The following is a 144,179-nucleotide window of genomic DNA, read 5'->3' as shown; positions in this document are numbered from 1 at the left end:
ACACAGCAGGTGTAAAATGTGTATAGGAGTAATATTCTTATGCAGTCTAGTTAAAGACACCTTCTCTCAGTCTTGGAAGAATGAGTCCTGAGGGACTGTAAACTCTTGTATTAGATTCTAAACTCTTCCGGTGAGGAACCATGTCTCCTCTGTATTGTGAGGCACCTAATATGTTATTGGATGCTGTAAAATGAAACAATTCAATAATAATAATGAGTTTTAAATAGGCTTATATTATACATTAATTAGATCAAAGGAAACAAACTGGATGGAATCTCCAAAACCAAATCTTAAACACACAAAAAATTAACAGGGTGATCAGCATCACAAAAAGGGCATGACACTGTTTATATGCCCAAAGCTAATAGCATGGAATCCAATTAACAAGGTGGGGATGGTAATCATATGATTATACAGTAACTCCTTGCTTAACGTTGGAGTTATGTTCTTGAAAAATGCGACGTTAAGCAAAACGATGTTAAGTGAATCCAATTTCCCCATAAAAATTAATGTAAATGGAGGGGTTAGGTTCCAGAGAAATTTGTTTTGCCAGACAAAAGACATTATATACATATACCGTGTAAGTTTTAAAAAATTTTAAACAAACAATTTAATGCAGGCATAAATTTTAAACAAACAATTTAATACTGTACTCAGCAATGATGATTGTTAAGCTCGGCTGAGGTGGTGAAGTCAGAGGTGGAAGAGGGTGGATCGTCCGGCTGCTCCTCTTGCTGTTCTTCCTTAACTGTCACAACTCGAAAAAACATAGCTAGAGATGGTTGTTTTGCTTTCCTTTTTTTTTCTTGGTAAATTTCTTTATAGCAAGTCATTAGATGACCAACTCCCCTAATAACTTTGGAGCTGCGTTCCCTGTCAGGATCGTCATCACTAAGGATTTGCAAGCCAGCTTCAATCATTTGGAAAGCTTCAGAAAGCCGTTTGGCAGTCAAATTTCGATGGGTTGGTTCTTCTTTTACTTCTTGGCCCTCGTCTTCCACTGCTCTCATCATGTCTAGTTGCATCAGATCTTCATTGGTTAGCTCTTCTCCGTGTGACTGCAGAAGTTGTGTAACGTCGGCTTCTTCCACCTTATCAAAACCCGCTTTCTTGGCCAAGCCGAGAATATCTTTCTTCATAGTGGGAACAACATCTTTAAATCCTTTTAAATCATTGACACATTCAGGCCACAACTTCCACCACACACCGTTCATGCATGCCTGAGTAACCTCAGCCCAGGACTCACCGATGTTATTGATACACTTGAGGATGTTGTAGTCACGCCAAAATTGCCGAATTGTAGGCTTGCCTTCTCCATCAGTGCCTCTGATGAGCTGGTCGAAAGTACGGCGTAAGTAATATGCCTTAAAGGCAGCAATGGCTCCTTGGTCCATGGGTTGGATGAGTGATGTGGTGTTCGGTGGCAGAAAGACAACTTTGACGTTTTCGCAGAGGTCGTCCAAGTTGATTGGATGAGCTGGTACATCATCAATAAGTAATAAAATCTTGAAATCAAGATTTTCCTTGGCACAATATTCCTTCCATGCAGGGATGGCATAAAGAGTCAGCCATTCTGAAAAAATAGCTCCAGTTATCCATGCCTTCTTATTGGATCTCCAAATGACCGGAAGGTGTTCCTTTGAAAGTCCCTTGAGAGCTCGTGGTGTTTCGAATTGGTACACAGTCAGTGGTTTCATCTTCATGTCTCCGGCAGCATTACCACCTAAAAGCAAAGTTAGGCGGTCTTTTACTGCTTTAAATCCAGGCGCTGTCTTCTCCTCTCGGAAAATGCACGTCCGTTCAGGCATCATCTTCCAGTAGAGGCTCGTTTCATTGACATTGAAGACTTGCTTAGGTGAATAGCCACATTCCTCAATTATTTTCTTGAGATAGTTGGGGAATTTTTTAGCTGCTGCAGGATCGGCACTAGCCACCTCACTGGACATCTTCATGTTGTGCAGGTGGAAGCGCTTCTTGAACCGATCAAACCATCCCCGACTTGCCATGAACATCTCTGTCTGTGATCCTTCACCTTGGTCTCTCTTTAATTTGTCATACAAACTTTTTGCCTTAGCTTGTATCACAGGCAAACTTAGAGGTATGTTCCGCTGGTTTTGGTCCTCTATCCACACTGAGAGAAGACGCTCCATGTTTTCCATCAAACTACTTCTTGATCGACTTATTTTAGTAGCACTAAGCGGTGTTACACACCGAGCACTAGCCCTGATCTTGTCGGCATTACTCCGAATTGTTCTCACAGTGGTCGGAGTAAGACCTAGAGTGATGCCAATGTCTACCGCACGCTCACCTGCATCAAAATGCCTTAAAACGTCTAATTTAGTACCCAAACTAATGGTTTTCCTGGTTTTCTTACTGCTAGTAGTACTGCTACCACTAGGTACTCCACTATGACTTGCTCGGCGTTTTTGACTCATGATGCTGGGTGATACTCTACAGTACAATTACAACGAGCCCTCCACCATTACATTTAAAACAGACTTGCACAGGATCACTGGAACAATGTCCTATGTCAGCTCCTTGAGTTCCTTCTGTTTCTTGCTCACTCACATTAGCAGCAGCTCCCCTTTCCCCATATCTCTTTGCAGTCACTAATCAGAGGATTCTCTGCGGATCTGCTCATGAACTTCTCCTAAAGCAACGTGTTGAGATCAGGTGGGATATTTCCCAGGGAATCCCTTGCTGCTAAATGATGAACTAGAACTGGGCTGAACCCTCAAGAGTTAACACAGTGTTGTCAATGTAGCCTCAAGCTCTACAAGGCAGTACAGATGGACGCAGGAGGGAGGAGACACAACAGACTCACGACAGTGGCTGCAAACACTTCCCTGCAGAAACTGAAGGTGATGATGAACCCACGCTATCCCGGCCTGCTGGAGCGCACCACACCCTTCTCCGGACGGCGCATGCACGTGCTACTCTTCACTCCCTTCAGCCTGGAGTGGTTGGGATCATGCAGCATCAATCAACTATTGAAAGGGAAAGAATTTGGAAAACCCATGTCATTCTTCATGGTAATCTGCTCCCCTACTGAAAGCTCTGTGGGTTTAGGCTAGGACTAGCTATGGAGTCAGTTTCACTTGCAGGTTCCTACTTTCACAGGAACCCTGCTGGAGGAGCAAAGGCCTGGCTTCCAGGGTGACCTGGAAAAACCAGCCCTGCTGTACCTCCCATAGTAAACATGCACACAACACCGGGGCAGCACTGCAGCCAATGTAGCTGTGACTGTTGTAAAGAGGAGAAAAATAATGTTTTCTGCAGGGCTGCATCCCTCCCTGCTGTGTGCAGGCAGGGGCAGAGACGTGCAGCTGGCATTGAAGGGAATGGCAAAGCTCCCATGCTTTTCACAGACTTTCATGGAAGCAGGGCCAGGTTCTGTGCATCCTTACACCGCATCTCCCACATGCTATAGTGAAGCAGGCGCTGGAAGAATATTAACTTTCTTTGGGCAGGCTGCCGCCCCCTGTATTCTTACCCTCCTCCCGCAAAGGGGAAGGAGGAAGATGGAACGTTGTGTTGGCAGATGCACGATAGTAAGGCAGGGCTGCCACTATGCAGCCCCTGAAAATGCTTTGCAGGCGGCTGGTAGCCTCGGGTGGAGCCTCCGCAAAAGTTCGGTGTAGCGCCCAATTCCCAAACAGTTCCATAATTATTAAAGGGAAACCACCCAGAGCCCAACCCTTTGGGATATACCATGATGAGATGATGATCAAGGTACCAAGAACTGTTATTTGATGGCAAAAATCCTTTGGATTCTGCATGTCTCTCTTTACCCCAACTACCTTGTTACGTACTGCCTGGCTCTTAGAAATACCACAGAGAAATCAGAACAGACTAAAACACAAAAACATGAGTCCTGGAGCCACTGTCACTATTCCCATCAAGCTTGATTGTGTACAGCCCTGAGGAACGACTCAGAGTGTCACCTGTGATGTCGGCTTTTATGCTGTGAATGCCTGTTCCATAGCAACTGGACTAAAGCCATCCCTTGCTTCACATGGGCCACCAAACATGGTAATGCCAGCTATAAGATGCTAAGACCTTTCAGTCATTGCCAGTCCGCACTAGATTTGAACTACTCTAGTCTATTCTATACAGTTTCTTATAACGCACTCATCACTGAAGTACCTGTGATCCATCCAGAAGAAAAGCTCTGGTATCCAGTTATCTATCTTCCAAATTCTAACTGTGTTGTAAAAAGAATTATATGTGATCACATTTACCTGAAATGCAAGGCTAACGTGGACAATAGATATTAACAGCTTTTTAAACAAGAATTGTCAAAAAATTCAGAGCCAGATTCTGCTCCTCTTATCTATCTACCTACCTATCTACCACACTTATTTGGTCCTGATTACCATAGCACTTAAATAGCACCTCACATTCTTCAGTGTATTTATTCTTGCAATTGTGATGTAGAGAAGTGCTATAATCTCTCTTTTGCAGTCACACAGGCAGTTTGTGGCAGAGCAGGGAACAGGTCTTCCAAGTCCGAGGAGAACACCCTACCCATTGGATTACCCTTCCTCTCATTGAGTAGTACCTTGTTCCTTGAGTAGCCTCAGTAATTTCACTGGACCTACTCATTCAGCAAGATGTTTGAGAAGGTGAACAGATCCTGAACTAAAGGCTGGGCTATAACTATACATTGTTGTCAGCAGAAAAGTGATCATCGATAATGATAATTATCAGATCACTTCTAAAAAAAAAAAAGTTATTGTGTCTCCCCTGTGCTTTCCTTTCTCATTACAGTAACTCCTCACTTAACAGTTAACATTTTGTTTCGTTGTTATGTTGCTGATCAATTAGGGAACAGGCTCATTTAAAGTTGCGCAATGCTCCCTTATAACGTTGTTTGGCAGCTGCCTGCTTTGTTCACTGCTTGCAGGAAGAGCAGCCGCTGGAGCTAGTGGGGGGAGCTTGGAACCAGGGTGGGCCGGCAGCCCCCCATCGGCTCCCCTAAGTTCCCTCTGCGCAGCCGCCCAGCAGGCTATCAATGCCGGGCAGTTCAGCTGCCCCTCCCCCCACTGCCGTGTGCTGCTCTTGCCCTCTGCCTTGGAGCTGCTCCCGGGAGCCTCCTGCTTGCTGTGCAGGGGGCGGGAAAGAGGGGTGCTAATGTCAGGGTGTCCCCCTCCCCCCACTCCTGTACCTTATCTCCACAGAGAGGGGCGCTCAGGGCTCACCACACCACAGGGCTCAGAAAGGAGGGAGCTTCCGGGCAGCAGCTGCTGTCTCAAACTTGCTGAGCTAATTAAAAAGGCAGTGTACTTAGAGTGGGGTCAGCGTAGTTAAAGAGGAAATGCGCGTCTCTCTCTCTCTGACACACACATGGTGTGTGTCTCTCACACACACAGACACGCAGGCGTGCACCCACACAGGGCCATCCTTAGACATACGCAGCAGAGGCAGCTGGGTAGGACACCCGAAAATTTGGTGCACCCCTGGGTCTTAATGTCCACCCTCCCAATTCTTCCTATCCCTGTTCTGACCCTTCCTTCAGGCTTCTCACAGCTACCTGCTGCAGCCTGGTGAGTCTTCCTCCAGAGGGAATCTAGTAATTTAAAAGTGAAAAAACCTTCCAGCCTGCCAGACCTATTAGCACAGGGGTGGGCAAACTATGGCCCACAGGCCACATCCGGCCCTTCAGATATTTTAATCTGACCCTCGAGCTTCCACCAGGGAGTGGGGTCTGGGGCTTGCCCCGCTCCAGTGCTCCAGCCAGGGGCTTGCCCCATTCCGCTCGTGCTGTGGCTCTGAACGGCTCCCGGAAGCAGCGGCATGTCCCCTCTCCAGCTCCTATGCATAGAGGAACCATGGCCAATGGGAGCTGCAGGGGTGGCACCTGCGGACGGGGCAGCACACCATGCCGCCTGGCTGCCCCTCTGCATGGGAGCTGGAGGGGGGACACACCACTGCTTCTGGGAGCTGCTTGAAGTAAGCGCTGCCTGGAGCCTGCACCCCTCATCCCCCTCCCACCCTCTGAACCCCTTGGTCCCAGCCTGGAGCACCCTCCTGTACCCCCAACCCCTCATCCCCCGTCCCACCCTAAAGCCCATACCCTCAGCTGGAGCCCTCAACCCCTGCACCCCAATCCTCTGCCCCACTCTGAACTCCTCATTTCTGGCCCCACCCCAGAGCCCACACCCCGAGCCAGAGCCCTCACCCCCTCCCACACTCCAACCCTCAATTGCATGAGCATTCATGGCCCGCCATACAATTTCCATACCCAGATGTGGCCCTCTGGTTTGCCCAAAAAGTTTGCCCACCCCTGTATTAGCACAGCATTGAAACTGTTAAAGAGCCATTCAAGTTAAAGAATCATTCAAGTAATGAAGCCATTTAACAGGCATTTGCCAACCCCTAGATATATACTGTCGGTTTCTGAATTTACTAACAAAAACCGTTGCGCATTATTGTAATATTTACTCAGCACATGTTCGTGTACAGGACCTTAGTTTAAAATTTGCTTTTTTTCATTAGAAGATTGCTGAAGATTATAAAATCACATCTCTAAAAAATCCTTGCATAGATTTTTAGATGCACAATCTGAGTATTCATCTTTAGTCTTAAATGCTTGGATCTTCAGACATATAGTTTTAAAAATAAATCCTTCAAAAGACCGTCCTTATCTAAAAGACATATTTTAATTTTAATTACTATAGTTCAAAAAACTTCCTTCCAAAATCTTCCTGTCCTTTCTGTCCATCCCTTTCTCCCTTCACCCCCCTGTTGAAGAGAGCCCTTAAAGGGACAACACCCCTTTCCTTCCAGATATCTGGACAAATAAGTTTCCCTTTCTTTACTTCTGACTATTTGATGCAGTAGTTTTAAGAGAACCTTCTAGCAAAATCGATACCTTAGTAAGATATAAAATCCTTTGTTATGCCTAAAATCTTTGGAAATATATTTTTTAAAGTTGGTGAAACTTCATAAACATGTCTATTTATTGTTATGGAGATCACACAAAGTAAATTAGTGTTCCCTTTTTCTAAAAGCAATGAATATTGTTATGAACACAATAAACCTCTGTGACTGATTAATTTAAAATAATGTCTTTGTTTTAGTGAGTTAAATATGTAGTAATCTGGAATGATTACTTTATGAAGGCTTAAGAGTACATTTAAAATATAAAATCAGCTTAGACATACTGATTAAGAAAATGTAAAACAGAGAAGAGCTGCATCATGTATTCCATAATATTTAATGTTGTATTTAGCAGGGCATGGTAATCATATGATTATACAGTAACTCCTTGCTTAACGTTGGAGTTATGTTCTTGAAAAATGCGACGTTAAGCAAAATGATGTTAAGCAAATCCATTTTCCCCATAAAAATTAATGTAAATGGAGGGGTTAGGTTCCAGGGAAATTTTTTTTGCCAGACAAAAGACATTATATACATATACCGTATAAGTTTTAAAAAAAATTAAACAAACAATTTAATGCAGGTATAAGTTTTAAACAAACAATTTAATACTGTACTCAGCAATGATGATTGTTAAGCTCGGCTGAGGTGGTGAAGTCAGAGGTGGAAGAGCGTGGATTGTCCGGCTGCTCCTCTTGCTGTTCTTCCTTAACTGTCACAACTCGAAAAAACATAGCTAGAGATGGTTGTTTTGCTTTCCTTTTTTTTTCTTGGTAAATTTCTTTATAGCAAGTCATTAGATGACCAACTCCCCTAATAACTTTGGAGCTGCGTTCCCTGTCAGGATCGTCATCACTAAGGATTTGCAAGCCAGCTTCAATCATTTGGAAAGCTTCAGAAAGCCGTTTGACAGTCAAATTTCGATGGGTTGGTTCTTCTTTTACTTCTTGGCCCTCGTCTTCCACTGCTCTCATCATGTCTAGTTGCATCAGATCTTCATTGGTTAGCTCTTCTCTGTGTGACTGCAGAAGTTGTGTAACGTCGGCTTCTTCCACCTCATCAAAACCCGCTTTCTTGGCCAAGCCGAGAATATCTTTCTTCATAGCGGGAACAACATCTTTAAATCCTTTTAAATCATTGACACATTCAGGCCACAACTTCCACCACACACCGTTCATGCATGCCTGAGTAACTTCAGCCCAGGACTCACCGATGTTATTGATGCACTTGAGGATGTTGTAGTCACGCCAAAATTGCCGAATTGTAGGCTTGCCTTCTCCATCAGTGCCTCTGATGAGCTGGTCGAAAGTACGGCGTAAATAATATGCCTTAAAGGCAGCAATGGCTCCTTGGTCCATGGGTTGGATGAGTGATGTGGTGTTCGGTGGCAGAAAGACAACTTTGACGTTTTCGCACAGGTAGTCCAGGTTGACTGGATGAGCTGGTGCATTATCAATAAGTAATAAAATCTTGAAATCAAGATTTTCCTTGGCACAATATTCCTTCCATGCAGGGACAGCATAGAGAGTCAGCCATTCTGAAAAAATAGCTCCAGTTATCCATGCCTTCTTATTGGATCTCCAAATGACCGGAAGGTGTTCCTTTGAAAGTCCCTTGAGAGCTCGTGGTGTTTCGAATTGGTATACAGTCAGCGGTTTCATCTTCATGTCTCCGGCAGCATTACCACCTAAAAGCAAGGTTAGGCGGTCTTTCGCTGCTTTAAATCCAGGCGCTGTCTTCTCCTCTCGGGAAATGTAAGTCCGTTCAGGCATCTTTTTCCAGTAGAGGCTCGTTTCATTGACATTGAAGACTTGCTTAGGTGAATAGCCACATTCCTCAATTATTTTCTTGAGATAGTCGGGGAATTTTTTAGCTGCTGCAGGATCGGTACTAGCCACCTCACTGGACATCTTCATGTTGTGCAGGTGGAAGCGCTTCTTGAACCGATCAAACCATCCCCGACTTGCCATGAACATCTCTGTCTGTGATCCTTCACCTTGGTCTCTCTTTAATTTGTCATACAAACTTTTTGCCTTAGCTTGTATCACAGGCAAACTTAGAGGTATGTTCCGCTGGTTTTGGTCCTCTATCCACACTGAGAGAAGACGCTCCATGTTTTCCATCAAACTACTTCTTGATCGACTTATTTTAGTAGCACTAAGCGGTGTTACACACCGAGCACTAGCCCTGATCTTGTCGGCATTACTCCGAATTGTTCTCACAGTGGTCGGAGTAAGACCTAGAGTGATGCCAATGTCTACCGCACGCTCACCTGCATCAAAATGCCTTAAAACGTCTAATTTAGTACCCAAACTAATGGTTTTCCTGGTTTTCTTACTGCTAGTAGTACTGCTACCACTAGGTACTCCACTATGACTTGCTCGGCGTTTTTGACTCATGATGCTGGGTGATACTCTACAGTACAATTACAACGAGCCCTCCACCATTACATTTAAAACAGACTTGCACAGGGTCACTGGAACAATGTCCTATGTCAGCTTCTTGAGTTCCTTCTGTTTCTTGCTCACACACGTTAGCAGCAGCTCCCCTTTCCCCAAATCTCCCTGCAGTTACTCATCAGAGGATTCTCTGCAGATCTGCTTATGAACGTCTCCTAAAGCAACGTGTTGAGATCAGGTGGGATATTTCCCAGGGAATCCCTTGCTGCTAAATGATGAACTAGCACTGGGCTGAACCCTCAAGAGTTAACACAGTGTTGTCAATGTAGCCTCAAGCTCTACAAGGCAGCACAGATGGACGCAGGAGGGAGGAGACACAACAGACTCACGACAGTGGCTGCAAACACTTCCCTGCAGAAACTGAAGGTGATGATGAACCCACGCTATCCCGGCCTGCTGGAGCGCACCACACCCTTCTCCGGACGGCGCATGCACGTGCTACTCTTCACTCCCTTCAGCCTGGAGTGGTTGGGATCATGCAGCATCAATCAACTATTGAAAGGGAAAGAATTTGGAAAACCCATGTCATTCTTCATGGTAATCTGCTCCCCTACTGAAAGCTCTGTGGGTTTAGGCTAGGACTAGTTATGGAGTCAGTTTCACTTGCAGGTTCCTACTTTCACAGGAACCCTGCTGGAGGAGCAAAGGCCTGGTTTCCAGGGTGACCTGGAAAAACCAGCCCTGCTGTACCTCCCATAGTAAACCTGCACACAACACCGGGGCAGCACTGCAGCCAATGTAGCTGTGACTGTTGTAAAGAGCAGAAAAATAATGTTTGCTGCAGGGCTGCGTCCCTCCCTGCTGTGTGCAGGCAGGGGCAGAGACGTGCAGCTGGCATTGAAGGGAATGGCAAAGCTCCCATGCTTTTCACAGACTTTCATGGAAGCAGGGCCAGGTTCTGTGCATCCTTACACCGCATCTCCCACATGCTATAGTGAAGCAGGCGCTGGAAGAATATTAACTTTCTTTGGGCAGGCTGCCTTCCCACCCCCGTGTTCTTACCCCGTCCCATAAAGGGGGGAGGGGAACGATGGAATGTTGTGTCGGCAGATGCAGGACAGCAAGGCGGGGCTGCCACTGTACAGCCCCTGCAACTGTCTCTCTCTACCCCACCTACCTTGTTACGTACTGCCTGGCTCTTAGAAATACCACAGAGAAATCAGAACAGACTAAAACACAAAAACATGAGTCCTGGAGCCACTGTCACTAATTTCATCAAGCTTGATTGTGCACAGCCCTGAGGAACGACTCAGAGTGTCACCTGTGATGGCGGCTTTTATGATGTGAATGCCTGTTCCATAGCAACTGGACTAAAGCCATCCCTTGCTTCACATGGGCCACCAAACATGGTAATGCCAGCTATAAGATGCTAAGACCTTTCAGTCATTCAGTGCCAGTCCACACTAGATTTGAACTATTCTAGTCTATTCTATACAGTTTCTTATACCACACTCATCACTGAAGTACCTGTGATCCATAGAAGAAAAGCTCTGGTGTCCAGTTATCTATCTTCCAAATTCTAACTGTGTTGTAAAAAGAATTATATGTGATCACACTTACCCGAAATGCAAGGCTAACGTGGACAATAGATATTAACAGCTTTTTAAACAAGAATTGTCAAAAAATTCAGAGCCAGATTCTGCTCCTCTTATCTATCTATCTATCTATCACACTTATATGGTCCTGATTACCATAGCACTTAAATAGCACCTCACATTCTTCAGTGTATTTATTCTTGCAATTGTGATGTAGAGAAGTGCTATAATCTCTCTTTTGCAGTCACACAGGCAGTTTGTGGCAGAGCAGGGAACAGGTCTTCCAAGTCCGAGGAGAACACCCTACCCATTGGATTACCCTTCCTTTCATTGAGTAGTACCTTGTTCCTTGAGTAGCCTCAGTAATTTCAATGGACCTACTCATTCAACAAGATGTTTCTCAATCTGAGAAGGTGAACAGATCCTGAACTAAAGGCTGGGCTATAACTATACATTGTTGTCAGCAGAAAAGTGATCATCGATAATGGTAATTATCAGATTACTCCTTAAAAAAAAAAAAAAAGTTATTGTGTTTCCCCTGTGCTTTCCTTTCTCATTACAGTTTCAGAGTAGCAGCCGTGTGAGTCTGTATCCACAAAAAGAAAAGGAGTACTTGTGGAACCTTAGAGACTAATAAATTTATTTGAGCATAAGCTTTCGTGAGCTATAGCTCACTTCTCATTACAGTAACTCCTCAGTTAACGGTTAACATTTTGTTTCGTTGTTACATTGCTGATCAATTAGGGAACAGGCTCGTTTAAAGTTGCGCAATGCTCCCTTATAACGTTGTTTGGCAGCTGCCTTCTTTTTCCACTGCTTGCAAGAAGTGCAGCCACTGGAGCTAGTTTGGAACTAGGGTGGGCCGGCAGCCCCACATCAGCTCCCCTAAGTTCCTTCTGCGCAGCCAGGCAGCAAGCTATCAATTGCTGGGTAGTTCAGCTGCCCCTCCCCCCTGCCATGTGCTACTCCTGCCCTCTGCCTTGGAGCTGCTCCCAGGAGCCTCCTGCTTGATGTGCGAGGGGGAGGGGACGAGGGGTGCTAAAGTCAGGGCGTCCCACACCTTCCCCCCCTCCCTCTCCCCAGCTCCTGTACCTTATCTCCACAGAGAGGGGGGCTCGGGGCTCACTACACCACACCACAGTGCTCAGAAAGGAGGGAGCTTCCGGGCAACAGCTGCTGTCTCAACTTGCTGATCTAGTTAAAAAGGCAGTGTACTTAGAGTGGGGTCAGCGTACTTAAAGGGGAAATGCATGTGTGTGTGTGTGTGTGTCTCTCTCTCTCTCTCACACACACACACACACTCTCTCTCTTTCTGCCATGCTGTGTCTCCTCCTCCATTCATGCTGCCTTGTAGAGTGTGAGGCTACATTAATAACAATGTGTTAACCCTTGAGGGCTCAGCCGAGTGCTAGATCATAATTTAGCAGTAAGGCATCCCCTGAGAAATATCCCACCCTCTGACTCCACCATCTCAACCAAGCTTCACAATCATCATTGCTGTGTACAGTATTAAATTGTTTGTTTAAAATTTATACTGTGTATAAGTGTGTATATGTATTGTCTGGAAAAACACATTTCCCTGGAACCTAATCCCCCCTATTTACGTTAATTCTTATGGGGAAATTGGATTCGCTTAACATCATTTCGCTTAAAGTTTCATTTTTCAGGAACATAACTACCACATTAAGCAAGAAGTTACTGTATGTGGTTTTGTGCATTTTAGCTGCTAACCAGTGAATAGAAACCATCTGTGATGTGTACAACTTGATAACTACAGCAATAAATAGCATGAGGAGCTCTGCATTGAAATATACAGAGTACTTTTAAATTTTATAACAGAGATGGCAGGTCCTGGAACAGACAAGACTATTGATTTTTGTCCATGTCAGTAACGTTAATATGAAAAATGTATCATGATATTATAATTATTGTTCTATTCTCACTGACCATAGCTATCTAAAGAGTGCTGCTTGTTTGCCCGTGCCCATCCCCAGATTCCCCTGCCTTATAATTACGATTGTCAGACCTCTGGATCCAGCTGCCGCCTGAGATAATTATAGTAAAGATGGATGAACAAATATCCCAGTATAATTTGTCTTTTACAAACTAATGTAGATCAAACTCCACATTAAACAGAACCTATGATCACATTGCTTCACAGGCGGAGGCATGCTGTGTGTACTGGATGAAGAGTACCAGTTAACCTCCATCACAGCCCCAGCATATGCAATTGTATTTGATGAGGGTAGCTACCTGATGCCATTCAGCCCAAGACCCTGCAAGCCACCTCAGCCTCAAGTCAGGAAGATCACCAGACACAGAGAAACATGGAACCAGGTGAAAATAAATCTTACTCCATACTTGTTTACAATTTCTGCAAACAACTTGCAAAGGTAAGTAAGCAAAGGTCCACAGAGTTTGCCTGCTGGGAACTGTAAAATTTTGAAAATGAAAAATGATGTTCTGGAAAAGGAATTGAGCAAATAGGTGGCAGCATTTTCAGAGGACTCTGGGGAGGGACCTGGCCAAGTTAGGTGAATGGACAACATGATAGCAGATGCAATTAATGTTGGCAAAAGCAAGTCATTCACAGTGAAAGGAATTATTTGAACTACTCGCACATACCTTACTGGCTTCTTAATTAACTGTAACAATTCAGAAAAAGACCTGAGCCTCACTGTGAACAAACCAATGGAGACCTCTAGTCAATGTGCAGCAGCAATCAAAAAAGCAAATGCCTGTTAGGATGCAAATAGTGGAGAATAATATTGAAAATATTATAATGCCATTATCTAAATTAGTGGTACACTCCAACCTCAATCACTTGTTCATTTTCCTGGTCATCATATCTCAAAAAGGAGATAGCAGAAATACAGGAGAGTCACAGATAATGATGAGAATAGTCCAAGGCAGAGGAAAACATTCCTTCATCAAACACTTAGAAATATCATTAAACCAATATCACATTACTGAGTCCTGTCTTTAAATCACATATTCTTAATTGTTCAAAGCCAAGAGACCAGATCTAAAGACAGTATATCAGTCTGATTTTATGTATAAAAGGAATATGAGCATCAAGGAAAGGCAGATATATTCTCACTTATTTAAAAAAACTTTACCATGTTTTCATATTTTAACATTGTTTGCTCTAAGTTTTGTAATGCACTTAGTACCTGGGATACATGCAGGGAGGAAATTTAAATATATTTTTATTTTTAAAATTACCCTTTAAAAATAAATTATTACTTATTCTGCCTATATTTTTAAAGGACAGACATTCCGCAGACTGATTTGAACTTTAATGTTTTTTAAATCAACACTTTAAATCAGTCACTCTAATTTGAAAGCATTACATTATATTGTGAAAGTGTATTTGCAGGGGATTGGGGATGGAGTTTAAAAACAAGACATTGCAATGTTCATTGTACCAAACCGACCGCTCCACCATTAACGCACCAGGGAACTAAGCATGTTGCTTTCAGCACATGCAGGCGGGATTGTAGCTCTGCTCCAGGCAGAAGGAATGTCTGAAAAGGGTTTGACACCACTCCACGATGCAGGGCGGCAATTACACTAAGGTAGGAGTCCCTGCAAGGTCCTTTTAATTGTACAATCCGACCACCGCTCCCTTTTCATCCCTGCCGAACATCTCTCTCTCACACACACACAGCACTCTCCCTCTCCCTCTCTCTCCCGCAATGCAATCAGCCGAGCCGGTCGGTGGCAATCACACCCATGCAGTCTCCTCCAGCCGCAGCTGGTGCTCAACTAGAGCATCCGAAGAGGCAGCACCACCCAGCTGGCTGCGTGCAGCTCAGGGCGCTGCAAGACCCCTCCTACGCCGCGCGGCAGCCGGGGCACGGCTTCTCCGGGGATGCGGAAAGGGCAGGGGCTCCGCTAGGCAGAGCGCGCGGAGATGGACCGCACCGGTGCCTGTGTGTCTCTGCGGGAGGCTGGCGGAGATGCATCCCTGCCCGGGAGGGGGAGGCAGCGTGCCCGCGGCACTGGGCAAGGGATCGCGGGCTTACCCCTCTGCAAGGTCTCTGCCTGCCTGTCACCGGGTGTGCAGCCAGCCGTCAGTCCGTCTGCCCGAGCCGCGGAGCCAGCCCTCCCCAAAACAGCGCTGTCAACAGGCAGGTCACTCCCCAGCTCGGCGGCTGCGCAACCTCAATCCCAGCGCCGAGTGCTGAGCACGCTGGGACTCGTAGTTCGGACAGGGAGAGGATGCTCCGAGAAGTCCAGGGGGTCCTAGTATTAGGGGTCTAGCCCACCTCCAGCCTCCCTGCTCCTTCGAGCCCCAGGCAGCATCCCCCTCCCTCCACCACCACCGGACCAGGGACCCTCCCCACCACCCCCATGTGTATCCCCCTCCCTCCACCACCACCGGACCAGGGACCCTCCCCACCACCCCCATGTGTATCCCCTCCCTCCACCTCCACTGGACCAGGGACCTTCCCCACCACCCCCATGTGTATCCCCCTCCCTCCACCACCACCGGACCAGGGACCCTCCCCACCACCCCCATATATATCCCCGCTCCCTCCACCACCACCGGACCAGGGACCCTCCCCACCACCCCCATGTGTATCCCCCTCCCTCCACCTCCACAGGACCAGGGACCTTCCCCACCACCCCCATGTGTATCCCCCTCCCTCCACCTCCACAGGACCAGGGACCTTCCCCACCACCCCCATGTGTATCCCCCTCCCTCCACCTCCACAGGACCAGGGACCTTCCCCACCACCCCCATGTGTATCCCCCTCCCTCCACCACCACCGGACCAGGGACCTTCCCCACCACCCCCATGTGTATCCCCCTCCCTCCACCTCCACAGGACCAGGGACCTTCCCCACCACCCCCATGTGTATCCCCCTCCCTCCACCACCACCGGACCAGGGACCTTCCCCACCACCCCCATGTGTATCCCCCTCCCTCCACCACCACCGGACCAGGGACCTTCCCCACCACCCCCATGTGTATCCCCCTCCCTCCACCACCACCGGACCAGGGACCTTCCCCACCACCCCCATGTGTATCCCCTCTCCCTCCACCTCCACCGGACCAGGGACCTTCCCCACCACCCCCATGTGTATCCCCCTCCCTCCACCACCACCGGACCGGGGTCCTTCCCCACCACCTGCATGTGTATCCCCTTTCCCTCCACCTCCACAGGACCAGGGACCCTCCCCACAACCCCATGCTACACCCCACTCCACTCTTTCCCCAGATCAGGAGATCTGTCTCTCTTCCCCTTCCGCCCCATGCAGTATCTTCCTCTTCTTTCAACAGCCAGGCTAGTCTCCTGGGTCCAATCTTCTTTTACCCTTCCTGCAGAATCCCCTTCTCTGACAAGATTTCAAACTAGGATTGCTATTGAATATAGTATGGATTGGATGGTCACACTTGCACATGCATATTGCCCCTGCGTGGAAGCTGTAATTGCAAATGGCCAGTTATACACCTGATTGTGCCATCAGTGCATTTCCAAACACACAGTCCGGGCACTGTGCACAGAAATTCCAGGTGCATATTTTCCCACGTGCTGTTAACAGCTGGCTTGGCTTGACACACACAAATTTTATCAGAATTAAAATATCCTCCTACCCAGCTTCAAGGACAGTCTCCTTGGCTTATTGCACACCTGGCTAAACAAAAAAAAAGTCTTGCCTGCTTCTGGGAGCTACCAAAGCCTGAGGTGATGGACTGCCACAGAGAGTGAATTCCAGAGGTGTGGGTGCTCCACAGAGAAAGCTCGGCCTCTGCTCCTCCAGAGCTGAATTTTAAAACCTGACTGCAAAATCGGTTTAATAGACTGTAACCAGAAATGCAGAACACGGAGTGGAAGCAAAGCAATCTCTGAATGACTGGTTCCCATCCATTTAAGACTTTGTAGAGCATAAGGAACACCTTGAAATCAAATATTTTAGGTTTACCCTCTAAATTTTGGGTTTACCCTCCAAAGTGGTGTGTGCACTTGAGTAACTGGGTAGTTCCTTAGCTAAGCCTTCCTGAGCAGAGCTGATCTCAGCATCTCTGTGTAGCTGCAGCTGGGTGTGTCCCTACCTGTATGTATGCTGGAGGAGGCTTTAGAGCCTGTCACAGCAGTACAGTATAAAGAGAGCCCAGGTGGGCTCAGTGGTACCCCAGTTCCAGGTGGCACACTGGGGGAACCCATTATTGTATACTGCATGGAAGCCGAGTGTAATTCAAGAGCAAGTCATAAAGTATAAAAAAGCTGAAAATGACTGGGAACTTAAAAATTGGACAGTAACTTACCGTGAATCCCCATGATGATTGAACCTGGTGGTATTTAAAAAAAAAGAGCTCTCAGCCATACTTGTAGCTGTTTCCATTGTTCCACAATGAGTCAGACGTTCTAGGTTTCAGAGTAACACCCAGAATAACAATCCTGGAATCTTATTATATAGATCTCTTATTTTAATATTATATATTACATTTAATAGTTTATATTATATTATACTGTTTTGACATTGTTTACAAAAGTCTCAATATTATTGAAACAAAACATTTTGTTGTTTCCAAATTAATTATTTATTCCAGAATTTCTATTCTATTTTGACTTTTTGTTTTGATTAAACGGAAAACAAATTTCAAAATGTTGTAATTTCCCATGGGAACAAAATTCTGTTCTCTAAGCAGAGACACTAGCACTTGCATTCATGAAAAAGTAAGATAGCCCTGGGTCTTCATATTGATAGCTTTGCAGACCACAGGGCTTTGTTGTCTTCTCAATGGCTGTCCATGCACATTGAACAAGAGGGGTGATAGAATGAAACCCTGCAAGAACATGTGTATATAAGTTCTTGGGATGGAAAAGTAAACATTTGTTACTACCTTTTGGGAACTTTCAGAGAAAAAAGAATTTACCAACATGAAGGTTGCTCCATTCACTCTCACAACCAAACCAATTAAATCTCATTATCAAACTCAGCTCTTACAGTAAGTAAAACCGGAACAAACACTTTGCCAGTGCCCATTGCTAGAACATTGACCAAACCATAGACAACAAAGTTATCTCCACATGAGGATCACACCTAAAACAGACTGGTAAATATCAAGGATACCTGTGGAATCAACTTCCCTGGTATTTATGTGTAATAAGGCATGTAGTCATTTACTTAAATAATATGAATATTTACAGTGTAATGTTATGAATGTCCTAACTATGATGGGGACACTGGAAAGTGTCTTCACACAACCCATCCTTTCATCACTCATAAATATCAATGGTTATCAGAAGAATCAGCCATTGTGTACTTTCTATGTACAATGCACATAAAATTATAAAATAATCTGCTTTTAGTAAATAAATATAGATCTAACATAGTAATAAAACTATTTTGGAACATCTTTGGTTAATGTCTAGCTCTTATGAAGGCTGTTTTATTAATGGTTAGCGGGAGCCAGTAAGGGCAGAGCAGTTTGAGCCACAGGACCAATCATTAAGATGTCCATGTGCTTCATGACAATCTAGCTGGAAAGCTGGATAAAAAAGCAGGCCCTGACTTCACCTCACTGAAAAGCAAATGCTGGATCTGAGCTTAATTTTCCTGTGGGAATAAAAAATGCAATTTTGAAATGTAACAGCCTTAGCTTCACTGCATACACTCAAAGATTTCAGGCACAAGTGGCAGGACCTTTGGTAGGAAGAAAAGCGAAAACTCACTGATGACAGTGACAGAAGTGGGCTACCTTGGGCGCTTCAGTCACTCTGGTTGGGAAATACTAGTATACCCAATAACACAGTGTACAGAGACAGCCACTTCCTCAAAACTCCCAAACTTCAGATGAAATGAGACTCAGATCGTACTAAACGACTCCAACATTTCCCATAAGATATGGGCCAAAACCAGAGCCATTTATCCAACATCTCTCCTTTCTCCCTGTCTTGAACAGCTTGGATAAAATGGGAAGAAGATCTGAGCACCCTTAGTCTTTATCTGTGTACAGTACTAAAGTCAATGAGGAAAAGCAAATTCAAATTCCTTTGAAACGAACCATTCTATAAATAAGATCTAAGATGATGATTGTCAGTGAATTTTGGATTAGGTTTTGAGTTGATGCAGGATTGCAAGCATGTGCTAGCTAAGGTCATAGTTGGGGCCAGTTTAGGTGTATCTTTGGGACCAGTTTGTGGGCTTTTGTTAGCCATAGGGTTGTGGCTGGGTTTTTTCACTATGGATAAGGTTTTCACTAGGGTTAATCTTGGGGCTGGAGGGACTGGGTGGAGGGAATTGTGAATACACAGAGGTTAAGGACCTGGCTATAGGTTGGGAGCAAACTGGACACAGAACTCCAAAATCAAAGACTGGCCTTGCTAAATCCAGAATGACATCATGCTTATTCAAATACTGATAAGCGAAAATATGAAGTGTCAACAAAGAAGCAAAGTTAACTTTGTGCATTTGTTCTCTGATAAACTGCTTGAAGTTTTCAACTCTGCCCAAAGTCTTTAGTCCCACCTTAAAATATTTTTGACAGATTGAAACTGTATCTCTTCATTTGTACATAGAGATACCCTCCCATAGTGATTTTTCCTTTCCTTTTTGTTTTGTTTTTGCCAATAAATTACTTTTGTATCCTTCCTGTTACAGATCTGACAATCTAGGGCCTCTTTGCAGTCTGTGTGATTTGGCTGGAGACAGTATTATTTCCCTCCCTTTGGCTATGAATTTTTGTCAATTGTTTCTTTTACATCACAAACAGAATTTTCAATAAAACATTTAGAAACATGAAAACCAATCCTAATCTCAAAAATAAAATGATACACAAAAGAGTGTATCAAAACCTCCAACACAACCTCCCTTGGAAGCCTATTTCAGAGCTTGACTACCCTTATAGTTAGGAAGTTTTTTCCTAATATCTAATCTAAATCTCTTTTGCTGCAGATCAAGTTCATTATTTCTTGTTCTACCTTCAGTGGACATGGAGAACAATTGATCCCCGTCCTCTTTATAACAACCCGTAACATATTGGAAGAGGTTATCAGATTCCTCCCTCCCCACCCCCGTCGTCTCTTCTCAGGACTAAACATGCCCAGTTTTTTTAACTTTTCCTCATAGGTCAGGTTTCCTAAACCTTTTATCATTTTTGTTGCTGTCCTCTGGACTCTAGCAACTTGTCCACATCTTTCCTGAAGTGTGGCACCCAGAACTGGACACAATACTCCAGCTGAGGCCTCACCAGTGCCAAGTAGAGTGGGACAGTTACCATCCACATCCTACATACAACAGTCCTCTTAATACAGTCCAGACTGATGTTAGCCTTTTTTGTAACCGTTGACTCATATTCACTTTGCGATCCACTATTACCCCAGGATCCTTTTCAGCAGTACCATCTAGCCAGTTATTCCCTATTTTGTAGTTGTGCCTTTGATTTTTCCTTCCTAACTGTAGTACTTTGCACTTGTCTTTATTAAATTTTATTTTGTTTATTTCCGACTAATTCTCTAATTTGTCAAAGTTGTTTTGAATTCTAATCCTGACTTCCAAAGTGCTTGTAACCCCTCGCAGCTTGCTGTCATCTGCAAATTTTATAAGCAGTCTTTCAACTCCATTTTCCAAGTCATGAATGAAAATATTGAGTAGTGCTGGACCTCTGCAGGATCACCCTAGATACAGCTTCCCAGTTTGACAGTGAATCACTGGTAGCAACTCTTTGAGTACAGTCTTTACCCATTTGTGCATCCACCTTATAGTAATTTCATCTCGATCTTATTTCCCTTGTTTGTATTATGACCTACAGGTCTCAAATGTGGGTCTGGAGAGTTTCTAGGAGCAGGCAGCAGTGATACTCCAACTCTCCATCTGGAAGTCTGCTGATACTTGCTTACCTGGGATTCTTGAAGCCCAACACCAGTTTGATTCTCTGCCCCTGAAGTCCTATTGGTGGAGTCCCAGAGTAGCTGATTGGCCTGTTGGCCCTACTTAAGCCAGCAGCAGGAATGGGAAGCTGTCTGTACAAGTGAGCTTCACCCTTTCCAGGGCTGTGTGACTTGTGCTTCCTGCTCCTCTGGCTTGATTTCCTGGCATCTGATTTGTGGTTCTGATCTCCTGGTATGCTGACTCCTGTCTTGTGACTGTGGACTCTGTTTCTGACTACTAGCTCTGGCTACTCATGACCTGTGATAGTTTGCTCACATGGATGTCACATGGAACTGTGTTGAAAGCCTTACTAAAATCAAGATATCACATCTACTGCCTCTTCTCTATCCTCTAGGCCAGTAACCCTGTTAAAGAAGGAAATTAAATTGGTTTGGCATGATGTGTTCTTGACAAAACCATGACGGTCATTTCTTATAACCCTTTCATCCTGTAGGTGATTGTTAAATAATTTGTTACAGTATCTTTCCAGGTACTGAAGTTTGACTGATCTATAATTCCAGAGTCCTTTTTCTCCCCCTTTTAAACATAAGTACTAATTTTCCCTTCTCTAGTTCTCTGGGACCTAATCTGTCCTCCAGGACTTCTTGAAGTTAATTGCTAATGGTTCCAAGATTGCTTCAGCCAGTTCCTTAAGTATCCCTAAATATCAAACATAACATTCTAAGAGAATATGGCCTGTATATCAAGAAATCCAGGGCTAAACTGTTTTCAATAGCAGATTCTTCACTAACACATGAAACTGATCTCAGCCTGAGCTTAGCACCTTTCAGAAAAGGTTGTAAGGCACGTCTATTTGTCCAGCTCTTCTTTCTACACATACCTAGTCTACCGACAATATCCGTCCTGTCTTTATCCTTTTAAAGCCATGATGCTTACGGGAGTCATTGTGTATTAGTTCCCTATAAATGGAAATTGGTTTTGCCTTAGTTTCAACTATACACATTGAACCCAGATGCAACAGATCAGTTCCACATAAATGCCTGTAATAAATAAATAACTTATTTAGCTCAGGCTTTGCATATTCCTTTTATTTCTATGGGCTGTATAATGCTATGAATGAAAGTGTGACTGTATTGTACAGTATCTGCTGTTTGTCTTTGTGTGCATACAAATCATTTCAGAGAGGGTACAAATCCTAGTACTGTGCAGACCTCCTCTGTGCTATGCTTTCCACACAGACATATAATAGTCTTTAAAATATCGTTTATTTCAACCATTGAAAAAGAAATTACACTAATCCCTTTAAGGGCATTATATTTGACCTCTGACACATACGTTAGGCTGTCAGTTTGGAAGAGGCCCTCATTCTAAAGACTGAAGGATTATAATCTATTGCTAAACATTTGTGGGAGTACTCTTGTGGTTATAAAAGTCTCTTCACTCACCCTTAGGCTGGGTGCCAGAACTACTGAGTTTTGCTCTGTGGGTCTCTCAGCCTAAGCATTCACAAGTGAAACTCACAGCTATTATAAAACCCAGTCAGATCACTAGCTGAACTCTCTTAACCTCATAGCTGTCTACACAAAGGGTGTTTCATACTGTGAAACAAAGCACCGTTAGATTGTTCCATTTTACATATTCGACTGTTCCATTTTAAATTCACACCAAGGGGAAGAAATAACTGTAATTTAATAAAATAAAATGGGTAAAATTCAGCTCTTATTAAAGTCCATGTGAGTTTTGACATTGATTTTAACAAATATAGGATTCCATCCACTATCTCCCATTAATTTAATAGTTATTTTAGCTATTTAAAGTCAAGTAATTTATAATAGACATATTACATATGCCCTTTTACACTGGATATGTCTTATGAGGCTGGAAGATCCGAGGTTAATCCTGGCCTGATTGAAGTCAACAGCAAAACTCCCATTAACTTCAGTAAGGTCAGGATTTCACCCCTTGTTTCTATTCCTGGAATTGCAACAAATTTCCTATGGCAACTTGTGCAAGTCATGTAAGAACTTGGTTCCTCAGTCTCCTCATGTAAAAGGGAGATAATACTGCTGTATCATCTAGACAGAAAAGAAGACAAATACTTTTGTTAGAAAGATTATCAGAAAGAAGTCAGTGTTGCTGTCAGAAATCAACCATGTTCAAGGAAATTAGAAAGATAAATTCAGGGCCTTAACATGTCACTTGCCAGTCTAGTTTACCCCAGCCCTTCAAGACAATAAATAAACAGAATAAGATAAGCATCTATAATCACTGTATACAAAACACCTTTATACCAGAATAAGGCTTGGTTTATGCCTAAAAAAAATTACCCCCCAACCAACATAATCATGCCAGCAAAACCATCAGGATAGATGCAGTTATACCGACAACACAGTCCTTTTGCCAGCATAGCTTACTTTATTCAGGGAACTGGTATAAACTATGCTGGCAAGAAGGCTTTTTTGCAGTAGGGTTGCCGATATTGGTTGGACATATTCCTGCAGGTTTCATCACATGACATAATCTTTAATTCCTGGAGACGCCAGAACTATCCTGGAGGGTTGGCAAACCTAATTTTGCACGTATGTGCAGCATCTCCACTGTGAAAGTTTCTGGGTATGGCTATACCAGAAAACCCTTTCTAGTGTAGACAGAGCCTGAGCGTCTCCATACAAAGGGGACTGCACCGCTTTAAATCTACCAGTAGAATCAAAGCTATTCCAATCACCCAGGACTACAACTCCCATCATGCCTGGGGCTGCCCTGGGCTCAGAGAGAGGGTGCGCAGGCGCAGTGACGGGGGGGGGGAGGAACCGCTTCGCTGGGGAGCGGTGGAGGACGCTGGGTGCCTGCTGGTGCCGGGGTGAGTCTGTGCGGGCAGGTGGCGGCGGGCGCGCGGGCTGTTTGTGGGCTGGGCCCGGCCCTGGTGCAGCCCGCGGTGGGGAGAGGTCCGGCTGGGGGCAGCGGGCAGAGCCCCTGCGCTCCCGGGAGACGGGGCGTGGGGGGCGCCGAGCCGCCGGGGCGGGTCTCGGGGAGGAGCCGCGCGCCCCGCAAGCCGGGCGCGAGGCTGCTGTGCTCGGGGTGTCCCCAGAAGCAGGGGCAGGTTTGGTCCAAGGGTCTCTGGCAGCGTCACAGCTCCACGCCCTGGGAAACTTCCTCCTTTCTTTGTCGCTGCGCTCCCCGCCTCCCCCCCCCCCGGGATTCCTTGCCGCGCTGCCTTATCTGCCCCCCCCCCGCCCCCCGGCTTGAAAGGCTCCTTAGCGTCCCTCCAAGGGCACTCTCCCCAGCCCCCCACCCCCGAAACTTGATGCCCTCTGGCAATGGGAACGCAGCAACTTTCCCACTCTCTCCTCCCACCCCTACCCATTGCTCTGTGGCTTGCATTGTAATTTGCTCTGTTAGAACATGCAGCCTTCAAGAGCCTTAGGGTGTTTTCTCGTTTCTTAAACCATTCTGTCCATCTCCCGGCCCTTGATATGTTCTGGCTTGGAGCCTTGGTCTGTTGCCTTGAGATCTCCAGCCGAGTTTTGTTAAGTACAGGAAAATAAATGCCCTGTCTGAAAACTTTCTTCATTCATGTTGATGATTAAGTATTCAATAATAAATCATGATATGTGCAAAGCGAGGTTTGGTGTTACAGGAATCACGATGTTCGTGTGTCACCCACACCTACATTCTCAATCAACAAATTGGAAGTGTAATGCTTTTCTGTGTTAGTCTTGGAAGCATATGTTTGTAAAACCGCTTTACTTAAAAATGTAATAGAATAATCATCACAGGTCACCGGCAAAGGGAGAAAAAATTAGCATTTTTCTGTTTAGCATTTTTCTGAGGTGTAAAGAGGCCTTGAAATGGTTTTTGTGCCCCCCCCCCCCAAAAAAAAAGTCTGTGGGGTGACTTTTTAAACTTTTTTTTTACATTAGAAATGTTTAGCTTAACTCCTTTTTCATTATGTTCTAAAATTTTTGGTGTTTTAAAATAATACCTATTTAGCTTAGTAACATTTTGGAGAAGGAAAGAAAGCCTTTGTTAAAAATTCAGGTGTCCCTCCTCTTCCCCCGACCCCTTCAAGTGAAGCATTCAAGCTAACAATGTACATCTTCTGAAACCCTGAGCCACTCCTTCATCAAAACCATGGGAAGGGCCCATCACAATTTTTTAATAATGTTCTTCAGATCATCTTTAATATATGTGAATATATTGTTTTGAAGACATGAATTCAAACACTTATTTTTCTATCTTCCCACATAGCAGGTATGTGCTAACCTTTCTATCAGCAGCCCAACTGATCAAATAAAATAGCTACAATTTATACTTTAAAAAGTTGGCCTGCAGAATCAGAGCTCTCTCTTTCTCTCCTCAGCTTTGACACAACTCTATAAATTTGTTTTGTACGTGTTCTACAACTTAAAAACTGTGCTTCTAAATAATTTTTAGAAGGCTACTTGCCAAGGAATGCTTTTCTGGCATACCTATGTTTAACAGAAGGATATGTACTATATGGAGTGTTAATGTAGAAATCTTCCGGTAATGAAAACTGAATGTCTCATGAGGCTGTGTTCAAACAGGAAATAGAGATATGTTTACGTCAAGACATGTAACTTGAATGACAAGGCTCAGTGGGCCCCTTTGCAGTGTAAATGTGCATATACTTGTCTGTTTCCGTGTGCTCTGAGATTCTCATGAACAAGTTTGCTGTGTTGGTCTCTGAAAGGTAAAATGTGAGCTGATGTATTCTAAAAAATGGTGTTAAGTTCTTCAAGCTAGAAAAATAATGCTAGAGGAAGGCAGAAACAACTATTTTAAAAATATTTTTAAATAATTGCCATGTTATCAGCAGTAGCAAAGTTAGAAGATATTTGGGTAATCCCGGAATGTAATTTAAAACAGAAAAATAGAGAGCAGACTATTTTCAGTAAAAAAAATTCAGGTAATAGATATTCAAACAGCTGTTTTTACAATGCCCTGTTGCAGTAGAGACAAGAAAAGAAATCTGGGGAATCAAAAATTATTGTAGCAGGCGTAATTTCACATTATTGCCTTAAAGCAAACTTACTTTAACATAATTAATGTATCCTATACAATTACATTTTGCTAACTGATTGTGTATATAGATTTTTGATACACAAAGCTTTACTGGGATGAATGATTTGGCATGACTAGTCCTTCAGAATTTGGAAGGCTTGGTCTTTTGCTTTTCTTTCCATTGTTAGACTAAGAAGTATGTAGGATGAATTTAAAATAGTTTGGTAACTCCTGAAACTTGTTTTGATATTCTAGATGAAAAGATAAGAGGAGCATCTTAAAGTGAATATCCTTTCCCCTTTTTGTGTTTGAGTGGGTCGTCACTGCTAAATAAGCAAAAGAGGGAGAAATTATGTTGCATTCTATCTGGAGAATTAAAACTAAAGCATACTTGGTTTTTTCTGTTTTTGTTAGAGAATAGCAAATAGCTTTTGAAAATGCTACATGTGTGCAGTATATGAGCAGGAAGTCCTTAAGTGTACACATACATGTAACCTTAGCAAGGGATTTCTGCCCCAGCTGCTCTTACCTCCCCAGGGCAGTTGATAACTGCAGGATTTTAGCTAGTGTGTGAGGCTTTTTTATTATTATTCTGGTATGCTTATCTTTCTATTCTCCAGTTCAAGGTCTGGCATTTAGCTCTGATCATAATACCTGCCCTTTGACTAACAAGGCTTACAAATCTGGAAATGCCTTTAAGCTGGTTGTGTTGAAGAGCACAGCTCATTCACCTGCTGTCCCCAGAAGCTCTGTCATTGCTACAGTGCTTTCAGCCCAGTAAATGAAAAATGCAGTGTTCTTGAATCAGTCTCCTGTGGGAAATTTCATAATGTTCTCTACTAGGTTATTTTGCTGTTCAGTCCTATTTGTCTGATTCTATAGAATAGGTGATTGCATTTTTAAGAAATAAGCATCCAGGTATAGGATCTTACTGGACAAGATTATCTGGATTAATGTAGCCATCTCTTAAAACAGCCCAGTATTGTGCTCACTCTGCATCTTTATTAATGCTATGTATTTATGGACTAAAAGCACAAGCACAAAAAGTAAACACTGCTTTGTTGAAAAGAGTCAATACCTCTTACTGAAGTAGAGGGGAAAAAATAGCAGTATTGAGCAATATAGATGCTTCCAAATGTAATCTTTGGTGGAAACATTTTTTTTTTCTTTGCAGGTATGTGGAGGTGCAAAACTGTAACATCTGAGTCTGATTACGTGTTAGGGATTCCAGTTGCCCACAAAGGCATCTGTTAGTTTGAACAGAAAAATGCTCTTGGTTGATTGAGGTCATTTGACAGGACAAGTGTCATAATATATGTACATTTCATTATAAGGTGAACTGCATTTTCTCCAACTATATCAGAATTTACAGTGAGAAAAATCTACAACTTGCACTGTAGAAAAATTAGAGTGGTATAACCCAAGATGGGAATCCATCTAATGGATATATAACTCTTTAGACCTCTAAGTGATTCTGGACTGGATTGGTTATGAAGAGAAAATGGTTGCTATTTCGGGGCCAGGCACATGAAACAAGTTGGTGGTGTAGGCTTAGTTCTTAGCAGTAGGTGGCTCTATCCCAAAATTACTATAACTCTCATGGTACTCTGATTGGATGATTCAGCAGAAATGCCAAGGTTTGATTGGCTGTAAATCAGTGGTCACCAGCCGGTAGATTGCAATCAACTGGTTGATCCTGGAGCCTCTGCCAGTCGATTGCAATCTCCGGCCGCTAAAAGTCCAGTGGTGCAGCAGGGCTAAGGCAGGGGCCTCATGCTGTTCCTGGAAGCAGCCAGCACACCCTGAGGCCCCGGGGGAGGGGCAGGGGTTTCTGTATGCTGCTTCTCCCTGCAAGCACCGCCCCCGCAGCTCCTGTTGGCTGGGAACAGGGACCTGCAGCCAGTGGGAGCTGTGTGGATGGTACCTACAGATAGGGGCAATGCATGGAGCCATGTGCACCCCCCCGCCATCCCTCCCCAGAGGCTGCAGGGGTATGCTGGCTGCTTCCAGGAGTGGTGTGGGGCCAGGGCAGGCAGGGAGCCTGCCTTAGCCCTTCTGCATTGCCGCCCGAGGTAAGTGCCACCTGGTGGAAGCCCACAACCCAGCCCTGAGCCCCCTCCCGGAGCCAGCATCCTGAACCCCCTCCTGCATCCCTGCCCCAGCCTGGAGCCCCCTTCCACACACCAAACCCCCCAGCCCAGAGCCCACACACCCTCCTGCACCATGACCACCTGCCCCAGCCTGGTAAAAGTGAGTGAGAGTGGGGGAAGGTGAATGACAGAGAGTGGGGGGATGGAGTGCGCAGAGCAGGGTCTCAGGGAAGGGGTGGGGTAGATTCTGGGTTGCACTTAAATTCAAAAAGTGATCTTGTGAGTAAAAAGGTTGGAGACCACTGCTCTAAGTAGTAGTACACAGTACTATTAATGAGGGATCCCACAACGATAATCTTAAACTAAGAATGTGCTGGTATTCATATTGCCTTTGTCACTTTAAAATAGACTTCTTATTTCTTCTAGTTTTGGTAAATGAAGATAACTTAATAAGTCTTCATTAAAGAGAATGTGGTGTTCATAAATGGTTACGTGTATTCTTGTATGTTGAGAGTTAAAGTTGCTGGCATTGTGGAGACTTCCTTTGGGGAAAACTTTAGATTAGGCTCCATTAAGCAGCTGGAACTGTTTCAGTCTCTGATTGATGGTGGAATGCTGATAAAATCTGCCTGTGGACCCTATTCTCCCTGCCAATTTAGATTCGTCCAGGGGCTGATTGGAAGAAGATTCTGAAGTAACAAATGAGGGTAAAGTGAACTCTGTAAGCTTGCTGGCCAAAACCAGCTCCGTTTGTTTTTATGATGTCACTTCTATTTTAAAATCTGACCTAAAAAAAACACAACCAGTTTAGTGACTTCAGTAAAGTTTAAGATTTCAGTTTCAACTCTCCCCCACAAAAGTATGACTAGAGAAATATTAGGGCCCTGAGAAACTGTCCTTAAAGGTACCAGAGGTAAATTTTTCAGGGTTGTCTTTGAAGGAAAAATAAAAAAATTAGGTCTTTTGAAGCATTCAGTTCCAATCCACACTTTAAGAGAACACATTTACAGAATAAATCAGGTGTTGAGGTGAGATGTTTGAAAGTGGCTGAAGAGTCCTTCCGAGGTGATTAGCAGAGGTCCCTCAGCTAATAAAGCAGTATAACATAAGAATATTTCTCTCCAGTGCTTATTTCTGTTGTTGCTCATCATTTTCCCAGGCAGCAGCAGAGTGACCTGATTCTTGTGTCTTTCTCTCCTGTCCATAGTGTTCTAACTAGTCTCATGTATTAACTCTCCTGATGCTTAATAAACCTAGGAATAGCAGAAGAGACATTGGAGTTGTCTGAACGCAGACTGGGGCAGCACTGCGTTAATTCACATTTGGAATGTAATACTTGTAGTGATGACTGCTAAAAACTATTTTTAAATGAAAGGTCAAATTTGTCAAAAAATCATGGCTTTATCCTGTTCCATCTCTTGTCTCCCTCCCACCAACTTAATAAAGTTCCCTACTTGACTGGCAAATGGGAGAATAAATTCCTCAAGTCCAGCTATATTGTTCTAGTATCTTAGTTATATACTCTGAGGAAAGTGACCTTTCAGACTTCTACATTCAAAGTTTTTAAGCTGTAAACTATAAAGTTAGATCAGTGGAAAACACCGGATCCTAGATTGACAAGGGAACTTTGAGATGTGATCTGGAATGATTAAGTCAAATAACAATGGCATTAACATAGGCTGTAGTTAAAGCTTTTGTGAAAATGAATTGTTTAGTGTAGTAAGTTTTTTGATGTTGCTTTGCAGAAAAAGGCACTATGTGCCCCAAAGAGCTTACAATCTAAATACTACTTCCTGCCTCCTGTGATGGAATGGGAATTTTCTGTAACATTTTGCATGAATATTGTGTGTACCTTAGTTTCCCCTATATACTATATTGTTAACTAGGTGGCAGGAAAAGATTGTTTACTCTCTGCAGAGACCCAGAGATACAGGTGTGATCTACACCTACTGTCTGAGGCCTGGGCCCCGTGTGACAATGGTTGCCTGGGAGCAAGAACAAAGAACTGGGGAAGGACAAAGCGCGGGGGGGTGGGGGGGTTGTTAAGTGTGAGCTGCTGGAAGCTGGACACTCTCCTGAGCTAGCACAAAAGAGAGGCTATGGGCTAACCAGGATGGACCGTGCTGTAACTTTCTGTTCTGTGTGCTAACCAAGGACTTTCTATGCTGTGTTCCAGACAGCTAATAAACCCTACTGTTTTTATGATGCTAGCTGAGAGTCACTGCAGTGTTTGAAGTTGGGGGTGCATTGCTCCCTTTGGGTGTTCAGTTCTCTCTCAGGTGGATTAGCTGAAGGGAGCTCACGGTGTGAAGCGGGGGTGCTGAAGGCTCTGAGGTTCAGTCTAAGAAGGCAGTGAAGCCAAGTGTCTTATCAGAGTGAAAGAGTGAGACCCTGAGGGAGCCTGGCACACTGAAGGGGTTCTCCAGGGACTGTTCCAGAGCTGTTCCAAAGCACTGGACATGTGGATCTGTGACACCAATATTTTATAGTGAATCAAATAGTGCACAAACACATTTTCAAAAACTAGTTGTTTCTATTGAATGATGGAAAGCAAATAAATGCAAATTAAACAGTAAATTATAGCACCTTAAGATAGTTAATGGGAGGTGAAGGGTTCTAGCTTAACAGGCTTAACTGCATAGAGCTGCTGTTTGTCCCATGCTAAGACTACTGGAGACCCTGACAGCTTTTTGGAGCTGAGCATATGTTTCATATGGATCTTAATCTTCTTTTGCAGACCACATTCTGCAAATAATCATGATGGTCAGGGACTCTTTTTGTTCTTTGTACAGTGCCTAACACAGCGGAGTCCTGTTTCATGACTAGGGCTCCTAGACATTACAGTAGTACATATAATTGTCAGAACATGGTACATGGTAATCTTTTTTGGAAGATGCCTTTTATTAAAAATGAAAAGTGTACTTTTAAAACTAGTTTAATACTGATCCACAGGTATTTCCTAATGGACCCAGGAATGATTTTAAATGGTAGGCTCATCCCAAATCTTAAGACTTGAAAGGGGACTCTCACTTAAGAGTCTGTGTCAGGGGATGCTTAACTTGCTAAGGAGAAGATTCAGGATATTATGCAAGTGTTCTGTTAGTTTCCAGTTTTATTTTAAAAGCTTAAAAAAAAAAGTGTTCTATCCCATATCCTGTATATCCACAATTGCAACTGTCACTAAGTCGGCAGTGGGTAGGGCTGGCGGTTTCCCACTGTATTCTTTAACAGGTGTCTGTAGGTTTTGCAAATGGATGGGAAGCTTAAAATCTCCATACCCTGGAAACCTGTAGGCCTCTCAGATGATGTAATCACTTGGGAGCCTTGATTGGTTTATGATGTGCTATCAATAGAACTCTCAGGCAAGCTAGAACAGCTTCTGAGATCAATATAGTGATTATATGGCATCATATATAAGACAAATGAGGTCCATGGACTGCAAATGGAATCTTAATATATTACCAATATTTGTCTTGTGTAACTTCCAGAGAACTTTCTCAAGGTGGACATGCTAAAGACAGTAAGTGGAAGGGAGTTGTGGGAGTTTGAGTTGTTTGAAAAGTAGCACAGAGCCTGGTTGAAGAAGGCATATGGTATGAAGCTGATCATATTGTTTTGGTGGAGGGATTAGTTACTGAGCCACATCAGGGAGGTTTTTTTTATAGATTCGAATCACTGACAGCATTGCAAATTGTTTCAAATTATAAATCTCTTGTGAGTGTGTGCATTCAAATTCAACAAAGTTGAAAAACAGCTTAACTTGGCACTCAGAGTATGCAGCTTGGTGGCTGACAATGCTGTGTAATTAGCTGCAGGAAATGTTTTCCTTTAAGATACTATACTGAATGGCTTAAATTGAAAGGAAGGGGAAAAACTTCTGTTCTAGAGTCAGAAGTTAGTTTGTATGCATATTGTGTGGGATCTACTGAAGTTAAGTTTAATTACTCTGCAGATACTGTGAATCCTTAACAAAACATTTCAGAAATACCATCAGGCTATGGCAACTGTAGCAGTCTGTGCTAGACTATAAGGTACAGAATTTAAATTGATGGTGTCCTTTGTTAATTTTGAGTCACCACTTTTAAGCACATACTTGCATAAACCTGAACTTTCATAGAATCCTAGAAATGTAGGGCTGGAAGAGACCTCAAGAAATCAAGTTTCAGAGTAGCAGCCGTGTTAGTCTGTATCCGCAAAAGGAAAAGGAGGACTTGTGGCACCTTAGAGACTAACCAATTTATTTGAGCATAAGCTTTCGTGAGCTACAGCTCACTTCATCGGATGCATTTAGTGGAAAATACAGTGGGGAGATTTTATATATACAGAGAACATGAAACAATGGGTGTTACCATACACACTATAATGAGAGTGATCAGGTAAGGTGAGCTATTACCAGAAGGAGAGGAGGGAAAAAAAAAAAGTTTTGTAGTGATGATCAAGGTGGGCCATTTCCAGCAGTTGACAAGAACGTCTGAGGAACAGTGGGGGGAGGGGGGGAATAAACATGGGGAAATATTTTTACTTTGTGTAATGACCCATCTACTCCCAGTCTTTATTCAAGCCTAAGTTAATGGTGTCGAGTTTGCAAATTAATTCCAATTCAGGAGTCTCTCATTGGAGTCTGTTTTTGAAGTTTTTTTTATTGAAGAATTGCCACCTTTAGGTCTGTAATCGAGTGACCAAAGAGATTGAAGTGTTCTCCGACTGGTTTTTGAATGTTATAATTCTTGACGTCTGATTTGTGTCCATTTAGTCTTTTACTTAAAGACTGTCCAGTTTGACCAATGTACGTGGCAGAGGGGCATTGCTGACACATGATGGCATATATCACATTGGTAGATGTGCAGGTGAACGAGCCTCTGATAGTGTGGCTGATGTGATTAGGCCCTATGATAATGTCCCCTGAATAGATATGTGGAAGTGAGCTGTAGCTCACGAAAGCTTATGCTCAAATAAATGTGTTAGTCTCTAAGGTGCCACAAGTCCTCCTTTTCAAGAAATCAAGTCCATCCCCCTGCTCTGAGGCAGGACCAAGTAAACTTAGATCATCCCTGACAGGCGTTTGTCCAACCTGCTCTTAAAACCCCCCACAACCTCCATTGGAAGCCTACTGCAGAGCTTGACTACCCTTATAGTTAGGAAGTTTTTCCTAATATCTAACCTAAATCTGCTTTGCAGTAGATGAAGCCCATTACTTCTTGACCTACGTTCAGTGGATATGGAAAACAATTGATCACAGTCCTCTTTATAACAGCCCTTAATGAAGACTGTTATCAGGTTCTCTCCCCCCCCCACCCCCACCCATCTTTTCTCAAGACTAAACATTCCCAGTTTTTTTTAAACCTTTTGAAACCCTTTATTATTGTTGCTGCTCTCCCAATTGTCCACACCTTTTCTAAAATATGGCACCCAGAATTGGATACAGTATTCCAGCTGACACCTTACCAGTGCTAGGTAGAGTGGGACGGTTACCTCCTGTGTCTTACATCCAACACTCTTATTAATACACCCTAGAACATTACCCATGTAATGCAGCTGTGAAAAAGGCTGATTCATACCCAATTTGTGATCCACTCTAATCCCCAGATCCTTTTCAGCAGTACGACCACCTCGGCAGTTATTCCCCATTTTGTAGTTGTACGTTTTTTTTTTTTTCCTTCCTAAGTGAAGTACTTTGTACTTGTCTTTTTTGAATTTCATCTTGTTTAATTCAGACCAGTTCACTGATTTGTGGTGATTGTTTTGAATTCTAATCCTGTCTTCCAAAGTGCTTGCAACCCCTCCCAGCTTGGTGTCATCTGCAGATTTTATAAACATATTTTTCACTCCATTATCCAAGTCATTAATTAAAATATTGAAGAGTACGGGACCCTATTTCCCTGTCTAGTCCATCCATTTCCTAGTGTTTTCACAGAATATTAACACTCCCCCCTCTGGCCAACTGTCAGACTAAGGCTGTTCCTTTAAGCTAGTGGGAGACCTGGCAGAAGTCACTTAATTTAACTTTAACTTCGTGACATTTTTGCAGTCTCTTGAGAATTTAGCCTGTGTTTGATCATAGTAGCTCAGCATCTGGATGTCCTAGTAATACCAAACATGCAGTCACAGAAGTAGCAGTGTTACAACTGGTAATAGTTTTCTTTAGTAAAATACTAAGTTTTAATATAGTGAGTTCACCCGGAGAATAGTTGTAACTATTTGAAGCACTATGTACCTGTAGCCTTTGTTAGTCTCTTCTAGGTTGGCAGAAATCAAAAACTGTCATTCTTGTTAGAACAATTGACAAGAAAATCTGGCTGAACAGAACTTGCTTGTAGTACTGTTATCTATAACAGAGGTTCTCAATTAGGGGTCTGGGGTCCCCTGCGGGGCTGCAAGTGGGTTTCAGGGGGTTAAACTTGCTACATCCCAGGCTAGAAAGCCAAAGGCCTGCAGCCTGGGGCCCTGAGCCCTACCATCTGGGGCTGAAGTGAAGCCTGAGTATGGGACTGGGCAATTGCTCTGCTTGCTACCCCTTAATGCCGGCCCTGGCTTTTATATGGAGAAAAACAGTTGTGGCACAGCTGGGCCGTGAAGCTTTTATAGCGTGGGGGGGGTCCCTCGGAAAGAAAACAGTTGAGAACCTCTGATCTATAAAGTATATGTAGTGTGCACCATAGAAATCTTAGCCTACATTCCCACTGTTTGCTCAGTCTGAGAGTGTAAAACAGCATGCTGACTAACATACATGACTAACATACATGACATACATGACTAACTGCAGTGGACACATGCAGTGAACAAATAATCAGCAGGAGACTTCCCTTACTGTACACAAATAAGATGAAGGAATTCAGTAAACAGAGCTGTAGACTAGCCAAGAGATAGGGTTGTTTTTTTAATTTATTTTTAATTTTGTTTGTTATGTGTGTGAGGAAACAATGACTTATTGGCCTGACAAAGATCATGTAGCCTGGACTCAATTAAAATTGCAGAAATTAAATAATGAATGCAGTGTGTTATGTAAGCACCTGCAATGGCACTTTGTGCATGCATTGGATAAATAAAACCAACGTTCCTTTTGACTCTGGCTGCATGCGCAGCCTCTCTAGATTATTCCTGCCGGAAGCAGCAGTGGGGTTCAAGTCAGGCCAGTAGTCTTGGCCCTGTTCCCAAAGTCTGCTGTGGGATACATCTCCATGACTTTATGCTTTTGGAAAAAATCAAGTAGAATATCCCTCTCTCCTTCCACCTTCAGCTGTGGTGTTTTGCATATATGTGTGTGCATATGGCTTCTGCCGCTCGTTGAGGTAGAATACAGAAATCAATGGGAGAGCGGTCTCCCATCAATTGAGCGTCTTCAGTAGACCCGCTAAATCAATGCCACTGCACTGATTGTGGTAGCACCAATTTAGTGCCATAGTGAAGCCCACAGTGTGGAAGGGGGTTCTTCTGTCTCTGTAGTAAATCCACCTCTGCAAAAGGCAGTAGCTTCCACCAACCTAGCACTGTCTACACTGGGAATTAGGTTGGCTTTATATTGCATAGGGCATGAAATTTCCACAGCCCTGAGCGATGTAGCTAAGCTGACCTAACTTTGTCATGTAGACCAGGGCTGTATCTTATACACAAGCTTCATAAGAATCGATAGCTCCTGATTGTATGAGGTAGTAAGTAACTTCTGCTAGTTATAATGGAAGTCTCTAAGTTGTGTAGGTTGCTTAAAAAAATCTCATTTTCAGAGTATGAAATTGAGAATAAATTATGTCTCTGGTATGCAGTTTGTTCAGCCGTCAGATTATGTAGTATATTCCTGAACATTTTAACTGTTTTGCTGGGCAGATGCTTTTTTATAACTACCTGCTCTATTTAAACCTTTTACATTAATTTTGAGTTAGGACTTATTGTATTAAGTCAGTCCAAGGGATTTTTTAAATTCACAGCTAACACATACTTGAGTCAAAATGAAGTGAGAGATATTGCAGTGTTAGTCACTGGGCTTTAACTGGCCTCTTTCAAGTTATAGAAAGGAAAAAACCTGACCCAGGGAATTCTTAATTCCTGATTCTCTATATATTTGGCCTCCAGCAGGCATCCAGAAAGTAAAAATTGAATAGATATCTCTTGATCATCTGGCTACTGGTTTTTAGGAAACTTAAAAAGAAAGAGTAGCTAAGCATTTTGACTATGTATTTGTCTTTAATCTGACACAGTCAAATGTTACTTTATCAGTATACAACTCACTCTGCAGAAGTAGATGGCTAATTTCCTTTGCCATTATTGCTGACTCATGTCTTTGTTTATTACCTAATTAGTTTGTAGTTTGTCTCCTTTACTGTGCCTTTTCTAAACAAGCTGTAAATATGACCTCCAACAAGAAAAATGTAAAAGATCATTCTTAACTACCTACGGAAACTTTTGACGTCAGTTGCTTGCAAAAACTAATGACAATAGGAAGGCTTAGACTCGAGAAATACTGTTTCATAACTATTTTTGTCTTTTTCCAATCCTTTAGTATTGAGGGCCTATTGATATCAGTAGAATAAGTAAAATTGGCACTATCAACATTATAAGTCAAAACTTGAATTTTTCATGATGCAGAGTGATTTGGTCTGGGGGGTTGGAGATTTTTAAATGGCTACTAGGAGCCTAGCAGTGCTTAGATAGTTTGGTAATGGACATTTGATAAAAACCAGAGGGCACTTATGATATGTGCTACTGTATAACAGCAAAAATTGATGTATACATGTGATGGAGGGGGAAACTTTTCTGGAGGAAGTGCGCTTGTACACTTGGAAGCAACACAGTGATTTTGAGAAAATGTCCTGAATTGTGCTCTTTTTATTCTTTCTGTAGCTCCATTTAACAACAGAACTCAGTCTCTATTAGAAGTTTGAAAAGCTTAGTGACTTTCTGCTACTCAAGACATGACACTTCCATTCCGAAAAGATTTGGACAAGTACAAGGATCTTGATGAGGATGACATTCTTGGCAAGCTATCAGAAGAAGAGCTGAAACAACTGGAAACTGTTCTGGATGACCTTGACCCTGAGGTGGGTATTGGGTAGCAAACAGCCCCTTTTGGTGGCACTGGTTAAGAAACTATGCTGACAGACTAGTGCCTCTTTCTTGAATTCATTTGATATGTACAGAACAGGTTTTCTAACCTGCTAAAGAAACACTACTAAAAATAAAGACTCATATCTCAAAGCTGTTTGTTTCCTGTTTGCAACATAACAACAACCAATGTAAAGCAAAATGACCATGAAGACCTTTTTGGGAATAATATATAATTATAGGAAGAAAAAATACAGTTGGTGGTGTTCCTGAAGGAAATTCTTTGTTTGAAAATGTTTCTAGCTTTATTATCCTGTTTCCAACATGTATTGATCACCGTCTTTTTGTACCCCTGGTGGCCTCCTCTGTTGCATGTACTGATGATGAGGGGAAGGGTTGACTGCTTCTGCCTCGCAGTCCTGTTCTTTAGCTAGATTTGGGTTCTAGTTCCAGCTGTCAATTTAGGTTTAAGATTGATATAATCTCTGTAGACTTGTGACATTCAATCGTATTGTAATATACTAGTCAGTGTTGAATAACTTGATCTGTAGCAGAGTATTCTTGTGGGATGCCAGTAGTTATGTATGGTTGCTTACTTCTCATGTTGGTGACATGCATAATTTTTAACTGTGGGGAAACGGTCAAAATGCCTTTTTTTTAAAAAAATGACCATCTGAAATCTCCCCCCTTACTTATGTAATGCTCCCTCCTTTCTATCTACATTTTTTCCTCGATTTTTTTCTATGACTTTCTCCTTTAATTCACATCATACCAGCAGTTGCAGAGGCCTTGAGTAAGATCAAGTCTCCTGCACAAAAGTGCTTCCCCATGTTGTTGGTTGCTGGCTGAGTTGGCTAGAATAGACAGTTGTCTTGTGAATTTGGAAAGTTGTAGATAGCGTCCTGACTGAGCACCCAAATGGGGTGAGTGGTTTTTATTCACTCTTCCCCATGCAAGTGAAGGGCGCATGCATATTGAAAAGGAAATGTGAAATAACTACTGTGTGAGTCTAGAACAGGGATCGGCAACTTTTGGCATGCGGCCCACCACGGTAAGCCCCATGGCAGGCTGGGTCAGTTTGTTTACCTGCCGCATCCACAGGTTCAGCTGATTGCAGTTCCCACTGTCCGTGGTTTGCCGTCCCAGGCCAGTGGGGGCTACGGGAAGCGGCACGGGCCAAGGGATGTGCTGGCTGCCACTTCCCACAGCCCCTATTGGCCTGGAGCGATCGGCTGAACCTGCGAATGCGGCAGGTAAACAAACCGGCCCGGCCCGCCAGGGGGCTTACCCTGGCAGGCTGCGGGCCAAAGGTTGCCGATCCGTGGTCTAGAAGCTCTGGTACCCCTCAATCTTAACTGTTTTAGTTTCTTAAAAACACTAATAATGCACAATATGCAATCCATTGTATGTAGACCTGGACTCCAAAAATAAATATTGGAGGGAGGTTCAAGATTTTCTGAAAAGTAGAATAGAATGAATTTGATTTTCAAAAAGACTGAATTGAAGCTGACAACTTGTATACCAGGACTTTTGAAGCTTTGTCATAGTTATTCCTTTTGTTTTGTAGAATGCACTTTTGCCAGCAGGCTTCCGACAGAAAGATCAGACTACTAAAAAGGCCTCAGGTGCTTTTGACAGAGAGGGACTCCTTGCTTATTTGGAGAAGGAAGCACTGGAACAAGAAGACAGGGAGGATTTTGTTCCTTTTACAGGGGAAAAGAAAGGTAAGAATGTCCTTAGCCAGCATGTTGACACCCATTCAGGAATGGACTTTACTGGTGTGATGCGTGGGCTGTTTTGACATTCTTCTTTGGGTAGAATAGCCAGCAACTCCCCTCAGCCAGTTTATTTGAAGTGTCATTCTCCCTGTCAGTAGTTGGAAATGCTCCGGTAGCTTATACCACTAGTGCTCCAGAGAATTGCTTATGGACAATCCCATTAATAATTTGGTATTACGTTGGAATATAACAAGAAAATTCCATTGAAGCAACATGATCTAGTGGACTAAGCACAATATCAGGAGCTAGGAAGTCCTGAATTCAGGTTCCAGGCCTCCCACTTATCTGTTGGGAACTGCTTTCTGCTTCCCCTATCTCTAAAACAGGAATTCTTACCTTGGAAAGGTGTTTGAAAATGTACATGTATTGTAGAGTAATAAACTGTATATATTACAAATAAAGCCACACTTATAACACTGGAGAAGCAGTAGAGGGGTCCATCATGGCGGTGGGGAGAGAGAAGAAAGAATGTAAATAGGAGGGCCGCTAGTGGTCTTACTAAAAGCCACCTGGCATTGAAGAGATTGGATAGCAGTAAAAATGAGGGATGGCTGTGACTGATTTAAAAGGCAAAGCTTTTCTACAGCTTGGAGCCCAGTACAGCAAAAGGCATTATTGTCTTCCAATCCCAGATGATATGGTAGGATTCCTAGCAGAAAAATGGCCCAGAGCAAATTTAAATTTTTTACCCATGAAATTGTATTATGAGAAGGTTCGTGCCCCATTTGTACTCTATTAGTGATTCAAGTTTCTGGTTTAAAAATATTTTTAGTACTTGCTGTTACTCTGCATTTTAGGAAAGTGTGTTGGGTTGGAATTTTATTGGGAATGCTTTAAAAAAAGACACAACACAAGACATGCTTACACCACAAAGAAAATGTTGCAGATGAAAACACGTATCTGCAGTCCATATAATAAGTGTATATGATTTTATATATGCATACACATGCTCAAAGCTGATTCTGGTATCTAATCATTCCTACTCGCATAATTATGTGTGTACAGTCAAATAGGATATAGCACTTGGAGATAGTGAAGAAAATTTCACTGTAAATCAACTCTGCTTCCCAATAATTTAAGAAAATGTCCAAGAGTCTCTGTCCTGGAGCATGATTTAGAATCAAAGTAAGTTTTCAAGTGTTTCTGATACTTCTAAAGCTTGGCTACAAATCACTATTGTCAAACAAATGTAAGTGAAAAAAAGGTGAAAATGTAAGAAAAAACGTAATGGCTAATGTGAAAGTCTATTCAGAAATGCTACTTACTCATAAAGCCTCTGGAACTGAAATAATAATTAGGGTTTTTTTAAAAAAAAACCAAGATTTTGATTAACAGCTCTGTGGTTCTGTCCTTATGGAACAGTTTCTTCCCTGGCCCAGATTTAAAATTGAGCCTGTCAATCTGTCCCCATTCATACATTTATAAATTATGATTATGTTGGAAGGAATCAATGGACTTCAATTAATTCAATATTTTCCTTTTTGGGGGTGGGGGAGTTCCTGTCCTACTATTTGGTGCCTTCAGGCTCTGTTTTTCAACTGTATCTTGTACTCATTGGTTCAAAACACTAGACTCTAGCTTATCTGTTGGTGAATGAACAGCTGGTTCTGGATTTTCAGGCTTTTCTGTACATTAATCTGCTTAATTTGCATATGCAATTATTGATTGCGCATAGCAATTAGATGCAGACATTTGGGTGAATATTTTCATATATAATACCTGCAACTACAACAACCACACCCTCTTCTGCTTCTACTGGCCTGTATTTGGGTCTTTAGTGTGCTATTTAACCTATCTTGTTCTGTGTTTCTAACCTTAGTAAGGTTTCCCAGCACATAGTGCAAACAGTTTAAGGGTAAAAGGTGACTGTGAGAGAAGTCCTCTGGGTTTCCTTTCCCTAAAGGCCTTGTTTCTAGTCTAGCTGAGAAAGGTTAGACATGGCTGCCTCTGGACCTCGTGGAAGCAGTCCTTAGTTTGGCTGGAAGGATCTAAGAGAGTAATAAAAGTAATGCTCGATTCTCTTTACTCCACTTACCACCCAGCCTGATAACTCTGCCTTCTCAGATTTCCCAGCTCTTGCTGGTCTGGAGAAGATGTTTTAAATATGGTTTCACTCAGCTAGGGGAATGCCTTCTAAAGTTCCTCTGGCTTTCTTGTTATCAGCTTTGTAGACCAAAGCCATGCGATTAATTCTGGAAAATAGAAGGATCCAGCTGTAGTATAAATCATAGTGAATAAAGATCAAATGTCACTTCCTTTATGGAATGAAGTATTACTAGTGGCAATAAGCTGTTCAGATATAGCAGTGTCATGCCAGCGTAGCCATTAAAGATCCCTTCACTCCTAAAGAGTGTGTTCTTATTTAATAACCTTCCTTATCTTTTTCCTTGAATACTAAAGGAAAAGTTTAATTTAAAAAAGGAGTAAATGGAAAGAATATATTAAAAATATTGTAAAAAGTGAAACTAGGCACTTTTCAACAAAATGAGAGCTATGAAAACAGAATTTTTGCAGTGTATAGTAGTGAGGAATTTTATGCACATCTTAGACAGCATAATTCTTTGTTACTCCTTTCTCCAGACCCCCACCCTCCAGCTCTGGTTTTATGATGCGGGGGTGGGGGGGAGGGGGGATGAGGTTTTTTTTCTTGCGTGGGAGTGGTGCTGACTGTCAAAATTCAACCTTAGCTTGCTGCCCCACTTCAACTGAGATTTTCAAAAAGTTGTCTGACTTCAGATACATTAATTTTTGGGTGCACAGCCTGAGACTTTAAGGGAACCTGATTTTTCAGAAACTCTTCCCTGATCTTCCCAGCACTCTAAAAAAAACCCCACCTTCACGAGGGGTATAGCTACCAGTGCTGGGAGCACAGCATCCAGCGCTGGTGCACTGTCTATACTTGCGCTTTACAGTGCTAAAACTTGCTGCACTCAGAGGAGTGTTTTTTCACGCCCCAGAGCGAGAAAGTTGCAGTGCTGTAAAGTGCCAGTGTAGACGAGCCCTCAGTGTAACAGACAAACTTAAAACTTCGGTGAACTCAGTCTGAATAGGTGGAAAGTGGAGTGGTGAGGAATGGGAATCTTGCTTAGCTGTTCAGTTAACCTAGCTTGACAATGTTTCCCACGCATCTTGTGACAAATCATTCTTGTCTAATGTGTGTTCAAGCTTATATTTTTACCAGGAATCTAAACTAGCTAGAATAAATTCTGATTTGGGCTGCTTCTGCTTCCCTATGTGCAGTTTTGTTGGGACAGAGACTTTACTACCAAATACAATAGAATAGAAACTGGTCTGAGTCTTATGGCTAACTCTCTGAATTTTTACTTAATTAGATGGGAAATCTATCCAGTTCTCTCTCCTCCCAAAAATACAAACCACACCTATCCTGTTTTACAGGGGCGGGCAAACTTTTTGGCCTGAGGGCCACATTGAGTTTCAGAAATTGTATGGAGGGCCGGTTAGGGGAGGGGGTTGTGACCTGACCCCCACCTCCTATCCGCCCCCCACCCCTAACTGCCCCCTGCTGCCCCATCCAACCCCTCCTCTCATTCCTGACTGGCCCCCGGGACCCCTGCCCCATCCAGTCACCCCTGCTGCCCCATCCAACCTCCCCCCCATTGGTTCCTCCCCCCCCCGGGACCCCTGCCCCCATTCAACCCCCTGTTCCTGCCCTGACCCCTATCCAGACTTGCGTCCTCTGACCACCACCCTGAACTCCCCTGCCCTCTATCCAACCCCCCTGCTCCATGCCCCCTTACCGCACTGTCTGGAGCACTGGTGGCTGGCGGTGCTACAGCCGCGCCACCTGGCTGGAGCCGGGCCACGCCGCCACCGCACAGCCCCGAGCACCGGGTCAGACCGGGCTCTGCAGCTGCCCTGCCCCAGGAGCTCACAGCCCCGCCACCCAGAGCACCGGGTCAGACCGGGCTCTGCAGCTGCCCTGCCCCAGGAGCTCACAGCCCCGCCACCCAGAGCACCGGGTCAGACCGGGCTCTGCAGCTGCCCTGCCCCAGGAGCTCACAGCCCCGCCACCCAGAGCATTGTGCCAGCAGCGGAGCGAGCTGAGGCTGCAGGGGGGAGGGGCCATGGGCGAGCCTCCCTGGCCAGGAGCTCAGGGGCCAGGCGGGAGGGTCCTGCGGGCCGGATGTGGCCCGCGGGCCATAGTTTGCCCACCTCTTGATTTATATAAATCTTCTTTACCTTCGCCAATCAGCTACCTTGATTATAGGAAACTTTACAAAAAGCCTATTTTCTATGGGATACTTATTTTAATGATCCCACCTTGTGCTGTAATCCTAGTGGATCTCGTAAGCTAATCAGGACTGTGCAGGGAACATGTGTCCACTCAGTGGTTCACCAATACCATTTCAATCTGGAGTCAGTTCTGAACTGATGTTCAACATGATGTTGGGGGGCTTCTGTGCTGGTCCTGAGCACTTGAGATTATTCGAGTAGTATATGATGGGAGACGTTAAATACAATGTCCTGGCCACGCACAGACCCTGGTAACTTACACTCTGCCTGCCTAAATTCCCCTGCTGTTTGAATTGAATATGGTGTTCTTCACTTGTGTCTGAAATAATTTAGGGTTGACGTGCACTGTTAAACAACTGCATGATTAACCCCAGGGTTGTAACATGTCACGATTCCACTACAGTTTAGTACCTTTAGCTACCTCATTGTCTTGTGAAACTTGATGAGCTTGAAATCGTATTGTGAAGCACTTGGTGGTAATGGGAGAAACAGGACTATAGAAGTGTGAAGCATAACAAATCATATGTAAAATGAGTACAGTATACTCTTTCTAGTGCTTGGCTCTGTTTCTAAAAGCGTACTATCAAACACCCACCCCTTCTAAAAAAACGACTTTGTTTTCAACCAGTTTTAAGAACTTGAAAGTCACATACTGTTCTGATTAAGTTTTGAAACATACAATAAGCCATTGTTGCCTGAAGAAATAATTCAGGCAAAAGATTGATGTAACACATTTTTCTTCCAGGAAGTGTCACTTTAAAAAGCTGCAGTAACTTCAGAACAAGTAGCCGTGTGTCTCCCTGCAAAAAGGCAAAAGCTCAAGGCTGGGAGTAAGGAGATCTGGGTTTTATTCCTGGCTCTGAAACCAGTGTGTTTTTGGGCAAGCCACTTAACCTCTCATTGCCTGCTTCCCTAACGGTGAAATGTGATACTTGCCTAACCGCATAGGGTGATGTGAAGATTAATTTATTAATGCTTGTATTCCCTCTGAAATCATCATGTGGAAGGTGCTATGGTCTTACTTAATATTTAGCTAATATTTTGTAAGTTAGGCTTTGCATCTCAAAAGTGTTACACTTTTCTAGTCCTTCCCTCCCATCACCTCCCCACACACTGCATTCTTACTATGGCTTCTTCACCTCATGGATTGACTGGTCATAAAACATTGTTTCTGCTTTAACATAACAGTAAATATGTTGGACTAAAAACTTTAGCTGTATGCATTATTTATCTGGATTGACCCAGGTCACTTGGCTTAAGTTGATTTAAACTTACTGTTGGCCTTTTTAGCATCAAGAATTATTCTGCAGGAATTCCCCCAATTGCAATTATACCCAATTTTGTCTTTCAGACAAATGGCTAGTCTTTAAAGGAAATTTAGGGAACTATTCTGTGAAATGTGAGAGGTTAAAGGGGGTGTGGGAGGGGGACAGTGGTATTGTGAGGTGAAGTTACATGCCTAAAGATGCTTTGAGTTTAAGAGGAGGTGAAAGTTTAACAAATTGACACTTGGTTAAGTGCTGTTGTATTGCAAGACACGTTTACATGAAAGCTAGCATGAGAAAATGGATTTATATAGCTGGGAATTGGAAAAACTATACAAGTGCCTTTCAGAATTTTATTCTAATGAAGAATATGTAGTAAATATTGTTTCTGAATGCCCCATGGCTCTGTGAGGAAAAGATTTATCACCTGTATTTTACAAAGCTGGCATTCATTTGTGCTCAAAAGATGAGTACAAGAGTGGGTTGACGAGCCAAAGCATTTCTCCGTTATTAAAATAAAGGAAAATGGTGGATACAATCTTGAATGTTGATTTGGTGAAATATTTAATCTTGAAGGGCATGAAGATATGTTCAGTTTTATTACCCTTATTTTTTTTGTTCTGCAAGGAATCATTAGGACAGAGAGTAAATACTACTCACTTGTCCTCTGTTCCCAATAGATGCTTTGGTCCCAGGATTAGTATACAATGAAATTGATTTGGAGTCCAATCATCTTGATGTGCAGTTTGTCAATTACCACTAACTTCAATGAAAAAAGAAAAGGAGTACTTGTGGCACCGTAGAGACTAACCAATTTATTTGAGCATAAGCTTTCGTGAGCTAAGTGAGCTGTAGCTCATGAAAGCTTATGCTCAAATAAATTGGTTAGTCTCTAAGGTGCCAAAGTACTCCTTTTCTTTTTGCGAATACAGACTAACACGGCTGCTACTGTGAAACCTGTTTTAATATGGTGGACACATGTGAGTACTGATCAACACAATACTGTATTTATTAAAAGCCAGAGGCAGTATAGCATGTCTGTTGAAACCTAGACTAGTTGCCACCATGCATAGAATCATAGTACATAAAATGAGATTAGAAGGCGTGGGGAAGTCAAAGTACATTCTGTAGCCTGGAAAGTTTGGGTTACAACTGATCCTAAATGCAATGGCAGGAAGCAAACAAAATAGATTGATCAATCTAAATAAGGTTTCAGAGTAGTAGCCTTGTTAGTTTGTATCTGCAAAAAGAAAAGGACGACTTGTGGCACCGTAGAGACTAACCAATTTATTTGAGCATAAGCTTTTGTGAGCTACAGTTCACTTCATTGGATGCATTTAGTGGAAAATACAGTCGGGAGATTTATGTACACAGAGAACATGAAGCAATGGGTGTTACCATACACACTGTAATGAGAGTGATCAGGTAAGGTGAGCTATTACCAGCAGGAGAGCGGGGTGGGGGGACCTTTTGTAGCGATGATCAAGGTGGGCCATTTCCAGCAGTTGACAAGAGGGTTTGAGGAACAGCCAGGGAGGGGGGGGGAAATAAACATGGGGAAATAGTTTCATTTTGTATAATGACCCATCCACTCAGTGTCTATTCAAGCCTAAGTTAATTGTATCCAGTTTGTGAATTAATTCCAATTCAGCAGTCTCTCATTGGAGTCTGTTTTTGAAGGTTTTTTTTGTTGAAGAATTGCCACTTTTAGGTCCGTAATCAAGTGACCAAAGAGAGTGAAGTGTTCTCCGACTGATTTTTGAATGTTATAATTCTTGACGTCTGATTTGTGTCCATTTATTCTTTTACGTAGAGACTGTCCAGTTTGACCAATGTACATGGCAGAGGGGCATTGCTGGCACATGATGGCATATATCACATTGGTAGATGTGCAGGTGAACAAGCCTCTGATAGTGTGGCTGATGTGATTTAGGCCCTATGATGGTGTCCCCGTATCGACTATAGAATAGATATGTGGACACAGTTGGCAATGGGCTTTGTTGCAAGATAAATAAGTATTTCAGTGGTGGTCAAATACTAACCATTTCTGTAATCTTCCTTTTTTTATATCATGTTGTTTATTAAATTCTGAAGTATCCCGTGGTTTCCAAATAAGTAAAGTCTGTCACATTTCGTCATGTGATCAAACCCTTAAAAAATGGAATGTTCCCAGATAGTCAAACAAATGGTTTTCATAGCCCTCATGGGCTGATGTGCAGATGTGACTTTTTAAAAGTGCTTGTGTTAGTGTGCGTGTATAAAGAGAAAAATATCCCCATAGCTCTCTTGGCAGTGAGCCTCTAGTTAGATCATTGTTTCCTAAGATACAGAGGTCTTATCCTTGAAGTAACTGAACAAGACACTAAATTGTCTTGAAGTATTTGCTCATTACCTGAAAAATTAAGCTGCTTTCACATGTGCAATATACAAGTGAACAGACATGATGACTGGTCTTGGTGAGATGACGTTTGTTGGAAACGTTCTCACAAAGGCTCTATCTACACAAGTCCTCTACCTGGGTTACACCCAAAACTGCTTCTAGCAGAGTTAAGCCAGATGGATTGGACTGGGCCTAACAATGTTAGAACTGCTTTAAAAACTGTTTGCTGCTGCCTCAGCAAGTGCTGAAGAGTAAGGAAGAAGCCTGAGGCTGCAAGTAAAGGGCGGGTGCAGTAGTCCTCACTCTCTGACCTCTCAATTTTTGTATTTTTTTTTACCAGACCAACCAGGCACATTTTTAATTTATAAAAACAGTTTTTGTTTTTCACAAAAATGTCTCTACTTTCCTATTCCTCCCACACCTAGTTTGCAGGTTACCCTAAAGGGCTCAAGTGAGACACAAGAGGCATAGAGAGTCTTCAGCAGGCCCTCTGCTAGAGTGAATTTCATCCTGTGAGAGAGACCACCATCTTCTTCCTTCCTCTCTGACATCCTCCTCCTCTTAAACGGGTTCCTAGGCTGTGGTGCACAAAGCACTTCCAGGGGATCTGTGGAAAGGTAGCTGGTCGCCCCATGCTGGACTCCCTCCTCCTCTGCCTCTAGCTATGAGAAGCAGAAGGGGAGATGAAATAAAGAGCCAAAGCTGGGGGGTCGGGAGGGAATCACCATGCTTACTGCATTAAAGGCAGCTAAACATCCATTCCTTACATTACTTATCATGGCAACGTTTGCTGTAGTTGCCACAGGGATGTTATGCATTCATGAATGTGCCATAAAACCAGCTCTGGTAAGAAGTGATCTAAACTATGTAAGTTTGAGAAACTGTGACTTAAATGATAAACTAACCGAAGGTTGATCACACACATGCAGGGGCGCTGAAACGGGGGATCAGGAGGCTATGGCCCCCCCTTACTTTTTACCGACTGTAAGAGTGAGTGATGGGGGAAGGGCAGGGTCTTGGAGGAAGGGCAGCCCAGGGGCAGGGGAGGGGCGGGGCCGCAGTTTGGGCACCTGTGGACCCTCCCCTCCCTTTTATGGTGCTCTCACAGCTCCTTCACAAGTACAATTTCTAGCTTTGCTCTAAAGACCTACTAACAAAAATATATCCAGCAGAAGCCAGTGTTTGACTCCTTCATTTGATAACTTTATTAAAGCGCACTTTCTGAACTTACTAGACAGAGAAATGTACACTCATCCCCACAAAGCTGTACCATCTCACAAACCTTTGCCCACTTTTCTTCCATTTAGCTCAAATCCCTGCCTCCTGATCTTAAAAAGTAGATGAGAGCGCTGACTTCGAGTCTTATGATAGAGTCCAATGGGAAGATTGTCAGAGGAACAATCTGTACTGGCAGTTTCAGAATATGCAGAATTAAAACTTTGAAACAAACTTATACAACTATTTATCACCTTATCTGTATAAATATGGACTTTTGTGCTGATAAAACCGGTTCAAAAATTGCATGAAGTCCTGAGGTGCCCTGGGGATTGTGGGTTTTTAGCAGGAAGTCACAGTTCACAGGAAAAGCCCACTTAATATGTGGGGAAGGGGAAATGAACAGGAAACCCACTGACTCTGCAGATCAAATGTGACATGCTTATGCATTCACTTCTTTAACAAGCCTGCAGTTACTTAGAAAACAAAACTTTACCTCCTTTCAGTTTTCAGGGTTTTTTTTTTCCCTTTTGGGTTCTGATGTTCTGAGGCTTATTTACCAATCTGTAAATGTTACCAAGTGCCTCATCTTAATTAAAATTATTTATACAAAATAACTGCAACAATAGATACCAAATACTCTATAAAATCCTGCATATCCTGCCCTGGATGGTTACTTAAAAACGTGACCAAGCAAGTGACACGTTTTCCCATATATTAATATTTATTAGTAGATAGGGTATTAACAGACAATCATTTTGGTTCTCAGCATGTGATGCTGACAAAAATCAAATCAACGCTTTTACAACATCAGATATCACTTAATTCCCCCTAATCTCCCATTCATTCCAAGGTTCTGTTCAGCATGAATCAGGAGTGTAACATCACTTTTTCTTGATTGCTCTGTGGGCATCAAGGATCACATGGCATCTATAAAGGAGCCAGGAGGAGTGCATTATCAACTACTATATCATGACTATATTCAGTACAGTAGTGTAAGAAAATAGGTTTGCTGTCTCCTTTCAGATGTGCACAGAACATCCCATGAGTTAATGTTCCCTATTGTACAACTCCCCAAAATGAGAATACTTAGAAATGAAAATGCTTCATGATGCTGGCACTGGTTTGTTTGTAGCTTAGGGTGCCTTGTTATACCAACTACATGTATGTGGAGGAAAACCAAAAATCAATAGACGGCTCTTAATCTGTTGCTGTGGTGGTGCATCAGTGCATTATAGAGAGCACAACAAACAACCATAATCATTCGTGGGCATTTTATTGCTGCCTGTGTTCACTGTAGCATGTGGATTCTGTCTTCATGCATGAGATTCTGAATTTTAAAACCCAAGTTTTTTAAACATCCCACAATTCAAATAAAAAAAACACCAATAAAATCCCATGTCACTGAGGTATTTAAAAAGTCTAAACTTAATCTCATTCCAAACAGCAAGTTACAAATATTTATATTCAAAATGAGGAAAATATCTTGGATGCTTGGCTTGTGACCTACCTAGCCTGCCCCTGGTGCACGATGGGCTGTCACAGTGGAGCTGGGACTAGCCAGCATGACTGAGGAATCTGAAAGAGAGAATGTTTTAGATGAGAATATTGAATTAGGCACATATTGCTGATGTGGAATTGAGATTTTATGGTGGGGTTACTTAATAGTATTGAAATGGTCCTAACTAAGTTCTAAGTTTGAATGTTAATGTGAATAGTATTGTAGCACTTGCAAAGGACCTAATGTCCTTTGCAAAAAGAGTGACTGAAAGATGCACTAGATTTGACGGGTTTATGGTGTATTACAACAATCTGTAACCCCCTAACAACCCCTCCTCCTCCAAACTGCTTTTTTCCTCCCCTGCCCCCTTCCTTTTCTGCCTGTGACTGGAGGTGTTAATGGGCCACTTCACCTTGAATGGTCCCTTGAAATATGCATTAACTACTTATACTAAACGACAGGTTTCAGAGTAACAGCCGTGTTGAAGCTGATGAAGTGAGCTGTAGCTCACGAAAGCTTATGCTCTAATAAATTGGTTAGTCTCTAAGGTGCCACAAGTACTCCTTTTCATTTTACTTATACTAAAGGTTTCAGAGTAACAGCCCTGTTAGTCTGTATTCGCAAAAAGAAAAGGAGTACTTGTGGCACCTTAGAGACTAACCAATTTATTTGAGCATGAGCTTTCGTGAGCTACAGCTCACTTCATCGGATGCATACCGTGAAAACTGCAGCAGACTTTATATATACACAGAGAATATGAAACAAGTCTGCTGCAGTTTCCACGGTATGCATCCGATGAAGTGAGCTGTAGCTCACGAAAGCTCATGCTCAAATAAATTGGTTAGTCTCTAAGGTGCCACAAGTACTCCTTTTCTTTTTACTTATACTAAACAATCTGTTCCACCTTGTAGTTAGCAATGACTAAGGTTAAGATTTTGTCAGTTATTTTTAGTAAAAGTCAGGGACAGATCACAGCTCTGTGAATTTTTGTTTATTCCCTGTCCCTGACTTTTACTAAAAATAATAGGGGGGGGGGAGGCTTGCTAAAGTCACAGAGGTCCGGTAAAGTCACAGAATCCATGTCCTCCATGACTAAATTGTATCCTTAACCATAAATAAGCAGTCCCACTCAATGAAACCCTCCTTTGGGCTGAAAGAAGGGGAATGGATGCTTAGCACTTGCCATATTCTACCAGTATTAATTGCCCTTCTGTTTTTTCCATAATTGTTTCTGTAGTAAGGAAATATGCTCTTAAGTTTTAAAAGTAAAGTTTTATATAAATTTTAGCGATATCTAGTCTAGTACTAGTTTTTAATAGTGATTTTAGGTTTGTTAGAAGGGGGAAAACATCACTGAAGGCATGTAACAAATCCCTATTCTGTTTTCAAGTGTGTTTGTTTCCTTTTTCACTTAACTCCAGGAAATTTAAATGAATGTCTATATTAAATAGTGGAGAGTCATATTAGGCATATTAACGAGAGCTTTAGCCTCTGCAGCCTCAAATGTCCGGTTCCAAAGGCTCTCATTGCTTTTGGGTGTGTATTTTTATGCGTAATAAATGTAATATATATGTACATATTAGTGTACATTAATAAATAAAATAGATGTAATATATGTACACTATGTATTTTATGTGAACTACCCAGAGTACTGTTTATACTGCATGTCCTCTAAAAATAACTTCTCCCATCTTCTGTCTGCAATAACTGAGAAACCAGTGCGCAATCATTAGTTGCTTATTCTAACTAGTGTGTTTTCATTGACTCTGCTACAGGGCCTACCTCAGTTTAGAAAAGAGCATCCTTGGGTATGCAAATATCTAAAAAATATAGTTTGCCTTTTCAGTTTCTTCAGATGCTATTCATGTACGTTGCCCTTGATTTGGACTGCTCAGATAGGGGCTTTTTTTTTTTCATTTTAAAGCCCTTGTATCCAAAATCAGAAGCAGAATATGTATCACTAAAAATAAAATGAATACATTTTAATCTGAAACTTCAGACAAGGTTTGGTATCTGTCCTACCTGATGAGTCCAAGTTAGAAGTCTTCCAGGTAGTGGTCTCTCCTGGTGCAGTTAGTGATGTCAGTCAGTCACTGTAAATCCTGAAGCACTACTAGAGAGGTGAATGTAGAGAAAACTTAATATAAATGGAAAACAAAATATTAGCAAATATTTATATTGCTTTAAAAGATGAATATTGATGGTTGGGATACCACATTACTTACAATGCCAGATCTTCATGTTTGTTTTCCCATCACCGCACCCTCCAACTCTCCAAAAACAAATTAGGCAGAAATTAATTCCAGCATACTTGACCAAATCAGCCCCTTTGCCGTTAGCATTCTTGGGTTTGGTGGGCTGATTTCAGTCTTCTAGCTAATGACGGTTCATGCTTGTTTTTATAAGGCAGTAGTTCAGGCTGGAGAACTAAACTTGTGTGTGTATATGTGTAATATGGTGAGATGAGTAAAACTGAATAACCATATAATCCAAAGGAATTTCAGACTCTTTATTTCTCCCCTACACACAGGGAAAATATTTATCCCCAAACAGAAGCCTGTACAGTCTTTCATAGAAGAAAAAGTCTCTCTTGATCCAGAACTGGAGGAAGCTTTGACAAGTGCCACAGATACAGAACTGTGTGACCTTGCAGGTTAGTTTTTGAAGCATGGGTGTGTTTGTGCATATTCATAAAAGCCTGATCCTCTGTAGTAAATATTACTGTATCTTTGTCATCTGAAACCTGGCAAAGCCTGAAAGTCTTTACTGCTGCATGAAATCTAGTTGTCTTAGAAATTGAACCATGTCATGTTACACATTGGAGGTTTGTAGAAAAAGCATTGCACAAATTATCTCCCCGCATACAAAATATTTCACCATTTTATTGTTTTTTGGGTCTGAAGAAGTAAGAAATGGGTTAAGCAAGGTCTTCCCTCAAACTGACAGCTTTTTTGAGTAAATGTGTGTTACATCCCTTCCTCAAATGTGGGAACGTGGTGCTATATGCCTTGTAAAACTAGCTTTAGACTGACAAAGCAGCAAACAATGTAATGATATATGTGGGTTGAACTGCACACTTGGCTGTGGTGTATGATGTCTATTGGTGGGATTTTGATGGCTGTTTTGAAAAGGGGCAGGCCAAATAGAAGTAAAAAAGCTCTCAATGTCTTTAAATTATTAGAATTAGTAAGAAAATGGCAAACACTTTTCATTGAACAGCTGACATTTTCCAACCAGATGCAATTATTAATCTCTCAAATATTCTTCAGATTCTGAATTTAAACAGCAGGGAACAGTAAAATTCTTCTCTTACAGCTATCCTGGGAATGCACAACTTGATAACAAACACTCAGTTCTGTGACATAGTAGGAAGTAGTAATGGTGTCAGCAATGAAAGCTTCACAGGTGAGTATTTATAGTCAAGATCTAAATAAAAACCTGTGTACAATACCAAGTATCCAGTCATTTTGCTACTGCAGCATAAACTGTGTAATACGTTACACTTATATTCTTGATACACAAAAAGCATTTCGTTTCCAAGTCAAAGGTAAGCTTGTATATAAAATGTAAATTGTTAGATGAGCTGTGGAAAGGGTAGAAATTAATAAAAAGAGATAAAATATACTCACTTTTTGTAAAAGTGGAATGAATGAATATGTATTTTATTTGTGATTGAGTCTGGGTTTTAATATTTTCTTTTGTAATCCAATTCCCATCTGTTTTTTCAAAAACCTGTTGTGAATGTGACGGAAGGACTTATTTTAAAAAAAAAAAAAGTTACTGTGTGAAAGTATGGCCAAAAGAGGACAGCATGGTGTGATGTTTCTTGGTTTTTGGCAGGATTGACAGAGGATAAAAGTTTTTGGCAGATGACTAGTTGACTAGATGTAATAACTAATGTGTACCGTTTATTACACTTAATATGTCAGATGGTGTCAAGATTCCTTCCCCACTCTGAACTCTAGGGTACAGATGTGGAGACCTGCTTGAAAGACCCCCTAAGCTTATTCTTACCAGCTTAGGTTAAAAACTTCCTCAAGGTACAAACTTTGCCTTGTCCTTGAACCGTATGCTGCCATCACCAAGCGTGTTAAACAAAGAACAGGGAAAGAGCCCACTTGGAGACGTCTTCCCCCAAAATATCCCCCCAAGCTCTACACCCCTTTTCCTGGGGAAGGCTTGATAAAAATCCTCACCAATTTGTACAGGTGAACACAGACCCAAACCCTTGGATCTTAAGAACAATGAACAATCAAGCAGGTTCTTAAAAGAAGAATTTTAATTAAAGAAAAGGTAAAATAATCACCTCTGTAAAATCAGGATGGTAAATACCTTACAGGGTAATCTGATTCAAAACATAAAGAATCCCTCTAAGCAAAACCTTAAGTGACAAAAAGACACAAAAACAGGAATATACATTCCATCCAGCACAGCTTATTTTACCAGCCAGTAAACAAAAGGAAATCTAACGCATTTCTAGCTAGATTACTTACTAACTTAACAGGAGTTGTGAGGCTGCATTCCTGATCTGTTCCCGGCAAAAGCATCGCACAGACAGACAAACCCTTTGCTTTCCCCCCCCCCCACCCTCCAGATTTGAAAGTATCTTGTCCCCTCATTGGTCATTTTGGGTCAGGTGCCAGCGAGGTTATCTTCGCTTCTTAACCCTTTACAGGTGAAAGGGTTTTGCCTCTGGCCAGAAGGGATTTTATAGCATTGTATACAGGAAGGTGGTTACCCTTCCCTTTATATTTATGACAGATGGGCTCTTTTGATTCATGTTCCTTGTCTTATGTTTCAGATACCGTAAAAGGTGAAAGGATGATACCATTTTCAGATGAACCACCAAATCCCACACATGTAGAGGAGAGTTTGCAAAGGATTAAAGATAATGACTCTCGTCTTGGTGAAGTTAATCTGAACAATATAAAGGTAATTGTTGGGAGGCTACAATAACTGCATTGTTTTTCTCACCTAAAAATAACTTTTCAGTGTGTCTTTTTATAGGAACACAGATTCCAAGGCCATTGTGATCATCTTGACTGACCTCCTGTGTGACACAAGCCATAGAGCTTCCCCAAAATTATTTCTTTTGATCTAGAGCAGTGGTTACCAACCGGTCGATCCTGGAGCCTGTGCTAATCGATCGTGATTTCTGGCCTCTAAAAGTCCAGCTGCGCAGCAGGGCTCAGGCAGGCTGCCTGCCTGCCTGCCCTGGCCCCACGCTGCTTCTGGAAGTAGCTGGCTGCTGGCACGTCTCTGTGGCCCCTGGGAGGGGGGATGTGTGTGAGGGGGGCCTTGCATGCTGTCCCCAACCCTAGCACTATCCCAGCAGCTCCCATTGGCTGGGAACCGGCCAATGGGAGCTGCAGGGGTGGTGTGGGCAGTGCATGGAGACCCACTGCCCTCCACACACCCCCAGGTACTGCAGAGACGTGTCAGCAGCCAGCTGCTTCCGGGAGCAGCATGGGACCAGGGCAGGCAGGCAGCCTGCCTGAGCCCTGCTGTGCCATAACCGGGAGCTGTATGTGGTAAGGGCCTCCTGGCCGGAGCCTGCACCTCGCACCCGCTCCTGCACGTCTGCCCCAGCAGTCTCTCCCAGAGCCTGGACCCCAACACTCTGTCCCAAGCCCAGAGCCCCCTCCTTCACCCAAACTCCCTCCCAGAGCTTGCACCCCTCACTCCTGCACCCCAACTCCCTGCCCCAGGCTCAGCCCAGAGCCCCGTCCCACACTCCGAACCCTTCGGCCCCAGCCCAGAGCCTGCAGCCCAACCCCCTGCTCTAGCCTGGTAAAAGTGAGTGAGGGTGGGGCGGAGGGAGCGGGGAATGGAGTGAGCAGGCAGGGCCTCGGGCAAGGTAGATTCTGGGTTGATCTTAAATTCAGAAAGTGATCTTGTGCTTAAAAAGGTTGGAGACCACTGATCTAGAGCGTATATTTGAAAATAAATAATCCAATCTTTGTCTTAGTTTTAGAAGTACACAACTCATCTTTGATAGGCTAATTTGTAAATGCATCAATTTTTCCAATAAATGTGTGGGGTATGTGATCTCAAATCAAACTTTGACCTAAAGTTTTTATTTCCTTCTGTTCACGGAGGAGTGTTATCAGTATGGTTATGAGAAACAGAGTGGTGTTTGTATATAGTATCTTACTGTGTTGTCATATAAAAGATGCTGGTGGTTATGGTTATTTCTGGTCATAAATGTGGCGGTCAAACTTTTAAAAAATTAAAATAGAATATTTTTTTAATCAGATAAATCAGAACAGAATCATAACATTTTTGGCAAGCAATAAATAACCCAGGTTTCTTATTGCTTCCTCTAACAGCAGAAAATTGGATGGGGAATTTTGTATAGTATATCCAGCATAACCCTTGGGCATTATACACACCTGTAAAATGTACACAAAATGAGTTGCAAATTTCTTAGCAGTGTCAGACCAAAATCATTCTATTCAGTTTTAGTACACCAAACCATATTTCTAACTCTAAATTAGCAGTTCTTCCTGAATTAGTGTAACAGAACAGAGATAACCACACTTCAGTAATTGGATTTACTAAGTGTTCAGAAGTAGTTTCTATTTATTAATTCCATTTCCTCATTAGTGTTTCTCAGATTGTGGAATATGAAGAACTTAATGAGATACTGATTAATATGCAGACACACATTTAGTAGAGTATTCAATTTGTATACTTGTTCTGGTAGCTTTTACATATCAAGATATTCTAGTCTAATTCTAATGTGGTACTGGCTTGAGTACAGTAAAGAAAGCGTATTGGTAATTTGAAAAGGCAAAGAGTCGAGCATATGATTTTGCCCTTCATCCGCATCCAAGCCTGTGCTGTGGGACTTGGTTATTGATACCAGTAAGGGAGAACTGGTAGCCCAGTATATTTCTCTGTAGAAAGAGATAATGGGGAGGAGCTGAGTAGAAAAAAAATCATTGTAATGGCTATAATGTAATGTACAAAATGTGTATATTTCATTTTTAATTCAAGAACATCCCAATTCCAACACTGAAAGAATTTGCTAAGGCTTTGGAAACCAACACCCATGTGAAGAATTTCAGCCTTGCAGCGACTCGAAGCAATGACCCTGTTGCTGTTGTAAGTAGGCTCTTGTTGTGGGTTGGGAAGTGGGGTTGATTTGAACTGAAAGCTGTCTAAACATCCTGGTAATGCAGAGGATGAAAACAATTTTTCCCCTTACATCCTGAAGTTAAAGAAGCTTTGACAGCACCTACTAGAGACACAAGGTGGGTGAGATAATATATTTTATTGGACCAGCTTCTCTAGTAAAATATACTGCCTCACCCACCTTGTCTCTCTGAAATCCTGGGACTGACACGGCTACAGCAACACTGCGCTAAAACTACTAGATGAATGGGAAGTGGTTCTTCAACTCTTTCATTCTAGACCACTTTGTGAGAGAGCCTCATGTGGACCCCATCCCTTCCCAACAACCAGTCCACCACTGCTCAGTTGTCAGTTTCAGTCCATGAACCTGTGGTGTATGCAGGACTCAGTTTGAAGAACCATTGTGTTAAGGTGTCACAGTTCAGGGCAACTACACCTGTATTCCTCCTCTTTGGTCCAGCAAAAGCCCCCACTCTAGGCTTCAGGCTCCCCTGGCTGTCATCTCTCTTGAGGGGAGACACACATCATATTCCTTTTTAACCGGAGTATTTCCAAGTTGCATATACATCTGACTATTCTGGGATATCCCAGCAAGAGACAAAATGGCATTTTCCAACCAGCTGTAATTATATGTACTTTATTGGCGATTGGTGACTAAAAGCAGGTCTCTAGTATTTTATGTGATCAAATGGGCAGAGATTATTAGTATTTTGAAAGTCAAATGTCCTGGCTGTATATCACTCAAATCTAATTTCACCTGCTAGGCAAACAAGAAGTTAGTTATTAATCTTTACTATTGAACAGCTTGTATTTCATTGTGTGCTGTGGAGGGTTTTCTGCCAAGGCTTATAAAGTGGATTTGGGCCAATGTGCTAATTAGAGATAATTTATATTCTGTGAAGGTTTTTAGTTTGCAACAAGTGTAAGATGCAGGCTGTTTCCTAATTGTGTACCATACAAATGAAAACTTGTTTGCATTCGAAAAGGCTGATTAAAGATTCTCTCCTCAGTCTCAGATGAATGATAAAAGGCTGGGAAATTACATTAAGAACCTATAAAGTGTTGCCGATTTTGGGCAACATCCACAGATGGTGTAAATTGGTATAGTTCCGTCTGGTCCTATATGTTAGGTTTACTGTAGTACAATTTGCTATTTAATTTTCATTACTTTTTCCTGCTTTTCAAGGCTTTTGCAGATATGCTGAGAGTGAACAAAAACTTGAAAAGTCTAAATATAGAATCAAATTTCGTCACTGGGGTTGGCATTATGGCACTGATTGATGCACTAAAAGAGAATGAAACCCTGACAGAGGTCAAAATCGATAACCAGGTAAGTGAAGCTATAATAAGATTATAGCTGAATTATTTGTGCTCTCACTCTAACAGACTGATCCACCTTTAAGAAAGCAGCTGCTGATTCGTGACCTTTTCAAAAAGTATTTTAATTAAAAACAAAACAGTTCTGTACCGAAATAAATGTAAACATTAGTCTCTTCCTATTCTTTCCTCAAGTGGACACTTCCATCCCTTGAGGAAGGTGGACTAAATGCCTCTTGGGAAATGGGCTGATTTTTTCATCACTTATTCATTAATTTCTTAACATTCAAATAGTTTCCCCAGCAAGCAATGGGGATATTTGAAAATGAAGAATTAGGATTTAAAATAGAGCAGGAAGAGATGAACCCATGAAAAATAAATGTTCTATTTCTATGTAGTTTATATGGTGATTAAGGGTAGGGGAAGAGAAAAATAGTATGTATACATTAATGTATGTACAATATTTTTAAAACCTTAGCTGTCTGGTGGAGCTCAGAGCTGGCTAGGTGGAAGTCTCCTCTCTCCCCTCCCTCCCCCCAACCACCCAAAATAAAAAGATCAAGGTGGGGGGGGGCGGAAATCAGCAATACTTAAAATAGCTGAGAGATGCCTTTAAAACACAGGATGAAATGGAAGAAGACTGGGCTGGACAGGCATTATCCTGTCACATGGCTTCCCTCTCTATCTTCCAGTGGTGGGGGTAAGGATACTTTAGCGAGCCATCCCGCTGGATGGGATGTAGAGAGCATGCGCCAAAGCCTGTTTTTAACACGTGTTAGCTGGGCAGGGTGAACGCTGGGGGGAGGGGAGAGGAAATCTGTGGTTCGCTCTGACCAGCTAAGACATGTTAAAACACAACATGCCATGTCTATCCTAGGCAGGCCCGGCTCAAGGCACCAGCAAATCAAGCAGGTGCTTGGTGCGGCACATTTCTAGGGGTGGCATTCCGGCGCCGGCCATGCTGCCCCTAGAAACGTGCCTCAGCTCACCTCCGCCTGCTCCCTTGAGTGCGTCACCGCCTCTCCGCTTCTCCCCTCTCCCGCGTGGCAAGCCTGGGGAGGGAGAAGCCGAGTGGCAGCGCACTTGGGGGAGGGGGAGGCGAGCTGGGGTGGGGAGCAGTTCCTCGCTCCCCCCCCACCCCCCTCCTGTTACTTCCTGCGCTCCCCCTCCCACCCTCGCTCACCTCCGCTCCGCCTGGTCCCCTGAACGCGCTGCCTCTCCCTCGCCTGAGAGGGAGGGGAGAGAAGCGGAGCGGCGGTGTGTTCAGGGGAGCAGGCGGAGCAGAGGTAAGCTAGGGCAGGGGGTTGTGGGGGAGGGGGGGAAATGCGGCATGCCTGTGGGAGGAGGGAGTGCCGGGGATTTGGGGAAGGGGTGGAGTTGGGGCGGAGCCAGGGGTGGGGGGGGTGCACAAAAAAAAGCGGGTGCAGCCAAAAATTTTTTTTGCTTGGGGCAGCAAAAGTCCTAGAGCTGGCCCTGGTCCTAGGGTTTTTAAATGTTTGCTAACATGTTTTAAAACCAGACTTTTTTTTTACCTTTGTCTAGAGAGAGCCTCAGATATCAGAGCAAGAGATGGGGCTTATTCCTGTTCTGAGGGAGAATTCCCTAGGGTCTCTTAAACTTCTCCAAAACAGGATACCTAAGGAGGTTCTCGAATTCCTACCATTTTAGGTTTAAGTACAAGTTAGAGAAGCTCCTGTCAGGGATGGTGTAGGTACGGCAGGGCATTGGACTACATGGCCTGTTGAGGTCCCTTCCAGCCCTTCATTTCTATGATTTCTATATAATTATAGTTCTATTCGTTTAAGAATAGACTTCCCTTTTGGGTAACTGCTGGGCTTGGCTTGGCATTCTCAAGTGAGGAGCATGAAAAATTGAGGTTAACTGCCCTGTAGATTCCATTGCTTGGAATAAAAAGAACAAAATATTCTTAAATATTTAGTTTAATATGCTGCTGGTGCTCTTTAAAATGAGTAAACAAGCTCATTTAACTAATAAGCAATATAAAGAATTAAACTGTAGAGTATATTCTGCAGTTTCTATGTGAAAAGTTTTAGCCTAGAACTGTCCATGTTCCTAGGCAGTCTTGTAATTGAAACACGTTATTACAGCAGAAAAACATAATTTGATATGTGCCACTTCTTTTTTGCATCTTAATGGAAGTAGTCAGTCTTTTTTGCCTCTTAAAATTTTGTTAACATACTTTCTTGCCAGTGCTCTAATTAAACACTGAGGGATTCTGGTTATTACACAGAATTTGTTAAACTACTACTCTGTGGTGGCAGAGGGGGAAAACTTGCTTTTAATGGGTGAGCCTAAATAAACCTCCTTAACTGAACTCTCATGCTGGTTTGAATAAATTTTTTCTGATCCATTTTACCTTTACAATGTTAGTCCACCAGGTCCAGAAATGTCCCTAGCTACTAGTATCTTACTAGATGCTCCACGCTAGGTATCGTTCTGGGGATTTCCTGTTTGCTGTGCTCCAGGACACAGTACCTTTTAGGAAACCCAAGAGCATAGGGAAACTTGCAAGAGTGCCACCATTAGGGCCAACAGATAGGCCTCAGACAATAAAATATAGAGGGAGCCAACAATGGGAAGGAGAAGAAAGGCACATAACTAACTGAGGGGTATGAGGCTGGGGCGCTTCATAAATTTGATTTAAAATTCAAATAGGTATCCACTTTAAATTGGTGCTAAGTTAACTTGGTGATTGGTGCTTAAAATAGAGAGACCAGTAATCTGAACTTGTCATGTCTTTCAAATCAGTAGATGTAAAGAGGACTACTTGTCACCTAAGTATACTAAAAATATTCTAGGTTTTTGTAGGAAATGAATATGAATATATTGAAGTTGTAATGTTTGTTAACAGAGGCAGCAGTTGGGAACACCTGTAGAAATGGAAATTGCCAAAATGCTTGAGGAGAACACAAATATCCTTAAATTTGGATACCATTTCACACAACAGGGGCCACGAACCAGGGCAGCTGCAGCTATTACAAAAAATAATGATTTGGGTAAGACCTCTCTGGTAGACTGTTGAATGAACTAATGGCACAGATAGTGTTTTTGCTTTGTGTTTTAATTGTGTCCCGATACACAAATAATTCTACTCCAGTTTTCTCCTTTACTTTGAGTCCTACTCTCCTACTTTTTTCCTCTCTTAATTTCCCCCTTCAGTTTTCACACTCTCCAGGCTCCCAGGCTAGAGTCCAGAATTCTTCAGTATTTTCTAAAACTCAAAAAAAAAAATAAGAATTCCAGACAGGACATAAGCAGAACATGCCTTACAGTTTCATATACATTTGGCTTTGCCCTGGATAAGATTCAGTATTTCTTTAAAGGATACATTGAAATTACTAATTTTTAAAAAATAAACATTAAATTTAAAAGTCTCTTCTGGAAGGGGTTAGCTCCTGGATTCCAAAAGGATGAAGAGTACTTTTGATGGTGGATTTGTTCTGACAGGCATAATAGAAAAAATTAACAAGAACCCTGTTACTTGATCATCCAAACCCATTGATTTGGGTTGGTGGGTAGTTGCCTAAATTCAAGTAAAGGGCATATCCCCTATCTTGCAGCCACTGTGAACTGGGAGGCCATGCCACCCCACCTATTGTTTATTACCCCAGTGGAGAGACTAAATTTAATCCCTATTGCCAGGGTGCCAGGACACATCACCACAGATGTGGCTAACTAACTGAATCAGGAAGCTTGAAGCTTAGTTATGAACATAATGTGAGAACTCAGGTAATGCATTATATATACCTACACTAAAGCCTCCAGCTAAATAACAATAACTAAATTCCCCTCATTAAATAGAATTACCTTTTTTTATTCCACCCCCCACTAAGTGGTATTCCTCTTTCTGGTTACACATCCACACACCCCATGGTGCAGGAGGGGTATCTCTTCAGGACAGGAAGTAGGGCAGGTGCTTGCCAGAATAGTTTCTAAGGGTCCAAAGAAGCTCAGTGGGGGACCTGTTGAGAGCAGAGGCCTGAGGTGTTTGAGAGGCTGGTGATATGTCCAGGGCCTCCCATTGAGGAAAGCTGTTTGTGGGGAAGTTAAACAGCTGTGAAAGACTGAGGAGAGAGGAACAGGAGGAAAGATATAATTTTGAAGGGAGCAGGAAGGCACCGGACATATTACATAGCTACCTCCTGAAATGGCCTACATTTGAGAACAATTGATTTGATCTTTTCTCTGTATCATCATATTTCAAGTGCTTCTCTGGTAGTTGTGAACTTTCTTCTTTTTCACCAGTTCTGATTTTAGCATTTAATTGCTGAAAATCTATTTCTATGTTTTCTATTGATATCTTGCCTTTTTTTTCTTGCTTTCTTAGTCTGGAGTATACGAATAAAATTTTCTGCAAAAGCCTTTTCATCTCTCCAGCCTTGAAGCTACAGAGACAGGTTATTGTGAATACCCAGTTGGGTATTGAGCTCTGAAATTGAAATGTTTAGTCTCATATCACTGTCTTTGTACGTTTCTTCTGACAAATTGTCTACATCTTTTCTCCCCATGTTTCTCTCATGCTGTCCTGCACCCCTGTTCTTGTTTGCCTGAGACCCTGTGCCAGTTTATTTCTAACTGCATGATTGGACTACAGTGAGATGGCCCAATAGTATGAACCACTTCATCTGCTTTTGCGATAAAACTAAAAAAAAATAGAGATGAGTGTGCGAGAGAGAGCCTAAGAATGCAACAGTTTAAATATCTGTAGGTTACTTTTTAAATGAGTAGTACGTTTTAGGCTTTGATGGTAGGTCTCTGTAAGTACTAAAACTTGTAAACTCCATATTTGAGCATTAGTGGAGTATCTTTTCTAGCAGTGAAAAACAATTATCCCACTCTGATTTTACAATATAGCATTAAAACTTTTCAGTTAATTAATTTGAACCAAAGCTGAAGATAGACAACTTGGTTTATATAAAACTGTAACAGATATATTAATAAAAATTATAAATTTATCATGTGATTAAGTATTTAAACCACTCTTAATATTGGGTGGTTTTCTGCAAATATATAGTACCTTCTAATTAAAAAAAATGTGGAAACATCCTATCTAACTTGAGGCTTTTAAAACTCTTAATCCACTTTCAAATCCACTATATCTGCTCAAAAAAGAAGTTAATTTAATTGGGAAAGAGAAAATACAAGACAAACTGATTATTTCACTTATACACTATGTAGAACATCAGGGTTTTACTTTAAACATTAAGCGTACTCCAATCATTCAGTCAATACTGCATATTCTTTAACTGTAAATAGCATGTGAGTTTTAGTAACTTTATTCACCAATTTTTTGTTCGTCCCTTGTGTAATTTATTATTTTAAGATATCTGAAAATTTATTCACTCTAATAATGGACTGAAGATTATCCGATTACTGAACATGAGTTAATATTGTAAAGTTTTTTTACCAAGTCTTTGAGTGTTCTGAAGCTTTTGTATATTCCTAACTAGAACTATAATTAAGCACAGTGCTAGAGAATAGTACATATGAAGTCAAGAATAACTGTTAAATCTGCTCACCATATTTCAAGTGATATGACATTATTATACCCTAATTCTTACCATGTAAATCTTAAATTGTTCATGAGTATCGAAATAAGGTACTCAGAGTTGCTAATAAGCAAATTTGAAATGATAAATAGTGCTAAATGTTAATTAACTGTTTGGAATGAAATTTTACATAGCTGAAAGAATTGTGGTTTAAAAGGTTAATGACTACTAATTGTCCTGTAAGCTGTTGAGATATTGTGGAAATCCCTAAGAAAGTTATTGTATTTTCTTTTTTCTTATGGACACAGTTCGCAAGAGAAGGGTTGAAGGAGACTACCAGTAAACCTTGCTGCTGCTAGAATTGCATTGTGTGAAGATTTCAGAGGTCCTCCAGGCGCATCTGCTAATCATGGGTGTTGGCAATCTCAGACTTCATTTACTTGGGTAGAAGGGAAAAGACTGGAAACCCCATTCCTTTTTAGTAAAGTTATGTTTAGATCTGTGTGGTATGCATCACGTATTTCATTTTGTGACATAGTAACTGCACTAGACTTTGCAAGATCGTTTTTTTTGAGAACTTTTTTATATTCAAGACTTTAGCTATACTTTCCACTAAAATAATGTAAATTTTGTAATCAGTGGAGTAGTTGTCTGTATTCAAAGAATGATACATGAAGGGATCAATGGGCAAACAATGGAGTATGTTTCTGATAGGAAAGCTGGGGTTGGTTATTTAAATGGTAGGATTTGTATATTTTTGAGAACAATGTTTTAGAGAAAAGGGATTCTTAACACAGAACAATTGGACTCTTATTTTGTAGCTATTACTTCAGCCTTCTTGTTAATATACACTGAACTTAAATCTTTCACAGCTGTCACAGTTGCAGTTCCTTTTTGTCTTGATTCAATAATATGCTTTATTGATACTTTGATAAAGCTCGAAAGTCATCCCTTTTCTGATGAAAACGTGAATTGAATAAGGGTTGTTTCTGCTCTCCAATACATTTGGAGGAGAACTAATTAAAAGACGAGGGTGGGTGTCTTGAAAAATCAACATCTGTACTAAACCAAAAAAGCCTCCAAAGGAGCTTACATTTCTGAATATTCTAAAAGACTGTACTTTGTTCTGATACGTTTAAACTGGACATCTTTAGATTGACTTAGTACATTCATCAGCATTGTTTTAGATTATATTCTTGTATAAAAATGTATATCTAAATACCTTAAATGACATAGGAGTTTTCTAGCAGTAATGAACATGCATTCTTTAAGAAATGCTGATAGTATGCTTAGGAAAAGCAGTCCTGTGCAGCTCTGAAATCATATACGTAATCTCCTGTGGCGGGTTGCAACTGAGAAATTCTGTTAAACTAAAAACAGCTGTCAACCATACTTCCTGTGAAATAGTGACCACTGTACTAGACGGATCTTTACCTTCCACTCTGATGAAGGGTCCTCTTGTTCCATCATCACAACGTGTTATGCAGAAACTTAACAAATGTAGTATCTAATTTGCTTTGGATATTAGATCCATGCTGTTATTCCAAGCCATTTATTTTAAAGAGAAATATTTAGAGCTCTTTATCTAGGAAAACAAATTAGCAAACAAAAGTCACTGCAGTTTCCGTACATAACAGCTGTGGACTCCTTTGTAATATTACGAAACTTAGGTTTTATTTTGATTGTGCTATTTTTGAATTGCACTATACTTGATTGCACAGTGTTGACCATTGGACCATAACAGAAGTAAAAGCATGTTCTAAGGAATTGGACAGTCTACTTACAGTGACTTGTATAATTCAACTGACTTAACTGTCCAGTATCCATAAAATTAACATAAATACCATAAGTTTTTGTAAAAGCCATATATAGGTGGTGTGGAGAAAAATGAGATTTTTGTATCGTGCTGTACGTAGAGTTTTACAATGTACAAATTTTTCTTTAGAATAATCCCCTATTATTGTGCCCGCTTCTGTGCTACTACAAATCATGTTTTAGGTCTTTAAAAAATACAGACTTCAATCTGAAAATGAATTAAAATTTTATGGCAAGTACACAGCGACTTTTAAACTATAGTACCTTCATTGAAGATATAAGTAATTAGGCTTTTACAAGGGTGGAAAGATGAACTATCATTTCAAAATTGGAAATATTGTGGTTAATTCTGAATAAACATCCGTGTCTTATGGCCTAAAAGACATGGATGTAACTGTGTAAAAATGAAAGGAAGTTGAAATGAATTCTATTGAAAAACCAAAGATTTCCTGCACTGCACATTTTTGAATGAACAGAAATATGATGGTGTTGGTCATAAAGACTCCTTTTGCCTTTGGTTTACGATATTTAAATTTTTTACATAATTTAAGCAGACTTTGTTGTGTGAATGCTATCCCAAAGTTTAAGTTCTTATACATTTACATGCAAACATATATTAAAAGCTAAGTGTTTTTTCAAGAGATGGTGCTATTCAGGTGTGGCCAAAACATGGTATACATGTATTAAGTTGTCTGAAACTATTTTACGGTGCCTAATGTTTAAAACACCAAGGAATCATTTTTGTATCAAATAAGCAGGCTGTAAAACCTTCTCTTCCTTCTGTTGTCAAAGGGTTGCATATTTATAAAATCTAATTTTTGTAATATCTGTTTGATTAGCCTCTAGGCAAATTAGCCAGTTACTTTATATTTGTAACTGAAGATAGAGGAGGAAAATGAAAGGCGATGAGGTGGGGAGAGAATTGGTAATGAAAAGCATTTTTTCTTCTCTACGCTACTTGTTTGAGTTATATCTGGCTCACCAGTGGCATAAGTGGAAATCAGTGGTTGGTTGAAGACGTAGTGGTCAGGAGTCGGGTCACAGTTGAAAGTAATGGGTATCTTTGTGCCAGATCCTTAATAGCATTGCCCCAGTGAAATAAATTTAGTAGCTCTGTTGTGAACGGCTGAGGCTAGACGCGTGGTGGCAATCGTAGCAGAGAAATCAGACAGATTGGACATGGAGAATTAACCATAGATGCTTGTCCCTCCAAGTTAGGTTTGAGGCACATTTGGCAGGGCAATATGAAGACGCTTTAATTGCTGCCTGTAATTTACCTTGCGTGTGGATAAATGAAGGAGTCCAGTCTCCAGAGCTGTCAAATACCATAATCCAACTCAGCAAGCAAAGCTGACTTTTGATTTACTGGCTTCAAATATATAGTAAGGTCTTGGGTATGATGAGCTCATATTTTATGGGTGGTATTACTTTAGCAATAAATTACCATAAAAACCAGGCTGCTTTCAAAAAAGAGGTGGTGATTATGTGCTTTTTTTTTTAGTCTAATTGATTCATGGTTAATTCACTTTTTTTGAAATATGCACTAAATCTGGAAAATCAAGTAACCACACATTTTGTTGATAGTTTTGGGTTTCATTCTTAATACACAGACTCATGGACTGAATATGTTTCCCAAACATTCTGTAAATTATCTACTTTCAGTTATACTCTAGAGAGATGCCCTCATCATCTCCACAGCTTTTTGTATGAATAATGCTGTTTGTAAGCTATGAATTACAGAGTCTGTTAAGTTTAAGTTTCCGTTGAGGAAACATGAATTGAGTATTTTAGCATATCAGCACTGTATGCTGTCAAGCTGTATTACATTAAAAATTCTGAAACCTCAAAATATTATTTGTTTGGTTTTTTTAACAGAGCACTAATTTAGCAGAAAGGTGAAGCTGGCATATACTTCAGGCTCCTGCTTGTACCTTTGCCGTTGGGAATGCTTGGGCCCAAATGGCTCTTCTGGAAGTCAGCACCTGTCATTGGCTATAATTTGATTTTCACATGGGAAAAATGTTAGCATACGGCAGAAAATAACAAATAGTGGCAAACTGTTGTCAACCCAGTTTCATGCACGCAGCTATTTAAGCCTATGGACTAGATTTGTTTTAGCTTCTGCTGGGATAAAGTAGACTGCAGGTTCCTAGCAACACAAAATCTGCAGCCCTGCTGGGGAACAAGCTATTTGTACTCTTTCCCTCTGCCTTGGGGATCTTAGAACTGTGGGCTCTGCTAGCCAACAAATAGAGCTTGGCTTGGGACGATACAGGATCTAGGAACCCAAGCTATGCAGTATTTTCAGTACACCCCCTAGGAATCTCTACTGGCAGGCTTCTGTGTATCCCCAGCTAGGGCAAAACTCCCTCTCCAAGACAGCTGCCTTCCTGGACATGATGGAATCAGAATTTACAGTCCTGCACCAACAGGGGTAACTCTAACCCAGGAGTATCTACTAAAATATAATCTATGAAAGTCCAAATAATTAAAAAGCAATCTGTTCCATAAACCTGTAGTCTTGTATGGAACTCATGGGAACGCTTCAGCAGTCTTTGTTGAGGTCAGTTCATAAAAGCAAATTGGGTAATAAGTACATTAAGTATGGTCTTGAGAGAAACTACTTAAGTTCCAAAATTAATACTTGGAAACATCTGTTTTCCAACCAAATTTCCTTTGAACTCTTGAGTCATATTAATAGACATATTACATAATTTTGCCTAGTAAAAGGACACACTGTCTTGGAATGTCGTCTCATATGTAATAGTGGGTAATACCTCTCATGAGTTACATTTCTAATACTTTCCATTTCATCATGCAGAGGCCTTGAGAAGTATACCAAACACCTAGCCAGGAACAGATTAGAAAAATTTGGGAGGAAGAGGTTGCTATCAACAAATACTCGGGTGACCCAATCTCTCTCCCCACCTCCATCCTTAAACAGCTGCTGGAATCCTACCACAGGCCTGTCCTAGGCCCTGCTTGTGAGGGGGAGTTCTCTCTCATCAACTACTTAATACATTTAAAGCCACCATCCCAGCTGTTGAAAGTGAAAAGCACTCGCTGCTGCCTGTCCAGGAGTGCCACTCTTTATTGTCTGGGTGAGGGAAGTAGGTAGGTGGCCTCTTTCACCCCCTCTCCCCAGCCTCAATTGTTTGGATCCTTCTGCCTCCTGAATAGCTCCTGCTTTGTGTTGCTGCCAGGCTCTGATTTCAAAGCAGCAATGAAACAGATTAAAATCAATTCCTTCATGTCAGTTTCACTGGTACCCAGAGGGTACTGAATTGTAGCAGTGAAGGGGAGGCCAGGTCTACATTACTGTGGTAAATCGATCTAAGTTATGCTACTTCAGTTATATGAATATGCTCTCCCATTGACTTCCCTTACTCTTCTCAGAGAGGTGGAGTACAGAAATCAACAGGAGAGCACTCTCCCATCAATTTAACACGTCTTCACCACACCTGCTAAAGAAGTGCCAATTTAGCTCCGTAGTGAAGACATGGCCCGAATCTCATCAATTTAACTCTTCTGCTTGGAAAAAACTATAAGCTTATAGAGAGGCACTGGGCTGTCTGCAGATCTCATTTGGAAAATTATCTTTGTTACGAGGGTTAGAAATTTAACTTTTTTTTAATGAAAGCTCAAATTCTGCAACAAGGTACTTAGTTTCCCCTCCTTGCCCCTCACCCAATTTGCCAAGGAAAATGTGTGGCGGGAATGAACTGTTTCCAAGCTTTTGCCGTACAATATTAAAAATGCCATGTTGTGCATTAAACATGAGAGATTTCTTTTTAAAAAGCAAAGTCAGTAAAATGGGGCAGACTGCATGAGTGGATAATAATACCTAATTTTAAAAAGTTTGATTTCTAATAGCTCTTACGGCATATCTTATCTGTAGATCTCAAAGCACTTAGCGAAGGAGGCATAGATCGTTATCCCCACTTTACAGATGTGTAAATCATTTAAATGCATGAACTTGAAGCCACATCTCCCCGGCCTCTGATTTTTCCTTGTACAAATGGCTGCGCGGTGCAGGGCCCCAATCCTTGCTGGCAGCACCAGCACAAACCCCAAGGCAGCACATTATGCTGCCCTTAGAAACAGCTATTCAGGAGCAACAGCTGGGCACTGCAGGGAGCCCTCTCTTCTCCCCCCCCCCCCCCCCCCGCAAATCTCTGCCCATGCTTTGGAGGCTGTCATGACCACAAAAAAATCCACTGGTGGCCACATGAGAAACACTGATTTAAAGTATTCTGAAATGTAGTTAGCAGGCTAAATTCTGTCACTATTGATTCACTGTGGTGTAAATGAGAGCAAAACTTCCCCCATTGTCACCTGGTGAAGTTTTTATACATTGTGAAGCAAAATTTGGATTTTATTTAATATTTGCGCATTTTAAACTGCCCATTTACCTGGAGACAAAGAGAAAAACAAGTCACCCTTCTGGTAGAACTCTTAAGAATGTAAGCTTCTGCTTGACATGGGTGTGTCATGATTAGACTTGCATTGTTTACCAGCTCTAATGGTGCCTATTTCTGCCACACTAGTGAAGGGATGTAACTGGTTCTCCCCAACCCAGCATCTGAGCTTGCCTCTGCCCTGGTTTCCCCTCTCTTGGTTAAGCTGGTATGTCAGCTTATAGGCCAGTGCATCAAAGTAGCTCCCACATGTATCAGTATTTCAGTCCCTTTTCTCAGGGCTGCATTTAGTGTTCAAACACACACAGTTCAGCATCCATCAAAATAGAAAAACCAGGTCCTGCTGCCTGGTTCCTCCTAAGACCTCTACCTCAGAGGGCTTCTGCTGCTGCCTGTTCCCAGCCAGTTCTTTCACATAGCTGCTGGGGCAAGCTCTCTTCCAGCTCCTTTTCCTAACCCAGAACCTCCTGCAGAAGCCTCTTTGCAGCTCTTATGCTTAAGTGAGCTGCTTGTTAGCCTTTTATTGCACTAATCTGGGAGGAAGCCTGTCAGTTACAGGTAGGGACTAAGCCCAGTCTGTAAGTACTACATGGGGAAGAAATATTTAATAATGGCTCTTCAATTTAGCAGAGAAAGGTCCTGCAAGATCCAAGTGCTGGAAGTTGAACCTAGATAAATTCAGAGTGGAAATAAGGCACAAATTTTTAAAGGGAGGAGGGGGAAGAGCAATTAACCCCTAGAACAATTTACCAGTGTATCTGACCATTTTAAATCAAGATTGGATGTTTTTCTAACAGATCTGATCTAGAGATTATTGTGGGGAAGTCTACGGCCTGTGTTATACAGGAGGTCAGACTAGATCATCACAGTGATTCCTTCTGGGGTCGGAATGTTTGAATGTATGAACAGGCCATCCCACCCTGTGGCCAGGGCTCATTGAAAATGTTCGATTTCAGCTTCCATTTTTTCCTGGTCCAAAGCATAACATACAAAAGCTCAATGCTCTGCAATAGATTTTATGCTAATATTTTTTGAAAGTTAGTGGAAATACCAAAAAGCAATGATTAACAGCAAGTGTAAGAGCATGAATTGTTAAGGTGGATTGGTTAGGGTGGATACCAGGAAAAAAGTAATCCTTCAGTACATCTCTTTTCTGTCCCTTCCATTAATGTACATTTTGGGTGTGTCTCCAATAACAGGTTTTTAAATGGTACCTAAACTCATAACCTCGCTTGTGCTGTGATGCCAGAGTTTTCTTACCCCAGAGGACTATGGGAGAAACTTGCAGCATAGTTGTTTGCAGTTACTATTGCTCCTGATTTGACTTGTTCAAGATTTGAAAATCATTTTGTCAGGGGATTAAAACACAAAAAGCTGTTTAGTATTCTGACCTGCTGTGACGAACTAAGTAACGCTGATATTATTTGTAGGAAGATGGTACATGCCTCTCTGTGTTTATACTGCGTTACTTGCTATGGAGTTAGATCAAAAGGGATTGTTAAACCAAACAGGAAAAGTAAAACAATGTCATGGGTGAGGAGCATCCCTTCAAACACTAGTCATTTATATAGCTGTGATGGGAAGAAAGAGATCAAAGGCAGCAATAAACTATTGTGGGTCTGAGGGCTTAGGGGGGAAAAAAGGGTTGAGAGAGGCTGCCTAGTACTAATTGAGAGTCACAGAGCAAGGCTTGCTGTAAGCATGCCAGGGCAGAGATCTGATGAGCTAAGCAAGGACAAGCTGACAAGTTAGAGCTGTGTTTAGGCTTTAATTCACCTCTTTAACCCAATGCACCTAAAGATGGTAGTATTCCTGTTGTCTAATAAATACTCTGTTTTGAAGAGGCTGTCTAGTGTCACTCCAATCATCTGCTGGTTGCAGACCTCCCAAGATGGTATGTTTCCAACAGGAGCAGAAGCTCATTTGGATTTGTGGAAGTAGTCACAGTGAGAAACAGAGGTGCTGACACCAGGGCCCTAGTTACAGACTTCCTCTTGAGCAGAATGGAGGCCCAAGGCCTACCACAAAGAAGAAGGGTGCGCTCGTAGGAAAAGATTGTATACAGATCAGAGGCAGAGTGCGTCCTGCAGATCTGTCATCTGCCAAAAGCTATTCAGTTAACTTTCTGCTTCTTAACGGACCCAATAGTTAAATTACAAATATGTTGTTTCTGCTGTAACTAACAGGCCCTGCTTTATTCTGAAGTTGTAGAACAGGGTTTTCTTGTTTGCATGATAGAATTATAAGGCTGTCCTATCAGTGTTGGACAACATGTAGGTAATTCTAAAATAGCAATGTTAGACATCTTAACAGAAATCTCACATTACCTTAGGGCATTCCTCTTTAGTGGAATTTCAGAAGTGCATATTTGATTCTAAGCATTTTTCAAACCCAATTATTTAATTCTGCAAGTGGTCCTTGTATTGAAATTAATTATTGCAGGGAGTTTTCTTATTTTGGAGTCCACAGTACTTTCCCTCTCTCATGGTAGTGTAGTGCTGCAGGCTCTGGCTATATGGCACAAACTGGCTGACCAGTATATATTTTAATACCAGCAGTGTTTTATGTCAAGTGTCTGCTTTCAGTTAGAGCACTTTTACCTCTGGCACAAAAGTTTGTGTTTAATTCTTATGCCAGAACTATGGCTTAACAAAATGCTGATTTAGCAGTGTCCTTTGGGAAGGGGGTGTTATGATGTTTTCTTTGCCTATTAAAACACAACTTAGCTCAGTGAGACAAGTCCTCCCAGGGGTCCAATCCTATGCACACTTACTACAGTGTACAGTTCTTACGAATGTTTTTGTTGACATTATTTGAGCTAGCTTATTGCTAAGCACAAAAAGATGGCCATATTTGCCTAATTACTCACTGCTCTAAGGGCTTAAAGAATGCACTTGTAAATTGCTTTGTTGTGTACTACTTCTAACAGAAGATATTCAAAACCAAATTCTACTTTCAAATTAATGAAAATGTGGCAGAGAAGAGAATTAACCCACAACTATTCACTCCAAAAATTGAAGTTGCTATGTAATTTTAGTATAGGCCAGGCAACATTACAGAATGATTTTATAATCTTCACTAGTGGTAGATGTGCTCACCAATCTACCTGGACAGATTGGCTAATAAAAATTAGAGAGAGAAGAGACCTACTCTGTCATCTAACGTATCCTGCTGTTGATGCAGAATTGTTCCTTATATGTGAAGTTCTGTGTATTCCATGATTCAGCGGCTTTAGAATTTGATTCAGCAGACTTAGAATTTGATCCCTTACCACACAACTATGACTGAGAATCTCCACTTTCATTATAAAAAATAAATTTGTTTCTAGCCCTCAGGTTGTGAAGAAAAGCTGGAAAACATGCACTGAATGTGATAGCTAGGCTATCTGCCTGAAACAGTTCTGAGAGTGGTCAACCAATCCCACTCATCTTAATGGATTGTTGGATCGGAAACTGAAAGCATCTGCAGTATATTGTACAATGAAAATGTGGGGTGCAGTGCAAATTTAAGGAATTTAATATCAAAGTAAAAAACATCTGGATGACTCCTATTCCCTATATTCAATATAATTATATTTTTTACAATTAAAAAAGGTAAATGGAGTAAAATATATGAAAAGCAGAATTTGTTTATACCTTTTCAAAAGGTTGAATGTTTCTGAGAAAAGCATACTAAGATTTCAGAACAAAAAGTATCTCAGCAGCCTTGTTCCAAGCGATTTATAAAAGGATTAGTAAGTGTCGTGGGGGGAATTTCAGCAGAAAATTACATTCTCAGTAACAAAGCAAGATAAGAAAATGGACAGAAAATCAGGGGTAAATCTGAAAAGAGCAACCAGCCCATTCTCTGCTGTCTGTTCAAATGTACCTAGTTGACTGGAAAATTCCCAGCTCTTTGAATGTTATAGTTCATAACTACAGCTGGAGCCACGTAGACAATTTGCAGCATCACCTGGCCAATTTAAATCTAAATTTACTCTCTCTTTCTCTCCCCCAGACGGCTTCATTTTGGTGTCATTTATCCTCTTTCCACCAGACAATGTGTCCCTTTTCCCTATTTGGCTTCTTATGGCAGGAATCTTCAGGGATTTCATTGTTTTTAGGAATCCTGACCCAAATGATCTCACTGAGTCAGTTGGGTCAAAATACATGATTCTCCTCTGTTTGGCCCGTGGAGGTGGAGTATTTGATTCTGCCCCATTTCAATTTGGGTTTGTAGGACAAGGAATGCTCTGCTATGTGGTTTGCTTGAGATCGGATGCTCAATCCCACCCTGTATCAGTTTAGTCCCGTGGTTCTCAAACTTTTGGACCGATGACCCCTTTCAAATAGCAAGCCTCTGAGTGCGATCTCCCCCTTATAAATTAAAAACACTTTTTATACATTTAATACCATTATAAATGCTGGATGCAAAGCAGGGTTTGGGGTGGAGGCTGACAGCTCATGACCCCCCCACATAATAACCTCTCAATGGCCTGAGGGGTCTTGACCCCCAGTTTGAGAACCCCTGGTTTAGTCACTGGTAGAGTAAGTTAAGGACAGTTATGAAAAATATGGGACAGAGTTTACTGTAAGACTGTGGGGTGGTAACTGCCTGAAAATAAACTTTTATGTGATCCACTTTTACTTTCAGAGTAACAGCCGTGTTAGTCTGTATTCGCAAAAAGAAAAGGAGTACTTGTGGCACCTTAGAGACTAACAAATTTATTTGAGCATAAGCTTTCGTGAGCAACAGCTCACTTCATCGGATGCATTCAGTTTTCCACTGAATGCATCCGATGAAGTGAGCTGTAGCTTACGAAAGCTTATGCTCAAATAAATTTGTTAGTCTCTAAGGTGCCACAAGTACTCCCTCACTTTTACTTTGTAACTCCTTACTGGAGGTGGATTGTAGAACATGAGATATGAAGAAAGCACAAAACCTTACTGTGTAGGACCAAGACACCGGCTGTCATAGTGTGGATCCCCTCCTGCAAAACACTATGCCTTCGGGAATTCCAGAGGATTGTGGGAAATGAACATTTTTCCTTCCACCATGACCTTAACAACATCCCTCACCACCACTTAAAGTCACATAAGCCCTTTTGGATTCAGACATTTAACCTACAACAATGCAACTTCAACCTTGATTAAACTTGGAAAGCCAAATGGAGTTCACAAGAAGTCACAAATAAACTACCCCATGAAAGACCCAATCCAGAAGAGCCTTGGCTTCGATCTCCCATGGAGCTCATGGGTAACCCTAAACTGCATCTGCACAAACCATGGCAGAACAGAACATGGAACATATAACAACTCAATGCCTGAATCACAAATACAAAGGAGGCATCAAAGCAATCCACTCTGCTACTCCAGACACAATTATCTGGCTTAACTATCTAAATGTAAAACTATAGTTGTTGTTCTACATTTATATCAGCCATACAAAGAAAAGAAGAAAAGTGGATGCCTGAGTCCTGGGATGAGTGGTCACTGGGGTGGATGCCCTGACCCCCATATTGCAAGTGAGGACAAGTCCGTAGGCTGGCAAACCTGAGTCAGTGGTCCCCAGGCTGGGTAAATGCCAGATCCTGTGTCAATGTGAAGCACTTAGGGGGATGTGATGATAGTCCTGGGAAGAGTTGTCCTGTGTGGGTCGGCAGGAGGGTCACTGGACCCTGTGTCATGGGGTTCCTATGGTGAGGCGGATCACTGGCCCTTTTCTCTGGGGCTGGGGCCACTGGGGAGGGGTGGTGGTGGGGATTATTAGCCCCTCACTCATAGATTTCAACGCTAGAAGGGAGCATTGTGCTTATCTAGTCTGACCTCCTGTAGAACACAAACTTCCCCAAAATAATTCCTAGAGCATGAATTTTAGAAAAACAGCCTGTCAATTTAAAAATGGCCAGTGATGGAGACTCCACCTTGACCCTTCATAAGTTGTTCCAATGATTAATGACTCCCCACTGAAAATGTAACTGCCTTCGTTCCAGTCAGACTTTGTCTAGCTTCACCTTCCAACCAGGGCCTCGTGTTCCACCTTTCGCTGCTAGGCCGAAGGGCCCGTTATTAAATATTTGTTCCCCCTGTAGCTACTGACAGGCTGTGCTCAAGTCACCCCTGGCTCCTCTCTCGGTCAGACTCAAGCTATGGAGTTTAGCACGCTGAGGCTGAGGCACGTTTTCAAACCCGTTAATCGTTCTCGGGTTCATCTCAGCTCCCTCGCCAATGTACCAGCATCCTGCTGGCCCTGTGGGTACCAGACCCGGCCCCAGCATCCCAGCAGCCATCGCACCTGGCCCAACTCAAATACTCCACTTCCCAGAGCCCTGGGGTGGGTGTGGAATCACTGTCCCCCGTCCCGGGTGCGTCCTGGTGCCGGGGATCGTGGCCAGGCCCTGTGCAGGCTGAAAGGGCGAGAGAGACTTGTGGGCCCCTGCCGTGGGGGAATTCCGTTAATGGGACGCTGCCCCTTTAAGGCTCCCCCCGCCCCCTCCACCCCCGTGCCTGGGTCGGGTCAGCACAGGCGGCCCCACGCCCCTGACCCCGTACGGAACCAGTCGCTCCGCACGCGCGTCACTGGCTGGCGCCGCGGCCCCTCCCCAGTTCCCAGTGGCGCGGCAGCGCCGGAAAGGAGGCGAGCGAGGCCTGCGCTTTGCGGCTGCGTCGTGCCTGGCGCCGGTGAGCCCGCGCCATGGCGGACATGGAGGACCTGTTCGGGAGCGATGTCGACTCCGAGCCCGAGCAGAAAGGTACCAACGCAGAGTCCGCAGAGGGGAGAGAGGCCCGCCCCGCTGCGCTTCCCGTGTTTAACCTTCTCTGCCCCTTCCCTCCCCCGAACGACTGGCCCGTCCTTCTGCCCCTCCGGGGTCTCCCCCTCCCCTCCCTTTCTCCTCTCCGGCTGCTGGTTCCCTTCAGTCTCCACCAAGGCTTTGCCCCTTTTCGTAAGAAGTGTTTGTGGTGGGCGGGCTTTGCCCTGCGGTTTTGTACTTGGCCCACCGGGGCTGACTTCCTGCCTGCCGCGGTGATTGCACCCCTGGGATGCCCCTGACAAGTGCTGCAGCCAGGGGAGGGGGGCGTGTGTCCATGGCCCCTGCTCTGGGCCCGAAGGGTTTCATTACTAGCAATACCCCAGTATCGTAGCCTGTTTTATTACAGCTGCTGTTAGAGGTGACCAAGTTCTCTAGCCCCAGTATTCGACTGTGGAGCTGACAGGGAAATTGCTTAACCCGGGTGGTTCTACTGATTCTGTTGATCGTAATCCCCCTACCCCCGTTTTTTTCTGCTTAATAGGTACTGCATTGTAAAGGACTTCAGCTCTTTAGTGAAGCAAACAGATTGCCCCAGCTTGGGCATAAGAGATACGAATTTAATGCAACTAGATCTTTGTTCTGTTTTTAATTTTATAAACTGTATAAATAGGGGCAAATATTTGCTTTATATAAACTATTATTTATGAATTTCTTTGGGTTGAGATATTGTTATTTGGATTTTTTGGCAAAGCATTTTTTTCCTGGGTGCAGAGCTAAATTAATATTTAATAAAGGAGAGGAAAGAAAGAACCCACTTTTCATCACCTGTCTTTTGGAAAACTGTCTTTTTTTCTGGTTTAGTCTAGAACTTTTTTTCTTATTATGTTAAACAAGTTTTCAATTTCATTTCCTTTTCAGTGCATCAGTTCCAGTTAAAATACATCTAAAATAAAAAAGTACATGTTTTAGGACTGAGAGTTTAGTGAATGTGCATGTCATAGTGTATTAGTTTCGCTTTTGCATGATCTTGCATAACTGACTTTCATGAAATTGCTGCAAAATTGGTTTCTGATTATAAATTTGATAATTAGCCTTTTTACTCTTTGAGTATTTTTGTTTAGATATGTTTGTATTCCATGAGTTTCCTGCTTGTACCTTTTTATCCAGAAAAATAATCTGTTAATATAATTTCTATAACTTTTTCTTTTTACATATATTTGTGATGATCACCGTGGTTCCTTAACGTAATTCATACGTCACAGTTGTCATCAACAATTCAAAGAAAAATGCTGAAATAATTTCTTTATGGATATTGTCCAGATTGGCTTGTCCAAAATTTGAGCTTTTTTATGTTTGCGAAGTTCCTGTCATTTTATGTAATTTACTCTTCAGAACAAACCCTGTTTTTTTTCTTGAATAAAAATTAGTGCTGCAAACCCAGCACTCATGAGTAGTTCTACTGTAACTAATTTGTCTGTGGGCATGTGTTGGGGAAAGGCAAACAAATTGGATTTGAAAACAATTTCAGTTTTGAACTCACAAGATGTTATAAACAGAGTAAAATGTTAGAATAAAAAAGGTTTTTTAAACTATCAAATTTATCTTTGTCTCCTCATTACCCATATAAAAGTACAGTTTTTCTCTGACTGCTAGTAGACTTCTGGTTTCAATGATGCCTTGTGACAGGATCACAGACCAGTAATCTGTCCTTTAAAAAGAAAAAAAAATAAAAAAAAATTCCTTTTAATGTCACAACTTCATTAGCTGTTTTTTTATTCTTATCATGTAAATAAGAGCATGCAATTTACTTTCATTATTTAGGTGCGTGTCTCATGTCCCCTCTTATATTTTTCCACTTTGTCTTAAGAAGTGCTAATCTTTTTGTTATCTCCTCATCTGGCGATCTTTCCCCCAATCACTTTTAAGTGGGTAATATTTATTTTCCAGATTCTGACTCTGGATCTGACTCTGACTCTGATCAGGAGAATGCTGGCTCTGGCAGTAATGTTTCTGGAAGTGAGAGTGACAGAGATGATGAGAGAGAGGCAGTAAAGCCCAGTAATAAAGAATTATTTGGAGATGATAGTGAGGATGAGGGAGCATCTCACCATACCGGGAGTGACGTTCGGTCTGAAAGATCGTACAATCACTCTGAAGCTTCGGGACATTCTGAGCATGAAGATAATGACCAGTCAGATATAGATCAGCATAGTGGTTCAGAAGCTGCTGATGACGATGATGATAGAGGACACGGATCAGATGAAGGTAGCCGTCGCTCAGATGCAGATGGATCTGAAAAAGCAAATTCGGAGGATGAAAAATGGGGCAAAGAGGACAAAAGTGATCAGTCAGATGATGATGAGAAGCTCCAGAATTCTGATGATGAGGAAAGGCCGCAAATCTCTGATGATGAAGAGAAGGTTCAGAACTCTGATGATGATGAAAGGCCTCAGATTTCTGATGATGAGGAAAGACTACAAAACTCTGATGAGGAGAAAATGCAGAACTCAGATGATGAAGAGAGGCCTCAGATCTCTGATGAGGAGAAGATGCAGAATTCTGATGATGATGAAAGGGCCCAGCATTCTGATGAGGAGAAGATGCAGAATTCTGATGATGACGAAAGGGCCCAGCATTCTGATGAGGAGAAGATGCAGAATTCTGATGATGACGAAAGGGCCCAGCATTCTGATGAAGATCACAGGCGTTCAGATGATGATGAGGAACAGGAGCATAAATCTGGTAGGATTGAATACAGTGTTAATGATTTGACTATAAATAGACAAATTAAAATATCGTCATCCCTGACCTTCTCTGGGTTCTTGTAGTCATCTCATAGTTGAGATAATTAATCCTCCCGTTGGGTGACCTTTTCTCAAAGATTGATTCTACTGTCTTTTCATAAACAAAATCAAATCTTAATGTTGAACAGACTGAACTGTCACCATTACAATGAGGACCCTAAGTCATGTGTTTTCTTGTTGACTTGTCCATAACAATATCACTTCTGTTGTCCTGGCTTGAAATGATTCAGATTTGGTTATAAAATTATTTATTAATTCCAGTTGACTTCTAACAATAATAGTTTTTTAATAAAGCTTGATTCACCCGGTAAACGTCAATTATTTTTTCATTGTTTGAATTAGTTTACTTATTAATACAAGCTGTGGATAGTGTGAGATGTAAAAAGATGCAGAATGAAATTCTTAATTTGAGGAGATATATTCTCTTTGATAGAGTCTGCAAGAGGCAGTGACAGTGAAGATGAAATTTTGCGAATGAAACGTAAAAAACCAATTGCATCAGATTCAGAAATGGACAGCGATGCAGAAGGACAAAAAGGTAATTAGCTGTTTTTTCAAATCCCTTCTACTTTATCTGGCATTAAGCATACATCCACTTTAAAACTCTGTATGACTGGAAATATTAGCTGAGGAAAAAACTAGTGATGGATTATCTGGTGAGTCGCAGAGCATAACAACTAAGGTGCAGCAATAGAGCTGCGTGGGGAAGCTTGCACAGTTCGAAGTCATCTCTTCCCAGTGCTATCACGCTTTCACTTTCCTTGGCAACAGACTGAACTAATTTTTTTTTAATTGAAAAATCTGGTGACATCATTATATCCTAATTTCTTGCTGCAAGATCCTGGAAATTAGTGAGTCTGTTGTTTGATTATGGGAGACTTGGAGAATATATATTATTACCTACCACACTTTGCTTGAATGGATGGAGGTGTCGAATCTGCCTTTGTCCAATATGTTAACATCAGTTTAACTTCAATGATTTTAACCAAAGTTTAAATCATCTAATCCAAAATCTGTCCCTCTCAATTGCTCAGCTTTCACTCTTGGTCCTTACGATGTCATTGTTTCAGTAGTATTCCTGTCATAGAGTCTTTCCAAGGTAGATGTGACCTGAATTTTTAAGTTTAAAAAACTTTTTTGTGAGGGAAGAGACGAATCACCTTTTCAAGGCCTCTTTGAACCTCCTAGAGAAATGCACAAAATAGGAAATCAATTTTTTTTCTCCTTTGCAGGTCACTTTTAATGATCTTGTAGATGACTTCTAGTGGTAGAATATAACAGTTTCTCTTTCTTCCTATATAAAATAATTTTTCTATCGAAGATCACAGAGATTCGATAGATCTGTTTGGAGGTGCAGATGACATTTCTTCAGGGAGTGATGGGGAAGACAAGCCACCAACTCCAGGGCAACCTATTGTAAGTCCTTCAAAAGAATTTGCCTGCTATGCCTCTTACACCTGGCCCAGCAGTCTAATATAGAGTTTTAAATCCTAGGGGACTGAGTTTTAGCATGCTTTAATGAAAGACTGATAATTTAATGAGAATTCATAAATGATACTGCCCAGGCAGAAAGAATCACTATTAACGGTTTCACCTCTTAAACATGGCAATGTACGATAGGGTCACTTGTTTTTCTGCTGTTGTAACTGTGGTTATATATTTTGAGTACGTTCTGATTATGTCAACAAGTAGAATATAGTACTATAACTGTTCTAGATACTTGTAGTAAGGCCTGTTGGAAAAGTACTTTTGGGATTAGATGGCAATGGATTCAAAGCCCTTTACATCTAAAGGCCAGTTTTAGTCTAGGCAAAGTTACCACCATTTCCTAGCTCCTTGTAGAAGACAGATTTATTTGGATCAGTCCCATGCTTTTTATTTCCATTCTCTCTTGGTATCTTGAGCTAACATTCATAACTGAAATCACTTTAATGCTTGAGTACTGTGTGTGATAATTTTATCTCAGTAGTGTGTGCTTTGCACAATCAATTCCGTGTGGGTGGGTGGATGGACGGACAGAGAGAGAGGTTTTCCATATGTTTCAGAGCAAAAATTAAGTGGTCAGTGGAACAACCTGAACAGTCTGGCTTTTTTCACCTGCATAATGTAATGTGGTTTTGCTACTCCATCCATTAGGATGAGAATGGACTGAATCAGGAGCAGCAGGAAGAAGAACCTATTCCAGAAACGCGAATAGAAGTAGAGATACCAAAAGTAAACACTGACTTAGGAAATGACTTGTATTTTGTGAAGCTGCCCAACTTCCTCAGTGTGGAGCCCAGGTAATACTGCATTTGAGTCTTTGTTAAAGGTGTTAATTATTTATACTCACACTTAGTATTTCCCTGTATTGCTTTTGTCTAGTAGTCCAATGAAATTTCTGTTGGCAACATTAAATATAATTAACACTGGGGTGCATACTTTGATATAGTCGATCAGATATTCAGATCACTTTTCATTTTACAGTCTTCTTGTAAACTAAATGTGTAGGTTCAACCTGTTAGATACATGCATTTCATAATTTTAAATAACTCCTTTTTATTTTGTATTAATTTGACCCTGTGAGATTAGCCATTTTTAACTGGTCTACCTATAAAATTAATCATCTCACTCTTGTCTAAATCAGTAAAAAAACTAGTGATTTTGTTTTTGTAAGCTTGGTTTGCAACTCAAATGAGTAGCTCTGTCCTTTTTAATCTATTTTCTTTAATTGCCTGTGGCTGCATTGCACTATTCTCCTGAATTTATAGCTATCTTGCCTTTCTTCAACACCGCTTTAGTTTTTGGTGAACCTTGATACTTTCATCCTGAATAATGGACCATATATTGTAAAACCAAATGATCTTCCTTTGAGATTTAATTCAGAGTAAACAGCTTGTTCAGGGGACCTGAGTATTTCCTAAATCAAGGAAATCTGTTTTGATGGCATTTAATTTTATCTGTATGACTCTTCTCAATAGGCAACCTTGTTTTGCAAATCCAAAAATGATGTACTGAACATAATGTAAAAAGTAGCTTAGAGAAGCTTTGAGCTGTGATGTATTTACTAGAACTGTGCATGGTTTTCAGGTTTTTAGTTTAGTATGTATCTTCACAACGCATCAGTTTTAAAAGTCTAGTGACTTGAAACAGTACCATGTGCCTAATGAGTTCATAGTATTATAAAGACTAGCTTTTAAGATGATCTGTTGAGTTCTAAACATGTAGTTTTCATATTTATTCAGTTTGAGGTTTAATCTTCTAGTGTATTGTAAGCCATTTAATTTAGCCAAATGACATAAAAATGTACTTTTGAATAATAGAAGCACTGCTTTGGATTTTAGAATAAGCTTGACCTCATCTGTTTGCTAAATTACTATTTTTTTATTCATTGAAGTCAGAAGAAACTATATTATGATCATTCAGACTGACCATCTGTATAACAGAGATCATAATATTTATCCAAAATTTCTAAGAAAATAAATTTCTTTAGCTCCTTATAATACTACTCTGTGACTCCAACTGCACATCAACCAGTTACAAAAAATGTTTTGAATATTGCTTTTTCTAAACATACCACTGACTTGGGACTTATATTATTGGATCTTGTAAAAGGTGTCCATTTCCCTGTAAATCTAGGCCTGTTCCTGACATACTCTAGTTTGGTGGTTCTCCCATTCTCCTGCTGCAGACCACTTTTAAAGAGAACTCTTCTTTTGGACCACCTCTATCCCAATGCACCGTTGCATGATTTTCAAAATGTTCTGTTCTGTGGCCTGTCAGGAAGTATTTATGAGCCAATAGCCTTTATGATTGAAAAGATAATGTTCCAAATGTGAACCTTTGTGGGTCAGGATGTACAGAGTTTGAAGGTCTACAGACAGACTACTGCAATGCTTTGCAGCAATTGACAGCTTTCTCAAAAAGCAGAAAAGTGAAGCCGACAACTCTGGTCGCTTTCACTGCTTCTCCTCCCAACATTATTTGCAGCCATAAACAACAGCAAGGGCAGATACTGGAGATTTTAATGGGTCAGTACCCAAAAATGGAGACTAAGGGCTTGTTAACACTTGAAACGCTACAATAGGACGGCAGCATTGCTGTAGCATTTCAATATAGACACTCCTTATGCTGATGGGAGGGGTTCTCCCCACTGGCATACATAATCCACCTCCCTGAGAAGTAGTGGCTAGGTGGACAGAAGAATTCTTCTGTGGGCCTAGTACTGTTGACACAGGGACTTAGGTCAGCTTAACTACACTACTCGGTGATGTGGAATTTTCACACTCCTGACCAATATAGTTAAACAAACCTAAATTTTTAGTGCAGGCTAGACCTAAAATAGCAATAATTTAGCAGATTAACAGCTTCTCTCTGACCCACTTTCTTTTCCTTTACAGCATCTGGGAGAGGAAGTGAGAATGGCAACTCCTCCAGCTGTCAGGCGTAGTGGAGGAAGAAAGAAATTTGTGTTTCTGCCTCTCCCTTCTCTCAGATGGGTTAGGTGTGGGACTGTGTCAAATCTGATACCTATTAGAACAGTGGAGGGCAACCTGTGGCCCATCCAGGTAATCTGATTGTGGGCCGTGAGACGTTTTGCTGACATTGACCGTCAGCAGGCATGGCCACCCGCAGCTCCCAGTGGCCGCAGTTCGCCGTTCCTAGCCAATGGGAGCTGTGGGAAGCGGCGAGCCGCAGGGATGTGCTGGCCGCCGCTTCCTGCAGCTCCCATTGGCTGGGAATGGCGAACCGCCGCCACTGGGAGCTGTGAGGGGCCATGCATGTGGACGGTCAACGTCAGCAAAATGTCTTGCAACCTGTAATCAGATTATCCTGATGGGTCACGTGTGCCCCGCGTGCCGCAGGTTGCCCACCAGTGTATTAGGCTCATATGAAAGATGGTTCATCCAAATGTTGTCCTGGCAGGAATTCCTGCATCCTAACTGTAATAATTCACAAAATCTTTATCACACTTTAAAACTCACTGGACCAGGCTGATCATATCTAGTCCTAGACTCAGGCCTAACCTCTTATTTGCCACAATGGGACCTCAGGGGAGGATACCACATTTGAGGTAGACTTTTTCTTTTTAAAAAAGCTATTCAGAGATTTAAAAAGTTAGAAGTGGTTGCAGCTGATATGATTGGGAGACTTTAGGGTAGGTCTCCTGTGGTTTAAAACCTCTCCAGTTTATTACATGGTGGCAGAAATAAATGTACGTATACCATGGCAGTAATGTCTACAGTTGTGTGTAATATATAATTTAATGGAATCACAAATTTATTTTTAGCAATCCTAGAATAACATGGGTTTGCTTTTTTGGAAGATAGGTGAATAAAGAATACATTATCTAATTTATTACAGACCTTTTGATCCTCAGTATTATGAGGATGAATTTGAAGATGAGGAGATGCTTGATGAAGAAGGTAGAACCAGGTTAAAACTAAAGGTATAGCTGTAATTTTCTTTCTGCATCTCACGTCTTTCCTGTTAGGTTCTTTCAAACTACTATATAAAACAAAAAGCCTGGGGGGTTGAGAGGTGATGGTTTGAGTCACACTTTTCATAGATATCCCCTGCTTCTTGTTCTACCAAGAAGTAAACAAGTTCAGCACTCATAGAAATTGCTTAGCTGTTTTCTGTTGTATCTACTTTTTTCTTTAGATGCAGTGTAACTGTTCTGCAAAAGCTTTTCTTTTACCCTGCACGCAGAAGATTCAGCTAACTACTGGCACTTGATTCTTGACCTCCCAATTATATCTTTTTTCAATATTCCTTTAAGCTAGTTCACATTTTACTTTATATACATGTTTACAGGCTTTCTGTTCCAACAGGTGGAAAACACCATACGTTGGCGAATGCGACGAGATGAAGAAGGAAATGAGATTCGAGAAAGCAATGCACGGATAGTCAAGTGGTCAGATGGAAGGTTAGCTTAGGTTTTTCTAGACTAGGAAAACATAGTTGTCAGATGTTCTTGCATATAAAAGTGAGGAGTGAGTGAAATTTGAAGTTCTTGCACAATTTTTCTCAGATCTTTGAGCAAATATTGTACTACTTAGCTAATAATATTTCAATCCACATTATGCATAATAAAGAGGGAATGAGAAGGCTTCCTTCGTTTATATTGGTGTAAAAACAGAATGAGTCACTAAATACGAAAATAACTGATATATGAATCTTTTTTCAAGCATGTCGCTGCATTTGGGCAATGAAGTCTTTGATGTGTACAAGGCACCATTACAAGGAGATCACAACCATCTGTTTATCAGACAAGGAACTGGTCTACAGGGCCAGGCTGTGTTCAAGACTAAATTAACCTTCAGGTAAACATACAGTTCATTAACAGAGCTTGAAGTCATAGTACAGCGTTTTGGTATGAAATATTTGGGTCTTAAAAGGTGGAGATGAATTAGTAAAGTAATGGATCATTAGTTTTTCTTTTACTACACCTTGTATGGAAGAGGTTTTTTTTAAAAAAAACCCACTATTTTTAAAAGAATTTTCTGTCCCTTGAAAAGTAAGGCTGGTGTTGATGTATACACCTAACTATGGCTCAGTCATGAGTTTTATAGGCTTCCTTTTGACTTCAGTGCTGGCCGTTTTGGGATCTGAATATCAATTGTACAGAGACTGCCAAATTGTTTGAGTTTATACTGTTGCTGAAGACCAAGACTAGCATGCTAGCTACACTTGAGACCGAAGTACATTTCTCTAAAAAGTGACATCTTGGGGATGCCATGTTTGTCTCGCCTTTTTACAAGCATAAATGAAGTCAGAATTTGGTCCTGCAATCTGGATTTCATTGATATGTGAGCCAGAATACAGGCCAGCATCCTCTTCTCTCCCATAGCATAATAGGGAATAAATAAATACAAATGCTGTTTCACTTTCACTGAATACATAGGGAACAGAAATGTTCAGTAAGAAGCTGCCATTTTTCAATATTCACTTTTCAGAGTAGACCTGCACATTAAGGTAGCTAGGTCTGAGACCAAATCTCCAGGCTTGAAAGGCCAGTGTGCTATTTATTGCACTATCTAGGCTGACTATATTTTTGTCTGTAATTTTAATATTTAATTTAAAATTTTAAAATGAGAAGTTTTGGTGCGAATCAGGAGGAATGTTGATGTTCTTTGGAAAAAAATCTCCATACCATACTTCACTGCTATGAAGATGGTGACTATGACCAGAAGCATAAATGTAAAGTGGAAGGAGAAATATTTAGGTGTGTAAGAGGATGTGGAGGATTTCTTAGGGGAAGGGTGATTTTGCTAAATATTTTGATCTATCAGATAATTCTTGTGTACTGTACATATTATCTATTCTGTTTAATTTTTTTTTGCTTTTGTATGGATGAGTCTTTGATTTTCCTGATTGTATTTGTGGCATGTCTGTAATTGTTCTTGGAAAGCAGAGGTGTCCTTGTGAGAAGTGTTTAACCTATAACAATTTTCTAACAGGCCTCACTCTACGGACAGCGCCACCCACAGGAAGATGACTTTGTCTCTTGCAGATAGATGTTCAAAGACCCAAAAAATTCGTATCTTGCCCATGGCTGGCCGTGATCCAGAGTCTCAGCGCACAGAAATGATTAAGGTATTAATTATGATAAGGAATTTTATTACTCTTTAGATCAAAACTTAGAATTAACATTGTTCATTTCAAATTGCAAATATCATGTCTGAATATTCTTGGGTATTTATTGGGTTTTAGTAAAATAAATTAAGATGCAATCTCTGGTGCTGACATAGAAATCACAACAATATATTCTATCAGCATCCATTTTTATGCTCTCTGGATATGGCGCCTGGTATAGTGGTTACCTTGTAAACTAGGAGGAGAAATTGTAAGAGTGTAAAGTACCCATTTAACAAGAGATTTCAGAAATAACAAAATTAAAAACAAATATTAAGAATACAATAAATGAAGGCCTTGGAAGTAAAATTTTGAAAAGGCTTTATTTTTAAGATGAAATAAACATTCATTTTAAGGTGATGTGTTGTATTTTCCAGCAGTCACTAAATGACTCAGACTTTCTAGTTCATATTTATGTGGACTGTGTACACTTAATTTGTATATTAAAAATTATATCCCAAATTCATCAATGGGATAGGCAGCTGCCACTCCATTGTTCTACAGGGCCTAGCACAATGGGGCCCCAATCCTGACTGAGGTGTCTAGGTGCTGCTATACTCTAATATGGAAGTTATCGTGTATTTGTCAGTGGAAATTTTTACGTATTAACTTGCATTGGAACTTCCTATATGCATGCATATGAAGAATTTGCTCCTTTATCATTTTTCCCTGCTGCTTTCCCTTCTTGGTAACAGACAGACTTCCATGGCTTGACCTTAATGTTAGGAAGCAGAGGTGCCCTTATAAGAAGTGTGTTTAACCTAGAACGATTTTCTAACAGGCCTCACTCTAAAGACAGTGCCCTCCACAGGAAGATGACTTTGTCTCTTTCAGATAAATGTTCAAAGACTCAAATGAAGGTATTTCTTCATGTATATTATGTAAAGTTGGTTGCCAAGTGTGTGAACATAGCAGCCAGTTGTATAATAATCACAGTAATTTATGCCTCTGTTTTGTGGCAGAATTAATGCCCAAGTCTGCCATTCCTAGCCTGGCCCGCTAGGGTGACTAATTCTTCTATTCAGCCCTTCGCTGATTTGTTACCTTCCTCGTGAAATGCTGTGCCTCCTGTATAACATTCTAGAGCCTATTGTAATTTCATAATTAAAGAAACTAGCCCTATTCTAGTCTATCCCCTTTTATTTCCCTTCCAATCTCTCCCTGTCACCATTCCAAATAATCCGTTGGCCTGAAAATTCCCATGCTTAGTCTTAAAGCAGAGGGGCTAAGAGATGGTTCTGGAGTTTTTGGAAGCAAATCAGCCAAATGTCTTTATTTATAAGGCTGTGAAAATTAATGTTTTTGACTTTTAACAAAAGTAACTTTTTTTTGTTCTGCTACTAGACTTTTCATGCACTTGAGGACCATTACACAGGCAACTGTGCAAAAGATTTCACCCCAAAGTATACATTTATTAAAAGTGTCCTTGCATTCTGACTGTTTACATGTCACTAGTGTCAGCAAAGATGACAATTGCTATCGAGGTGTAGCTGTCCTAAAATAAGCCCGGTGAATGGAGTATTTACTATTACCTGCAGAAACAACTCTGCAGAGCTGCGGTTCTGAGGTGCTCCGCAGGCCACAAGGGAGCCCTGAGGAAGGTGCTGGCCCCTATCCCCACAAGATGGGGAGTTTTTCCAAACCTTCAGGATTGGGGGCAGAAAATTGTAGTGTTTGCTTCAAAGCATGGTCCCCTTTCTGCTTCTGGGATTTGTATTACTCCTTTGTTACAGCTGTAAATATGTTTATAATTCTTAATTTTAGTAAGAAAACAAAAATCTAGAGATGGACAAATTTACTCAAACATTCATTTAAGTATGATGCTACAGATGTAAATATTAGTTTTTCAAAATTTTGTATTAACTGAAAATAACAATACAGTGCTACAGGAAAAGTAGTGCTAATTGAAAATGTCATTCTTGGCACAGTGGGGTGAACAAATCAGTGTTTATCATATTTGTTCTGTATAGGAAAAATTAAACTTACACAGCAATCCAGAAACAAAAAGTAATGGTTACCTTCGTTACATTTTCTCCTAGCATATTATGATATTGCACAGAATTTAAGTTTAATCATAAGTACACATTGTTGCCTCTATTTTTAAACTGTTTTAATTCTTATAACATTCACAAACCTGATTTTGTAATCTTGGAAATTAAGCCTTTGTCTCTGATCTGCATTAAATAAGAAAATAAATAAGGAAACCTAAAGCTAAAAATGTTTCAACCAAGAGAAATATCAAATATAAAAAATACTTTGCCTGATTCTCCATAGTCCTGCACTGTGTGTAGTCATTTACATCAGTGCAAAGTGAGCATCAAGCTGTACCATTCTGATTTGGTAGAATTTGACATTTTCTTTGCACTGGTATAAAATGACTACACGAGGTGCAAAGCATTGGAGAAAGATGCCCTCTGGGTATAATTCCTCAGAGTTCCTTACATGCTGCTGCTTTTCCTGGACAGAAAGAAGAGGAGAGGTTAAGAGCTTCTATTCGCAGGGAATCCCAGCAGCGGAGAATGCGGGAGAAGCAGCATCAGCGTGGGCTGAGTGCAAATTATTTAGAACCTGATCGTTATGATGAGGAGGATGAAGGAGAAGAGGCAATCAGTCTGGCAGCTATTAAAAACCGCTATAAAGGTGGTATAAGAGGTACAAATAAAATCTGAATGTAACTTTTTTTGTTAATATCTGATGAGTGCAGCCTATCTAATTCAAATTAACTGATTTCATGGGCTAGACCTGATGAAATAACAGATTTCTCAGAGCAGTGCATAATGAACAAGGAAACTACAAAGAAGGCTCAATCTGTTTAATTATACTTTGTGTATTTATTTATAGTTTGTCATGAAGATGGTGAGATCTTGGCACATTATTGAGAGAAATATCAGGCAACAGTATATGTGATGGTATAGTTCAGGGATTGGCAACCTTTGGCATGTGGCCAGTCAGGGAAAACCGCTGGCTTGCTGGGACAGTTTGTTTACCTGCTGCGTCTGCAGGTTCGGCCAATAGCAGCTCTCACTGGCCGCAGTTCGCCGCTCCAGGCCGATGGGCGCTGCAGGAAGCAGCGCAGTCTGAGGGATGTGCTGGCTGCCACTTCCCATAGCCCCCGTTGGCTTGGAACAGTGAACTGCGGCCAGTGGGAGCTGTGATCGGCCGAACCTATGGACGCTGCAGGTAAACAAACTGTCCCGGCCAGCCAGCGGTTTTCCCTGACTGGCCACGTGTCAAATGTTGCTGATCCCTGGTACAGTTCAAGGTGCTTTGGCAGGCATTGGCATTTGCAGACCAGTCTTTACCTGGGTTAATTTTTTTTTTTTTTTTTTTTAAAGAGGAACGTGCTAGAATCTATTCTTCAGACAGTGATGAGGGATCAGATGAAGACAGAACGCAGAGACTACTCAAGGCAAAGAAACTAACTAGTGATGAGGTGAGAGAAGCATTTTATTTTATGGTGAAAGTTGGTTGACTGAAAATGAGCAATTTGTTTTTATAATTTTGAGTATTATTGTGAAAAATGACTACTACTCTCTGCTTTAATGACTGGATACATCATATTTATCCAGCTAAGTTCTTGTAAATTGAGATTTTTTCAAGGTTTTATGGACCCAGGGATTGAGGTAAAGTTAAATTTGATATGCTTTCCATAATAATAAAGCCATATATAAAAGCTAGGTATTTCTTTCAGAGTTCTCAAAGCCTTTTGGAAAGGAGGTAAGCATCATTCCCATTTTACAGATGGAGAAACTGAGGCACAGAGCAGTTGACATGATTTGCCCCGGTTACATAGTGAGCCGGAAATAGAACCCAGGGCTCCTGAATCTCAGTCCAGTGCTCTATCCACCAGGCCTTACTGTCTGCACCACCCTCCCCCGATAAACTTATGACAATTCTGTTGGGGGGGAAGGGAAACCTGTTTCACACAGCACTATTCGTAGATCATTGCTTTTTAAGGGGAAGAGTTAAATACTAGTATACTATTAATCCTTTGATAAAAGGAGGACTGTGGCACTTACAGCTCATGTACTGTCCTAGGCATAATATGAAGGAAAATACTGGCTACAATATTAAGGTTTCCGCCTCCTTTTTTTTTTTTTTAAATTCCCCGTAAAATTGTGATGGCATCTCTACCTCTAAACAATGGAAATTCCATCTAATATTGCACTGCAACGTAATAATTTATTTGGAGTCAGAATGCTGGTGTAGGATTCAAACACAGAATGTCCTTGCCCAGTAGTAAGAGCTGATAAAATTCTACTGACAATTACATGATGGCCGCCTTGACTCTGTAGTAGATATATATGACATATATTATCTGTAGGTCAGATAATCTATATCTCTAGCACTTCTATCTTAATCTTAAGTTACTTTGTTAGAGGTAAAAAGATGATTTTTGCACTTGAATGGCATCTTGCTTAATCTTACCTTCCTAGTTTCCTGTTGATGTCCTTTATTAAATTTAAATCAAAAGTTAGTATATACAAAAGCATAATCTATGGAAGTTTAAAAATGAAAGACCTATTAATCAATTTAGGATTGTTGCCTACAGAATATTTTCCCGGCCTTTGTTCAGTCCTGATTTTAAACGAGTCAAACAGTGAAGCTTCTACAGTTTCCCTTAGGAGATGATTTTATCATTGCAAAATTTTTTCAGATATTCAGTTTCAAATTTTTCAACTGAATTTCATCTCATCAGTCCTTGTTTGTCCCTTTTGTACTACTCTAATAATTAAGAGACTACTGAAGTAACTATATCAGTGTAAAGTCTTAGACTCTCCTATAAAACATTATATTCTTTTCTTTAATTAGTAGTAGTTTTTTTGGTATATATTGATTTATGCTCATTAAAGTGAGACAAATATTATAATTCCATAATCTCACTGAAATGTCAAAATTATATCTCAAAATGACTCTTGATTTCTATACGGTATAGCTTGCAGTGTGATGTACGGGACCTTATAATACGGAAAATCTTTAATTCATTGAAAGATCAAACTTGTATTCCTCCAAAAGTTATTTCAATGTGTATACTGCACATATATAAGCTGTACCATGATGTATACCCCTGATCAGTAAAACCCTCATCAGGTGTATTTGTTTCCTACTCTTGTCCAAACCCAGTGGCTAAAACTGGGATGTTGGTTAGGATTCCATTCTGTGTTGCTGTGTCTGAGATAATTCCAATTACAGTGTTAGCAGAGTGACGTTTGTATTAAATAATTAAAAGGAACTGGAGTGTGGTGAAATAACTGAAAGCAAATCACTGAAAGCTTTGTTGTGTTAAAAGTATTCCAATAGTGTTTAGTTTTGAATTTGTTGAGTGAATTTAGTGTTCTGGAAAGTGAGGCACTAAAAGCATTGTCCTTAGTTACACATGGTCTGGGTATGTCCATATGTGCAAGTAACCCCATTTAATTATGCTAACGCCCTTACACCTGAACTGGAATTCCAGTCCCTTTTCTCCCTTGAGCAGATGTTAGCAATTGTTTCTTTTGTGATATATGAACACCAAAATCATTTTCGTTTGTGATCTCAATTAGGCTTTGATTCTGGTTCGTCAGAGGTGAAAGAGTACTGAGCTAATCCGCTGTGCTGCTTTGAGCTACATCTTCCATTTTAAAACAATGTCATTTTAAGGCTGAAGTTCATAACATTGCCACATAGGGGTGCTCAAGCTTAAAAAAAACATAATGTGGCAATGGTGAGTTATAGTAACCAACACTCTGAATGTATATAAATAGAGACTTGGAGGTATTTACCAGTATATATCTTCATACACAAAGCATGGCACTCATCTGTCAAATACTGTAATACCTTAGTGATTTGCACAAGGATGCTGGCTATCTAGTCAAACACACAAACAAAAAGGTTGTTGAGAGCTGGTCCTCAATGCTAAAGTGCTTTGTCCAGCATCAAAACATCAAATTATCAAGTGATGCAGCATACTGATAAAAGGCAAGTTGTATTCCCATTGATGTAACTTTGGGAAATTCTGTTGTACAATGTAGTGAGCATTTTCGAAATACCTGTACTAGATAGATGTCTTTTCAGATGCCTAGTGCAGATAGGGGCTGCCATTGAGATTCTAGGTTATAAATATGTTAGTTTGTCTTGTTGGTTAAAGTTGAGCAGAAATGAGTCTTAATAGAATTCTTAAATCCTATGTTAGCTTTCACTACTTTTTAAACATTAATTTTAAAATAACAGTGGTCCTTAAGTATAGTGGAGGAGAGGGGTAAAATTACTGCCTAGACCTGATGATATATATTTAAGTAAGGAGCTTTCTCTTCCAAACAAGAAATTCAGTTGTTATATCAACAATTTTATTTGTTCTTTGTATCAAAGTTAATTAGGCTCCAATGTAAAATGTCTCCTATGATAGAAAATTAATTTTTTAAAAACTGGTTAACAAATCAGGGAACATCATAAGAGCAAGGAAAAATACTCAAAACTGTTACGTAAATGTCTTTCAGGAAAGTTAACTGGTTGTAACAGTGTCAGCAGAAAAACTGCACAACTGTTGGACTTATTTCTGCATTTCTTATTCAGGCAAAAGTTCTTTGGTTGAATGTGAGTTTTGACTGACTAAAGATTGCAGGGTTAGATACTCTCACTTGTCAAGCTAGTGCACTAAACTTATTCTCTTGAGCAGCGCTTCCATTATTCTGTCTCTTCTGTTAATTGTGGTGTTAAAGATGTTCATAGGAAATTGAAATGAGATGCTGTCTGGAAGTCTAACTTCAAATATTTTAGACCTGATCAGTTTTCCTAAAGTCAAAACACAACTTACATTCAGCTTTGTGTTAGGGTACTAGAAAATTGGATATCCAACCTCTTTCAAGACATTATTTTGTTACTTAGCAAACAGACCAAAATGGAAATGCGGCATGACAAAACAAAATAGCTGAGTCGTAGTGTACACAAAAAAGGTATTTTTTAGGACAGCCTATGGGATAAAGTAGGAAACAGTTGGGAAAAATACTGGTGATGGCTTGACTAATCAGAATTCATGCTCTTTTTTTTTCCCTCCAATTCTGAGATTAAAGAATAGTTTTAATTTTGCACGCATAAATTCAGTTTTTGACCTAAGAACCCCACACTCCAGGTCATTTTCCACATTTGATAGTGATAATGTGCTTCAGAGGCTGGCACAATCCAGCTTGATGATGCTTTACTATATTTCAGATGCAGAATATTTTTTATTCTTTGTAATTCTATCTGATGGTTTAGAACATCCTATTGCGTAGTAGTTTCTGACTTGTAAAGGTATTTCCCTTTTTCCTACTGTATCTAATATTGTACTGATTAAAGTTTAAAAATCCTGTTTTTATTCTGAAATAAATTTTGAAGCATATATTTGACCAAAATGGTACTTATGTTCAATCTACACTGTAAAATCAGCCATGTTTGCAGATTTAGTTAAAATTGTTGTCCAACAATGTTACTAATGCATAGTTCTGTATTGCTGTATAGATTGGATGGGACCTAACCATGTTCTAGAGCAGGGGTGGGCAAACTATGGCCCTTCAAACGTTTAATCCTTGAGCTCCTGCTGGGAAGCGGGGTCCAGGGCTTGCCCTGCTCCACATATGCCATGGCTCTGCACGGCTCCCAGAAGCAGAGGCATGTCCCCGTTCCGGCTCTTATGCGTAGCGGCGGCCAGGGGGTTCCACACGAGGCCCCCGCCCCAAGTACCACTCCCGCAGCTCCCATTGGCTGGGAACTGCGGCCAGTGGGAGCTGCAGGGGCAGCGCCTGTGGTCGGGGCAGCATGCAGAGCCTGCTGGACTCACCTCCGCGTAGGAGCCAGAGTGGGGACGTGCCACTGCTTCCGGGAGCTGCTTGAGGTAAGCGCCACCCAGAGCCTGGACCGCTGACCCCCCCTCATGCGCCCCAGCCCTGATCCCACTCCCACCCTCTGAACCCCTTGGTCCCAGCACAGAGCACCCTCCTGCACCCCCAACCTCTCATCCCCAGCCCCACCCCAGAGCCTGCACCCCCAGCTAGAGCCCCCACCCTCCCCACACACCCCAACCTGCCCCAGCCCAGAGCCCCCTCCTGCACCCTGAACTCCACATTGCTGGCTGTACCCCAGAGCCCACCCCTCCAGCTGGAGCCCTCAGCCCCTCCTGCAACCCAACCCGCAATTTAGTGAGCATTCATGGCCCACCATACAATTTCCATATCCAGATGTGGACCTTGGGCCAAAAAGTTTGTCCACCCCTGTTCTAGAGTGTCTCTGAATTGGTGGCTTTACAAAAATTAATGGATGTAGTTAAATCCTATTCACACTGCAAGATGCCATGTCAGGGGAGAAGTGGAAACAGTGTTGTTTGAGATGGTTGACTTTACAATGTGAATGAGACTTTTATCATATGGTTATATACTTTCCTCCGACATCCTTAAATCTATAGCTTTAAAATAAAGGAATATATTCTATTATTTCGTTTTTTACTGTGTCGTTTTAAGCTGTAAGTTTACAGAACATCTTAGATGACTGCTTGATAGAATTTCTGGGAGTGTTGTGTTTTAGTGTTTGAACCCAAAGACTTGATAGATTGAAAATTAATCTGTTTATAAAGTTAGATTTTTATTTGTATTGGTTTACCCTTGTGCCAAAGGAACAAGCATTTAAATCTACAGTAGAAGTACATAAAGTGGGAGATATATATTTATAAATTTAGGATATTATAGTAATGAAATAACTAGCTTTGGATTTAATAGCTAAAGTAATTGTGATTTATGGGATTGCTTTTTGTATTTTCTTACTATATTTATTGATTTATATTGTCCATATTAAGTTTTATTTTATATATAAAATAAAACTTAATTAAATCCAAAGCTAGTTATTTCATTACTATAATATCCTAAATTTGTAAAATAAATACCCACATAGAATCTACAGTTCATGTAAATCAAATAGGAATTAGTACACAGTAGCCCTCATTTTGGTGTGCTATGACTCCACTCCACTAAAAATTATTTTAAAAAACTTTATGCTTAACATGTTAACTATTTTAGCTTGATAGTTAAAAGCAAAGTAGACAATGCATCATCAGACACATAATACAATCAATGGTCACGATAGTGAATCTTTGTATTATTTTGATTAGCCACTACTCCTTTCACTATAGACTGATCAGAGGGCTTTGTATCAGCTTTGCTTAACTTGATTCCTTACTCACTTAAGCTTAAATTGATTATATAAGGTACTCTTAAACTGATTGTCCACACAAGGAGGTTGCGTTGATTAACTGCATTTGTGTCTAAACCAATTTAGTTAAATTGGTACAACTTCCTTGTGTTGGGGGCAGAATCGCTTCCTATACTTTCCCTTCCTTTGCCCAACCCAACATTTTTCCAGTTCTTCATGGATCAAATCAGATTCCCTGAATTCAAATGATTTGAGCCTTCTTGTAAAAAGCTGTACTGAAGTTTTCCGGAATCTACTGTAGCTCCATGATTTTAAACAGGTATTTAAATACTGGTTTTGGGCCATCAGTATTAGTGGCATCTCTGTAAAACAGGAAGAGACTTGTTTTACTGTCAGATAAAAATCATTTAACTTGCTTGCATCCTCTAATACTCCATCAAATTTTGGTTCATCATCTAAACTAGTTAATTTAAAGGTGGACCTTTCCTGTTTGTCATTTTACAGATTTGCAAGAAATGGCCTTATCTCTCTCATAGGGGTTATTTGATTTCAGTTCCTTATACTTTCTCATGCTCGTGCTGGGACTTACAAAACACAAAAGTTTTGTACCCACTAAAAAGAACTCTGCCTGACAAAGCAGAGGGGGAAACACGAAGCCCCCTACCTTTTGGGCTCGATCCTTCTACGACTGAGGGTATATTCACCCGTGCAATTTTCTCCCCGGCAGACGGGTAGGAGCGAGGACTCTAACCCTCCCCATTATGGCCCGGTACCTCTACGACCAGTGGTGTATATACCTAGACAATTTGTATATATCTTATCTGTATAGTTTTCCCCGACAGACGGGTCGGAGTGACGACTCTAATCCTCCCCCTATTGCCCGGCACTTCTATGATCGGGGCTGTGCACACTTGAATGGTCGATCACCTTATTCGTATGGTATACCTTTTAACAATATTTAGCATTATTCGTTATCCTTCATTCTAAATCATACAAAATACAAACACAAACTCCTACTACTACACTGTGTCCTGTCTGTGGGACAGGAGCCATAGGACCTTTTTGGGGGCGGGAGGAGGGGTAAAGCATTGTGATATTAGTACTTTCTGAGGATATTAACTTTTTGATGTGCATCTAAAAACACCCAAGTGTTATAACTCTAGATGCTGCTTTGGAGCTTGTGTGCTTAATTTTTAAATGTGGAAAATGAAATTCAGCACACCAGAAGTCCATGTGTAATTGGACAATTGCAAGGCAATTGCATCTTTGATATGATTCTGTAAGATTGGAGAGTGTGGTGGAGGTTGGGAGTAATGTCAGGAGTACTCTCAGTACTACTGACCATGTAAAAATAAATTTTAAGTCTGAGTACTATGAAAGGGGACTGAAACTGGAAGCAGTTTCGTTTTTCTTCACAGAAATAAACTTGGTGAATTTTTCATTTTAACTTGAAATATATTATGTTTTGCCCTCAGGAAGGTGAACCTTCTGGAAAGAGGAAAGCGGAGGATGATGACAAAGCAAGTAAAAAGCACAAGAAATATGTGATCAGCGATGAAGAGGAAGATGATGATTAAAATTGGGGAAAGATGAAAGCTGATGGCTTTTTATATATATATTGTACAGTTCTTTTACAGCAAAGATGTAAGTAAACATAATGAGGTTATTTTGGTAAAGGAAACTTACACTGAGATCTGTAAGTCAGGTGTGAATAAATTCTTGTCAACGACATTTTAAAGATATTTTAATGTTATGGGCATGTTTGTGCGTCCTGAAATACACTACGTTTTTTTTAACGTGGTATAGTACTGAAATGTACTTTTTAGAGTATTATGGTAAGCAACTCCTCTGTCAGTTACATTGTTGATGTTAGCACAGTGGAGTCCAGGTCCATGACTTGGGCTTCTAGGGAGGCACTATGGTAATACAAATAATAAAAAATTGATTCATCAGGAGGATATTACTGAGTTCAGCCTTTTTGCTAACAGTCTACTTGGTAAGTTTCTGATACTGGTATTTTAACTTTTCAAGCTGTTATTTTGTAATTAAAAGTTGGCAGAATCTGCGAGTATTACAGCTGAAAGCTGGCTTTTCTAAATATTCTTTGTTTACAGGACTATGGACAGTAAATAAGTATACTGGTATATTTTGATGAATTCAGTTATTTTTAGCTCATTCTAGTACCTGTTAAAATACTATAATTATAAGCAGGATTTATTCCTGAACTTAAGTCTGTAAATTGAAACATTGAGGTTTCATGAATTAATAGATATAGAAAAAATCTCCAGCTTGAGAGCAAAAAGTCTGTTCGTTTGGTATGTTAGAGGAGAGATGTCATTTTTAAAGAATTCTTTGTTTATATGTAGATAGTGAGAGGTTAATGTTTTCCAAACTTTTGATCTAACTAAAAATTAGAAGATACAAGAGTGAAAATATCAGAATTTATATAGAACAAAATAGTTGTTTTGTTCTGTAAGCTCGTATAGTTTTTGGGGAAACTAGTGATTATTGCTCAGGCCTATTTGTTTAGAGAGAGAGCTACATCCTGCTAGGAAACAAAGGAGAGAATGTGTGTCTTGGATAGAGCAATTAGACTTCAGGTTTTAATCACGGCCTGTAAATACCTTATCTTTTCTCTTTGACTACACAATACCAATTGTGGAGCCATGAAAGAATACAAACATAAAGACCATCAAGAACTTTTCTCGCTTCAGTTTTCTAATTGGGTACTTTGTGCAGCTGCCTGATATTCCATATAGCTGTTTGTTGTACAGAATGTGATTTTTTTCCTATTGTATGAAATGGCGGTAGATGTTTATCTATGTGCGTTGCTCTTTCTTAACTGACTTTTCACGGAATCTGGTAAACGTTGAATGTGATTGGAAGAGAAAACTGGGGGGGGGGGAAAGACTTGCTTAAAACCTTTCTTAACCAAAATCTATTAAATAATAAACCTCTCATAGCAGCAGGCAATCTTGTTGTAACATAAATCCACCTAGTAAAGCAGGCACAGGTTTATGAGAGATTATTAGTGATCTGTTTCTTATTCAGTGAGATCCTGACTTGGTATTAAGTAATAGAAGGAAGAAGGTATGGTCTAAGGAACATTGTGCTTCCTGAAATTGTCCAGTGTCTTCTAGGTACGAACTTTTAAAGATATTTTTGTTTCTCTCACCTTAACCAGTCTAGCACTCTGAAAGTTTTCCCCCACATTGAGCATCCTGTGCTTTTGCTTTCTAAGTTTAAAAAAAACCCACACATGCCAAAATTGCTACTTTACACACAAACTTTTGAGCACTTAACACATGGAGGAACTGTTCTAATGACTTTTCCCTTTATAATTGTAATGCTGCCTAAGAGTTCATTTGTTCCCTTAGGATTTTTCAAAATAATACCTCTTTAAATCTGCTAAAATTTTGACCTGGTAATCCTTTTTAGCTGTGTGACCCCAGCAGAGAGATTGAGTCTCTCCATGGGGTTACCTGGCTTTCACTTGTTCCTTTCTCAGAATAGAAGCTATCTGTAAAGGAGCAGTAGCTTAATTACATAATATAGGTGTAAAATATGGTACTCCTGCTCTGTTATAAAAACTTCCCAATCTACTTTCTCAGAATACCATTTCACTGATGTAGTTTTGCCTTACTACCAATTTAACGTAAAAGTGTGATGGATATTTTTATCTTTACTCCTTAGAGTGTACACTTTTTAATTTAATCACAGTCTTAGACTAAATGCTGATGAGGCTTTTAGTTGTAATGTGGTCCACTTCAGTTTCCAAAAGTGCTCTCCTTACGGTTTATTGTAATTTTAAATATAGGGATTTTAAAAAAAATAAATCTCATAACCTTATTTTCTATTGCCTTTTCATACGTCTCCTTTATATACTTATTAAAGCTTCGTTGTCTCTGTTCTGCTTAGATTTTTTTTTTTAATAACCATATGTAATTAAGGCACTTTAGTGATGTTAGTCTTGTCCACAATGTCCATTAGTTGTAAGTCTTTCTTTAGCTTACATGGAGGCAATCTTTTCCCATTCCTACCCTCTACTTTCATGTATGTGAGTATGCTGCTTTTCTCTGACTTTGAGATGTTCAAGGAGCGTGAACATAGGTTGAACTATGTTGAGTCTGTGGTAACTGGTCAGTATCTTATTACAGATAGGGTATTCAAACGAAGACTTGAGCCACATTAAGATCAGTTCTTGAAACTGATTTTTTAAGCTGTGTCAGGGTACTAAGCTTTTCTAGTGAGTGTCAGGTAGCGTAGATGGGGCATAACATTTAAAATGATGGTTGAAAACGTCCGTCAGCTGTTTGGTGTTGTGAACGTTATTCTGCATTCATTCATGCTGCCAAACTGGACAGCAAAACCTTATTACCTACATCATTTTTCAAGCCTGTTTTCTTTGTTGTAACCATTCTACTTAAGGGTATGCTGAGTCACGAAGTGGTGACTTGACTTAATGCAGAGCGGCAAACAGGATACAGGAGTCCTGTCTTACTCCCATACCTTGCTTTCTCCCAATATCTTCATACCATGACACAGCCTAAAATCAAGTCTTCAGGCTCTGACTATTGTTGAATCACTAGAATTCTACATGGGAATAATTGGGAGGGAAAACTCTTCTCATTTTCATAAAGGAAATGTTCTTATATTTGCTAGGCAGAGTGTGCTAGGACCATGTGACTTTATGCATGTAGGACTATGTGACTTTAATACTTAATGTTGCTCAGTGATGCCCTTTGATTTAAGTCATTTTTTTTTATACATGTTCAGACTTGAAAGGCTTTCAGAAAAGCTGCAGACCAGTACCGGTCACTAGCCTAAGTCTTAATGGCTTTAAAATTCTTGGGCATTCTGGACAACTATGTAAGCCAAGTAGATAAGAAAACAATGTAAAATCAGTTCATTACTGAAATGGTTCTCTAGTACAAAGTTACAGGTTTTAACTTGCCTTAAAAAACAAAAACAAAAAAACCCAACACACCTGATGGGACTGATGTTTTGCAGCAAGTCTCTCTCTCAATCTAATAGGCCCCCGTGGGGGGAGAAAGTAATCAAAAGCAGCTGCTTATGTTTTTCTTGCATTACAAATTAATGTTTAAATGTAGAGATAGAAACTTAGAGGCAATTTACCACTTAAGGTAACTTCTTTCCCTGTGTCTTGGATATGGGTCAAAATTCCATGGATGAGATAGCATTTAATGTTGCTATTAGGGCTATCGGATTACCTGACTACTTCATTTTATATGTACTGTAAATTGGCAAGGTAAATATAAAGTGTCTTGTTATTTAAGGTTATGGGAGTATTGTTAGCTAGCAGAATTCTCTGTGTCTAGTATTGACTGAATCAGATTAAATATAACTTATATTTAGTTTCACACTTTCCCTGTTCCTCTGTGAATATTTCATTTCAGAATTTTTATTCTATTGTGTTTGGAAAAAGCCACTAACATCATCCTGGCAAAGTGTGTATGGGTTTATATTTATTTTTTGTTTTTTTGTTTTTGTCTGCTACTATATAAAGAGACGAGGAAAACACTGTCCCGCCAAAGGGACACTTCTGTAATGGAAACACTTATTAATCTGCAGATTCAAGCCATTTGGAGATTTAGGGAAAATTGCTGATGTATGGAGAAGGCATGCCTTTATTTTCAGTAAGTTGTAAGAATTTATCATTAAAGCTTTTGGCATCCGAAAGCTAAAGTATGGATATTTAAGTGTTTAATACATTTAATTAGTGCATGGAAATACCAGTTGCTGGCCCCAAAGGAGTTGCATGTCTGAGATAGAGAATCTGTCTGTAGCTACTAGTCCACTCTAGATGCAAGTCCCAGTTTTTTGTTTTTTTGTTAGTTTATTTTTTGCCCATCACTTATGCAGCCAACAACTTGGATTTTTGTTTAAACAAAAGGCGTGTGATGTGATGATCTCATTTAAATTGTGTGAACTTGCTATCTTCCTTTCTTATTTTTTTAGATTATAACAACGTGCTATTTGGGTCACGTTACACTTTTATGTGAAGGGAGGTGTGCCTTCCAGAGCAGGGAATGAGGGCCCAAGCCAAAAGGGCAGGGCTCCAACATGCATTTTTCACAAGATTGCTTGGAAAAAAAAAAACAAATGCCAAAATGAAGTTGTGTAACTTAAAACTGACCTTGGGCAGTTCTAGCTTGTATGTTCCACTATTTGTATCTGATAATGCTAGAGAAATTCTTTGCTTTCTCACAAACATGCCAATCCTTATTATCTTAAGGGACATGGCTAACCTGTTTAGGGCCCCCACATTTGCCTTTCTTTAAAGGAAGATAAACCCCATGCAGTTTTCTTGTAGAAGGCCTTATTTTTTAAATTATATATTAGCATAGTGCCCAAATAAACCTTCCATTATATTCCATTTTCACATGCTTATAAATTTATGAAATTTACATCTTGGACTGATACTTTCCATGCTTGAGTCTCTGCTGATAGTGACTCTTTTGGATGGGGGAGGGAAACGGGCAGGATTTTTTTCTTTAGGATGGAAGGAGGAATTTGTACAGAATGCTGTCAGCCTTTGTTTTGGGTGTTGTGGATGATACTAAAATGCTGCTTCTGCACATGTCCTGTAGCCTGGAAGGTGAAATTGGATTCTGAATGAGCAATGGTAAAAATAGTTGAGTAGTTCAGTCAGTATGCCAACTTCCATCTGTAATTCTTCCCAGGGATTCTGTGAACAACCTTTTGGCTACAGTTGGTACTGGTTCTCTCTTCTTGGAAATTAAACCAGTCATTTCTTTGAATAGGCAATGGAACATTAGTATAGTGTAATAAAAACATATTATAGGATTGTGTGGAACTAGAAATCTTGGCCTAAATGTTTGACTGATTTCTGTAATTCAAAAGGTACCAGAGGATGTAAGACTTCTGAAAACAGCTGAGTCCATTTCCAGCACAAACACAGACAAAACCTATTTCTTATACGTGGATCTTAACAAGCGAACATTACTGGGAAATGTCAATTTTTTTTTTTAGTAACATAGATTAAACTTTGGTCATGCAACACATAGGGTAAAGGGGCTTAATCCAGTTGCAGCAAACTATATTTTTAAAGATGTATTGGGCATAAGAAAATCTAGACTTTGAGATTATAGTTTTAAGAAAATACCATTAGCATTTTTTCCAATCAAGACATGTATAAAGCTTGTATGAAAATCTTATAGTGGGACACATTTTAGTGGTTTAGGGTTGAGTGGATTAGCAACTTCAACTGACAGTGCCACAACTTGGAAGTCAGTCTCGGAAGATAGGAGCTTTCTGTTGTCACTAATGGACTTGGTGATGGACGCTTTGAGGTGTCTAGTACTTTTGGCTAAGACATGTGCCAACCCAAGATACAGTTTGCTGAGATAAAGCAGTGAGCTACCAAAATAAATACGTGAGATTCCTAACTCGTTGAACTTTTGGCATTCAGTTTAGCGTGTAAATTACATCCTGGAACAAAATCTGGGTACAGATTATAAGGCATATCACATCTTCTAGTGAAATTTTATGGCGGAGTTGTAAAAGGCTGAAAAATGTGGTTTATGGTGGAAACACCAACTTAGCTTTGATTTATTACTATGTGCCTAGGCAAAGCTATAAAAATGAAAGGTTTGTTTTAGATAGCAGGAGATACAAGTCCTTTTGAAACACGGAAAAATAAGATTTTATCCTCTTAAATCAGATCTAAGGATAGAACATTCTGTTGATGGGGAGGACAGAAAAGCCAAGTAGTCCTTTCAGTGGAAAATATGAAAATGCTAATCCTTGTAAGGTTAAGTGTGTTGGTACAAATCAATGCCAGCTTTCCATTTGCCTTTTCTCTAAATCTGTGAAAGCAAATGGATATTCTTTTCAACTTCAGTTCTCAAAACTGGACATCTGTGTGTGTGTGTTACGACGGACGCTGCTCATTATTATCGTCTCATTAATAGGCAGCAGGTTTAAAACGAATAAAAGGAAGTATTTCTTCATACAACGCACAGTCAACCTGTGGAACTCTTTGCAAGAGGGTGTTGTGAAGGCCGAGACTATAACAAGGTTCAAAAAAGAACTAGATAAATTCATGGAGGATAGGTCCATCAATGGCTATGAGCCAGGATGGGCAGGGATGGTGTTTTTAGCCTCAGTTTTGCCAGAAGCTGGGAATGGGTGACAGAGGATGGATAACTTGATGATTACCTGGTCTGTTAATTCCCTCTGAAGCACCTGGCATTGGCTGCTCTCAGAAGACCTGTTACTGGGCTAGATGGACTATTGGGATCTGACCCAGTATGGCCATTCTTATGTTCATATCTGAAGGCAACCCCACCAGAATTCCTGACCAACCATAGAAACTAGAATTTCAGATCCATGTCTACATTCCCAGCAAGTTATGGTATTCAGATCTGGGCTTTTGGTTTGGGTCCATGTCTAATGCAAATTTAAGTTAAACACTTAAAGTTAAATTAAGCATTTGTATGATGTTATGATCCACTATGGAAAACAAATAAGCTATATCACACACAGAATTCTGGGTACTATTACAGCCCATTACATAGTCCTGATTGTTCTATAGGATAGTAACTAGCTGTAAGTAGAGAAGTGTATTTTGGCAGCTATTGAAATCTACAGAGCTAAAATGTTTAGTTGTAACCCACATGGGGGGAAAGAGACACATTCCCCTTATACTGTTTACTTATTTACTATTTTAATAATGGGCTTTGCTATTTTTCTATATTTAAATCAAGTATAGAAAGTTGAGGCAGAAGTTCAGGAATAAAAAAATCAAATATAATTTGCAGTCCAGTAAAGGATTTTCTTCCATTACTGGGTAGGACTTGCCCTGTGGTGGTGGTATATGATCCAGCACTTTTCATACATCTAATTGCCCTTGCTTCAATAGCAGAAATAACTTTCCATCTAACTGTTAGTGGTGCTGCTGTGACTGGTTGTCAGGTATGTGTGTGTAGGGCCATATGTGTCTGTATAGGTAGCGCAGGTCCAAGACGCCCACTGGCAGTGGAGTTCTGCTCTTGGAGTGGAATAGGGATGAGAGTGTAGCAGGTGATGCTGTCAGTGCCTAAGGCCTGGTCTATGCTGGGGGGAGAGGGGAATCAATCTAAGTTACGCAACTTCAGCTACATGAATAACGTAGCTGAAGTCGATGTACTTACATACTCACCATGGACAGTGGGGTGGGAGGAGGTATTGTTTCATGATTTCTGTGTGTATATAAAGTCTGCTGCAGTTTCCACGGTAAACATCTGATGAAGTGAGCTGTAGCTCACGAAAGCTCATGCTCAAATAAATTGGTTAGTCTCTAAGGTGCCACAAGTCCTCCTTTTCTTTTTGCGAATACAGACTAACACGGCTGTTCCTCTGAAATACTCACCATGGTGTCTTTACTGCAGTGAGTCGACTGCCGACGCTCTCCCGTTGACTCCGTCTGCGCCTCTCATGCCAGTGGAGTACAGGAGTCGACGGGAGAGCGCTTGGAGGTCGATTTATCGTGTCTAGACTAGACACGATAAATCGACCCTCGGTGGATCGATCGCTACCCGGGTAATAGCGGATAATATAGTCATACCCTGAGAAGATGTTTTCAATGGTTAGTGGCTATTTGCACATCTTCTGTCTGATCCACAGGCTAGTGTTTAGTAGTAGATCTAGTGGAATGTTTTTGCTCTCCAAGCAGAAAGGGCTTAGCTTGCACTCACAAGTAAGATGGGTAGAAGTTATTACTCCTGTGAAACAAATTATACAAGTATTCCATGGGGCAGATTAACAACTGCAAGACTCCCTTGAAGGTTAATACCCAAGAGCAAAGCTCTGGAACTCTCCCATATAAGCCATGCTTTCATAAGGAATTCTTATGAATGTAGAGTTAATTGCGTGCACACGTTAGGTATGCAATTTCATGCCCATTTTCCAGAATCTCATGCCATTATATTTCAAATAATGAAAATTGGCCAGTTGCATGGTTTTAGATTCAGTATGTACTCATTATAGAGAATACAAGTGTGAACTTTGGCTGCTGAATAATCAACCCAGTGACCAATATCTTTAAGTGTTTTGTTTCTCCTGGGTATGTCCAGCAACCTCAAGTTCTAGAGAACAGTTATGAGAAATCTCCCTTACTGAGTGAGAAATCCTGTGACCCATCCCTACTAAAGGGCTGATGCATTCCTTTTCTGGCAGTGGCTTTTGTTATGGGGAACTAGGTCTTCCAGCTTCAATGAGCTAATTTTAAAATTGTGGGGAGAGGAGCAGGCAGAAGTGGGAATGGTGTTTTGTGCATATTTCCAATCCCACCCCAGATGTTCCAGGTAAATCTTAAGCTCTGTAGAACATCAAATAGGTACTAATCGCGCTTGACACAGACAAAAGATTTCTCTGTGCCTAATGATAAAAATGTGTTGTGACATGTGATCCCCAATTGACTGGGCTGGAGTTGCGAACATCTCACTACTCTGTCCTGTTTGATCTCTCAGAATGAAAGAGGATTATACTGGCTCCAGCCTCTGGGCTACTACTTTCCAAACGTAATATCTGCATTCAATCAGTCAGTAGTATATAACCAGTGGCCTCTTGCTTATGCGTGCCTTCTTCAAGGCACGTGTAAAATAATGTTAGCCACCTATACGGTGTGAGGCAAGCCCTCTTCAGTGTATGCTGAAATACCTGATGTGAGACTTGAGCTATTTGGTAATTAAGCACTTTGTAAAGCATGTGGGGCTAGCCATTTGTCATAGAGGCTTTTCGTTCCCTTGACTCCTGTATAGTACATCTTACTTTAATTCTAGTTCCCTATTCTCCCTGACATCCGCTGTAGTTTTGTTCAGATAGGTAGGACAATATGAGCTGCTCTATAATCTGAGAACAAATGTCTATTTATCAAGTTTGCTTAACGTATTTCTGGATTCACTCCAGGCTGACTATGTAAATGAATATTGTGCCCCTTGATACTACAGCAGTACATGCATTAGAAATGCTTACAGTTATTTATAGCAGGGACTTCATAACAACCTAGATGTTCAGCTCAGACAACTATTTTCCATATGATACCATATTATACAAAGGTGTAACGTACATACAAACTACATTTGACAATCCAGATATATTTAATAGAACATGAAAGTGCCCATTTTTGCAACTTGTTATACAGTAGATGTAAAATCAAATCTCTGTAATGGAGATGTGAAGGCCTTTCAGAGTGAAAAGGAAAAATCCATCTGGGTTGTAAACACCTCTTTTTCCATACCTCCCGCACTTTTTGGAAATAAACTCCATTACCTGTGTATCTATTGTAGAGATGTCCACATTGGCCAATCTGGATAAAGGAGTAGGGAAGGTGAGGGGAGAGTTCATAGAACCAAGCCAAAAGCCTGCACAAAATACTCTTGCTATAAACGGTCAGGGATAGTTGGGACTTGCTTTTGACTATGTTCTTGATTTCTACAGTTGGTGCATGATGGAAGAAGCATCTGGCCTGTGACCCTGCTAATGGAGGGCTTGGTTGATTGTCCTCGTTCTGTTGAACACCAAAAACCATAATCCCCCGATAAAGTGGGAGGGAACGTATTTAGTGAACAAGTTATTTTGATGCTTACTTGGTAAGCCCTCTTTGAGCGAGCCTTTATCCATTTTTTTGCCTTGCTTTCTCCAGATATCTTACTCAACTTCATCAGATTTTCTAAGGCTGCATTTGTTTTCAATGAAACTTTTTGTTCATGTACATAACAGTAATTAATACAAAATTAAATTGCTGCAGGGTGAGCGACAAATTGCTTTTAATTTGGTTAATGTTGATTCTACTTATTTCCTTTCTTCTGAATTAATTTTAAGGTGGAAAGTCAAGTAGAACAGTCTCCTTATCTCCTGCACTTAATGTTGATTTAACAATGAGAAGAAAAACATAATATCCATTATAAGGCAGTGATGAGCATTCAGTCAGGTCACTCTACAGGCTAGGCTGATAATAGACACTTCATGTTCATGTACTAGGTTCTCTAATAGTGCTTTTTTGTAGGGGAAATCTTAATTTTATATAGAGATTTTTTTAAAAAAATATTGCACCCACCTTTGTATACAGAGAATTTTTAAATACATGATTCTGTAACACCAATGTCCAGGAAATAAATTCTCGCAGTACATCAAAACTAAAATGTCTGTTGGAAGAGAGCAACTTCCAGAGGTCAAGTCCTTGTCTTTATTAGAGAAATTGATCTCACTTGTTCAGTTTTTATGATTTAACATTTATATTGCAATACTACCTGCAAGCCGAAGGTCATCACCCTACTTCGGTAGGTGCTGTACAGATATTTTCAGCACTTTTCACTAAAACTCTGATTAAAAACTGGTTCTGGTACTCTGCACTAGGGCTCATTTCTTTCAACAGTAGTGAAACGGAAACTGTAGAGGTTTTTTTTGTAAACTTTCCCAGTATGGAGATGGCCCAAGGATCTTTTATTAAAGAAGCTCTGCTTCCAGCTTTCTCCTGTCTTTAAATGTGGTAGCTGTTGACTCAAGATTTTGACTGATTTTTCAGTGAGAGAGGAATCAAACAGCAAGGTCATAGATCAAACCAGCGCATTGAATTGCACCTGGAAACTATTACGGACTATGAAGCACCGGTGTGGCACATCCCATGCACTAACTAAGTAAGCAAGTTGCTTCATTCTGCATAGTGGTTTTCTGTCAGGCATGTTGCTGAAATCCAGTCTTGAGGCATGAATTAACTATGGGGAAAATAAAATATCTGAAATAAACTATTCCATCCAAATTCAGATGGAAAAAAGAATTTGACTAATACTGGTATCTGGGCTTCCAAAAGTGCCTGAGGAACCAACACCTCCCCCCTGTTTGCAAACTTGGATTTAAAAATGGAGGACAAGATCTTCATATGTGATTAGAGATTTGAAGTGTATTCTGCTTTTGGGTGTCTAACTTGACACACCTTTAAAGGACCCTAATTTTCAGATGGTGTGACATGTCCCCAGTGTACACTCTAGAACTGTGGGACTCCTGTGCCCCCTTAACCCTCTAGCTTGGGCTGTCTCTAACAATGCTGTGCTAGTGACAAGCACCAAAACTCCTCCAGGTGCTATGATTATTCAGTCAACAACATGCAGGGACACACCCAGCTAAAATTGCATGAATGCTCTATCAGCCACTTATGGATTATATAGAGGGAGACACCAGCAAATCTCCCCAGCCTTGTACTTCACTGATGTCCCATCTTATACTGTTTCAAGATCTTTTCTTGAACAGTGCAAGCTCATTAATTAGTCCGTCACTTCGTCAAAGGAAAGTGGCAATGCACCAGCCTTTGTAATCTGAGCAGATTCCCCAAGCTCTTCAATCAAAAACACACTGTCTTAGATAAAATATAAAAATTAATTTATTAACCACAGAAAGATAGATGTTAGGTGATTGTAAGTGTTAGGTACAGAGGTCAAAGTTGGTTACATAAGAAATAAAAATAGAATCACAGTCTAAATTCTAATAGACTAAGCAAGATTTGAATCAAGTGGTGTTTCTCACCCTAATAGATGTTACAGGCAGCTCACAGTTCTTAATACACAGACTGAATTTTCTTCTTAGCCTGGGACCAATCTCTCAAAGTCTTTGTCTTCCAAACGATTTTCCAGGTGTTGAGATGGGGGAGGAGAGAGGCCAAGTGGTGATGTCATTGACCCTCATTTATACTTTCTCTCCAGGTACTAGAAAGATCATAGCTGGGACATGGGTATTAGGTAGCCCCCATTGTGTATGTGCCCTCTCTGAGGAATCTCTGGGAGAATCGATTCTTGATGGACCATCAACACCTCTCTGGCTAATCCAGATATAAATCTGTCATGTCAGCGTGTTGCTCCTTTGTTGCCACTGAAAGGCTACCTGTGGGCATTTCCCACTTACCACATTTTTCTGAAACAAACGTATTGCAATACTTCATAACTTTACTACCCTGTTGAATCGTATATACTGTCATTGCATGTGATGATCAACACATCAAGGCTTTTTAAATGATACTTCACAAGGCATACTTTGTACAAAACATACCATAATCCTATCATAGCGGTGAATAAGGGGGCTCCAGGTTACTATTTTGTGATAGACTGTCACAGTGGGTGCTCAGCGCTTTCTGAAATTGCATCTGTTTGAGGTATGGCAGCTTGGGCATTCAAAAGCTAAAGCACCCAAAGTCACTAGACACTTGAAAATCTCGATCTACATCTTAGTATGTGCATGCACACCAAACCCAACTAACTCCTGACATTCTCTTCTCCATATGCCTTCTAGTTATGGAATTCCTTTTAATATATCCAGTCTCACCAGCACACGGATCCACTAAGTTCCTGTTGAAGAGTCACAGGCGCCTTGTTTGGAGGCGTGTTCATGGCTATACAGTACTACATAGTGTTAACTTCTTTGCTACTCTGTTATTGGCTCAGCACCTGAAAATTGGCGGAGCTCTGTGCAGTGGTTTTGCTGGGTGTTTTATTACTTTCTTGATATGCACAATCTCATGGTTTAATTACAATATACTAAGAGTATTATGGCTGCTAGGGTAGTAAAACTGTTTTCTTTTAGATTTTCTTGCCAAGACCTCTCAAAGGGGCTTTCTGTTCCTACTCGCTGCCTATAATTGTGCCATCGTTCAATTTAGCCAGCTTTTACCCTCATGACAAAAATGGATCTCTCTCCCCTGGCACTTTAGTTCTGGCTACAGCAGTGTATAAATCCTTTCCAAATCCTGCAAAGCATTTGAAACCAGTAAATTTTGCTTAAGGTTAATAGACCTCCAATCTCCATCTGGCTAAAGCTCAAGTAGTAAATATCTTATCTTAGGGGAGTGGCTGAGTGAGGTGATGGTGTTGGGAAGCTTTGGCTCCCTTGTGCTGGGGACTGGCTGGGCGAGGGGTGTCTCCATTAGGGAGTGAGCTGGTGAAGCCCAATTGTTAGAGCATATATAGTACCTTGACTACAGGACTCATAGAAGGGCATATAGAAAGGGGTCTTGTACTACCCATGGTTGAGAGACATTGCCCATTACTTTTCACTGCTGAAAAAACGTTACTCTTGGTGGGAAGGGAATTAACTGAGTGAGGTGGGATAAGGAATCATAAATAAATATCCAGGACCTACCCATCTAACTAGATTATAGTGTGATTTCAGCGTAACAGCCGTGTTAGTCTGTATTCGCAAAAAGAAAAGGAGTATTTTGTGGCACCTTAGAGACTAACCAATTTATTTGAGCATAAGCTTTCGCTCGCTCAAATAAATTGGTTAGTCTCTAAGGTGCCACAAGTACTCCTTTTCTTTTTGCGAATACAGACTAACACGGCTGTTACGCTGAAACCTGTCAGTGTGATTTCAGATATTCCGAAATATAGTTGTCAAACCATAAGGATTTTTTTGGGTGATATTTCAGGAACTGATCCCAAATAGTGGTTTTATTAAAATTAGACTTTTTCAGTCATTTGTTAACAAAAAAAAAAAAAAAAGCTGCAGAAAACAAACTGAAAAGCAAGAACTCTCAACAGAAGATATTAGCACATTTAGCAATGCTGTTTTAAGGTGGAAATGAGAGGGAAGATGAAATAAACCAACAACCTAAGCAAGTTTTTTTTGAAAAATGAAATGAGTGCAAACAATGATCTGTGCCCATGTGTGTAAGCGCACACATGATCTGTGGACTTTTACCCTACTGAAACTATTAAGCTGTGTGCATTACCTACCTAAATTAGCTTCATAACCTTACTTTTGTTTTTGTCCTCTTCTCCCATCCCCTCCCAGCTCTGTTTCCTTCCCAATGCCTTTTTCTGTCAGTGCATTTTGTCTAAAAGCTAGATTGTAATCTCTTTACTGACCCAAACTTGTGACTTGATCATGATTTGCTGGCCTATGTGAAATGAGTTTCTAGGTCTGACTCAAATCCGTAATGGATAAGTGTTCATCTCACAAAACCACTCACCACAATTGACATTTACTAGCATCACTGTTGGCATGACAAAAATTGAGTGGGTGTACAGGCAGCTCTGACTCCCTTTCTACCCCACTGAGATTATATCTCCAGGGCAAAGTGGAGGCACATGGCTTGGATAGTAGAGAAGGCTGCATTGCAACTGTCTATACTGAACCTGTGTTTGTGGTTAAATACAGGCCAGCACTCTTTAGGACTGTTGTGGGTACTAGATTCCTCATTTCACATAACGATAAAAGTTAAGAAAAGGAGTACTTGTGGCACCTTAGAGACTAACCAATTTATTTGAGCATAAGCATTTGTGAGCCACAGGTCATTTCATCGGATGCAAGACTAACCAATTTATTTGAGCATAAGCTTTCGTGAGCTACATCCGATGAAGTGAGCTGTAGCTCACGAAAGCTTATGCTCAAATGAATTGGTAAGTCTCTAAGGTGCCACAAGTACTCCTTTTCTTTTTGCGAATACAGACTAACACGGCTGCTACTCTGAAACCTGTCATGATAAAAGTTAAGGTCTGTCAAGAACAGTTCGGCTGTATAAAGGCAGGAGATCTAGAAGTAACCATGCTGGAGAAGGGTAAGCTATGTGAACACTCAGGGTAACTGAGGGTGAACATGGTGGAAGGCCTCCTATAATTCATAAACCATAAACATGGACCCTCTGGTATGGGAAGGTGGCAAGCTAGCCTTAGTTGTTAGTCTTGGTTTGCTTGACCATTTAAATAGCTAACCTTTTTTACAATAATGGGGCTCTTTTTGCAGATTCCAAAGCCAGAAGGGGCCATTGTGATCAGCTAGTCTGACATACTGTATATAACACAGGTCACCAAACTTCCCCAAAATAATTCCTAGAGTAGATCTTTTGGAAGAACATCAATCTTATTTTTAAAATGGCCAGTGGATAAAGAATCTACTATGACCCTTGGTAAATTGTTCCAGTGATATTATCAAAAATTTATGCCTTATATCTGATCTGAATTTGTATGGCTCCAACTTCCAACCATTGGGTTGTGTTATACCTTTCTCTGCTAGATTGAAGAGCCTATTGTGAAATATTTGTTCCCCAGGTAGATACTTATCCGTTGTTATCACGTCACCCCTTACTCTTCTCTTTGGTAAACTAAATAGATTGAGCTCATAAGGCATGTTTTTTAATCTTTTAATCATTCTCGTGGCTCTTCTTGGAACCTTCTCCAATTTATCACCATCCTTCTTGAATTGTGGGCTCCTACTCCTACTCAGGATTCCCCTGTTTATGCACCCCACGATCACATTAGCTCTTTCGGTCACAGTGTCACATTGGGAACTCATGTTCACCTGATTATCCACCATGACCACCAACTTTTTTAGAGTCACTGCTTCCCAGATAAAGTCCCCCATTCTGTAAGTATGGCCTACTTTCTTTGTCCCTAGATGCATACCTTTATATTTAGCTGTTTTAAAATGCTTATTGTTTGCTTGTACCAAGTTTACCAAGCTATCTAGGTTGCTCTGAATCAGCAACCTGTTCTTTTTATTATTTACCATCTCCCACAGTTTTTTATCATCTGCAAACTTTATCAGTGATGGTTTTATGTTTTCTTCCAGGTCATTTTAAAAAACGTTAAATAGCATACAGCCAAGAACCAATCCCTGTGGCATCCCACTTGAAACACATCCACTTTATGACGATTCCCTGTTTTGCAATTATATTTTGAGGGCTATCCATTTTAATCCATTTAATGCACCATATTTATCATTCTAGTTTTTTAATCAAAATGTCCTATGGTACCAAATCAAATGCCTTATAGTTGTCTAAGTATATTCCATTAAACACTATTATCTTTGTCTGCCAATCTTGTAAGCTCATCAGAAAAAGGTATCAAGTTAGTTTGATGTGATCTATCAACAAAATCATGTTGATTTATGTTAATTACATTACCCTCATTTAATTCTTTATTGAGTCCCATATTAGCTGCTCCATTATTTTGCCCCTGGGTTGATGTGAGGCTAGCAAGCCTATAATTACCTGAGTTATCCTTTTTACCTTTTTTTAAAAGTGGTACAACATTAGCTTTCTTCCAGTCATCTGGAACTTCCTAAGTGCTCCAAGGCTTATTGAAAATCAACATTAATCAAATCAGCAAACTCCTCAGCAGGCTCTGTTTTTGGATCTCACATTTCCATATTTCTGAACTGTACTTTTTCTGCATATGACATGCTGGAGATTATTAATATTTATAAAATTCCAAAAGTCTGGAAAGTGCTTTACAGACAAAACTCCTGCCCCATACAAGTTAGTCAAGCCTGCAGTTGGATCCAGGCATGAAGGCCCCTGTGATTGCACAGAGCCCCATTGACTTCACTGGGATCCAGAGTCCCATAGGATCCACCTATGTGGATCTGATCCAAAGATGAAGACATGACTTAACAAATGAAGACCAGGTAAAAGGGACAAGGTAATGGGATTGGGTGCTATAGTTTTTGGGTGGCCAACTTTGAGACATCAAAGGTCTGAATTTCAGAAGTGCTGATCTCTTTTGGGTCCCATTGACTTCACCTGCAGTTGTGAATTGTCAGCACTTCTGAAAAATCATACCTTGAGGCTTACTTGGGACTTAATGATGCTTAAGTCTTATGCCCTCTGCACAAGGGTGAATTTCATAGTCCATGTTTATAAGTATTAGGGTGGGTAGTGGGGGGTGGATTGGTCGCAACACAGAAAAAGGAGGTCATTTGGAGTTGGGGTGGGACACGTGAAATATCTTTACACTGTTGACCTGACCCAGGTTAATGGTGTTGGCAGTGTTTTGATGTGAAAAAGCTTAGATCACTGCCTTGGGCCGGTTGCAACTAGTCCGTGTCGTTGTTCATCAGTTTTTAGGGCTTCAGAAGGGAACAGGGCAGATTAGGAGAAGCTTTTAACACAGAAAGTTCTTGTTTTTGTTCAGCTTTTTGGTTCTTGTGACCAGTCGCCATAGCAGGAAGCTATGCAGCTTTGGTTAAACCTGTTACATGTGACTGTATTATTGTATGTTAAATAGTTTCTGCAATAGCAGCAGTGCTAAGCAGGCGTGAAATCTGCCCGTGTCAGATACCAAGCTGGTACGGCGCCAGTTTGTTCATGCATACGGGAGCTGCTCCTGCAGCTGAACAGCAGCTGGCAGCTTTCCGGCCTTGTCATGTGTGCTACAGTGTTCTCTGACTGCCCTGTGAACTGATTCACAAGACCAAAATAATACACAAGGTTTATTAAGGACACTGCTGATATATTGATATGATCATGGGATATAGAGAAATCACCTTCTGCATGCAGTTCTGAGTCGGGAGTCAAGTGTTGTTCATGCTACATGTGAAGGAAATTCATATTGTGCTTTAAGGGCCCTGGAAACAATGTATTAGAGTCTGTACTGAAACAACTGGTGAAGCTGAACAGACAGTGGGTTTCAGCCAACATTTTAACAAGGGGATCTCACAAGATGTATTCCTTGTAACTGATGTCAAAGGGCAGGAGTGCTGTACTGTGGAGTGGGGAGGTGAAGAAGTGGGGAATCTATCCATTTGTTTTTTCCAGTTCAGTACAAACCAGGGGTGGCCCTATCACTGAGCAAACAAGCTTCTGTTCTGCTGCGCTTTTGCTGGAACTATTTACACTTTGCTCCAAAAAAATACATTGAGTATGTGCAGGGTTGGGAATGACCCACTGTTTATCATTTGAAGATGGCCAGTGGGGTGAGGGGGGAAGAGATTTAAGATTCTTGGGGACTTGGGGCTATTCTTTCCTGGGAATATGTGGTGGTTTGTTTTTTGTGAGTTTTGGGGGAAGGGGGGAGTTTTTCCAAGTTGTCTATGGTGAACTGCTTTCCATAGCAGGTTATATCACATAAATCCTCCTTCCATGCTAGACCTGTCAAACTATTTGTTTATGAATGTTTGTTACTTACAAATGTAGCTCCTTTTTTAGTTATCGAGTCATTGCTGAACCAATCTTGACTTTCCCAAAATATATTTATTCATAGGTGTTTGTTGAAGAGTTTGGGCGAATAACTTCCAGTCTGTAGCTTTACAAGTTCTTCTTTTGACCATTCGATGTTCAGGATGTATGGTTAGTTGCTTAAGTCACAGGGCATTGTTTCTGCTCCCTGATTAGGTGACTGAAACATTTTTAAGCAGGAGAATAATGAATAGGGATAATACTCATCCTGTATGTATTTGTGGATGAATTAATTATTTGTATTACAATTCATGAAACTTCTGGGGTTCAGAGACACTTTCACAAGCACCACAGAGTTATCTGGATACTTACAAATAGTGAATCGAATCATAGTGGAAAATAAATGCTAATTTGGGAATATTTTTGTGAACAAAACTGCTATTGCCCAAATTTTTCTCCTCAAACCTCCGACACTCATGTATGCTTTTTAAAAAAAAAAAAAAAAAAAAAAAAAAAAATTCAAATGCAGGAGCCATGCTCCAGTTGCAATAAGGAGTGGCATGTTATGGATGAGAGGGGTATTGCTGCACTCTGCCTTCAGCATTACGTATCTCAACACCCTGTAAGTACATTGCCAGCTAGCTAATGTATACCTTGTTAATAGCTACAGGAAGTCACATACAGATCTGTTCCACTTTAGAACTCCTGACATTATCCAGTGCAATTTCTTCCTTTCCTCTGTTTTCTTTTATGTAGTCCCATTTCTTTTACATTTGATTCCCCAAAACTTATAGTGGGATCAAAGCTATTGCCTGCTTTTTCATACTGGGTATCAGCTTTTGGTCTAAGTTTGTATTCATCAAAGGGTTTAATCACATCAGTTCATTCCTGAATCATAAAATCATAGAAGTGTAGGGCTGGAAAGGACTTCAAGAGTTCATCTAGTCCATCTTCCTGCACTCTGGTAGGACTAAGTAAACCTAGACCATCCCTGACAGCTGTTTGTCCAACCTGTTCTTAAAAACCTACAACAATGGGGCTTCCACAGCCTTCCTTGGAAGCTCATTCCAGAGCTTAACTATCCTTGTAGTTCAAAAGCTTTTCCTAATATCTAAATCTGAATCTCCCTTGGTGTACACTAAACCGATTGCTTCCTGTCCTACCCCTACTCTGCTTTCCCCTATTTCCATTAGTAACCAAAAACCTTGTGTTTTTTTTCTAACCTTTCTTCCTTCCACCATGCCCCATCCCTCCTGGCCTCAGTGGGTCATGGGTTAACAGTGCTCCCAAGTCTCACTGTTCATGACTGCCATTAACTGCTGGTATTTAGAGCAGCAGCCTTTTGCAACATGGACTATGATCTGTTTCCTTTCCTTGCTCTTCTGCTGGTCTGGCCTGTTCTTTCATTTTGATTTATAACAATATATGAGTGTGCGTTAATGGAAAAAACCTGGAAGGGACAGATTGTGTATGCACAGACAACTGCGCTCAGGAAGAGTGTGCATCTAGCTGCTTAGATTTCCATGTACGTACTGCATAAGGGCTTAGAGGAGCAAGTGGAGCATGCATTTAATTTATAAATGTCCTTTCCAACCCATCTCAATGTTGCTTGTTCTCTCTAGAGCAGTGCTACTCGAAGTGGTGGTCCGCGGACAGGTGCTGGTCCGTGAGCCATTGGCTACTGGTCTGCGCCCACATTGGAAAAAAAAATTGCCGGTTCCCCACATCAGATAGCTTGAGAAGCACTGCTCTAGAGAATATGCCCTCAAGGGGCCCCTTTACTCAACAAAAATAATGGTGGTCATCAGAGCGGATCTCGTACTCCAAAAATAATCCATCAAATATTTAGTGAACGTTGCTGTTGCTCATCACATAACGTATTAGACCAGCTTTGCTAGCTGGTGCACCGTTATTTAGAAGCTTGCTAAAGAGGGGACTTTGAGATTTGCTTCTCCTAACTAATAGTTATGGCAGAGTGCAGAGGCCTTGCCTGAACACCAGCCAGCAGAGTTAAATCTCCAGGTACATCACTCTCTGGTATACAGGGAAGAGCAGGGAAGCGGGGCTGGGGTTGGAGGTTGGTCAGGTGTTCAGAGCACTATAATAGCATCCACCTGGCTGTCACAATAGGGAGGAGCTGGTAAAGAGGCAGAGCTTCCCAACCAGTAGCTTAACGATAAGGTTGTGGCCAAAGGCAGGGAGGGTTGGGTGCACCTCTCTCTTATTCCGTTTGTGTTATAAATGGCTCACGCTCCAGAGGTGTCAGGAGGAAAGCTTCTGTGATGAAATAGTGTTTTGTTGTTGCTGGTCAAGCAGGCCAACAGAAGAAGAGCCATGTGTTTGCCTATCAAAATGAAGCAATTGTATCAAAGGACTCACTGTAGCATCAAGCAGCTGTGTTCTCTTTCCCTATGCAAAGACTCTAACTGACTTCATAGGGAGCAGGGCTAGGCGCATAGAAATGCGGACCTGAATTCTCCCCTGCCTTGCCCTTGTATAGATAATCATTTACATCTGTGCAAAGCGGATACTGAATGCAACCATGTAACTGCAATATATGCTCATTGTCATACAAAGGTAAAATGTCAATAGAATGTGTGAGCAGTGTTGTTGCTGTGTCCATCCCAGGATCTTAGAGAGACAAGGTGGGGGAGGTAATATCTTTTGTTAGGCCAACTTCTGTTGGTGAGAGGGTCAAGCTTTTGAGATCTTCACTAATTGAGTGTAACAGCTAAATACAAGGTAGAACAGACTGTTTAGCATAGGTAGTTAACACATGTTTGAAGGGACCATTCAAGGAGAAGTGGTCCGTTCATGCACTTCCAGTAATAGGGGGGAAAGGATAGAAGGGAAAAGGCAGCTGGGGGAGGAGGGTTGGTGGGTTACAGATTGTTGTAATAAGCCATAAATCCTGTGTTTCTATTCAGTCCATGATTTTTAGTGTCTAGCAAAGTTATGAATTTAAGCTTCCAGGCTTGTCTTTTGAAAGTGTTGTGTAGGATTTCTTTGAGGATGAGGACTGATAGGTCAGGTATAGTGATCACTTTGTGAAAGGGGTTCTCCCACAAGTGTGTTTTGTCTTTTATCATTTGCCTGTGCGAGTTCATTTGAGAGCATAGTGATTGTCTGGTTTCACCCACATAGGTGGTGTTGGGTCATTCAGTGCACTGTATGAGGTACACCACACATTGTGATAGGCATGTGTATGACCCAGGGATCTTAACCTTGAATGGTCCCTCAAATATGTAACTACTTATGCTAAACAATCTCTTCCGCCTTCTGTTTAGCTGTGACACTCTGAATACATTTTCCAGACCTGGAGAAGAGCTCTGGGTAAGCTTGAAAGCTTGTCTCTCTCTCACCAACAGAAGTCGGTCCAATAAAATATATTCCCTCACCCACCTTGTCCGTCAAGGTGTGAGGCAGTGGAGAATCAGGACCCTAGCATCTGTGACCATTCTCAGTACCTAACTTGGGCAAAGGGAATCTACACAAACCATCTCTCCTGCCTTTTATGTTCTTTCTAGGAGATTTGCCTGCTTGCAGTATGTGACCAAATATTCAATTATTACTTTTGGCAAAGGAGTTGATTTTATTTGAAAGAGCCACAGAGTTACGTCATACCACCAAAACATCATTCATAAATATGTTTTAACCCAGATAGTTGGCATATTACCTCCACCTGAAAGTACGATGTCACCATGGAGGCAATATTGGAGCTGCTCTGTAGTCCTAACATAACTATGGTAAGATCTGTGTTCATTATATGCTGCATAAATGCTGGCTGGCTAAGTTAAAGCAGCCCTGATTCAGATCCAGCCTTCCTGATTTGTGCAGCTTTCTGGGTATCTGCAGGTTTGGTGTGGGGCCTGAACCCCCAGTTAATTCCAAAGACCCAAAGGAAATTTTGCAAGGAGAGCCTGTTACCATTTCCTGTACCGATGTTAGTCTTTCATGTGTTGGAGACCATCTGATTTGTGTATTGCTGGCTCAGGTGAGTTTTGTCACTGAATTCTTAACCTTAATCAAAGCATATTGAATTGTAGGGACCCTGTGTGAAATCATGTGTACTTGAAAATCCCTTATCTGCCATTCATCCTGAATCCATTATCGCCCACATGATTTGGAATGGGTTTTCCATGGCAGTGGCACCTGGCCTTCCATGGTGCTGAAGTCACAGACTGCTCACAGATATGGAATATCCTATCCTGGGTGTTTACCTAAGGAGCACTTAGACAATGTGTGGACACATCCTCGTGTTTTAAAAAAAAATCCCTAAAGTAGAACTGTTCATCTCAGACACGGTTTCTGCTGAATAGACTCTAAAAGAATTAGGCATGGCCCATCATCTCGGTAGTGTATTGTGACTGACTTACAGTTAACTTCTAAGATGGGATCCTGGCAGAGAGAGGCTTCAGGATAGTTTTCTCCCTCCTTTTTAGCAGCTGAGTAATTTATTCTCTAATATGGATAAAATGACCGAGCTGTGGCTTTGCTAGTCTGGAGAGGCAGCATCAAAAGTAAAGCCAGGCATTTCACTGCCTTTCTCTATAGGTAAAGCATTTATATGACATGAAAATAGGATGAAACCTGCTGCATTCCCTCCCTGATCTTTAAACAGTACTGACAGCATGATACTGAGATGCCATACCAAATAGGTTAGTCACAGGTAACCTAATCCTGCAATAGTGAAGGGGAACTGACTTGAAAATGAGAAGGTCATGCTGAATTGCTTCTCTGGTTTCCCAGCCTTTTGAAATGGGGTTCTAACCTCAGGCCCTGAGTCCCAATGTGCAACTCTTCAAGACCCAACTAAAGCTAAAATTAAGCCACTCTGGTAAATATTTATAGTAGACAGTGTCAGATTCTAATCCTCAGCAGGTCCTATTGCTCACACCTCTCTCATTGCTCTACCCATGCTCTGAAATGGTTAGGAGTTTTAATTTCGCAGAAGGGGGAAAGAATAATAGCACTATAAATAAAATCAACTGTAGTTAAACACTCTCCAAAGTAATGACTTGTGCAGTTTCTCGAATGACTAAAGTTGCATCAGTAAAAAGCTAACGGAAGTGGAAAACTAGTAGAATGTAATCCCTGTGGAAAGGATACTTGAATTGTGCAGCGATTCATGATTATAGCAACAATCAGGTTTAAATTCTTGTGCATGCCGTTCATTTTGGTAACTGAAGTAGGATTTGTACAGGCTAATTATGCACTTGTGCCAGAGCTTTCGTCAGAGGTGTCTAGGTCATGGGCTCCGACTTAGCAATGCTTCCTTTTCCCTGGATGAAAAAACAAAGCTGCCACAAGATGTAAAAAGTCAAAATGAACGATTAGTTTATTTGCATCATGTTGGCCACAACATCACAGAACAAACATTCTCCTAACCTTTCATTTGTGTCAGATTCTTCTATATATAAATAGAAAAACAGGGCTTTTTCATTGCTCACTTTTTGGGGTGTTTTCCTTTGGTGGTAGTAAGGAAAACTGCAAGAACAAAAGTCCTCTGGGGAGAGCACAGTGTGGGTGCTTCCTCTGTAACAGGCAGCAGCAATTCTGAGAACTGAAGGGCTGCACATGGGAGAGTGCATAGAAAACCAAGGGATTTCAGTTTCATAGTTGCACTCTTCACAACTTCTCTTAGAAAAGCAGCAGGGATAAATTGCCACCTCTTGGGCCAGGAGGGTGGTTCAAGCACTCTGCTGTGTCCAAATAAAAAGCAGAAACCATCTGTTAAGTGGTGTGATCATTCCCCTGACAGTGGAGGAGAACCAGGTTGGGCACATCTGGAGCCAGGAATACAGAAGGAGGGAGCAGCTGCTCTGGAACATGCCCATTACCCCATTAGAGATCCTGCAGAAGCCTTGTGCTTCTGCATATTGAAGTTCAGGGTAGATGGAGCTGTTCTCCAAGCAGAATGGGAAGGAGGAAACTCTGCCAATTAAACTCATTTTATTTTTCCCTATGGGGTTGTATACACAAAGGGATGCAACTTTCATACAGATGACTCATGTCTGGGGAAAACTGACTCACTTCCAATTGTATAAACTAAATGAATTAACAGAAGATGATTTGGGGCCTCTCATCCTGGTATAAATCAGAAGCAACTCCACTCAAATCAATGGCATTACACTAGTGTGAGACTGGAGCAAGGGGAGTATCAGGCCTATCATCTGTCCTGTTTGTTCTGTGCTACTCTAGCTGGGGTTCTGTACCTTTGCTCCTCAGTTTCAATATGTAGCTAACCTCAGGGTTTCACAAGCCCAAGGAACATTCCAACATCCCAAGCTGCTTAACACCCAGCTGCTAGAAATGCTCCTTAGCCAGCATTTAACAATAAAGTAACACAAATGCCTTGGTGTGAAAGCAAAATAAAAACCACAGCACACTGGGTTAATCCTGAAGCCCTTCCTCAGACAAACTCCCCTCGACTTCCCCGGGAGTGGTATTAGGGAATTAGCCTGAAGCCTTGTTCTGCCGATGACAACCTTGTGCATAATTTTTGATCTTCAAGAAATGTATTTAGCAAGTAATGTGCCCCTTAAAAATCAAACAGAGCTGAAAGGTTTGCTGTGTCAGAGCTGATGTTCCTCTGACATTAAGGACGCATAATTTGCTGACATACTGTAGCAAAAAAAAAATATCTAGCAGTAAGAGAGAGCGCATCACAGGTGAACCACAGCAAAAGCTTCCTTTCCTCTTTTATAAACAAATCCTATCTCTTTACTAATTGGCCTTCTAGAGGGGACAACAAAATGAGCAAACTTTGCTATACGGGCTCAACATTTTGTTTGTTGTAACTGAAAATAGCCAGGGCTCTCTCTTTCTTCATATTTTTAGGTGTTCATGTTTTCTGCTGCCTTATGTCCCTCATCTCAAGTTGTAGGGTTGTTGTGTGTTTTTACTTTTCATGGGAGTCCTGAATTGATTTTTGTTTTTAAAAATAAACCCATCTCTTAGCATTTAGCTGACCAAATGTCATTACAAACAGCAGTTATGCTGAAGTCTTTGGTAGCTGCAGCCAGTGGATTATTGCATTAATCATAGCAAGGGGCAAGAAAATGGAATTTCTCAGATTAGTCAGCAAAAGAGAATTTGCTGAGAGTTTGGTAAAACCTTGAGGGGCTCTTTTTCCACCTCCCTTCCCATCTCTGCTGGCCGCCTTTATGGCTCCTTTCTCAGCCTGAACCTATTTTCACTTTACAAGTTAGTCTTAGGCAACCTCATTTCTTCACCTCCCATTTCTAGGCAGCCAGATGTGATATCTACCTTTCGATTCCTGACTTCTCCATTTCTTCACCGTTTAACTCCTCTAACTGCTTCTCCAAGGTATCAGGCTGGATGTCCCACCACCAACTCAACACCTGAGTCCCACTGACTTGCAGTGGAACTTAGGTGCTTTTGAAAATTATCCCCTGGATCATGTTACCTGCTAAGTGCATATGCAGTCTCATCAGTCATGTAGAAAAAGATTACTTCCTCTCTGCTCTGTGATATCTCTGTTCAAAATTACACTGGCTTTTTTTCCCCCTGCTGTTATTGAAAATTAATCTCATTTGCTGCCCATTAACACTCTTATGTCTCCTTCAGCATTACTTCCTTCCAGGTTTTCTCCTTCTGTTGAATAACTGTTTTTCAGTTATTTTTCCAAGACGTATTATATTAGCTTTTTTTTGCCTTAGATGACTCTCATTTGGTTTCCTGCCTGTATGTCTAACCACAGTCCCCAATTTATTATTCTCTTGTTGTTCAGGTTATCTTCTGTTTTAGTATCATCTCAGGATCTTGTTAACACACTGGTGAGGGCTCATTAACTTTCAGCATCAGACGAATGTTCAGTGGGAAAGTGAAACTCTTCCAATGTCTTTCCAATGCAGTGGAAAGATTTTTGTGGAGCTCTGTTGGACTAGTAAATACGGAAGCAAATGCCAGAGTTTGAGTACCCCTGCCCTCCCCCTGCCAGATTTTCAAACCTAAGGTCTGTTAACAAGCATGCCCCTGACTATTCTCAACTGTCACAACAAGAGAAAGGTCAGAACTGATCTTTCAGATAGCCAGGACCCAAACCTCTAGAGGAGTCAACAGATTAATGGCAACATATTCAATTGCTCCTAGAAGAAGATGGGAAGGGAATGCAGTCTTTGGAAAATTAGGCTGTGTACTCTGGGGCTCGCACCTTCACGCAGTTGGGTTCTACACTGAAGGAAGGAACGTTACCCAAGCTTTTGGTAATAGTTTTATTAGACTGATTCAGAGGGAATGTCTACACAGCAAACACTGCATAGGCTACTCTACCTGGCTTAGCTTGAATCCAGCTACCCTGGGTAACAGTGGCAGTGAAGGCTGCAGAGTGGGTTTCCGAGCAGGCTAGCGAGCTGAGCATGTACCTAGGGTCCATGCTGGATGCATGCTGCTTGTGCTGCCCTGTTGTTACCTGTGCTAGCTGGGTTCAAGCCAGCTCAGGGAGGCAAGCTGGTGCGCGGTCTCTGCTGTGTGGTCCTACCCTAAGAAGTATGCACAGCTACCATGTAAGGCCTCAGAGAGACCTGCATAGTTTGATCCAAAGGAAACCTAAACATTTCCCTGGCAAAAAGAATCCAATGCTGAAATAAACCCATCTAGCGGTTCTTTGATTGCTGCTTTACTCTGTGCAGATAGTAAATGGGCTATATTTGAGGTGGTGACTATATTTAGGTTACCATGCTTAAACATCTGACAACCAAAAGGCCTGGGTTGCGAGGATTTTGTCTGGCTTTAGGGAGTATCAATAACAGAGAAACTGCACCCTAAATCTTTCTTTTCTGGAAGCTGTGTTTGGGCTACATAAACACAGAGGGATTGTTTCCATTGGCGTTTATCATTCTGTTTATGCTGCTTTTCATTTGTTTTCTCTCTGTAATATTGTGAGCTCTTTGAGACGAGAGGAAACAAATAGCTTCCCTTTGCTGCAAACTTAAAGAAGCAGCAATCATATGGGGCATATAACTGGACAAAAGGAGACTCTGAAATATGTTCTCTGTATCCCCAGCAAAAGCCAAGGGGCTTTGACCAATTCATGAGTACAGCTGCCGGTAGATATGTCAGTCAGTCATATCATAGAATATCAGGGTTGGAAGGGACCTCAGGAGGTCATCTAGTCCAACAACTCCCTGCTCAAAGCAGGACCAATCCCCAATTTTTGCCCCAGATCCTTAAATGGCCCCCTCAAGGATTTGAACTCTCAACCTTGGGTTTAGCAGGCCAATGCTCAAACCAATATATAACAGTGTACACTGCCACCCAGTACCTAAAGATTTTGGATCAGTTTGGTGTCTATATTTATGCTACTTTCCTCTCTCTCTATATATATTGCCACTGTATCCCTTGAATTCTCTCTTGAATTATTACCCAGTCTGCTAGCCACATGATATGTGCTAGCTGCCGCATGCTGCATGGTTACTAGAACTGGTCAAAACCTGGAATTTCTGTTCTGGGGGTAATTCTGACATTTTGAAAAAGCTTTTTCAAAGTTTTTTCGTTCCAATTCACATATTCAAACTAGAAATTTCCCACAGAAAGGAAATTCGGAGAAATTATCTCTAAATTAAATGGAGCGGTTGGCAACCCAGCCCCCGAGGGTTCCCCAGGTTGCTCCCACGAGTCCCTTGCTGCAACGTGGGGAGCCTAGAAGTGCCAAGAGGCCCTGAAAGCTTGTGGAGCTGGGATGCTCACCTATAACAGCCCTTCCTAGAGCTGAGGCTTCTGGAGGTCTGCATGGCAGGGCTGCCCTGGAGCGGTGGATCCTGAAAGGCCAGGCTCCCAAGCAGCCCACAAGCAAGCTAGCAGGAAACCAGATAGGTTTTTGATAGAAACCTCCCTGTGTTTCAGCCAAAGTTCATCAAAATTCAGACGTTCCCACAAAACATTTTGGTTTCAACGAATCTGCATTCTCCTTGGAAAACCTGTTTTTGTCAGAGAATTTCTGGCCAGCTCTAATGATTACGAAGGGTTTTTGTCTTCTGGAAGCCAGCCTGCGCAGGACTCATGACCTGAATTTATGTAGCCTGGTGTGCTTAGTCCCAAATATTGCTTCTCTTTAAGTGTTTCCTTTAAAGGAGCTAGTCAGTACAAAGAAAGAAACTAGTTTTCAGCACAGAGGGCACTGACTTGTACAGAGACCTAAGCTCTTTCTCTATAAATGAGTCCCTAGAGTATCTTTACAATCACTGTACACCAAGTACGCCTGTATCACATATGATTTACATTAAAGAAATGGATACTGGCTCACATTCAGCTTCCTAGATTATTTTTTCTTTGACACTCATTTTGGATTTTGTGCAGAAACGAAATTCTCTCTTCTGTCTCCCCCCCCCCCCCCTTTTTTTTTTTTTTTTGGTCTTTGCCAGATGGATAGTAAAATCTCTGTTTGGGAAAGAAGAAGCTTTCAAACCAAATCCTGTAGTCCTTACTCAAGCAAAACTCCCATCGAAGTCCATGTGACTTTGCCAGAGAACAGAGATTGCATGAGTATTTCGTGACTTGGCTTCTAGTTAGTAAAAGTATTTGGAAAAAATGAATAATGGGATCCTCTACTAAACGTACGTATTTAAACTTTCAGAGTCTGAAGGCTGTATTTACCTGACCTCATGCAGCCAAACAGATTTTCATTGGCTTTTCTTCCAATATCAAATTTTAGGATGACCTGGATGCTGTTGCCAATAGTATATAGACTACACCCAGCTCTGCATGCCCTTTCTGTCGAGGGTCAACAGTGCTGTCTGCCAGCTAACCAAATGTTTGCAGGCATCAACATCTGGATGAAGAGCAACTGGCTGAGACTAAATTGGGCTAAGAGGGAAGTTCTGTGGTGGGGTTGGAGAAGCACTCTTGAGAATTTTCTGCCTCTATCCAGGAGGGGATACCTCAGATCCTCAAGTCTGCAGGAAACTACCAACCTTCAAAAGACTCCAACCAATTCCCACCTGCTTAGTGATCCAGGCGTCTGAGAGCTCGTCAGGCTGGTGCTGTACTCCCATACTGGCTTTGTGCTGAATGCTGAGTTAGATTTTAGGCTTCAGTTCTGACCTTCTAACACTTTCCCAAAGCTTTCCACCACCTTTGTAAACGTTGTTTAGCCATGATTTGTGCTCCCTCCCCTCCTGGGTCCCTCACACCTCCCCTCTAGCTGCTCCTGCACTTTCTCTGCTGCTGCCTCTTCCTTTGTCTTTTTTTTTCCCCTTTCACTTTCTTGTATGGCCCTGCCACAATTCTATTTCTGCTTTTTCCTGATTTTGGCCAGTTGTGGGGCTCCTCACTTAAAGAATCATTGCATTTAGAGCCATCGTGATGTCCACTTTGACCGTAGACTGGATATGCTATTTGGTCTATCATTTCACTAGTTTACTGCCCCACTTCGCAGTGTGAGATTGACTAGAAGTTATTTTAAAATTAAGCCACAAGACCAGACAGGCTATGAATTTCTGGATAATTAGAATATGCCTATGGCAGTGGTAGTTCTAAGGCACAAAGATTAAGTGACTTTAACCATAATAATCACTCACCCTGAAGTGCGTTGCTACGGCCTGTGGTGTTTTATTTATAACACTACTTAATATTGAGCACTTAGTGCTTTTCATCTTCAGAGCACCTTACAAACATTAACTAATTAATCTGCACCACTCTTCTGTAAAGGAGGTGAGATTAGACAGGGAAGTTTAGGAACTGGAGCTAAGGGGAGGCAATATCTTTATTAGACTGGCATATCATCACTGTTTTAGAATCTGAAATAGAATTTTGTATGCATTTACTGAACATTCTGGACTGATATAACATGACCCATGACCAGTAAGTAAGCGCCAACTGCGTCCTGAATTTTAAACCATTTCATAATACAGACATTCTCCTGTAACATGACTTGCACAGCCTGTTATTACGGGGATGCTTGTACTTGTTCAAGCTCCATGTTACAATTCCTTTTGAGCATTGAGGAAAGTCAGGATTCAGACCTGTGCTTGGGAGATGCCCCAGCTGCACATAAAACCCTGGGTGTGACAGCTTTGTACAGGTCCAAAATAGTTCTTTCTCCTGTTTGAGCAAATACTGTGTAGTGTCTAGCAAAAGGTCTGTACTTAGCCCAGATCCAGTATCTGAGGCACCTTGACTGTCCAGTTTTCTCTGTTCATTAAAATAACTTAGCCTTTTTTCCCCTGCAAAATGAGCTTTCTTTAAAGGGCAGCTTACTATTGTTTTCCCGCTGAAACTCTGCCAAAACATATTGATGGTTAAAGTCTATGCAACTGTTTAAAATTATCTTCTGCTTAAGCCTAGGTTTGGTTTTACATGGAATCATGTTGATTTAATTTACTTCTTTCCATACAACAAATGCATGCTGAAATTCAGCATGTTTTCTTCAGTAGCAATAGGAGGAAACCATTTGTCAAACTAAACAAATGTGCATCTTCAGTTGTATAATTTATGCTTAATTAATTTTGACACCAAGTATCAATTACAAAGCTAAATCATTTCCTCTTGGTTCCATACACCTGAATCAATTATTTCCAAACTCCTTCCAGTCACACTGAAAGATCTTTATGCATTAAATGACTTTTGAAGCGTAGGCACAAGCTGATTGCAAGTGTTATTGGATCACCTGCCATGATATCCATTACTACTGCCAGAGATAAATTTGTATTGCCAAACCTTCAAGTATCTAGTGTTGGGTGTGGATAAGCATCCAAAATGTCAGACTCTTATCCAGACTTTTGGGGGCAATCTCAGCCTCCCTGTACATCAGGCATCCTGCTTTGGTCAGTCGCCTTGTACAGATACTGTGGGGAAAGCCTTTCACCCTATATCTTGACACATCTGCTTGTCCCCTTGAAAACTAAAAATGAAGCATTACTTCAAATGTTTCCAGCCATTAAAAAATAAAGTTTTTCTCTAAAAGTAGAGGAAGGTTGGGAGGATTAATTTTGTTTCCTGAAAGGGTCACTCATTCCAGATGTCCATGGAACTATGCTGATTTACACCATCTGAGGATCTGGCCCATAACTTGATACATTTGCAGCAGACTGCTTTTCCCGTGTTGGAGAGGGTAGGGGAGCAGGGAAACTCTTATGTAAGTTTTAATACAATTATGTACACGTAAAAATGCACCCCAAATCAAAGCAAAATAGTTCCCTTTTGAGAGTGTTTCACTACTTGTCAAAGGGTGCAAATTTTAGCACAAAAGGCTTGAAGGGGTGGTTGATTTTGCCAGGCATATAATGATGACCTGAAAATTTTTGAGGTCTGAAGAGAGCTATACAGCTTCTATATTAGTAGATGAGGTATAAAGGAATGGAGAAAACAAGAAGTTAAAGGTAAAGTGGTTCAGAGGCCTCAGTATGAGAGTACGACTCAAAGCCTGTTGATGTCCACAGGATTTGGATCCAGCCCTAAAAGCCCAGTTCTAGCACAGTTTAAAGCCCTGAGAGGGACAAAGAGCGTGTGGGTGGACGGGTGGGAGAAACGGACATGCATACACCTCAATCCTTGGACGTACTCATGGTCATAGCCTGGTTAGAAGCGTGAAATAGTTTCCACATTTCACTTGCTTGTGCAGAGAGAAGCATTTGCTGTGAGGAAGTCCTCAGTGTGTGCGCGTGTGTGTGAGATAGGACAAGGCTATCACAATACAAAGCAAATGATTAGTGGGTTGAGAAGAGAGGCATTTTTTGATCAAACTACTTTCTAGAGGACCCATTTCCAGCACACATTCGTTCTCAACGTACATGAAGTACATAGGCTGTTCACACAGCTCTACAGTTGTTCCCATAATGCCTTGAAGGCATGTCAGAGCAGTAATACTGGCCTTGCACATATTTTTCTGTCCTAATGGACTCCAACAATATTGGCATCCTCTACATGCAGTGTGTGCACTGAGAGTTCCACTTTTGCAATATGCTAAGGACTTTGGGTAAAATGCTGCAATCTTTAATTGAGCAAAATTCCCATTGGCTTCAGTAGGCATTTTACTTAAGGACCACAGAATTTGAGTTTGGGCAACTCTAATGCAGTGAAGGATTTTCTCTCTTTTGCAGTATGATAGAGCCAGGTCATGGAGAGGATTGTTTGCTTATAGCCAGACTTTCTAAAGAGATCAGTTCTTCCACTGCGAACACTAGGAACTAATGGATGTTGAGCTCTTTGGAAAATCTGACCTTTTGTTGTTTTTCTTTACATACTGTTCAGATAGTGATATCTCTGTTTCTTTCCCTGTCAGCAATTTTCACTACTTTCAGTGCCTGGTTAGTTCGTCATACATGGCACGTCAGTAGACGTTCAGTTCTTTGACCTCAGACGCTAGGAAATAGCTGTGAACTGGAAGAGCAAATACTCAGTGGTGGATGACGACCTAGTGACATATGACAATCTGGTGTCTATGCCGATATTGTTAACCCTTAGAGCTGCTTTCAATCCTGCTGATAGTTACATGCTGGTAATCCACCTGTAGACCTTGGGGTTAATGGGTTCATTCTTATAGTATGTCTACACTGGACTTGTAATTTCAAGTGTTAGGGGACATAACTGCGTTAGCTCTGATTGAGCTAGCTTTCTAAAAATAGGAGAGTAGCTGCGGCAGGAGAAGTTAGCTGCTTGAATACTTCCTGAGTGCCTCAGAGGGGTATGGACACAGGGCGGCTAGTCCCTCCTGCCACTCGCACTGCAGTGACTACGCAATGTCAGTGAGAGCTAGCACAGATAAATCTCTTCAAGCTGGAATTTACACCTCCAGCACCAAGTGTAGACGTACCTTTAGTTAGTCCTGTCCCTTTCTGTCTGAAGGATCCCAGAAGGTGGCTTTGGACGGTTGTTCTTCTCAACCGATGGGCAGCCCGGATGAGGGACCTAAAGATGAGGGACCATCTTGCCATCCCTCTTGCTTAATATGTATCTAAGGCTGTGAGGTGAGTTAATTAGGAGACACGAGTTTTGGTACTTTCAGCATGATGATAACCAGCTTTGTGTCTCCTCTCCCCACCCATCTGGAATGGTCAAGTGTCTTGCCCAGTATCTGAAGGCGATTGAGGCATGGATGAGAAGAAGGATGGTCCTGTGGTTAGGGCACTTGCCTCGGACTTGAGAGATCTGGGCTCAGTTTCCTTCACCACCATCACCTAGCCTCTCTGTAAAACGGGGATAAATCCCTCCCTCACGGGAGTGTTGGGAGCACTGTTCCCACTAAGCTGTGCATGTGCACACAGACCTTAAACACCGCGCACACGGCGAAGCACCGCGTGCACTCCGCCTTCGACGATGGCTTTTTTTTATTATTATTTTTTTGCGCACACGGCCTGTTAAAAATTAGAAAGAACATTGTTTGGGAGGATAAATACATTAAAGACTGTGACACACGCAGATACTACCGTGATGGAGGGCCATGTAAGTACCTCAGATAGAGGAGACCTAGCTTGGTGAAGGTTACTCTAGAGAAGACTGAGATGCTTCTGCTGAATCGGGGAAAGTGCCTGGAAGATGTGGTGTGGATTATGGCCTCTCCCACCCACAAGTTGTCATTCAGGTTTGCAGTTGAGGGGCCCAGCTGCTGTTAGATGATCAGGCAGTGGCAGCCAGGGCCATTTATTGAATCTTATGATCATTGTTTTGTATTCGTATTACATCAGTGCCCAGAGGCCCAATCAGGATCAGAGGCCTGTTGTGCTGGGTGCCGAACAACCACACATTCAAAGCCCCTGCCCTGAAGAACTGACATTTGTGCTTCACTAAGGTGTTGTAACCTCTTCTTCTGGATGCAGATCATGGAAACGTCATCCAGGCCTTTATGACCCTGAGATTAAACTATTGCCATGCACTTCATATCGGGCTACCCGGTAGTTCACTGGAAGCTGCAGCTGGAGCGGAGTGGAGCTACCTGCCTGCTGAGCATATGACACTAGTGCTGTGGCATCTCCATTGGCTGTCTGTTGAGTTCTGGGTGGAGTTTAAAGGTGTTGGTGTTTACCTAAAAACAACAACCTTAAAATGCCTGGGACCTGCCTTCATTGGAGCCAGAACTTCAGCCTACATCTCTGCCATGTGATTCTGTCATAGGCAGGCATACTATGTGTATAGTGGGGGTACTGAGAGTCATTGAACAAAACTAAACCCTGTATATGATGGAAACCATTTCAATCCGGGGGGGTGGCAGCACCCACTGCACTCTAATTCCAGCACCTGTGGCCATAGGTAGTGATCACTGAAGGTGCCTGAACTGGATCCACTTCTGTTTATGTAGGAGGGAGCTATTGGCAGGATTTTTCTGTGAGGGGCACACAACTTTGGAACTCACTGCCCTTCTTACAAAAGAAATATCCTGAATCTCTTGACTTGCAGGACATGCTGCAAAAGCCGTATCTTTGCTCAGGCTTCTAAGGAGCAGGGAATGGAATTAAGGCCTGGTATTTAGGGGAGAGCATGGGATAGTATTTTATGAAGGTTTGTCTTTCTGGCTGTTTTTTTTTCTGTGCTGGTAATTTTCTTACTTGTTTACTATTTTTTAAAAGATTTACCAAGGGCCCCGGAACTGGGAATGGGTGCCCTTTTATTTCAGTTAAAATTAAAAAAAAATACTGTACTGTGAGCATTAGCCTACAACTATTACACACTTTGTACTTCCATAGTACCTTCTGTCTGAGGCTCTCAGAGTGCTCTTTGAACCCGAATGAATTTGCCTCCTAGCTCCCTTGGACTAAGTATTGGTATTATCCACATTTTACAGCAGAGGAAATGCCCAAGTGACTTTCCCACACTTTCACAGGAAGTCCACGGCAGAGCTTGGAGTAGAGCCAAGATCTCCTGATCGCTAGTCCCGTCCCTTAACCACAGACCATCCTTGGAAGGGTACATTTAATGGTTCCACATTGGTTTTGGATTCTCATATCCAGCTAGGGTGACCAGATAGCAAGTGTGAAAAATGGGGACAGAGGGTGGGGGGGTAATAGGAGCCTGTATAAGAAAAAAACCCCAAATATTGGGTCTGTCCCTATAAAATCGGGACATTTGGTCACCCTATATCCAGCACTGACATAACAAGAAGCCATTGAACTAGAGTAGGGTTTATCCAGACATCTGATTTCCTATCAGTAGTCATGTTTGAGTTCTGTGAACAAACAGAAGGGGTCAGACTGTACGTGGGGATGTCTGCATACCTTCCTGAATGCTTTTCAAGCCAGAATTGTGCAAGGCTTATTCTACTTTACCTCTTAGTATTGGGGGAGAGATGGGGTGGGAGGAGAGAGGAAAAAATGTGGACGTCAGTCTTCTCTCTTCAGTCACATGTGTTTTGCTGTACAAATATTCCCATTGTGACTCAGCATTGGTAAACTCTGTCTTCTGATGTGTAATTGTTTGCAGCAGCCTGCTGATAGAGGAGGGGAAAATATGTCTGCATATGCAGGAGGCGAAGTAGCCTCTGACATTTCAGTTAACTTGTTTAAACAAATACATTTTGAATCCAGTTTTCTTTCAGAGGGCACAAGGCTTAACTGTGTGTGCTGTTGAGCAACACACTGCAAGTATTCAAGTCACCCAGACTGCCACCTGTGATTCAACTGAGTCCAATGCAGATCAGTCACTTGTAGTGTAAACATGATACATTGTTTTTTTGGGAATGTCTGTACTACAGCACCAGGATGGAAATGCAACTTGGGTAGACATACCTGCGCTAGGTTTAATCTAGGTAGTTTGGGTACTGGAGCAGTGATGCCTCAGGAGCCTGCACTTCAGCATGGAGTAGCCCTGCAAATCATTACCCAGGGATTTTGGCAGGTTTATACAGTCTGTGCTGAAGCACATGCTGCTGCAGCTGTACTGCTTGTTAGATTAAAGCTAGCTCGGGTATGTCCAATCAAATTGCATTTATATCCTGTGACTGCAGTATAGACATATGCTTAAATAGCAATGGAATTGATCGTGCTCTCTATTAACAGTTATTGCTGCAGCAATGGACCAGTATAATGTTAATACTTGACATTGCTATAGACCCTTCCATCTGAGAATCTCAAAGTGGACAAATGAATAAGGGCTTGTCTACGCAATGACATGCAGGAAAATTAATCTGAATTAATTTAAACGTGTGAATTTGAAGTGGATTAGTTAAATTGCTACGTGAACCCCCTCATTCAGAATTAAAATGGCCTTAATTCAGTTTAATTCATTTCCAAAGTGAATAAACTAAACTAAAACAAATTAAGGCTGCTTTAATTCCAAATGTGGGTGTTCACAAAGCAGTTTTATGCATTTTAACTAATCCACTTCAAATTCACACTTTTAGTTAATTTGGATTAATTTTCTTGGATGTCCCTAAATCTCACAGCAACTTTGTGAGGTAGATAAGTAATATCATTATATTATTTTTTCTAATGGGCAAACTAAGGCAAAGAGAAGTTATGACTTGACCATGGTCACAGAGCAAGTCTGTACCAGAGTCTAGAATAGAACCCAAATTTCCTGGCTCCTACTCCTGTGCTTCATTAACCAATGGACAGGTAAACCTGCTTTCCCCTGACAAATTTAGAGTATTCTTCAGTCTCAGAAACCTGGAATATGTATAGCAGATGCCATACACATGCCTATCAGAGAGATTAAAAGGAAAGGGTATTCAGTCTACAGCTGTCTGAAAAATGAAGGGGGAGGGAGATTTAGTGAAATTTTATTTCTGTTTTCTACCAACATTTTATTTTCAGTGGAATTTTCTGACCAGCTATATATTTCAATCACCCACTAAACTGCTGCAGCCTCTCAAGGGCCATGTAAAGACTGAATATCTGAAATAATATGCTTCATTTAAAGCCATAGACATGTGAAGTGATGTACATATCTCATGCTCCTGGAACAGCATAATGTATAGCTGGATGTGTTGCAGCAAGCATCAAAGCGAAATGATGTCTAGCCATGTATTGTTACGGAGAGCCAAACTACTGTTTGCACCTTTGCACTACAGATACCTTGTGAAACTCGGCAGCCCTGTGCTGTACCCTTTGTGAAACTGGTATGGTGACAACTGGAGCAATTCCTGCTTTGCTGCATAGAAATCTTAGAATGGCTTTAAGGTGTGAGGTTGGTGAAACTGCAAGAAGGAGCTGCAGAAAAAGATTTTTATTGCTGAATTTAGAAAAGTCATTAGAATCAAAAGCTGAGCATAAATTGCTTGTTAAAGAGACTTTGTTTTGCATAATTAAATTGTCACATGACAGTTTTTTGTTTGTTCAGTGTGCCTGTGTGTTCAATGCTGACAGGTGTTGACCTATTTAAATCCTGGGAATGGTGGGTGGAGCCCACCAGAATAATGAAAGGCTGCCTGTTCAAATGAGGGCAGGGCCACAGGACCCTGAAATTAACTCTGTGGGGGGCGGGGGGAAGAACAAACAGAGATGGGGAAAGCAAGTGATTAGGTCAAAACAAGTGAACCAGAAGTGGACACTGTAGAGAACCCTAGTGAGTAGCCACTGTTCTCAGAAGGAGTCCATCGAGTCAGTGAATGTGACCCAGACAAACTCAGCCCCGATGGATGCATGGACAAGGGCCCGGAAAAAGACCCACAGTCACAGAGAACTCCCCCAGCAACCCTCTTCCATCAAGCTTTCCCCTGATGGAGGCTGTGCTTATCTCTCTATCCACAGAGCAGGTTTAACCCTGGTCTACACTAGGACTTTAGGTCAAATTTAGCAGCGTTAAATCGATGTAAACCTGCACCCGTCCACACAATGAAGCCCTTTATTTCGACTTAAAGGGCTCTTAAAATCGATTTCCTTACTCCACCCCTGACAAGTGGATTAGCGCTTAAATCAACGCTGCCGGCTCGAATTTGGGGTACTGTGGACACAATTTGATGGTATTGGCCTCCGGGAGCTATCCCAGAGTGCTCCATTGTGACCGCTCTGGACAGCACTCTCAACTCAGATGCACTGGCCAGGTAGACAGGAAAAGAACCGCGCACTTTTGAATCTCATTTCCTGTTTGGCCAGCGTGGCAAGCTGCAGGTGACCATGCAGAGCTCATCAGCACAGGTGACCATGATGGAGTCCCAGAATCGCAAAAGAGCTCCAGCATGGACTGAACGGGAGGTACGGGATCTGATCGCTGTTTGGGGAGAGGAATCCGTGCTATCAGAACTCCGTTCCAGTTTTTGAAATGCCAAAACCTTTGTCAAAATCTCCCAGGGCATGAAGGACAGAGGCCATAACAGGGACCCGAAGCAGTGCCGCGTGAAACTGAAGGAGCTGAGGCAAGCCTACCAGAAAACCAGAGAGGCGAACGGCCGCTCCGGGTCAGAGTCCCAAACATGCCGCTTCTATGATGAGCTGCATGCCATTTTAGGGGGTTCAGCCACCACTACCCCAGCCGTGTTGTTTGACTCCTTCAATGGAGATGGAGGCAATATGGAAGCAGGTTTTGGGGACGAAGAAGATGATGATGATGAGGTTGTAGATAGCTCACAGCAAGCAAGCGGAGAAACCGGTTTTCCCGACAGCCAGGAACTGTTTCTCACCCTGGACCTGGAGCCAGTACCCCCCGAACCCACCCAAGGCTGTCTCCTGGACCCAGCAGGCGGAGAAGGGACCTCTGGTGAGTGTACCTTTTAAAATACTATACATGGTTTAAAAGCAAGCATGTGAAAGGATTACTTTGCCCTGGCATTCGCGGTTCTCCTAGATGTAGTCCTAAAGCCTTTGCAAAAGGTTTCTGGGGAGGGCAGCCTTATTGCGTCCTTCATGGTAGGACACTTTGCCACTCCAGGCCAGTAACACGTACTCGGGAATCATTGTAGAACAAAGCATTGCAGTGTATGTTTGCTGGCATTCAAACAACATCCGTTCTTTATCTCTCTGTGTTATCCTCAGGAGAGTGAGATATAATTCATGGTCACCTGGTTGAAATAGAGTGCTTTTCTTCAGGGGACACTCAGAGGAGCCCATTCCTGCTGGGCTGTTTGCCTGTGGCTAAACAGAAATGTTCCCCGCTGTTAGCCACAGGGAGGGGGGAAAGGTTGAGGGGGTAGTCATGCGGTGGGGGGAGGCAAAATGCGACCTTGTAATGAAAGCACATGTGCTATGTATTTAATGTTAACAGCAAGGTTTACCCTGAAAGAGTGTAGCCACTGTTTTATAAAATGTGTCTTTTTAAATACTGCTGTCCCTTTTTTTTCTCCACCAGCTGCATGTGTTTCAATGATCACAGGATCTTCTCCTTCCCAGAGGCTAGTGAAGCTTAGAAAGAAAAAAAAAATGCACTCACGATGAAATGTTCTCCGAGCTCATGCTGTCCTCCCACATTGACAGAGCACAGACGAATGCGTGGAGGCAAATAATGTCAGAGTGCAGGAAAGCACAAAATGACCGGGAGGAGAGGTGGCGGGCTGAAGAGAGTAAGTGGCGGGCTGAAGACAGGGCCGAAGCTCAAATGTGGCGGCAGCGTGATGAGAGGAGGCAGGATTCAATGCTGAGGCTGCTGCAGGACCAAACCAGTATGCTCCAGTGTATGGTTGAGCTGCAGCAAAGGCAGCTGGAGCACAGACTGCCACTGCAGCCCCTCTGTAACCAACCGCCCTCCTCCCCAAGTTCCATAGCCTCCACACCCAGACGCCCAAGAACGCGGTGGGGGGGCCTCCGGCCAACCAGCCACTCCACCACAGAGGATTGCCCCAAAAAAAGAAGGCTGTCATTCAATAAATTTTAAAGTTGTAAACTTTTAAAGTGCTGTGCTTAAAGTGCTGTGTGGCATTTTCCTTCCCTCCTCCATCACCCCTTCTGGGCTACCTTGGTCGTCATCCCCCTATTTGTGTGATGAATGAATAAAGAATGCATGAATGTGAAGCAACAATGACTTTATTGCCTCTGCAAGCGGTGATTGAAGGGAGGAGGGGCGGGTGGTTAGCTTACAGGGAAGTAGAGTGAACCAAGGGGCGGGGGGTTTCATCAAGGAGAAACAAACAGAACTTTCACACCGTAGCCTGGCCAGTCATGAAACTGGTTTTCAAAGCTTCTCTGATGCGTACCGCACCCTCCTGTGCTCTTCTAACCGCCCTGGTGTCTGGCTGCGCGTAACCAGCAGCCAGGCGATTTGCCTCAACCTCCCACCCCGCCATAAACGTCTTCCCCTTACTCTCACAGATATTGTGGAGCACACAGCAAGCAGTAATAACAGTGGGAATATTGGTTTCGCTGAGGTCTAAGCGAGTCAGTAAACTGCGCCAGCGCGCCTTTAAACGTCCAAATGCACATTCTACCACCATTCTGCACTTGCTCAGCCTGTAGTTGAACATCTCCTGACTACTGTCCAGGCTGCCTGTGTACGGCTTCATGAGCCATGGCATTAAGGGGTCCCCAAGGATACATATAGGCATTTCAACATCCCCAACAGTTATTTTCTGGTCTGGGAATAAAGTCCCTTCCTGCAGCTTTTGAAACAGACCAGAGTTCCTGAAGATGCGAGCATCATGCACCTTTCCCGGCCATCCCACGTTGATGTTGGTGAAACGTCCCTTGTGATCCACCAGAGCTTGCAGCACTATCGAAAAGTACCCCTTGCGGTTTATGTACTCGGCGGCTTGGTGCTCCGGTGCCAAGGTAGGGATATGGGTTCCGTCTATGGCCCCACCACAGTTAGGGAATCCCATTGCAGCAAAGCCATCCACTATAACCTGCACATTTCCCAGGGTCACTACCCTTGATATCAGCAGATCTTTGATTGCGTGGGCTACTTGCATCACAGCAGCCCCCACAGTAGATTTGCCCACTCCAAATTCATTCCCAACTGACCGGTAGCTGTCTGGCGTTGCAAGTTTCCACAGGGCTATCGCCACTCGCTTCTCAACTGTGAGGGCTGCTCTCATCTTGGTATTCATGCGCCTAAGGGCAGGGGAAAGCAAGTCACAAAGTTCCATGAAAGTGCCCTTACGCATGCGAAAGTTTCGCAGCCACTGGGAATCGTCCCAGACCTGCAACACTATGCAGTCCCACCAGTCTGTGCTTGTTTCCCGAGCCCAGAATCGGCATTCCACAGCATGAACCTGCCCCATTAGCACCATGATGCATGCATTGGCAGGGCCCATGCTTTCAGAGAAATCTGTGTCCATGTCCTGATCACTCACGTGACCGCGCTGACGTCGCCTCCTCGCCCGGTATCGCTTTGCCAGGTTCCGGTGCTGCATATACTGCTGGATAATGCGTGTGGTGTTTAATGTGCTCCTAATTGCCAAAGTGAGCTGAGCGGCCTCCATGCTTGCCTTGGTATGGCGTCCGCACAGAAAAAAGGCGCGGAACGATTGTCTGCCGTTGCTCTGACGGAGGGAGGGGCAACTGACGACACGGCTTACAGGGTTGGCTTCAGGGAGCTAAAATCAACAAAGGGGGTGTCTTTACATCAATGAGTATTTCAGGCAGGACTTCACGGAGGGTTCCAATAGGAAATGGTGCACCTAAGTTATCGTTCTTATTGGAACAGGAAGGTTAGCCTGGCCTCTGATTGATACATGGCTAGATTTATCTCGCTGCACCTTCTCTGTGAGTGACTGCAGTGTGACCTAGAAGAATGAGTCCCCTAGATGGGGGAGGGGGGAAGCAAATGAATACAGAACAAATCTGGTCTATTTCTTGTTTTGATCCACTCCATCTATCTTTTACATCTTTGGCTGGCGGCAGACGGTGCAGAAGGACTGCATGCCATCCACATCTCATGGCTGCTCGGCAGAAGATGGTACAGTACGACTGCTAGCCATCCTCATCTCTTGCCTGCCTGGCAGAAGATGGTACAATACGACTGCTAGCAATCCTCATCTCCTGCCTGCCTGGCAGAAGATGGTACAGTACGACTGCTAGCAGTCCGTAGCGCCTGCCCGCTCACCATAAGACGGTTCAATAGGACTGACTGCAGGACTAAAGAGAATGACCTGGTCAAGTCACTCCAAATTTAGTCCCTGCGCCCATGTCTGTCCAGGCGCTCCCAGCCGACGTGGCCAGGAACACCTCGGACATGACGATGACGTCTACCAGTTGTACTGTACCGTCTGCTGCCACAAGGCAAGGGGTTGCTGCTACTGTGTAGCAATGCCGTACCGCGTCTGCCAGCACCCAGGAGACATAGGGTGACGGTTACCTGAGCGGGCTCCATGCTTGCCGTGGTATGGAGTCTGCACAGGTAACTCAGGAAAAAAGGCGCGAAACGATTGTCTGTCCTTGCTTTCATGGAGGGAGGGAGGGAACGGGGGCCTGACGATATGTACCCAGAACCACCCGTGACAATGTTTTAGCCCCATCAGGCATTGGGATCTCAACCCAGAATTCCAATGGGCAGCGGAGACTGCGGGAACTGTGGGATAGCTACCCACAGTGCAACGCTCCGGAAGTCGACTCTAGCCTCGGTACTGTGGAAGCGCTCCGCCAAGTTAATGCACTTAATGCACTTAGAGCATTTTCTGTGGGGACACACACACTCGAATATATAAAACCGATTTCTAAAAAACCGACTTCTATAAATTCGACCTTATTCCGTAGTGTAGACATACCCTTAGAGTGGCAGCAGCCACTTCTGCAAATGACCCTGTGTTTAAAGGGACCCCCCTCCCAAAGGGTAATCTAGTAATGTAATCTTCAAGGCCTATCTGAGCCTTGGCCTCTCCACTGAACCTACCAACAAGAGGGCTAGTTGTGACATAGACCCTAGGGTCTGGACTGAGTGCACTGAACAGCTCTCTGATGGTAACCGTAGTCAGTCACTGTCAACCTGGGCTGCAATTGACTTTTGCACCTTGGTCTAGATACTCATAAGAGCCAGATTTTCAAGCTCTCAGTACCCAGTTGCCTCCTATTGTGACACTTGTGGTCAGATTTTCCAAAGAGCTCCGTACCCAAGTTGTGTCGCTCTGAAAGTCTGGCCACTTTGATGCCTAAATGGGAGCTGAGCATGCTTGAAACCCCGTTGCCAACTCTGTCCACATATCTATTCAAGGGACATCATCATAGGACCTAACCCCATAAGCCACACCATCAGGGGCTCGTTCACCTGCATATCTACCAATGCGATATATGCCATCATGTGCCAGCAATGCCCCTCTGCCAGGTACATTGGCCAAACCAGACAGTCTCTACACAAAAGAATAAATGGACATAAATCAGACATCAAGAATTATAACGTTCAAAAAACAGTTGGAGAACACTTCAACCTCCCTGGACGTTCAATAACAGACTTAAAAGTAGCAATTCTTCAACAAAAAAAACTTCAACAGACTTGAATGAGAAACGGCAGAACTGGAATTAATTTGCAAACTGGACACCATCAAATTAGGCCTGAATAAAGTCTGGGAGTGGATGGGTCACTACAAAAACTAAAAACTAATTTCCCCATGCTAATTTCTTCCTACTGTTAAGAAGGTGTGAGTATCAACTGTTTGAAATGGGCCACCCTGATTACCAAAAAAAGTGATTTTTCCTCCTGTTGATAATAGCCCACTTGAATTGAATTGTCTTGTTAGAACTGACCCCCCACTTGGTAAGGCAACTCCCATCTTTACGTGTACTCTGTGTGTGTGTGTGTAAATTCCTACTGTATTTTCCACTCCATGCGTCTGATGAAGTGGGTTTTAGCCCATGAAAGCTTATGCCCAGATAAATTCGTTAGTCTCTAAGGTGCCACAAGGACTCCTCGTTGTTTTTAGGGTGGAAATTTAAAGGCTCTAGGTTATATACCAATCCACTCAGTGCTCTGTTGTCATTACTTTTACCCAGAAGTTGTACCTCTTCCTCTGCCAAGTCACAAATCCCCTGTGGAATAATCCTAAATCCCACTGTCAACATTGCCATAGAGATTTACGCCAGCTGCTGTGGATACTTATTTCTATGACAATTTATTGAATTGGTGTGGCTCTGAAGGACCTTGAAATGGGAAGAAAGTTTTGTGCTGCTGACTGTCTTGCATGCGTTGTGCACTGTAAAGGCAAAATGCAACTCAGAGAGGTATGAGATTAAAGAGAGAGGAAGCCTGAGAAGGGAGGGGAACCTTCACAAATACGGTTCAAATGAATTCATTTCTGTCCAACCAATTGCTGCAGGAAGAGCCAAAAGGCTTACAAAGCAAGCTGTGTGCCAGAGAATGCCTGCATGGATGGTGATGCTGATTTCAGAGCAGCCACTCCCAGCCCGGCTGCTTTGCTATTATAATTTAGACAGATGCAGTTAATCAACCACCAGCTCCCCTGTCTTTTGGAGAACTGCATCAGAACTATGGACTTTCCACAGTTAAGCTACTAGGAGATAAACCTGGCCTGAAACCAGCCATTCCAAATCTGTAATTAGCATTAATTCCCGAAGGATTTCCCATGTGAGAACCCCAACCACTTGACCTGTCCCTGCCGTTAGAATCAATTCCCCAGCTTCATTTTCATGAACTGTAGCTGTAAAAAGTGCAGGTACATTGCTCCACTTGTCATAGGCATTCTTTCCTTCCCCCTCACTGATACTCTTCACCTGGTTTATTAATTGGAAATCAGCCACAAGCAAAGAGCTGGACAAAAGCTTAGTTACTCCATTGTCTTTGTGCTTTGACACATTCCCCGGTTCAGGCCGAGCCACGATTAGCTAGCTAAGCTTGAGGGTTGTGCTCCTTCTGCATTCAGGGCCAGGTCCTTAGCCAGTGTAATCTGGCAGAGTTCTATTGAAGCCTCCTCCCACTGCTGACACAATGCCTATGCTGAGGGGGAAGCGGGTGGTGTAAATCTGGCTGAACTGGCTTTATGCCAGCCAAGGATTCCCCCAGCAAGCTGCTTGTTAAACATAGTTTTAAATCCCCTTTGTATGTAGACTGGGCCTAAATTTACAGGCAAAAGCTTTACCAATATAACCAGTTTTAAATTAGTATAAGGGAATGGCTACACTAGAAACTTCAAAGCGCTGCTGCGGGAGTGCTCCCGCGGCTTATGTTGGATCATATTAAAGAAATTCTGTATTAAAAATCACAAATGAGTTTGATTCCCCATAGTTTCAATTCCAGGGTATTACTAATTAAGAGGTCTCTTGGTTTTTGGTACTGTTTCTCTCCCTCTATGTGTGAAACTTGCAAGCTGCTAATTGTGTTAGTACATTCTAAGACAGAGTCTGTTCTCAAAGCAATTCACAGAGAGAGAGACTCAAAGCAATACTCTGTAACAACAGAAACAGCACCCAGAGACTCCCCGCCCTTTTGTTGTATTAACCATTGTGATTAAAATAGAGATAGAGGATGTATGTGGATGGATGCTTGGTGTGGATAATAACTGAATGATCAGGGAGGTGCCAGCCTAAGAATCCAGTGTCCATTGGCTGAAGAAGGCGTCAAGTGGAAATAACCAGAGGACCCCCCGCCCCCGGAGGGCAGACTGGAATCCACCCAACAGCCTCAAGAATGGGAGAACCAAAGAACAAGATAACATCTTGGAGCCGTCAGGAATGTGCTATCTGCTGATTGATTCAGCAACAGCATGATGAAGCAATTCCCATAGACTGGCATAGGAAGAAATTCCTATAAAAATAGACTCTAAAAAGTGAGAACTTTGGGGTCTGATTCTGCAAACCAACTTCCAGGAGCATCAGATGAGCATCTGACAAGGCCCTGCTCCCTCCTCATGTCCAGGCCACCTGGCCAGTGGCTTGGCATGAGCAACTCTAAGGCTGGTAACTATGATAACAACCTTGCAGAACCTGTGTGTGTGTGTGTGTGTGTGTGTGTATGTTTGTATGAATGAATGTGAGAATAAATTTGAGATTGAATGGAATGTTATAACTATAACTAACTGCTTACTATGATTCTTTCTGTATTCACAATAAATGTGGTATTTTGCCTTTTTCCCTTTAATAAGATCCTGCTGGTTTTTATTTTATTGGTACAACATTTTGGTGGAGAATTGCGAAAGGGGGAATATTGATAAAAAAACCTCAGTTATTGTAAATATTGGTGTGCACACCGCCAGCTCTAGTGAGCTAGGCATTTCTATTAGTTAACCAGACCTGCTGGCCTCCGAGAAGGTAGCAGGAAAAACAGATTAAACCAGACCTGCTGGCCTCCGAGAAGGTAGCAGGGGACCTGCTGGCCTCCGAGAAGGTAGCAGGAAAAACAGATTAAACCAGACCTGCTGGCCTCCGAGAAGGTAGCAGGAGACCTGCTGGCCTCCGAGAAGGTAGTAGGGAAAACAGATTAAACCAGACCTGCTGGCCTCCGAGAAGGTAGCAGGGGACCTGCTGGCCTCCGAGAAGGTAGCAGGGGACCTGCTGGCCTCCGAGAAGGTAGTAGGGAAAACAGATTAAACCAGACCTGCTGGCCTCCGAGAAGGTAGCAGGGGACCTGCTGGCCTCCGAGAAGGTAGCAGGAAAAACAGATTAAACCAGACCTGCTGGCCTCCGAGAAGGTAGCAGGGGACCTGCTGGCCTCCGAGAAGGTAGTAGGGAAAACAGATTAAACCAGACCTGCTGGCCTCCGAGAAGGTAGCAGGGGACCTGCTGGCCTCCGAGAAGGTAGCAGGGAA

General features: G+C 41.7%; 3 protein-coding genes across 5 annotated transcripts; all 3 read left to right on the top strand.

Moving 5' to 3' along the window:
- The first annotated feature begins 23,502 nt into the window (after positions 1-23,502).
- LOC140894935 (tropomodulin-3) lies at positions 23,503-66,890 on the top strand. Of its 3 annotated transcripts, none has more exons than XM_073303861.2 (11): positions 23,503-23,581; positions 36,669-36,865; positions 38,437-38,593; positions 51,793-51,915; positions 52,578-52,667; positions 54,064-54,194; positions 56,262-56,369; positions 57,586-57,729; positions 60,589-60,733; positions 62,065-62,134; positions 63,535-66,890. In XM_073303861.2, exons 2-10 carry the CDS (start codon positions 36,740-36,742, stop codon positions 62,118-62,120), a joined length of 1,080 nt encoding a protein of 359 aa, XP_073159962.1. In that variant the 5' UTR covers positions 23,503-23,581; positions 36,669-36,739; the 3' UTR covers positions 62,121-62,134; positions 63,535-66,890. The 3 variants fall into 3 exon arrangements, with proteins under 3 accessions (XP_073159962.1, XP_073159965.1, XP_073159963.1); XM_073303862.2 differs by lacking the exon at positions 23,503-23,581 and adding an exon at positions 25,341-25,432; XM_073303864.2 differs by lacking the exon at positions 62,065-62,134.
- Positions 66,891-76,031: 9,141 nt separating this feature from the next.
- On the top strand, positions 76,032-97,508 carry LEO1 (LEO1 component of Paf1/RNA polymerase II complex). Its single transcript, XM_073303859.2, has 12 exons — positions 76,032-76,189; positions 78,137-78,931; positions 79,427-79,531; positions 80,315-80,409; positions 81,130-81,275; positions 84,337-84,421; positions 84,807-84,901; positions 85,164-85,298; positions 86,436-86,571; positions 89,076-89,262; positions 89,946-90,043; positions 97,242-97,508. The coding sequence occupies exons 1-12, from the start codon at positions 76,132-76,134 to the stop codon at positions 97,341-97,343; spliced, it is 2,037 nt and encodes a 678-aa protein (XP_073159960.1). The 5' UTR covers positions 76,032-76,131; the 3' UTR covers positions 97,344-97,508.
- On the top strand, positions 97,366-137,322 carry LOC144930924 (uncharacterized). The gene is made up of 3 exons (XM_078854662.1): positions 97,366-97,410; positions 135,850-136,255; positions 136,844-137,322. The coding sequence occupies exons 1-3, from the start codon at positions 97,366-97,368 to the stop codon at positions 136,927-136,929; spliced, it is 537 nt and encodes a 178-aa protein (XP_078710788.1). The 3' UTR covers positions 136,930-137,322.
- Positions 137,323-144,179: the final 6,857 nt, after the last annotated feature.

The sequence above is a fragment of the Lepidochelys kempii genome, chromosome 10, assembly GCF_965140285.1.
Source record: "Lepidochelys kempii isolate rLepKem1 chromosome 10, rLepKem1.hap1, whole genome shotgun sequence".
NCBI lineage: Eukaryota > Metazoa > Chordata > Testudines > Cheloniidae > Lepidochelys > Lepidochelys kempii.
Note: the sequence above shows the minus strand (reverse complement) of the source record. Positions and strands in the feature narration are given on the sequence as shown.

What these genes read in the sequence shown, in the direction of transcription:
- LOC140894935 (XM_073303861.2), top strand. Translation starts at nt 36,740, where the DNA reads ATGACACTTCCATTCCGAAAAGATTTGGACAAGTACAAGGATCTTGAT. An exon ending in TGGATGACCTTGACCCTGAG is followed by an intron (nt 36,866 to 38,436) that starts GTGGGTATTGGG and finishes TTTGTTTTGTAG; the next exon opens with AATGCACTTTTGCCAGCAGG. An exon ending in CAGCAATGAAAGCTTCACAG is followed by an intron (nt 52,668 to 54,063) that starts GTGAGTATTTAT and finishes CTTATGTTTCAG; the next exon opens with ATACCGTAAAAGGTGAAAGG.
- LEO1 (XM_073303859.2), top strand. Translation starts at nt 76,132, where the DNA reads ATGGCGGACATGGAGGACCTGTTCGGGAGCGATGTCGACTCCGAGCCC. An exon ending in GTCAAGTGGTCAGATGGAAG is followed by an intron (nt 84,902 to 85,163) that starts GTTAGCTTAGGT and finishes TCTTTTTTCAAG; the next exon opens with CATGTCGCTGCATTTGGGCA. An exon ending in AGCGCACAGAAATGATTAAG is followed by an intron (nt 86,572 to 89,075) that starts GTATTAATTATG and finishes TTTCCTGGACAG; the next exon opens with AAAGAAGAGGAGAGGTTAAG.
- LOC144930924 (XM_078854662.1), top strand. Translation starts at nt 97,366, where the DNA reads ATGGCTTTTTATATATATATTGTACAGTTCTTTTACAGCAAAGAT. An exon ending in AGTTCTTTTACAGCAAAGAT is followed by an intron (nt 97,411 to 135,849) that starts GTAAGTAAACAT and finishes AAAATCTCCCAG; the next exon opens with GGCATGAAGGACAGAGGCCA. An exon ending in AGGCGGAGAAGGGACCTCTG is followed by an intron (nt 136,256 to 136,843) that starts GTGAGTGTACCT and finishes TTTCTCCACCAG; the next exon opens with CTGCATGTGTTTCAATGATC.